The sequence below is a fragment of the Bos indicus x Bos taurus genome, chromosome 6 (assembly GCF_003369695.1).
Source record: "Bos indicus x Bos taurus breed Angus x Brahman F1 hybrid chromosome 6, Bos_hybrid_MaternalHap_v2.0, whole genome shotgun sequence".
NCBI classification, from domain to species: Eukaryota; Metazoa; Chordata; class Mammalia; order Artiodactyla; family Bovidae; genus Bos; species Bos indicus x Bos taurus.
In genome coordinates, this window is record NC_040081.1 from 63,413,234 (window position 1) to 63,557,412 (window position 144,179).

Consider the following 144,179-nt stretch of genomic DNA (forward strand, 5'->3'; position numbering starts at 1 on the left):
TTTGGCCACCTCACGCGAAGAGTTGACTCATTGGAAAAGACTCTGATGCTGGGAGGGATTGGGGCCAAGAGGAGAAGGGGACGACAGAGGATGACATGGCTGGATGGCATCACTGACTCAATGGACATGAGTTTGGGTAAACTCCAGGAGTTGGTGATGGACAGGGAGGCCTGGCATGCTGTGATTCATGGGGTCGCAAAGAGTCAGACATGACTGAGCAACTGAACTGAACTGAACTGAACTGAATGTTAAAATGCTCCATAATATCAATAACTTTTAAACAAAATTTACTGATGATAAAATTTTTTACATGTTATTTTTTATTATTTCTTTTCTTATGGGCTGAAGTGAGTGTTAAGGTCCATATGTTGAAGTCTAACCCTTAGTACACCTAAGAATTTGACCACATTTAAAGACAAATTCTTGGGGCTTCCAGTTTACAGTGGTGGGGTAGAAGGACATGAGCTCATCTCCTCCTGCCAAAGCACCAAAATCGCAACTAGCTGTTGAACAACCATCTGCAGGAGGATGCTGGAACCCAGCAGAAAAAGATACCCCACATCCGAAAACAAAGAAAAGCCACAAAGAGATGGTAGGAGGGGCACAAGGATGATAAAATCAAATCTCATACCTGCCACATGGGCAACTTACAAACTGGAAAACAGTAAGACCATAGAAGTTCTCCCACTGTTGTGTAGGTTCTAGCCCCCATGTCAGGCTTCCCAGCATGGGGATCTGGCAAAGGGACTGGAAATCCTCAGGGAATATGATCTTGAAGGCCAGTGGGATTTCATTATAGGACTTTCACAAGCCTGGGGGAATCAGAGCACCCACTCTTAGAGGGCATAAACAAAATCTAGTGTGTACCAAGACCCAGGGGAAAGGAGCAGTGACCCCATAGGAAACTGAACCAGACCTACCTGCTAGTGTTAGAGGGTCTCCTGCGGAGGTGTGGGTCAGCAGGGGCTCACCACAGGGATGGGGGCACTGGCAGCAGCCCCTGGAAGATACACCTTGGTATAAGTCCTCTAGCTTCTTGGATGTCACCATTAACTCTACCATAGAGCCTGTAGACCCTAGGGCTTTATTGCCTCAGGCCAAACAACTAAAAACGAGGGAGCACCCACACATCAGCAGATAACTGGATTAAAGTTTTACCGAGCAAGGCCCTGTCCACCAGAACAAGACCTAGTTTTTCCTACCAGCAGTACTTCCCATCATGAAGCTTATACCACCCTCTTAACTTTATCTACCAGAGGGCAGACAGAAGAAGCAAGAAGAACCACAATCCCACAGTGGCTAGAACAAAAAACACATTATAGAGAGTTAATCAGGATGACAAATGAGAGATAAATCTTAGATGAAGGGACATAAAATTTCAGAAAGATAAAATCTCAGAAATACAACTAAATGAAGTGGAGCTAGGCAACCTTCCAGAAAAAAAATTCAGAGCAATGATAGTGAAGATGATCTAAGATCTTGGAGACAGAATGGAGAAGATGTAAAAAATGTTTAACGAAGACCTAGAAGAAGTAAAGAATAGACAGAGATGAACAATACACTAGAAGGAATCAATAGCAGAATAACTGAGGCAGAAGGGTGGATAAGTGACCTGGAGGACAGAATGTTGGAAATCACTGCCTGCCACAGAACAGAATATAGAAAAAAAAAAAAGCAGGGAAGTGGGGGGGGGAATGAAGACAGTCTAAAAGACCTCTGGGACAATATTAAATGCATTAACATTTGCATTATAGGGGGTCCCAGAAAGAGAAGAGATAAAGGATCTGAGAAAATATTTGAAGAGATAATAGCTGAAAACTTCCCTAATATGGAGAAGGAAATAGTCAATCTAATCCAGGAAGCACAGTGAGTCCCAGGCAGGATAAACACAAGGAGGAATACACCAAAACAGATAGTAATCAAACTGACAAAAGTTAAAGACAAAGATAAAACATTAAAAGCAACAAGGGAAAAATGCCAACATACAAGGGAACTCCCATTAGGTTATCAGCTGATTTGTGAACAGAAACAGTACAAGCCAGAATGGAATGGCATGAGATATTTAAAGTGATCAAAGACAAGAACCTACAACCTATCTAGGAAGAATACTCTGTCTAGGAAGACTCTTATTCAGATTTGATGGAGAAATTAAAAGCTTTCCAGACAAGCAAAAGTTAAGAGAATTCAGCACCAGCAGCAAACCAGCTTTACCACAAATGCTAAAGGGTTTTTATTCAGGCAGGAAACACAAGAGAAGGAAAAGACCTAAACAAAATGAACCAAAAACAATTAAGAAAATGGTAATAGGATCATATATATCAATAATTACCTTAAATGTAAATGGATTAAATGCACCAATCAAAAGACATAGACTGGTTGGGCAGATAAAAACACGTGCATGTGTGCACTTCCACTTACCACATCATCCTACTTACTATCCCAAATTGTATGTAATTATTTTATATTGTTAGTTTAGGCATGTTTACATTATGGCTTGCAATTATAATTATCTTTTACATTTTGTCTATTAATTATGAAAACTAATAAACATCTTTTACTATTGTGATTATTTAACTATTATTCACTTAATACCATTGTGTCATGGTTGGTTGACAGAAAATAATAGAATTCTATTTCACCAAAACTACCATTTAGTGGAAAAATCTGTCTTTACATTTTAAAATTCAGAGGAATATCAGCATTATCTTGGAATTTTCTGAAGAATACAAATGCCCAGGTATTGCTTTTTTTCCTCCAAAGCTCCACGTTTCTTTTTTTAAATTATTTATTTTTTGGTTGAAGGGTAATTGTTTTACAGAATTTTGTTATTTTCTGTCAAACATCAACATGTATCAGCCATAGGTATACATATGTCCCCTCCCTCTTGAACCTCCCTCCCATCTCCCTCCCTGTCCCACCCCTCTAGGTTGATACAGAGACTGTGTTTGAGTTCCCTGAGACATACAGCAAATTCCCATTGGCTATCTCTTTTACATATAATGTAAATTTCCATGTTACTCTCTCCATACATCTCACGCTCTCCTCCCCTCTCCCCATGTCCATAAGTCAGTTCTCTATCCACATGTTTCTAATGAGCAGACATGTTTAAAAACAACTAGACTATATGATGATCTTTTACTTTTACTTATTTTGATTTTTTCTATTTCATATTCAGTGCTTCTATTACATTTAGTTTGTGTTTTCCATCTCTCTTTTTTATGTTTCTCAAGTCTTTATCAAGTGTAGTAGAAAAGCTTTTGTATACATACACATGTATATAAATAGTATGTATAATATATATATTTTAGAAAACTTATGAATTTTTGCCTAGCTAAAACACTTATGACATTTTGATTCTACTTGTTTGATTTAGTTTGGATAGAATGCTAGATATCTAATTTACATTCACTCAAAACTTTGTTATAGTTCCGTGTATTTTGGCATCTAGTATTACCGCTAGACGTCTAGAAAGTTTATCTTAAGTGATTTTTAAAAATTTTTGAATAAGGCTTAAAATTTCCAATTCAATTCTGAGAATATAAAGAAATACCATGTTGCAAAAAAAAAAAAAAAGCTAAAAATTAATGTGATAGAGTATTATTAACTAAAGTACAAATTTTGTTCAAATTTCAAAAAATTTTATGCTAGTGTCCATTATTTGTTTTCATACCTTATTCAAGACTCCACAATGCATTTGATTGCTTTGAGCAGCTTCAGCTGTATGCAACAAATTTTGGTAAACTCTCTACATTTTCATTCTATTACAAATATTTTCTATTTCCTTGTGGCATCTTAGACACAGCTATCATTTAAAAGTGGACATAATTTCCAAATACATGGGATTTTTAAAGTATTTTTGATAGTAATTTCTCATTTTGATATTAATTTCTCATTTAAATGGTTTCTTCTCTGCAAGTACACTCTATTTTTTCAGTCTTCTAACTTTATTGAGATTTCAATGGCTTAAAGATTTCTCTTGGTAAAAGTCATACTGCACTTGAAAATATGTGGGTTATTTTAAAATGTCTTTTGATATTGAGCTGTAAAATAATTCCAAGTGATATGAGAACAGATTTTGTATGATTTCAATAACTTTGCTGCTGCTGCTGCTGCTGCTGCTAAGTCGCTTCAGTCGTGTCTGACTCTGTGCAACCCCACAGACTGCAGCCCACCAGGCTTCCCTGTCCCTGGGATTCTCCAGGCAAGAACACTGGAGTGGGTTGCCATTTCCTTCTCCAATACATGAAAGTGAAAAGTGAAAGTGAAGCCGCTCAGTCAGACTCTAGCGACCCCATGGACTGCAGCCTACCAGGCTCCTCCGTCCATGGGATTTTCTAGGCAAAAGTACTGGAGTGGGGTGCCATTGCCTTCTCCGAAAGTGGGCCCAAATCTAGTACAACTGATATCCCTATCAGAAGAGATAAAGAATGGACAGGTATTGAGAAAAGACCACGTGAAGACACAGGGAGAGGATGGTCATTCATAAGCAAAAGAGGGAGGCCTCAGAAGAAACTAACACTGCTGACATGTTGATCTTGAACTTGTAGCCTCCAGAATTGTAAGGAAATAAATTTCTTTGTTTATGCCACCCGGTCTACAGTGCTTTGTTATTACAGCCTTAGCAAACAAATAGACCCTTTAAATGCCTTTAAAAGCATAAGCAAAACAGCTTTGGTTTAGTGTACTATGCAAGACTGTAGCTTCTCCATTAAAGATTCGTTCTATGGGGAAATAAGCCTTGGCTTATGTGAGTTTTTAATTATGTGTGCTCTTCAGAAATCCTTGCCTCAAATAAAATGCCACTGTTCCAAATTCTGGCCGTGTTTCTTTTCTCAGTATTAACTCAATATGTCATACCTTTTTACTCATTTATCCTCACTCAGCAGAGCTTTTTTGGCATGGTTAAGGGTGTAGATGCTAAAGCCAGTAATTAAATGTATGATTTAGGCAGTTACTTAAAAAGCTAGCGCCATATTTTTTTCTCAGATATGTGCACTACAGAAAGAATTATAAGAGTACCTGCATTAGCGTTCTCTGTAAGGATTAAATGAGTTGATATATACAAAGTATATATTTAGTATGTGCAATTATGCTGGAAATGATCACTCTGCTTGATTAGGCTCCAGTTATCTCTTTCAGAAAAACTTTATAACCTTCAAGGCCCAGGGAAAAAAAAAAAAAAGAAACCTCAACTCTGAAACTTCAGTGATTCCACTTCCTCTTTATCCCCAGGTTGAATGCTAAATCATCTTGTGTTATCAAAGGTATTATAGAGATTTGAGCTTTGGTTTTTAATAATCTGGATTCAAACATAAATTTTTTTCCATTTACCTATTATACAATTTCAGACAATTTGTCTAATTTGTCTGAGTTTCCACATCCAGCACATTACATGACACAGTGATGTTCAGTATTTTTCTAGTAAATATGTATTTCATCTGTGGATCTAAGAGTATAATGTCAACTACCTAACATACTGCAGTATTCCCAAAATGTGGGACTAGTGAAGGTACCAAGATAATTTTAGGTGAGACACAGACATGACAGTAAGGACACTGAACCATACAGAGAAAATTTTCTCCTCTCAATTTTATTTCAATACTTCTGATTATGTCAAGAATTAAACTCTCACTTTAGTGCTGTCTTAAAATTCCTTAATGTTTGTTAATTTCCAGTTTTAATCAAGAAAGATTCTGAGCCTTTGTCAGGTAACATCTATTGAAACTGAATCACATTTTTAATTAATTATACTTATTTTTACTTTTAAATTTGTGACAGGTAACAGCTCTTTTTCCACTTACAGAAAATAATACATTTTTTTTCTTCTTTTAAAAGAAACCCATTCAAGTGTAAGAGGTAAATTGATTTAAAGAAAAATGTTATGGAGGTAATAGAGGTGTGAGGACATGGTGAAAATCACTAAGGAGAATAAGCAACTTATTGAAGTTTCGGGCAACCAACTTACACGAACTATATTAGGAATGATTGTGCTTAATACATTTCCAGGTGGTTCTTAAGTTCACTAACAAAGAAGAGAGTAGCAAATTGTGATGTACAGTTACTGTTTTAATATACAGTAGTCCCCTAAATGAACTAGAAACAATACAATGGTGAACTCAACAGTTGCCGCTTTTTCTCCTGAATATTGCAAAAAAGAACATGGGATGGGGGTGGGGGGCAACACTAGATATTGTCTTATTTCTTATCTTTATCCTTAGCCAGAACTCTCTCCCCTGCAAGGTAAACATTGTTTAATTGGTAACCCAAAGATGACGAAAACTCCAGGACTTTCAGGATGCAACTTTTTCCCACTTTCACTTCCGGCCCAAATTTTCCTAGGATAGTTGCTAAGTCATGTCTGACTCTTTTGTGAACCCATGGACTGTAGCCCACCAGGCTCCTCTGTCCCAACGGATTTCCCAGGCAAGAATAATGGAGTGGGTTACCATTTCCTTCTCTGGGGAAGCTTCCCAACACAGCGATGGAACACGCCTCCCATGCATTAGCAGGCAGATTCTTCTCCAATGAGCCACCAGGGAAGCCCTAGGATATTTATTCTTATTGCTATCAATTTTACTGCCCGTTTCCATTCAGATGAACTTCAATATTAGCGATGTTGCAGGCAACATGGAGAACACAGCAGTAATTTAAAAAATTACTCTAGTATTTTGCCATCTGGCAGTTGGTTAAAAAGCAACCTTCTGGTAACAGAACAACTAGCACTGCGCTAAACCTTCGCTCACGCGACTTCCTTTCAGCTTCGCGCTGACGTATGCAGACGTCACGACGTAATGCGTCGTGCAAACGTCGGCGAGCGGCGCTGTTCTCGGTTGTCTGGTCCCAGCAGCTAGATGTGGAGTGTTGCCTCCTCACGTGTTTTCCGCGGGTGGCCGAAGTGTGTTTGAATCTTGTCCGCCAGCTCTTAGCGAGGGGCAGTTTTGAAGAAAACGGAGCCTGGGGTGATGGCGCCATTGCGTCCCGGGACCTTCTCCTGACGCCTCGGTTGCGCAGGGGAATGTGGACGCTTGCAGGTCAGGGTTGGTGGCGCGGACGCGCGCTCGCGGCCTGGGTCACCGAGGCGGCGCGTAAGGGGCTACTCTGGCCTCACCTCGCGCCGGCCCGGGGGACTGCAGCCGAGTCCAGGGCTCCGGACCGGTGCTACAGCTCTGCAGACCGCAAGGTGACCGCCTTGAGTCTCTTGTCATTCACGTTTTAAGCCTAGGGAGGGTGTTCCTGGTGAATTTGTGAGGGCTTCTTAGTACTGACTAGTGAATGCAGGTTGCACTGTTGTGAGGGAGACAGGGCTCGGAGCGCGGGGGTGCGCTTCGCTTTCGGACTCCAGTGCTCAGCAGTGTGACCTTGGACAAGTCGTGTCCTCCCTTTCCTCATTGGTAATATCAGGATCTTTGTTTATGCGAGGGATTGTTCTCTGTATTTAGTTTTAAAAGCGTATCGAGGAAGCTACTAGTTCCATTTTCTTGCGACTTTTTAGCCACGTGACCTAGGCAAGTTACCTGACCTTTCTTTCTTCATTTGTTGAATGAGATGCTTATAAAAAAAAAAAACGTTGAGTGGCTGTCAGACTTGCGCGAAGTGAGGCATAGAACTTTTAGTTCAATACCGAGAATCTAAGAAGTGCTGGGTATGCCTTAACTTCTCTTTATTATTTCGTCTTAACTCAGCTAGAGCAGACGCGTGCTCATTCTGTCCCTGTGGTTGGAGGAGGTGGGGCTTTTTGCTCCTCAGTCACGACGGACTCTGCGGTCCCACGGACTGTAGCCCGCCAGCTTTTCTGTCCACGGAATTTTCCTGGCAAGAATCCTGGAGTAGGTTGCCATTTCCTACTCCACGGGATCTTGCTGAACAAGGCATGGAAACCGCGTTTCTTGTGTCTCTTACACTGGCAGGATTCTTTACCACTGGCGCCACCTGGGAAGCTTCAGCGACCCTAAAACTATACTTCGTTGTAACTGTGAAGAGAAACAGTTTAGGCAGTAAAATAAAGTACTTGAATGAAAGTTATGAGTAACTGGAGAAAGAAAAAGACTGTAATTATTCAGTTTTACTCTTTTCTAAAATGCCTGTAGAATGGATTTATGTTGCAATTGTAAGACTAAAAACGGTGCAGTGGATGGAAAAATCACAGGGCAGACAATTCAGGTTTAGATTTTTGCAGAATATCTTTCAGGTATAGTTGCACTTGTATTGAAGCGCTTACTGGGAAAAAAAAAAAGGAAACAACTTCATGAAAATTTTGTATTTCGTAGTTTCACTTTTTTTTTTTTTTTTTTTGCTCATTATGAGATATAAATTTGATTGGAAAAATGAAACGTTCTGGGTCCAAAAAAATGACATATTCTATGTGCAACTGAAAATCACAAATTAAAATTTTAAAGTATTTTAAAGATTTAAGTGAAAAGTGAGCCTTTTTTTCCTGATAATATAATTTTTTCCCCTTCTCTCTCCAGAGAAGTTGTTGTTAAGTAATAAAGTCATCTAAATTAAACTTTTGAAGGCTCTATTAGCACAAATTTTTAAGTAGACCTGACTCTGTTGATTAAATATGTGATGGGGGCAAAAAAAAAGATTTTTTTTTCTTTCAGCTTCTCTGTAGCTTTGTTTATTTCAAGAAATTTTGTTAGACCAGGTGCTCTAAGGCTGTAGAGGAGTTCTAGGTATCTTGTGTTCTCCATTTGTGAAAATACATTCAGCTCCTCATCGGCCTTTGAAATGGTGAAAATATTATAAGGGACTTTTATTTAGCCATATGGTCTGTATATGGTCATATAGCCTTTGTCAGTGAAACTAATGTATTTGATGGGCCCTGTTGTTATCCATGGAGAAGGCGATGGCACCCCACTCCAGTACTCTTGCCTGGAAAATCCCATGGATGGAGGAGCCTGGTAGGCTGCAGTCCATGGGGCCGAGAAAGTCAGACAGGACTGAGCGACTTCACTTTCACTTTTCACTTTCATGCATTGGAGAAGGAAATGGCAACCCACTCCAGTGTTCTTGCCTGGAGAATCCCAGGGACGGGGGAGCCTGGTGAGCTGCCGTCTGTGGGGTCTCACAGAGTTGGACACGACTGAAGCGACTTAGCAGCAGCAGCAGCAGTTGTTATCCATTGCTTGTAATATGACTTTAACCATACATCTCTTTACTGTCAGAGAAATAATACAAACAGTATGAATGCTTTAAATAAAGTTGTTTTAGGAAGACTAAAAGTATTATTTAGTGTACTTGTTTTATATTGTAGACAATTTATACTCATAAATGTAATATTTTCCTCCCCTTTTCTAGGAAAAAATTGATATGTCTTGTTTTCCTGTTGAAAACACTAGAAATTTCAGTATCATTGCACATGTGGATCATGGCAAAAGTACTTTAGCAGACAGGCTCCTGGAACTAACAGGTATTTTCATTTTATAGTCTGCACCTAATTAATGGCAATGAGTGGTTGATAGTTACTTTTACTAGCATACTTTGACTATGTTTTTTTTTTTAAATTTTGGTTTTAAGTTTATATGCAGTATTGTCTGTTTTTAAAAGCTTATAGAAATATCAATACACATTTCTATTTTTAGGGGCAATTGATAAAACAAAAAATAATAAACAAGTTCTTGATAAATTGCAAGTGGAACGAGAAAGAGGAATCACTGTTAAAGCACAGACAGCATCTCTCTTCTATAACTATGAAGGAAAGCAGTACCTTTTAAATCTTATCGATACACCGGTAAGTTTTAATATCAATTTTGTCTCTGTTGTTAAAGTCAGCTTTGTATTAATAGTGCAAACAAATCCTTTTTTTCAGTTTTTAAATTGAACATTAAACACTTCACTTTGGTTTTTTTTCCCCCTCTGTGTTCTTAGATTAGTGAAATTATTTCACAAAAACAGGCTAAAAAGAAGCTTAATTACTTTTTATTCAGTGGAGTCAGTAGATTTGCCAAAATGCCTCTCTGTAAGAAACATTTAAACTCTTAACATTTAGAGGTTTTAATATTTTTTGTTTCTCAGGGTCATGTTGATTTTAGTTATGAAGTATCCAGGTCACTCTCTGCTTGCCAAGGTGTTTTACTTGTGGTTGATGCAAATGAGGTAGGTACATTTAATTTTATATGATGTGATATGCTATTTCGTTGTTCCAAGATTTTTCTTAAGATGTTTGGAAATAGAATTTTTGTGTTTGAAGAAAGTAAGAATTATTTTATTATTTAACCAAAATTATGTTTTGGTCCTGTTAATTTTAAGTTTTACTACACTAAAATGGCCTGTGAAATTGACTAATTCATCCTTTAAAATTTTTAAGCTGATCAGAGGAATCGTTCAAAAGTTTTAAGCACTTCTTAATCTGTGATGTCAGTTTTTAGCAGAACTAGAAAGTCTATCTTTGATGTCATTTTGGGTGTTTTTAAGGTAATAATTTGAGAAGTGCTACATTTAAAGAAACATGTCAATAATATTACCAAGTTCTCTGTTGTGAACATAATCATGAAAACATACTGAGATGAAAGTATAAGAGCCATGATATACTATTTATAGTAAGCTTTTGACATACTTCAATTTTCATGGACTTTTCATTCAAAACCCAAAGATTTTTTTGTTGTGTTAAATCCTCCCTAATCCTGTCAAGGACAGTCAATCTCTACCTTAACATCCATATACTTGGCTTTATAAAATATGTCTCATAGTTCTTTAGGAGGCTTCAAGGTCCTTAAGGATCCATGTATTACTGCTTTGTTCCCAAAGCTTAACACAGTACCCTCTAAAAAATGTTTCTAGAACTGAAAGGAATTTTCACAGGGAATGATCCAGATGCATGGAAGTATAGATACCATAGTTTGCCTTGTACCTTTGCTTTTGATGAAGATGTGTGGAATGGTCTTGAATTTCAGCTTTTGTGATGGATAATAGAATGATTATCTTAGTGTCTTGTGTCTTCTTCTTGTCTGCTTTTCTTTATAGGGTATTCAAGCCCAAACGGTAGCGAACTTCTTTCTTGCCTTTGAAGCACAGCTATCAATAATTCCAGTTATAAACAAGGTAATTTGTTAGCGCAACAGTGCTATTATTTTACTTTCTAAGGGTAAATTTACTGTATGAGTATCACTTGTACTACTTTTTATATGAGAATCTTCAGGTATTTATTAAATGGAATTGACTATTGAACATCATGGAGGTTAAGGATGCAAAACCCCTGTGCAGTCAAAAATCTGCATGTAACTTTTGATTTCACACAGTTAACTACTAATATCCTCTTATTGACTACAATCTTACCAATAACTTAAACAGTCTGTTAACACATACTTTGTATATTATATGTATTGTATATAGTGTTCTTACAATAAGAGAAAATGCTAATCAAATCATAAAGAGGAGAAAATACATTTACAGTACTCTGTTTATCAATACCCTGAGTTTACATCATCTTTTATAAGGTGAATCATCTCTCGGTACTTACATCAGTATTGTCTTATGTGATGACAAAACACCATAGATGTTATATGTATTACTGACACTAAACGTCAACAATTAAAAGATAACGTGAAAAGGAACTTCATATTTATTTACAGGTAAATGATTGATGCATTGATAACAATGAAGCAGAAATATTGCTTTATGCTATGACATTATGTGATTGCTTCATGGTAACCTAGTGTATACACTAAGGAAAGATTCATTAAAGTTTTTATAGCGTACAATATTATAGTCATATTCATAACAGTATTGGAAACATTGTTACAGTAAAAAATGTTTATTTGTAATTATAGGCTGATATGCAGTTTCTCTAATTATGAGAGTCATACTGTACGGTAATGTAATTCTTTGAAAGCAAAGTTATAAAACAGAAAGCCAATACATTATTAATTTTATGTTAAATATCACTTATGCCTTTGTTAGGGATAAGCTATCCACCTCAATACAAGTCTTGCACCTGGTATTCTACAAGTGTAGTTTTACATATTTATTGAAAAAAATCTGCATGTAAGTGGACCCATGCAGTTGAAACTCCTTGTTATTCCAGGTCAGTTGTATACTGGGATTTCTTTGAATTGCATACGATAAAAGTTCAACTCAAACTCCTCTACCCTGGCATGTAATTGAGAAGATAGTCTCCCTGAATTACATGGAGCGATGGGGGGCTGTTTCTGTAGGGAAGGGCAGGACAGGCCAAATAGTCTGTTAAACTAAACTGTAGAGGAAAAGAAAAGGACATTATGAAGTAGGATGAAACAGTGTAACACAGGACGCTTAACAGTTAAGTGCTAAACTGAGAACAGTGTTGATAAAGCTTAACTTTTATATTTTAAAATTAATAAATCAAGAATCTTAATTAAAAATTTGCATTGCATTCAGTTTTATTTTTTGATATTGAAGATAGGTTTAAAGGAAGCAAAGAAAGACAGTTTGTTGTTATAAGTTATATATAACACATAAAATCAGTGTACATGATGTTGTTATTGATCTCTTTGACTCTGAGTAGCTAATGACCTCAATTTCTTACTTGCTTTGCTGTCTGCCTTCTAATTTCAGTGGTCATGAGCATTAAAATTTTATTACTTTTTTGTCATTATTTTTCTCTTAATACTTTTGAAAATAAAATTGTTAAGGGGTCAGTTAGTTCAAAAGCAAGTATGCATCTATCTCCAAATATTAATATGTAATACATTTTAATTTCATTATATTAAGACATGGTGATTTTTTTCTTTTAAGATAGATCTGAAGAATGCTGATCCTGAAAGGGTTGAAAAACAAATTGAAAAGGTGTTTGATATTCCAGGTGACGAATGTATTAAGGTAAATTTTTTTTTTAGAAGACTTGATTTTACTTTCCAAAATCTCAGGTAATTGGCTTAAGTAAAATTTCATAGTATTTGATAGCACATCATTATTATATTGTGTAATTATAATATTACAGTTTTACAAAGTTCTTTTTACTGATATTTCATTTGATCTTTACCAAAAATCCTTACCACATGGTTAGGACAGATAGAAATTTCTCATGATACAGTTGAAAGGACGAAAACTGAAAGATTTTATCACTTTACGATTATAAATCTAGTTAGCTAATGTGCCAGGACTAAAATGTAGGTCTTTTGTAACTCTTTGTTATATTATTTCTTATATGCCATTTTGCCTCTATGTAAATGTTCTCCTTGAAGAGTAGGGTCAGACTAATTTCAAGGCATTGTAGATATCATTCTTAGAACTATATTTAATGTAAATCAAAGTTGATAATATTTTAAATTAAGATTTTTAAATTTACCTTTTAAATGATAGTTGAGTGTTAAATCAGTTCAGCTCAGACACTCAGTCGTGTCCAACTCTGCAACCCCACGGACTGCAGCACACCAGCCTTCCCTGTCCATCACCAACTCCCAGAGCTTGCTCCAGCTCACATCCATTGAGTCAGTGATGCCATCCGGCCATCTTATCCTCTCTCGTCCCCTTGTCCTCCTGCCTTCAATCTTTCCCAGCATAAGGGTCTTTTCCAATGAGTCAGTTCTTCGTATCATGTGGCCAAAGTATTGGAGTTTCAGCTTCAGCATCAGTCCTTCCAGTGAATATTCAGTACTGCTTTCCTTTAAGATTGACTGGTATGATTTCCTTGCAGTTCAAGGGACTCCCAAGAGTCTTCTCTAACACTACAGTTCAAAATATCAATTCTTTGGCGCTCAGCTTTCTTTATAGTTCAACTCTCACATACATACTTGACTACTGGAAAAGCCATAGCTTTGACTAGACGGACCTTTGTTGGCAAAGTAACGTCTCTGCTTTTTAATATGCTGTCTAGGTTGGTCATAGCTTTTCTTCCAAGGAGCAAGCATCTTTTAATTTCATGGCTGCAGTCACCATCTGCAGTGATTGTTAAATAGCCCTAGCTAAACTGTGCTATTCTACATGCTTGTGTAGTAAGTATATCAGAGTAATAATGTTTAGCTTTTATTTTCAAACTTGTTTAATTTTTAAAAAAGCAAGTATCAGCTGATGAAGTGGATTTTTTGCTTATTTTTTAAACTTTAACACATTGGTTGATTATATACAACTTGGAAAAAGCAATAGTTATTTTTCCTTGGATACATACATAGAATTTAATGTTTTTTATTATGAAGAGGGACCTCATTGTAAGGCAGTCCTGAAATTATGGTATCATGACTGGAATTATGTTAAAGTATATTTAGCTGAAAATTCATTCATACACTTAATTTGGTGTGCCAGCTAGGGATGCAGCAGTGAACAGTACAGGCAAGACATCTGTCTCGTTGTTTTTATATTCTACTTGGGGAGGCACTCATTAAATAAAAAAAGAAGGAAGTATAGTAATTAGTGAGTGAGACCAATGTTTTCAAGGAACATTCAACAGAGTGTATTGTTCCAGGTAGAATTACCATACCTAACAATGAAAAAAAGTCTTTTTCTTAGAGAAGAGCTATGATGCAGAGTAACTTAGGGAATTTTTCTCTGATGAACTGAGACTTGAAGAAAAAAAGAATGGGGAGAAATAATTTCCGAAAGAGCAAAGAGCAAGTGTAAAGGCTTGGAATGTTTGGGAAGGTTTGACATGTTTAAGGAACAGAAAGAAGGCAAGTTAGATGAGATGGCTTTGTAGGGAAAGGCAGGGGTCAAGTTATTCTGGGATTCTTGCTGTGCTAAAGAGTTTGAAAACTTTAAGATAATGAAAGGATTATAAAGCAAGAGAGGAAAACTGATCATTCAGAGAATGGATTAGAAAAGGGTAAGAAAAGATACACGGAAACCAGTTTGCAGTAGTAGTCCAGGGGCAAAATGGTGGTTGCTAAGTATGTGATGCAGATATTTTAATAAGTGGCCAAATTTGATGTGTGTTTTGTGGACATGGTAGATTTTGCTGGTGTGTTATGTGTTCATGTCAGTCGTTCACTTCTGTCTGACTCTATGGGACCCCATGGACTGCAGCACACCAGGCCTCCACGTTCTTCACCAACTCCCAGAGTTTACCCAAACTCATGTTCATTGAGTTGGTGACGCCATCCAACCATCTCATCGTCTGTCGTCCCCTTCTCCTCCTGCCTTCAATCCTTCCCAGCATCAGGGTCTTTTCCCAGTGAGTCAATTCTTTGCATCAGGAGGCCACAGTATTAGAGTTTCAGCTTCAACATCAGTCCTTCCAATGAACAGTCAGGACTGATCTGTTTTAGGATGGACTGGTTGGATCTCCTTGCAGTCCAAGGGACTCTCAAGAGTTTTCTCCAACACCACAGTTCAAAAGCATCGATTCTTTGGGGCTCAGCTTTCTTTATATTTCAACTCTCACACCCATACATGACCACTGGAAAAACCATAGCCTTGACTAGACAGACCTTTGTTGGCAAAGTAATTAATGTCTGCTTTTTAATATGCTGTCTAGGTTGGTCATAACTTTCCTTCCAAGGAGCATGTGTCTTTTAATTTCATGGCTGCAGTCACCATCTGCAGTGATTTTGGAGCCCCAAAAATAAAGTCTGCCACTGTTTCCAGTGTTTCCCCATCTATTTACCATTAAGTGATGGGACCATATACCATAATCTTAGTTTTCTGAATGTTGAGCTTTAAGCCAACTTTTTCACTCTCCTCTCTCACTTTCATCAAGAGGCTCTTTAGTTCTTCTTCACTTTCTGCCATAAGGGTGGTGTCATTTGCATAACTGAGGTTATTGATACTTCTCCTGGCAATCTTGATTCCAGCTTGTGCTTCCTCCAGCCCAGCGTTTCTCATGATGTACTCTGCATATAAGTTAAGTAAGCAGGATGACAATATATAGCCTTGACATACTCCTTTTCCTATTTAGAACCAGTCTGTTGTTCCATGTCCAGTTCTAACTATTGCTTCCTGACCTGCATACAGACTTCTCAAGAGGCAGGCCAGGTGGTCTGGTATTCCCATCTATTTCAGAATTTCCCACTTTTTATTGCGATCCACACAGTCAAAGGCTTTGGCATAGTCAATAAAGCAAAAGCAGATATTTTTCTGGAACTCTCTTGCTTTTTTGATGATCCAGCGGATGTTGACAGTTTGATTTCTGGTTCCTCTACCTTTTCTAAATCTAGCTTCATGATTCACGTACTGTTGAAGCCTGGCTTGGAAAATTTTGAGCGTTACTTTATTAGCGTGTGAGATGAGTGCAATTGTGTGGTAGTATGAACATTCTTTGGCATTGCCTTTCTTTGGGATTGGAATGAAAACTGACCTTTTCCAGTCCTGTGGCCACTGCTGAGTTTTCCAAATTTGCTGGCATATTGAGTGCAGCACTTTCAAGCATCATCTTTCAGGATTTGAAATGGCTCAACTGGAATTCCATCACCTCCACTAGCTTTGTTTGTAGTGATGCTTCCTCAGGCCCACTTGACTTCACATTCCAGGATGTCTGGCTCTAGGTGAGTGATTGCACCATCATGATTATCTGGGTCGTGAAGATCTTTTTTGTACAATTCTGTGTGTTCTTGCCACCTCTTTTTAATCTTCTGCTTCTGTTAGATCCATACCATTCTGTCCTTTATTGAGCCCATCTTTGTATGAAACGTTCCCTTGATATCTCTTGTTTTCTTAAAGACATCTCCAGTCTTTCCCATTCTATTGTTTTCCTCTATTTTCTTGCACTGATCATTGAGGAAGGCATTCTTATATGTGTAAGGATGTGAAATAAAGAATCATGATGAGTTTGGGTTTGAGCAACTGGTTGAATACTGGTAATCTGTTAATGCAGAGAGGACTTGGGGAGGAACAGATAGTGGGAAAATTAAAAGCTCTGTTTTGCACATAGTGTGTTTGAAATGTCTAATAGACATCCAAGTACACATAGTGTGTTTGAAATGTCTAATAGACATCCAAGTAGGATATTACATAAATCTACACAATTCTGGCATTTGTGGAGAGGGCTGAGTCAGAGATGTTTAAGTCATAGCGTGTATGTGGCATTGATGCCATGGGAATGGATGCCATTTCCTAGGGAGAAAATGTAAGTAGAAAAGAGATCCTAGAAACCATTCTACATTATTCTCAATTTGTAGAGTGTTATGAATAAGAATTTGAGAAGGATTAGAGAGGATTCAGAAGATGAGGGTGTGAGGATTGAGTTTTCAGAGAGGTGGGAAAACAAATTGTAGCAGGAGAGAAGGCAAAGAGGTTGTGGATATAGTGCAGATGGATTTGTATATTTGAATAAAGGAGTTTTTGATGTCTTCTATTTCCTTGAATGAAGTAAGAGGCAACGTTATCAAATGAGAGTGAATTGGCCACAGGGAAAGTGTGTAGATTGAAAAGGAAGGTGGTGTGAATTATCTTAGTTAGTGTTAATGTGAATTTAGTAAAGGATGTGTCCTTGGACAGCCAGCAAGTCTTAACTGCATATTGAGATCGGTGTCATGAACTTACAGAAACCAACCAAACCAGTTACTTGACTGTTCTCTAGTAATGTTGAGCTGCTCTGATTATAAGCATAGAAAAGGCAAATAGTCGGATGTAGTTGCAGTTAAGGTTTTATTAATACCAAGGGCTTATGATAGAGAATAGAAAGTAGTTGAATGGAATGAGTACAAATAGTGGGCTCTTGGGGTCTCAGCTGGGAAAAGAGGCAGGGGGCTAAATAGATAATGAAAAAAAAGTCCATTCAATAAATTAGAAAATGTGATCTTAAAGGATTGTTGTACCACTCCAGTACTCTTGCCTGGAAAATCCCATGGACGGAGGAGCCTGGTAGACTGCAGTCCATGGGGTTGCTAAGAGTCGGACATGACTGAGCGACTTCACTTTCACTTTTCACTTTCATACACTGGAGAAGGAAATGGCAACCCACTCCAGTGTTCTTGCCTGGAAAATCCCAGGGATGGGGGAGCCTAGTGGGCTGCCATCTGTGGGGTCACACAGAGTGGGACACGACTGAAGTGACTTAGCAGTAGCAGCAGAGTCTAAAGCATCATTCTTATTAGGAAGTAGTTTTTTGCCTCTCAGGAAACATTTGGCAATGTCTGAAGACCTTTTTTGTTGTCACACTGGGGAATAGGTGCTACTGGCATCTTGTGAGCGGATGAGAATCCATGGATACTGTTATGCATCTTGCAGTGAGCACATAGAACAGCCCCTCCAAACAGAGTTATCCAGGTCAGAGTATCCTTAGTGCTGTGTTGAGAAACTCTGATCTAGAGGGACTTTGAAGGGCAAGAGGAAGAATTCAGGGAACTGAGTTTGAATAAAGATTTCAAAGATAGTTCAATTATTGGTAATGGCAAAGGTGAGTCAGATGAGCATGTTTTGAGTGTTTTGGCTGCCTTTTCAGTGTAAGAACAGTAGTGGTACTATACCTTACAGTTAGCCTTAGCTGTATGCCATCCACATATATTGTTTATTCACACAGCAGCCTTGAGGTTTATGTAAAATATGAATAATCACTTTATTTGTCGATGAAGAACTTGAAGCTTGAAGAAAACATGTATTGGCTAAAGTCATGTATTACTCGTAGAGTCATAATTATAACCCAGATATTTTGAACTCTTAGTCCAGTGCTCTTTCAGTACCACAATCAGAATGCTTTTGTAGAGAAATCAGAGAATCATCTAACCATAATCTAGAGAATCACCTAACTGTAATGGAAGGGCAGTTGTCAATAGATAATATGGTGTGTGCTTCCTTTTACCAAGCTTTTCAAGCAAATTGATGACTTTTCGAGTTGTTTCTTTTTTCTAATCATATGCTCAGTCACAGGATAGAAAAGTAAAGTCCTAAGTGTTTGTTTCATATACGTATTTTCAGATTTCTGCTAAACTTGGAACGAATGTGGAAAGTGTTCTTGATGCAGTCATCAAAAGGATACCCTTGTAAGTATTCTGCTGCTCTTTGTATACTATTTGTTTATCTTTAATAGTAAAAGTCCATCAGTTTGATCTGTTATTTTAATTTACTTGTTATGACAAATATACTCTTCGTGGTCAGTGAGAATACATTTTTAATTTATATCTAGTAACACATAGAAGGCAAATACAGATAGAAAAAAAAAGATAATAAGGATCTCTTAATTATTGTAACAGACTTGAATACATTGGTAATTATTGTTTTTGTTTTAATCCTGAACAAATATATTTCATCCATTTCATAAATAGTTTAAAAATGGTTACTTAAAATGTATTTAGGGTTTTCCTGGTGGCTCAGATGGTAAAGAATCTGCTGCAGTGCAGGAGACCTAGCTTCCATCCCTGGGTCAGGAAGATCCCCAGGAGAAGGAAATGGCTACCCACTCCAGCATTCTTGCCTGGAGAATTCAATGGACAGAGGAGCCTGATGAGCTATAGTCCATGGGGTTGCAGAGTTGGACATAAATGAGCAACTAACACTAACAAAATGTATTTAAAACTCAAGGGTGAATTAAAATGAATATAAATATAGGCATTATACCTTACAGAAAGGTCCTTTTATTTGTGCTGTCAGTTAATCTTTCTCAAGTATTAGAGTAAATTAAGCGTAATATTTGAATTAGGCATTTTGTTAAGATTTTATTATTTAATTTTAAATTATTAGTATTTGTTCTTTACTTATTTTTAATAGTCCTAAAGCCCATTGCAGAAATCCCCTGAGAGCTTTGGTATTTGACTCCACCTTTGACCAGTATAGGGGTGTGATTGCCAATGTAGCATTATTTGATGGAGTGGTTTCGAAAGGAGATAAAATTGTATCTGCACACACTCAAAAGACATATGAAGTTAATGAAGTAGGAGTTCTGAATCCTAATGAGCAGCCAACTCATAAACTGTAAGTAATCTGCATTAGTAATTAAAAGACACTTGGTATGTGTTTCTGTTGCTGATTTTCTTAATTTGGTGTGCTCAGGATGTTCCTAATTTGGTAACTTAGGAAAAAAACAAAAAACAAAACTTGATTGTTTAATGCAGCTATGTAGTGAATGCTCTTTCAGAATCTCATGGGTGAGGGACAGTAGGAATTTGATGTGTTTTTAATTCTTTTTGGCCATAACTGATTTTATTTTCTAGTTGCGACTGGGTCCAACATTGATGTATTTGATTTGACAGTGAAAGAGAGAGTTCTCTCATACATATTCATACTTGGTATCAATCTTTGATATTTAAATTTTTTGTAGTTAGATTTTCAGCATAGAATAGTGAAGAAAATTCGGTAATTATTTTGTTTAGTGCGGAATTCATGGTAAAACTTTGATTAGAATTATGACATGAGATTAGCATAGTAGTGTACATTATTATAAAACTGAGTTCTGAGTTCACTTATAAAATATTTATTGAGTGCCTATTCCATCAGTACTCTAGATACTAATAACATTGATTACCTTGGGCACATAGTTTTCTAAGGTCTTTATTTCCTCATTTGTCAAATTTAAGATTGAAGCAGGTCTCACTTTATAGCTTAATGCTGTATGTCTAAAACTACCACTATTTTGTCATTTTTTATGTAATTGAAAGTCATAAGGTTTATTGTAATTTTACTCAACTATTTCTAAAGTTTGTATTCTTATTTACTTAAGTATAGTCAATCATTACAGTATCACATTAATTCAGGTATACAGCATTGTGATTCAGTATTTTTATAGATAATACATCATAAAAAGTTATTACAGATAATAGCTATAATTCCCTGTGCTATACAAAGTCTGTCTATATTCTGTCATATATATTCATCATTATTGCATCTTCAGTACGATTTTTGTATTTCATCCTAAATGGAAATTATCATATAGGAAATTTGCTTTAAAAAAAAAATAAAGCTAAAACTCTGAAATCTTTGGATTTGCTGTTTTCCTGCAAGAGGCACATCAAATAGGTATCAGATTTGTAGAGAGTTCACATTTTTATTTGCTAGGTTAAAAACATTGTTTTTGCTTTTTCTTCCTTTTTTAAAGGACATTTGTAATATAATTCACTACTAAATATCACAAGGAGTGTTTTATGTTTCTGTGTCTATCAGTTTCACTATTGTTTTATATGCAGAGATGGGCAGTCATGAAGAAGGTCCCTAGGCTTGTGTTGCAGAGGTCCTCGGTCATGGATTGTAAGACTTGGAATGTTCTTTTGCTGACAGTTCTTAGAGCTGAGAATTAGAGAATTAACTAGAATGCAGCATCTAGTTTCAGCCTGGTGAGGTTTTGTTTGGAAAGTACAATCATTTCTTGGAGAAGTAGAGCTAATTGTGAGTATGCACATGAAACATTAAAATAGTAAATATTTCCATGTAATAATTTTATTTAGATATGCAGGACAGGTGGGCTATCTGATTGCTGGGATGAAAGATGTCACTGAAGCACAAATAGGAGATACATTATATTTACATAAACAGCCAGTGGAACCCTTGCCTGGGTTTAAATCAGCGAAGCCAATGGTATTTGCAGGTGAGGAGCTCACATATTCAAAGGATAAGGGCCAATTTATTCTAAGCTGAAATAATAATTATTAGGAATACTCACTTTAAATAATCAATTCCTGTTTAAATAACAGCTACTGTTTAAAAAAAATTTTTGTATGATATTTATATACCAGTTAATTATATATGGATGATACAACTTTATATGGGAGATCATTTCCTCCTAAATTTAAGGACTTCTTAAAAAAATAGCCTCTTGAAACAAGCCCTCTGATAAATTAGAGGAGCACAGTAATATGCATTTCCTTCTTGTTTCACTAGGGAGTAGGTCATTATATTTGAAATACTCTTTCTACATAGGGTGTTTTCATTACTAATTATCAGTGGACATTTACTGAATGCCTTCCCTTTAGCTGGCCTTTCTTTAATACTGTACTATTGTACTAGTGTCGACATAGCAGAGAAGAGTGTCACCTCATGTATATATAACTCCAGAACCTGTTACTTCTGTGTGATATTACAGACATTTGAAAAAGGAAGACCTGATTGAAGGTTATCAGATTACTCTGTGCTGGGTATCCAGTCATTGTTTTCTCCCTTTTGTATCTCATTGGGAATTACAAATATTAATTTGTAATTAATATTAATGCCCCTATTAAGACAAAGTCAGTCAGTCATTTAGAGTTTGAAGGACTTAAGTGGTGAGGACTTGGGTTTGATGTGAAAGAGAAACGGATGAATCAGTTTTTGTTTTTATTTCTTCCTGTTATTTATCTGCTAATGGGATTTTTCTTTGTGGTTGTGGGATATCTTGCACTTTTGTTTCTTAAAATAAAGATGATGTATTTTCTTGATAGGTGTAATTCCCATTGTTCTTTTTTGTTTTCCCTATACTATTTGCAAATGCAAAAACATCACTTTGAATATGAATCTAGTGGTAAATTCAAAGTTTATGAAACTTGCAAAATACTTTGAAGCCAATTTAATTTAATGGTCATAGTTTTCTTAGCAAACCAATATTTTGGTCAGTCAAATACAGAAAGTAATTTAAAAGCTAACTGATTAATTTTGAACTTTGCAGCAATGCATATTAGGTTTTCTGGGCAGAGTGTCACATGTAATAATTAGAAATCATTGTGTCCCCAGGAATGTACCCTGTAGACCAATCTGAATATAATAACCTGAAGAGTGCTATAGAAAAACTGACACTAAATGATTCCAGTGTGGTGGTTCATCGGGATAGTAGCCTTGCTCTAGGTGCTGGCTGGAGGTGAGATTCAATTATGTTGTAGGATTCCATTTTTATTGAAAAATAAAGTTTAAATGGCTTACTGGTCTTGACCATTTCTGAAGATCAGTTCATATTAGTGTAAAATGAACTAAAACATGTCTGTTTCTCACTGTGGATGCTTATTGTATGGATCAGTTTTATAGCTACTTTAAATAGAATCCCAATGGAAGATTTTATTTTATTTAATGAATTTATGCTAGGTTTTAATTATGTGAATTGATTGAATGACTTTTGATTCCACCCCTCCCCCACAAAATAGTAATATCAAATCAAAGAAAATAGAGCCCATGGGACATAAACATTTTGGAGTCTGGCTTTTTCTCCCTCAGGTTAGGATTTCTTGGACTTTTGCACATGGAAGTTTTCAACCAGCGACTAGAACAAGAATATAATGCTTCTGTTATTTTGACAACCCCTACTGTTCCATATAAGGCTGTTCTTTCATCAGCAAAATTGATAAAGGTACTGTTGTGAGCTAGCATACATAAGAAAACTAAATAAATGTATGTGTGTGTATGTATATGTAGAATATGAGAAACATTTTAGTATACCAGTAGCTGACTAGCTATTAAAACTAAATATTTCTTGATTAGTAGTAATAAAAGTTGAATTATCTTATGATGGACAAGTTTCTTCAGAACTAATGATGCATATTTTTCTTAACCTGATGAAATCTCCACATTATCAATACTAGTCTGTTACTAAGAGTAAAAAGTAGAATTAGTTCTGAAAATACTGTTCTAAATTCAGCACAAAAAATAAGAGTGTGATTTTGGGCATAAGTAATTCATCTTATGATTAGTAAAGCATTCTTTCCTATATGGTTGCGGGAAATTTTAGATTTCAGGTTAACAGTAGAAACAATATTGTATTCAATCTAAGTTACAATATATTTGTTTTAAACAAATATTAACTTTGGCATCTGTAAATATTTTCCAACAAAATTAAGTTAGGAAACTAATTACAGTGACATACATGGGACAGATTGAAATGTATTCTTATATCATATTCTAAGTGGTGTATAAAATGATTTTAGTAAATATCAATAATCAGAATATATTAATAATTGTTATTAAATATTATTTTAGAGAGTTTTTCTCTTTTTAATCTAAAGTGTGTTAAAATAATATTCTAACCTTTAGGAATTCTTTTGTTTTTTATTAATTCCAACACATTCAATAACAAAAATTCTAACCTATGTTGGTAGAAAATTTAAAAACATGGTAACTACTAAGATTTCTTTTTAACTATTGATGACTTTTCTTATTTTTTAGGAATACAGAGAAAAGGAGATTACAATCATCAATCCTGCACAGTTCCCTGATAAGTCAAAAGTAACAGAATATTTGGAGCCAGTTGTTTTGGGCACCATTATCACACCAGATGAATATACTGGGAAAATAATGATGCTTTGCCAGGTATAAATGTAATACAGTTTGATATAAAAGTACATTTTAGTCCTCTCAAACAGTGGTACCCAGCTTAGGTTTTGAATGGTTTCTGTCTCTATGGAGCCTGTCGAACAAAAGAAATTTTCATAAAGATCTTTATATATTTATCTGTTTAGATATACATACATATAATTACTGTATTTTGACTTTTAAATAAGAAAACAGAGCCAGAATTTTTGATGATCTTGAATTTATATTTTAGCTTAAAGCAAAGAAATTTGATGCTTTTTTTCATCTTGAGTAGCTAAAAATATAGTTTCCTTTCACCTTTTTTGACTATTTGAAATTGGGTATTATTTGAAAGATAATTACAATACTTTAGAGACCTTTGATTGAAAGGTATTCCTCATTTTGCTTTAGTTCTTGACACATTGTAATAAACAATTTAATCCACAAATTTGATATAATCATAGTCATCAGAAAGTATATATTTAAAATATTCTGACACGTATTGGAAAGAACTCTCAAGTGATGACTAGTGAACTTGAATTTTTATTGTCTTGTACCAAAAAATATGTAACTTTAGTTGCTTAATTTCTCTGGATCTAAATTTCTTTTATTTGTAAAATAAGAAATCAGAACTTGACTCCACCTGTAGCTAATTTGATTTATTCTTAAGTGAAATATTGTATAATTAAAAAAGAGACTTATTTGATTAAAAACAAAAGATTAAAGTTTTGATAGGAAGTATATTATAATTGAAATACAAAATGATTCTCCCTGTATTATAAATATTTGTCAGCTGTTTTTACTGGACCATTAAAGATTCCTTCATTTTGCCCACTCTTAAAAGTTGATAATTGACATCTGTCTATATTTATTAAATAAATCATTATGTGAATTATTCAAGCCATTTTTTCCTTCCCTTTTCAGGCTCGAAGAGCAGTTCAGAAGAATATGATGTATATTGATCAAAATAGAGTAATGCTTAAATATCTCTTCCCTTTGAATGAAATTGTGGTGGATTTTTATGATTCTTTGAAATCTCTGTCTTCAGGATATGCTAGGTAAAAATTTAATGGGAAACTCAAATATCTGGACAGTTTTTTTTTTAAGTATTGACCAGCAGGTGTTTACTGATATTCCACTTACTTAATCTTGGTGATCTAGTGACAGAAATTTTAGTGCCCTCTTCATAAGAAGAGATGTACTCTCTTGTAAGTTGATTAAAAATTGCATGTTATTTGAAAAAGCTACTGTGACCTAAGTGGCACTTTTAAAATGTATTTGAATGTTAAGTAATCCTAGGAGTATCTGTGTACATTTGGAAAATAGAAGTACTTGTTTAGAGAAATGCTAGGTGTGTCCCTATATTTGTGAACACTTCAATAACTTGGTCTTCCTAGGACTAAGTAGTCTGCATCATGAAACCCATTATCTTATCCCATAAAAGTACATGGAGGCATAGCCTGTTAAAGGAAGAGTGTAGCATTGTGGGGGTGTTTTTTGTTAGGGCAAATAACTAGATGCCCTTACTGTCCTAAAATCTTACATTCAGTTCAGTTCAGTCACTCAGTCGTGTCCAACTCTTTGTGACCCCATGAATCACAGCACACCAGGCCTCCCTGTCCATCACCAACTCCCAGAGTTCACCCAGACTCACGTCCATCGAGTCAGTGATGCCATCCAGCCATCTCATCCTCTGTCGTCCCCTTCTCCTCCTGCCCCCAATCCCTCCCAGCATCAGAGTCTTTTCCAATGAGTCAACTCTTCGCATGAGATGGTCAAAGTACTGGAGTTTCAGCTTTAGCATCATTCCTTCCAAAGAAATCCCAGGGCTGATCTCCTTCAGAATGGACTGGCTGGATCTCCTTGCAGTCCAAGGGACTCTCAAGAGTCTTCTCTAACACCACAGTTCAAAAGCATCAATTCTTTGGCGCTCAGCTTTCTTCAGTCCAACTCTTTGGACTTTCTTCAGTCCAACTCTCACATCTATACATGACCACTGGAAAAACTGTAGCCCTGACTAGACGGACCTTTGTTGGCAAAGTAATGTCTCTGCTTTTCAATCTTACATTACTGGATAGCATATACTAGGATATAAAGGAAATATATAATGGGGAAGTTGACAGAAAAGTGAATGTTCACATCTGGTAAAACACATGCATACATGAATGTGCATGCATACTTAAAATTATAATTCAAAGAAAAATCCCAGCATTTTGAAGAATATGCTGCAGTGACCTGGACGTTTACTTTGTGAAATGAGCTTTTCAGTGAAGCGAGTCAGCATAACTCATGATACAAAGTTATTTTTTCTAATTGGTCACCCAATTTTTTTTTTATGTCTTCTTTCAGACAAGACCTTGAGTGAATAAGTAGCGATGTAATTTAAAATGAATCTAGGCAGCATATTGTTAAAGTTACTATAATTAAAAGGATAATTACTAAGTGTTTATAACAGTTAACAACAGTCTTTGAATTCTAGCTTGCATTTGGGTACCACTTTCTGAGTTAAGTGGTCTTAAAATCTTTTAGCTGGGAAACAACTTTCACATTGAGAGAACATGGCTTATTTTGAACTATTTAAAAATAATTCCAACTTCCAAAATTAAGTTGTCCTTATGTTCAGGAATACATGATATTTTTTCATATTCTAAAAAAATTGAAATTATAAAATTTGGGAGCACAGAAAATTTTAAAGCTGTAAACACAGTGGAAATCTCAGGATTAATTTTGCATAGTACTTAACATGGTACCTTTATGTAGTATATGATTAATGTTTATTGAAAAAAGAAAGGATCTGGGGAACACTTTAGGCAGTAGTCAGGTTTTAGAGACTATTAGTGTCACCTTGCGACCTTCCTGTTGAAAACCTTTCGAAGCTAAACATTTGCATTGTTTGTTTTAGAATTACGGCAGTAGGAATACACATCTTCTCATACATAACTGCAAAGACACGAGAGCATAATTGAAATTTTCTTTCTCATCAGACATTAGTTTTGTAAAACCTGTTTTGATTATTACTGTAAGCTTTGACCATATTGTTAGAAATAGTTGACACTTAATAAATGTTAATTGTGCTTAGGTAGGCTCTGTTCTTAACACTTTTTATGTTCTAGGTACATGTATTAACTCATCATCAAAAATGCTCTGTGAAGGTTTATACTAAAGAGCCATATATGAAATTCAGAAGTCTCATTTATTAATGGCTACTTAGCACTGCCCTAGCATTTATTTAACTTGTAATAGAAAACTTAACAGAAACCCAACTCATGAGTCTGAGACTGTATATACATTCACTAGTATATACATTGTCTACAGCCAGCCAGCTTCTAGGAAGGAACATTGGGAAGGTGACATTTCTTTCAATGATGTACTTTCCTAGCCTGGTTTAGCAGTTTTTTTTCCCCTTTCCTCAGTGGAGCATGTTGATTTTTGTACCTGATTTCATAAATGTAAAAAGATAAGGAAGTTTGTTCTTTACTGTGATCAGGTCGGCCCATTTATCTGAAATTTATATGTAATTTGTTTGAAAGTTAAATTTTTTGGGAGTGATACCAGAAGAGGTAGAAAAAACATATTTTGAAAAGAAAAAAAAATGTAATCTCTTGGGAAATATAGTGCTTATCTGTAACTTGGATATTTTTCTTTGTTAGTTTTGATTATGAAGATGCAGGCTACCAGACTGCAGAACTTGTAAAAATGGATATTCTACTGAATGGAAGTATTGTAGAAGAGCTAGTAACTGTTGTACACAAGTAAGTTGAATAGTAACTAATTACAGAATGTGAAAGTTGCTATTCTTTTTACTTTTTCATTTATTATTGCTCATTTTTATTTGACAGCTACATTTTGAAAATTAAAAGGTGTAATTAATTTCCATGTACTAGTTTTTCCTTCTTTTTCCATGCTTCTCTTACCAAACTGTTGACAAGAGAATAGAATTAAAATAGCCAAAAAGGATAGTGTTATGGAAGGAAATGTTTTCTTTACCATATAAAACAAAGTAAATGTTTTCTAAACTATGGTAGACTTAAATTGAGAAATAAAAGTTTTTTTTTTTAATTTCCATTTCAAGAAATAGTGGTTGGGTAAAATAAATTATGGAACACCCATATAATAACATTATTTTAAGCCATTAAAAGTATAATTGTAGAGCAGTATTTAGTGATGTAAAAATGTCTATTAAGTAAAAAGGTAGAATATATCACACTGTGATCCAAACTGTAAAAAACATAAATATGTATTCAGAAAAATAACTAAGTATGGATATATGTTTAAAAATATTCTAGAATGTTTAACAGTGGTATTCTGTGGGTGAGGGAAGGGCATTAAGAATGGTTTTTATTCTCTGTGTTTTTCTAGATTTTCTGTAAGAGATCATGTTATTTTTGCTGTCAGAGGTCACATATGATTCAGAGATTAAGTGGTGTTTATTAAAGAATCCACCTGCCAATGCAGGAGATGTAGGTTCAGTCCCTGGGTTGGGAAGATCCCCTGGAGAAGGAAATGGGAACCCACTCCAGTATTCTTGCCTGGGAAGTTCCATGGACAGAGGAGCCTGGTGGGCTACAGTTCATGGGATCGCAGAGTTGGACACAATTTAGCTATTAAAAAACAACAACATGATAAACAAGTTCTACTTGTACCTCCTTAGTAACCTTTACATTGATTATGCATATTAACTAGAAAACTACTTTTATTTAGGATATATGAATAGCTGCATTTTTTTCTGTCTCAGAGACAAAGCATACTCTGTTGGCAAAGCCATATGTGAACGTCTCAAGGATTCTCTTCCTAGGCAGCTGTTTGAGATAGCAATTCAAGCTGCCCTTGGAAGTAAAATCATTGCAAGAGAAACGTGAGTTGAAATTCATTTTTGTTCCTTGGTTGGTTTTAGCAATGATATACATAAAAAATGAAAGAATATTAAAAAATTTAACATTGCTCTAAACTTTATTCCTACTTATAGAAATGTTAATCTCTTAATTCCACTAATTTAAGTGATGACTGTTACTTTGAATTACTTATATGACACTTTTGGGTGATAATTATTTACAGTTATTACTCTAATGTATATGGTTTAAGGAATTTTATTTCCACTCATTCAGTGACCCCACTCAATTTTCAGGTGAAGGAATTTCTGTAAAGTTTTATGGTTTATCTCTTCAAGTAGATTATAAACCAGTAGGAACTGGAATTAAAAATTAGGTTTTAGAGATATTCTTCCAAAAGAGAAAACTGAATTGATTTTTACTTGAAGCATTTAATATCACTTCCTTAGAGCTAGTCAGTGCATAGAGGGAAGGGAGGAAAGCTGATACCATGTTAGGCTTCAGGGGTTTGCAGCAGTCTTTGGATGAGTTGTGTGCAGGTATTTGCAATGAATTTCATTTCCTAATACTATTTTGTGTTAGTTATTTTGTGTTTCCTAAGTACTCAGATTAGGCAGAGTGGAGTTTATAATCAGGGAACTTTCAGGAAAATGCCATTTAAAATAGCAAATAATCATTCAAACATACGTGTGCTGAGGTAGAAAAAACCTTAAAGAAAAAGACTTTTATATCTTCATTTGGAATACAAAAAAAGTGGAGTTATTTTCAAAGTTTTGATCCTCCATATTTCTCAGATACATACATTATGGACATAGATTAGTTTATAGCTGCTTGAATGGCTATATTAAAATTATTTCATTCCCCCTGAAATGGGTTTTATAAAATATATTGTTCTTCATATTCCTAGTCACTCTTGACGCACATTTGATAGTCAGTGGTGAGATAATTGAGAAGGCAATAGCACCCCACTCCAGTACTCTTGCCTGGAAAATCCCATGGATGGAGGAGCCTGGTAGGCTGCAGTCCATGGGGTCGCTAGGAGTCGGACATGACTGAGTGACTTCACTTTCACTTTCATGCATTGGAAAATGAAATGGCAACCCACTCCAGTGTTCTTGCCTGGAGAATCCCAAGGACTGGGGAGCCTGGTGGGCCGCCGTCTATGGGGTTGCACAGAGTCAGACAGGACTGAAGCGACTTTGCAGCAGCAGCAGCAGCAGTGAGATAATAACCATTTTAGTATTTTTGAAAGTAGTAGTATTTTTAAATTGAACTAGAAATGCCCTTATATAAATTTTCACCATCAAGGTCACACCAGTTTTTATTTTGGCCTCTTTGAGACTATCCACAAACCTTTTTTTAAATTCTTAGTAAAATCTGTGTTGATTTTCATTTTGAATTGTCTATTTTATTCCAAATACATGAAATACAAGAGCATGTAAGCTATCTAATGATTTGTCTTTTGTCAATTTTACGTAAGTATAACCTGATCTTACTATCTTTAGTAAAGGGGGGATTGTTTTTGAAAATAAGTACTTTTAAATAGTATAATTGTGTACTTAAGGAAAATTTTCTCTTTTACAGTGTGAAAGCCTATAGGAAAAATGTTTTGGCAAAATGTGTATGTATCTACGTGTGTTCTTTATCTATTTTGTAAGTTTAAAATCAGAGAGGGTATAAATACCTTGGGTTTCCACTGTTGGTTTTTATAGTACTTTGTATCCCATCTATGTTTTCTTTTTAAATAGGTAAATGTCAGCTTGACTTTAATGATTGCATATTCATTTTGCTCACATTTCTTAAGTATTTTCCTATCTTATTTTTTAAAATTTCCTTATGTGCAACTACCTAAGAATGTTTTCATAACAGTTATGATCAGGATGTTTTGATTTTTAAGGAAGAATCTGAAGACAATTACTGTCTTATAATGGGAGCTAAAATTGAAATCCACCTCTCCTACATTAATTTGCGAAGTTTGCTGTTTCTTCTGTTAAAAAAGATTCTTAACTCAGTTATAATGAGAATTAAATGATAAATGCTTTTTCTAAATCTTTAACATTGGACTGACACATTTAAGCCTATGCAAGTTTCTGTATTAGACTACAGCTATATAATCCAAAATTTCAAGGCCTTGAATCAGTAAGGAGATTGATAGCTTTTCTTGACTTGCATAATATAGTATTGGGGTTCCTTGAGAATCATCTCCTTCAAAAACAAATAAAGCACTTATCATTCTTTGAGAAGATACTAATAGTAAATTTAGGATCTGCTAGGAAGGGTCTTAGAGGTAACTTTCCAAGTGTCTACTTCATGGATAATAACTATAAAGTTGTAATTGTATTGATATCTCTAATTAATTATAGGATTATTTTTCTATGGAGTGATTTGGACTTCAGTTTCTTAAAATGTTTTTCAGTATGGTGGTGATATTACCCGAAAAATGAAGCTTTTGAAGAGACAAGCAGAAGGAAAGAAAAAACTCAGGAAAGTTGGCAATGTTGAAGTTCCAAAAGATGCTTTTATAAAAGTTCTGAAAACACAATCTGATAAATAATTGGTGGGAAAATATAAGGAATTTTCATAAATTAAAAATTGTGTATCTTTTAATTTTCCTTAGTAATTATAACATGTTGAACACAACAGAAGGAAAATTATAAAATTTGCTTGTTACCTTCAAGGTTTTCAATTTTAAATAACCTCTTGGCTTTTCTTTGAAAGACAGTAATGGGTAGATAAGAACTTAGATTCTGAAACCATATTGCATGGTTTCACATTTCTGTTCTACCACTCACTAGGCAAGGTGACCTTGACCAACTTACCCTTTCTTCATTTACTCTTTAGTAAAATCAGAATTATACTATTACTTCATAGGCTGTGAGTATTAAATAATATGTTTAAAATGTTCAGAAGACTACGTGACACATAGTCAATGTTAAGTGATTCTTACTAGTTTTCAAGCATATTCTTTACACTAAAAGGGCTCATATTTAAAGATTTGATCTCGTTCCAATCCCACAATAAGCTTGTTAGATGGATATATTTAGATGATATATATGAATCTGTTATTAAAGTCAAATAACATAGTATTTAGACCTGTGATCTAGTTTTTCATAAAATTTTTACAAATGTTATTTGGAAACCAGATAGTTTACATATATATAAAAATAAGGATATGAGCTGCCTTATTCTGACAATTAAAATGCATTTATGTAAAGGGATAGATGTTTGATATTAATAGCATATTAATAGCAACTGTCATTAATGACAGTCTAATAATTATTGTCTAGATTTCATAATTGAAACTAATTGAGACTGACTGAAGCTTTAAATAACTTAGTTAAGGTCACATAGTCAGTAAATGGCTGTCTTACTTCAAAGCATATCTTCTTAGTAAATAAACAAGAGGGCATGTTGTATTATAGTAAGATAATTTAGCCATTGATTTTTATCCTTTACTTTGAATGAATTGAATGAGGATAAGACTGTCAGTGATAAATTTTATACAAGGTTGTTATGAGATAATTATAAATTCAGATAGTGGCAACTTACTTAAAATTGTGAATAGAGGTTAAGTAACATGTGGCTTAGTCCTAGTTACATAGTCAACCATCTTCTTCTAGCTCTGGTAGATCAGATGGATTATGAGATCTCATGAGAGTATTATTTTAATATAATTTCTTAGATGTTCTGTCATACCATTATGGCCAGGGGAAAGTTAGAAGTTGGTACCTGGCACATAATATGTACTGTGTGTCTGCTATTTAACTTGTATGCTTACTGTAAAAGACCTTGATGCTGGGAAGGACAGGATGACATGGCTTCATGGCATCATCAACTCAATGGACATGAGTTTGAGCAAACTCTGGGAGATAATAAAGGACAGGGAAGCCTGGCATGCTGCAGTCCATTGTGTCGCAGAGTCGGACACAACTGAGCAACTGAACAACAAAAGTATTTGTACAGCTTGATACTTTTTCTTTTCCCTTTAACCTCTGACTTTTTAGGAAACAGTTTTAGTAGTAGTACAAAAAGTATTTTTCAGATTTTTTTTTAGCATACTCTTCTCTCCCCAGCCACTTTGATAAAACATGATTTAGAGTTGCGTATTCCCCCAGAGTAGCAGTCCCCAACCTTTTTGGCACCAGTGACAGGTTTCCTGGAAGATTTTTCCACTGCTGGGGGGTGACTTCTGGATGATTGAAGTGCATTACATTTTTAATAAAGTTTTATTTTTATTTATTATTTTTTTTTTGGCTGTGTTGGGTCTTTGTTGCTGCATGGGCTTTTCTCTAGTTGCAGTGTGCAGGCCTCTCATTTCAGTGGTTTCTCTTGTTCTAGCATGCAGGCTCCAGGGGTTCAGTAGTTGTAGCTCCTGGGCTCTAGATTGTAGGCTCAATAGTTGTGGCACCTGGGCTCTGCAGCATGTTGATCTTCCTAGATCAGGGACTGTATCTGTCTCTTTTGCACTGGCAGGCAGACTCTACCACTGAGCCACCAGGGAAGCCCTCATTTATTGTGCACTCTCTATTATTACATCAGCTCTACCTCAGATCATCAGGCATTAGATCTCAGAAGTTGGGGACACTGCCCCAGAAGACCTTAATTACTAAGATTTTTCTGTACATCAAAATATCATAAACCGTTAGTATTATAATAGACACCATTTATTGAGTTTAGTATGTTGACAGCCACTGTGCTGAGCTCTATAGACTTTCCCTCATTCAATCTACACAACAATGGAGGTACAGGCAATATTACCCTGTTTCATAGGGGAAGAAGCTCAGACTTACGTATTCCCCAACAACATCAAAACAGTGGTTTCTTTCTTCAGACCACAATGCTTAGCTACCATGCTTTATTGCCTCTTGTGGAAATATCTTCAGTAGACTTAATTACCAGGTATGGGACTGGGAGATACTACTGATTTCACCAATTATTCAAAACCATTTATAATACTCAAGTCTATTAAAACTTCATTATCTAGAATTAAAGCAGCATATTTTATCCTAACAGTCCTATTTTTTATTTTTTAATTTTCTATTTAAATATTTTTAAGACTATATTTCAATCACATAGGCGATTAAGCAGGTATATATAAGTGATGCTTCTACTAGGTGGGCTTATAAAAAGCAAAATATGAAGAGTGAAAAGGAAGTATTTTTTACTGTCTAAGAAGCAGAATTAAGAAGCTGTATAGGCAGAGGCATTGTCTCTTAAATCTAATTGAATTATGACAACAAATAAAAAGTATTAATAAATGCAATCTCACAGCTACTATTAATTGTTAGAATATTTCAGATGCATGTGTTCAATTTTACTTCTGGAAATAAAATTTAGATAACTTAATATTTGTTTATTACAAGCTTTATTTGAGTTATAGAAAACAATATACTTTTATTTGTAATTTAATGATGCAAATTGTTATGCAATCAAATAGTTTACAGTAATTCCTTTTATATTTCATCATATCCTTTTATACAGTATATATAGGTAAGGAATAAAGCTAATCGTTTAAGAGGTTTAATAATTTTTCTTAAAAAAAATTTCCTTCAGTGTGTTTCTAGGTATAAAGCTCATAATTGCCAAAATACGTATATTAAGTGCACGAACCCAAGTCATTAAATAAAACTAAGGTCACATTTATAAAAAGAGAAAAAAAAGTGCTAAAGAAGACGGTGCACAAAAAACATGCACTTAATACATACGTTCCAAAAGGACATAAACTGTAGTTTTAGGCACTGCCATCTCTTCAAATTTTCTGTACCAACAATATCTAACAGGACTTTTGATGTCCAGATGCTACTGTAGAAAGATGACCAAGGCAATCACGTGCAGAAAGCTTGTGTGTAATGCAGAGAAAATAAAGATAGCATTTGGAAGTAAAGGCTTGCAATGATAGTTGTATGATACCTGAAAGGCTTGGAGTGTCCTGTTATTAAAAAGTTAAAGTCTAATAATGCCACTGGAGTCATATGAATGATACTTGATGTACAGAAGTCACCTTTAAAATGATTTACAATTTGTAAATAGGCAGACATTTTTGTGGTGTTACACTGACAGTGTGGCTTCTGTAACAAGTAGCTGATTAACCGTGAGAGCCAATTATTTCTCCTAAACCCTAGTATAAAATGGACACATTGTAAATATGGAATGTTTAACATAGATATTAGACTTCAAAAATGACAATATTCAAAAATCCCCCAAGTTTTAATCATATTGCATAGCTGAAAATTCATATATGTATAAAAGTGTTCTGTTCATTCAAGCAGAATTTTGATCCAATCTCCTTCAATTTCCTTCTTTCATACTGTAGAGTGGATCCACAAGTTTATTGTGCACATGCATTAAACCTTAAAGAAAAAAAGCACATTTCTAGCTTTATTTCTAATTTGAACTGTATCTCATTTACTTTAGAAAAAGAAAGATTTAATAAAATACAATGTATATTAGCTACCACCTAATACAAAATAGTTGTATTGGAAATATGCAAACAAAAATGTTTCAGACTGTTTAGTTTTCCCTTCTCCAGAGGATCTTCTTGACCAGGCATCAAACCTGGGTCTCCCATATTGTAGGCAGATTCTTTACCGTCTGAGACATCAGGGAAGCCCCCAGTACAAAATGGTTGTATTTATTGGAAAGATGCAAATAGAAATGTTTTGGAATGTTTAAACTACCTAGCAAGTATCAATTTATGGTTATGAAGTCGTAGATCTAGAATGGGGTATAGGTTCTTTGTAAGTAACCAAAAGTAAGAGCAGTTTTGGCTTTAGAATTTCAGTACGACAAAATAAAAGATTTGAATACTAATTACATCTAAAGTCTATTGAGTTTGACTCTCTGAGAAGCTTAGAGTCAAACTCTAGTCACACTCTACTGAGGAGCTCAGAACTGTTGTTACTTTAGTTCTCCAATGTATTACCCTATTCACTCATCTGGCAAATTATTTTTCACTTTTTTACATGGGTGTTTACAATAGGGGTTGATGACAAGTCACTCAGACAAATTTACTAAAACAATAACCTACATTAAATATTAATTTCCAAGTAAATTTAAATTTCATCTTATAATTGGCATGCTTGTAAACTCTCCTTAATTATTAAAGCTTCTTGGGGAAATCTTCCAGTTACTCATGTCTTTGGGGAAATAAATGGTCCCAATTAATCAACTAAAGATTTTATTTGGAGGTCAGAGAAATCAGTTAAATTTACCACGCTGTTAAGAACACGGAGACTGGGAAAAGGGACTAATGTGGTTTTCTTAAGAAATGGAATTACTAGATTGAGGACACAGGGTACTTGCTAGTAAGGAAGTATTCATTATCAAAAGACTGCAGAATCACTCTAAAATTCAAACTGTGAAGACCCATTTTTAAGAGCTAAGTAAAGGGACATGTAAAGAACACTAAAGTCCTACTACATGTAGTAGGAGAAAAACCAGGAGTGGAACAGTCCTGAGAGAAATATTCACTAGTGCAGTTGAAAGAATGTTAATTACTCAACAGCTTACTTCAGTGTCTCATGAGCACCTCAAACTTGTTGACAAAGTCCAGATCCATTTTCCCCTTCTATACCATTTCTTTAAAAATATTAGTATATGGTATCATCTATCCTTTGCTGAGCTGCTAACACCAGACAACTGAAATTCACTGGTGATGTTTTTTCTTTTAAACTCAGGAGCAAGACTGGTTGACATTCCTTTCAAAATACATTGCAAAGTAGCTATATTTCTTCATCTCCATAGCTGGTTGAAGCCACTTTCCTCTCTAATCTTACTACCAGCTCAACACCTATTTGCATAATTTTCCCTTGTCTAATTAAAGGAAAAAAAAAAACTAGATTATACCATTCCCCTACTTAAAATTCTCTTATTGCTATGGTCACTTAGAAAATAATTTAGATTTTAATCTATTTGTTTATCCTTCTGATCTCATGTCCTTCCACTTTCCCCCTTTTATGTCACTCTCAACCCTGGCTTTGTTGCTATTACCTCAGAAAGGCTAAGCTTGGTCACAGTGCCTGGTCTTTATGTTTGCTGTCTCATTTAACTGGGAATGCTCTTCTCCCTGAGCAAAGCATGATTTTTCTCCTGTAGACTTACTGGGTTTCAGCCTAAATGTCACCTTATAATGAACTACTATTTCACTTTCTTTAGAACAATATGCACTCTCAGAAAATAAACAGGTTCAGGACCTTAAATTTACTACTCTAAATTCTGGGTCTATAAAGATCATGATACACAATGGAAGCTCAGTAAACATTTACTTTAAAAAATCTGTGAAGGTTCAGTGAGATGGCTTCTGGGAAGCTTTTTTTTTTATATAAACAAAATGAATTTAGAATATATATTGTTAAAAAGGAGAAAGGGAGAGAGTGGAGACCAAGATTCTATAACTCAAGGTCCTTAAGACTGAAAAGAATCAAGAGCAGTGGCAGAATGGCTAGACATTGAAGGATGCTTAATCATTAACGATAAATTTAGAATCTTGGAGGTGAGACTGGAGGGACTGAAGTTAAAGTGTTCCACGCAGCTGGAGAGAGAGAAGGGTCAGAAGGTTAAAGTGAGTAATGGGAACAGCTGGAAGACAGCAAAGCAAGGAGCACAATTAACCCAAGAAATGAAAGAATTATGTATAAAAAGAACTAAACTAAGCATAAAGGCACTTGATAGGTTCTGCCTCCACCTCAGGAATATGACAGCTATTTAGCTATCTGGCCTTATATATAAAATGAAGTAACCTCTGCTCAAAAGTTCAAAATAGAAAGCAAGGTACTTAGCATAGCGCATAAAAGGCTTATAATGATGTTTGGTTTCTATGTCTTAGATAATGTAATCTCTAAATACTTGAATATAGTTTCTATAGTGACAGTTCCATAAGTTATTTAGCCTTCCCTTCCACGCTTACCAGTGCTTTGAAGATAAAAAAGCCTATAACAAAATCCATGAGAATGTGGACAAACCAACAAATACTTCATTCATTCAACTGTTTCATGCAAACTATCTCTGAAGCTAGATTTTAAATTACTTATTTATTGGCATGTGTTATTTGCTCAAAAAATGTTAATACATAAGAATATTTTTCTCAGGGCTAGTAACTCCTCTCCTCCAATATTCTTTTAAAAGGCCACTGACATGTGAGCCCTCATTTGCCTTTTCACTAAATTTTTAAAGTTTAAGTGAGCCCCATTTTAGCTTGTACTTTCAAAACAATATACTTTGTTTTCTATTCTATTAAGAGGAACTTTCTCTGCTACTGTGTTAGTTCATCCTTGCACCTGTGCTGTTGATTATGCCATTTTCTTGAAAACTAAATGCTAGGCATCTTCAACAGCTCTCAGTCCCATCAGCTCAATTAAAGTTTTCTTCAAGTACTATATAAATATAAAAATCTCCTCCTTAATGTACCTTGGATTTCACAGTGATTTACATAATTTAGGTCTTAAACTCAAGTGGTATCAGTGTCACATGTTTATCCATCTACCTGCCCAACTTCCTAGAATTTACCAAGTGTCTCCAATGTACTAGGTATCCTTTGAGATGCTGAACTAATGCAGTGAACCAAAACTAAAGTCCCTACCTTTATGGAGCTACATTTTATAGATATTTTCTCAAATCACTTAATGAGCCAGTTTTTATGAAGAATGCCAACTACCTTCAGGCAGGGAAACTTATACTTCTTTTGAGTAATACCACAGGAGACAATATATTTGAAGGCACTGTAACTCATGTTTCCTGGCTGATGACATTAACTGGAAAATAAAATTTACATTTCCTAAAAATGAACATTAAAGGGTAATTTTTTATACTGCAAAAGTTATCTGCTCATGAAAAAAATTTACCAGATAATTATGACTAAATAGAACCAATCTTATTTAAAACAAGATTTAACTGAAAAGTTTACAAACAGTATGTAAAAAGCAGCAAAGTGGAGACTAGAGAGACCTGAGAGGAGACAACAGAGACAATGGTAATCTCAACCATGTAGTTTAGAAGATACATGTCTTCTAGAGTATCAGCTCTAAGAGGATCGTCCTACTTGATATAATTCACCTACCATCTGCTTAAAGCTTTGACCATGGTAAGAATACATCAGAGCTTAAAAACGCACAATTTAAAACATCAGGATAAACATTACAAAGCCAAGTCATTCATAGTTTTTTTTTTTTTTTAAACTAAACACTAAGATAAAGCAACTTGTACATAAGATGACTTGTACATTAGATAAAGCAACTTCCTATACAAGAATGTGATAAAAAATAATTGCCACTTAAATCATAAATAGAAATAAGTAAATTCTAATGAGAGAATGATGAAAATGTATAGACTTCTGACATGTTGCCTGAAGAAGAAAAGCTAAATATAGATTTTATGGTTTGGTTCAATCTGAACTCATTCAAGGTCTATCAAGCTATTGGAGTAGGGCTTAAAAAGGATAAAACAAAACAAAATGTTCACCATGATGATAGTGTCTTGAAAATATATTACTTCAAGGACATAACACATAGGTTTTATTAAAAAAAAAAAAACTGGAATAAAATTATTAAAATGCTTTCCTGTGATCTATTTATATCTTTCAAAAGATATACTGAAATAAACTTCCATTTGCTAATGAATTTTATTGTTTTAGATGTAGTTAAGATTTCTTTAGGAGCTAATAATTAGAACCCTTTAAGATTCCTATTGATACTTTTAAAGGGATGGTAGAAGAAAGAATAGTGGTATGAATGGTATTTGAAGAATTAAAGATAACTATGCGATTCATTTCCTCCAGTATATCTAGCAATAATCTAATAATGAGGACATGACAAATATATAAAATTACATTTATAACGTATAAATTTATGAAGTCAACCATTCTACCTTGTATCAAAATTCCTTACTGTAAAATGAGGTCTATATATAGCCCAGAACAAGATCTCAAATCTATTTTTCTCCATATTGAAGGAAGTATCCTGACAGAGGCTGATGTCCTGAATCTCTTCAGAAATATGTTCAGCTTCATAATTTGTAAGTGACTTAACATCCCTACTAAGCCTGTTAATTCACCTATAAGTGGGATTATAAGAGTAGCCATGTCATAGAATTTTGAGAATTAAGTAAATCAGTAAGTATATTATGTTTAAAATAGCACCTGGTAATATAAGTATTGGCTGTTGTTATTTTCTGATAAAAACCAGACCGATCAGACAAGGGGGGTTTATCTGGGAATTACTCGTGCTAGTAAATGGCAATGTTAAATGAATCTCCTCTAAACTGGCATTAAAGTAGGTGGATATTGAAGACTGCTTCTGTTAACTTTGTCAAGGAATCTAATAATTGTGATGAAACCTGGACTACATGGAAATACATGGGTAAAATGCCATCAAGAGCTCTATCTTATTCATAACCCATAACTGAGCTATTCTCTGTTTTTATCTGTCAAATTACTAATTACAATTTTCAGTTTAGTTTGGTATATTTGTGACTTGGTAAAAAGCTGGTAATTTAACTGATAAAAATATAAATGACTAAAAGTAATCTAAGGTTTAACAGTAAAGGAAACATTTAAGTAAACTACTATATAGCCATTAAAAATACTTCTGAAGAACATTTAGTAAAACAAGAAAATTCTCACAACAGGTTAAGTGCAAATACAAAGCTCTATATCTATGATCAAAATTTCATGTTAGAAATGAGACTATTTTCCCTGTTTGCCAAACTTCATTTGTATTACAGTCAAGATTTTTTGACATTCACACACTCGCATGAACCATGAGTTACTGATTTCCTTTAAATTGAATTTTCAAGTTATTACTATATTTCATGAATATGAGATGCTGAAAAAGTATAAGACATGCTATTATTTTATGTACAACTAAGGAAAACTTGCTCCCAGATAAACTATATGAAGTCAACTTTAAACATCCCAATTTCAAATTAGATAAATGTGAAAAAAGCAGTATCTTAAAGCTAATAAAATACAGTAACCTCTTTAACCTTGTCAAAGCAATGATATCCATGAAATACAAGTTTGGTTGGTTCAGTATATATTTTTTCTAATATATATTAAACACCTAGTTATTAGAGTAAAAAGATTAAAAATATATTTTCATTCATATAATATCACCAGTATACTTACTACATACTTTGTGAATTATTGACCTATATATATGACTAATTACATCATATTCAGTCACATTAAGTTTTAATTGTTATCTACAGTGGAACATTCGCCCAATCTACTTTTGAAACTTCAATGCTCACCTTTAAAGTATTTCACAGTTTTAACTCTTAATTCTAAAGTAGCATCTTCATCACATACAAAAATAGTTCGGGGATGCTGCTGGAAAGCTGAAACAGTCCACATGTGATTGACTCCTTCTTCTATTGCTTTGTAGAGAGCAAATGCCTTGTGTGCGCCTGTAATGAGGATCATTACCTGAAAAACCATGAACAATTCTTAAAACACGTTCAAATGACTAAGAAGCTCTATTTTTTAAAACAGAGAATTTAGCACCAATATTTTTCTGAGGATTGAAATAAAAATAAATAGCTCCATATTTCTTCATAGTCCAAGATTATTTCTACTCTTTAAGGTAATAGGCAAGCACAAAGTAAACAAAGTAAAATGGTATCTTGTAATGGAGTATTACTAAATATACCATAATGCCTATGATATTTAACACATATAATAATGATGTGCAGAAGAAACCTGGGAGAATAAAGAAAAAGAAACAGGCTGTTTTGTAAAAGCAGAGTTACATAAATTACATAACCAGGAACGATTTACCAAATTGCTCTAGTCCAGATAAGTAATAGATATTACTTTGGAAAAGCAAAGGACTCTAAAACAATAGATATTTTAAAAGTAATCTAGAGTCTGAAGACTGTTCACTGAATAGGTTCTATATAAAGCTATTTTGGAACAAAACTAGATTTAAAGAAGGATTCAGAATCTACTTAAATATAGGAACTATCCTTTTTTTCTCTTAAGACTCATATGTGTTACATAATTGAGACCCATCCTTAGGTACAGAAAACCCAAGCTCTTGGTCCCAAATCCCTAATAGCCTATGAGATAGTTCAAAGAACATGTGCAAAAGTGATTAAGTGTACAGATGTCTGAAAGAATCATTTAACATTTTTAGCAGTAACTCAATCCTATTTTACAAGTTAAAAGTTTATGAAATAAACCTTTAAACATTTTTTCTCTTTACAATTGTTAACTAAAAAATGAATGTTAAGGTGGTTATAATTCTAAAATATCTATAACAACGTAAAAATTCTATATTTCATATTTTATTGCCAGAACTTCTAAAACATGGAGGAAATTAAAGATTAATAAACCAGATATTATTGTATTTCTTTTATCAAGATTCACTACTTTTCATTTTGGAGCTATATCTTGAAAAATATCAAAGCCCAAAAATGCATTTAAAATGCATATGAATTTCTACTGTTTTTTTTTTTTTTTCAGTAATTCAATAATTTATTCCTCTAAAAAAGTGTGTAAAAGTATATAGCTCTCATTCACAAGGTATATATGAATGACATTTAAAATGGAGGCTTTTTAGTATTGTTTCTTTTATCAAAGTCTTTTAGTGTACTGTACCAGCGCTATACTGTAGTTTTTTTAAATGAACTTCACATATTTTTGTATTCTTTCAAATTGTTTGCTATATATAAAAGAAGCTCACTGCAAAATGCTTGAAGGAAAAAGGAAACAAAAGAAATTCAGAACTTCCCAGAAATGTACAGCCTTTACATTTAAAAAAGGTTCTGAAATATACATACAAGCATGCTGGACAAACCCACCCCTCTCCCCTCCCCATGTCCCCTCTTTAGTTCAAACCAAGGTAAGAGTTCTGATTTCTGCAGAATTTCCAAAATTAAAAATAAAAAAAATAAAGTAAGTTCTCACTCTGTAGCAAATCCAGGGCTTGTACATTTCAGATTAATTCAGTAAAAAACTCACAAGTAAAATAATGCATATTTAAGGGGAATATTATACAGACTTTTTCACACAGAAGTACATAATAAGATTTTTTAAAAATCTATTGCCATTCATTTATTTTTGCACAAAAACGTATAAATATGTCACCAGCTTTTTCTTAACTTAAAAAACTTAAATAAAAGACACCAGATGAAAACTACCCTTTGCTGCCTTTTTTTTTTTTTAAGTTTTTGTAGGGGTTTTTTACTTTTTTGTGTTTTTTTCTTTTTTTGCTGAGAATTGGGTTTCTAGGGAAGAAAAGCCCCTGCATTAAAAACAGCCCATTAAAAAAAAAAAAAAATTCAAAGTTCTGATGAATTCTGGGAAAAAAAGCAACCCCAAAGTGGTAAAAGATTACAAATATCTACTTTATTGATACTTCTTAAGTATAGAAATCTCAGTTCAGTGAAGAATTAGTATGCCTATAATTAAAGGCATTTTTAAATTAAAACCACCTATAATTAAAAGCACCTATGATTAAAAGCATTCTTTTAAACATTAAAAATGCTTGATATAATGTAAGCACAACACTGATTAGTGGCTTTATTAATTAGTTTTCCTTATTGGAAATTAAAGACACAGGAGTTAAAACAACAACAACAAAATATTCAAGTTCTTTGCCCTGTCTTCTATTCAGAATCTTTGGAATTAGAACCCAAGAATCAGGGTCCCTTAAGTGATTATTATGCAATCTGGCATAAATCCTTATACTAGCATTTGAAAAGTCTGTTTAAAGCAACTTTAACACCATTAAATGGGAATATGTAGTGATAATTGCATGATAGATATTTATTGAAATGGACATTATTTCATTTCAGGAGTTTTAAGACGATTTGGTGGTTTTAAAGTTAAACACTGAACATAGCACTTTCTATGAATCATCTAACTCCTCAAAACAGCAGCATAAGAATAAATACTATTCTTATTTTCCTATTTTATAGATAAACTGAGGCACAGATATTCAGTACCTTGCTGAAGGTCTTGGTAAGGCTACTATATAAACAAGAGGTCTGATTCCAGCAACCACATCCTTAACAACTACAATAAGACATATATAACCTTTAATTGAGAATTATGAAGACATATCTGGAGAATCAGGAATTGAAAAACATTGTTCTCATAATGTGATCTGATGTTACTAATGTGATCATTTCTACTCTATCTGTTCCACTATTTTCAAGGAATAAGAGAACAAGATTTAAGGAATAAATGTGAACAAGATTTAAGAGTAGCTCCTGTCTGAAACCAAGCCTTTAAGGATAAGCAGAAAAGGGGGCATTTCAGACAATTATGGGTGGTCAATAAAAAGCTAGAAATTTGGTAAGGCTGAACCATAGGGTAATGAATGGAAGTGGCTAAAAACTGACTGAAATTTGAATATGAGTCTTTTCATGCCCAACAAAGGGGCTGGATATCATCTTGTGATGAAGCAGCAGGGAATCAGAGACTCATTACATATACAAGTAATAACTAAATTATGTTTGTTTTTTTTTAAAAAATTGGGCTGTAATATAGAGAATGGGATAGGTAAAGGAGATAGGCATGAAGTTTAGAATGGGTTTGCAATAATCCTCAAAAATAAAAACTGATATAGACCAGAAATAAGGCAGTTCTGATGAGAGCTGGTCCCTTAATTTATCTCTAAGTTAAATGGTGGAATGTAGTGACTGATAAGATGTGAAGAAGCCTAAATGACAAAAGTTTCAAGCTCAGATAATTTTCATGGAGAGTGTTTCTATTCACCAAGGGAGGCAAAGACAATTTTGGTAGAAAGATGAATTTTGAACAATTAAAGGAGTCACTTGAAAATATGAATTCTGCAGCTTCAGAAAAAGAACTGGCTAAAGATTGGTAGTTATCACTGTATTGAGCACAGTTGATCTTTCTGGAATAGTACTAAACCTTCTGAGAAGAGTATTACAAAGTGAGACTGCTACTGATGTGTTAATTAAACAAACAAACAAAAACATGCACACAAAGAGGTCACTGAGAAGACTGCCCCAAAGTATGCATAATGAACATACAGTGCTAGGATGAGAACCCAAGGCAGATGGAGGACTGACTGGGAAACAATGGGTCAGAAAGGAAGAAGAATAGTAGTTTTATGACAGAAGAAATAGGAATAGATGATGAAAAAGAGGCCCAGTAGGATAAGACTTGTAAAAGGATGATGGTTTTAACAGTTAAGAAATCATTGGTGATGTCTCATATTCAGTAATCAACAAAATCAAAAGTGGATTTTTAAGTTTTAATGGTCATCACAAAAATAAATATTCAAATTATTATATATAACAATTTTAAAGATGCTACAACAGTTAAAAACAATTTTGTGCCTTTTCTTTTTGAAACATCAAGGCTGTATATTGTCACCCTGCTTATTTAACTTATATGCAGAGTACATCATGAGAAACGCTGGGCTGGAAGAAGCAAAAGCTGGAATCAAGATTGCCGGGAGAAGTATCAATAACCTCAGATATGCAGATGACACCACCTTTATGGCAGAAAGTGAAGAGGAACTCAAAAGCCTCTTGATGAAAGTGAAAGTGGAGAGTGATAAAGTTGGCTTAAAGCTCAACATTCAGAAAATGAAGATCATGGCATTTGGCCCCATCACTTCATGGGAAATAGACAGGGAAACAGTGTCAGACTTTATTTTTTGGGGCTCCAAAATCACTGCAGATGGTGATTACAGCCATGAAATTAAAAGACGCTTACTCCTTGGAAGGAACGTTATGACCAACCTAGATAGCATATTAAAAAGCAGAGACATTACTTTGCCAACAAAGGTCCGTCTAGTCAAGGCTATGGTTTTTCCAGTGGTCATGTATGGATGTGAGAGGTGGACTGTGAAGAAGGCTGAGTGCCGAAGAATTGATGCTTTTGAACTGTGGTGTTGGAGAAGACTCTTGAGAATCCCTTGGACTGCAAGGAGATCCAACCAGTCTATTCTGAAGGAGATCAGCCCTGGGATTTCTTTGGAAGGAATGATGCTAAAGCTGAAACTCCAGTATGTTGGGCACCTCATGCGAAGAGTTGACTCATTGGAAAAGACTCTGATGCTGGGAGGGATTGGGGCAGGAGGAGAAGGGGATGACAGAGGATGAGATGGCTGGATGGCATCACTGACTCGATGGACGTGAGTCTGGGTGAACTCCGGGAGTTGGTGATGGACAGGGAGGCCTGGCATGCTGTGATTCATGGGGTCACAAAGAGTCGGACACGACTGAGCAACTGAACTGAACTTTTTGAAATTACCTTAAAAATATAAGCATTATCTTAAATCTCAGTAAAAATCAATTTTAATACTTTGAGGGTAAATTTGGCTTTCGTCAAACAGCCAAAAGTTAGTAAAAATCAGATCTGATAGGGAGATAGCCAAGCTGTGGATAGAACCAACCTGTCTAAAATGAATTATGGGCAAAAATAACTCATTTAAACTGTTTCTAACAGTAACTGAATAATATATGTGACAGGCAATGTACTATGTTAGACATACATAACCCAATAACGCTTGGAGATTATAAATTAGTGAGGAAAAGATATTCAACAACTAAACACAAAAAACAATTATAAACTGCAAAAAGTGTTATAAAGAGAACAGTACAGTAAAACAGAGTAAAAGTAATTTTGATTATGAGGATTATGGTCAGAAGAGGGAGCTCTGAAAGCTGAAAAGTGGTGCTATTTTAGCTAAGCAAGGACTAGATAAAGTATAACATTTCACAATTAACATCAGTGTAAGGCCTCAAGGCAAGAAAGGAGTGAAAACTGAGGGCAGTGACCTCTGTGGTTCACGATCTAGTAGATAATTCCTAAGTCTTAAGAAATCTGTAATAACTTACAGGTGTCACTTCCAACATGTGCATGGAAGGTCCTCATTATCTGAGCTGCCCAAATGTGAAGATACTCATTGATGCACTGAAGACTTAATCTCCCAGTCAAACCTACTTTCCACTCAACAGAGGCATGCCCCACACATGGATCCAAATTTTACACGTACTTGCAGTTATTGGAAACATCATTGAAGAATAATTGACATCAGAGTTAAAACTACAAGCAGATGAAAATCTATACACATTAAGCCCATTAAAATTGAAGATAAGCAAATCATTAAGTATAATCGTGTGATACTTCTTTCAAAAGAATGTTATGAAAAATCCAGCGGCATTATTTACAATAGCCAAGACAACAAGAACAACCCAAGTGTGCATCAGCAGAGGGTCGGTGTAAGAAGATGTGGCTTGAGTGTATACACACACACACACAAATATTACTCAGCTATAAAAAAAAAATGAAATGGTGCCATTTGCAGTAACATGGATGAACCTAGAGAATATCGTACTAAGTGAAGTAAGTCATACAGAGAAAGACAAATACAGCACTCATATGTGGCACCTAAAAAATAATACAAGTGAATCTATATAAAACAGAAACAGATTCACAGACACAGAAAACAAATTTATGGCTACCAAAGGGAAAGGGGGATAAATTAGAAATATGAAATTAAAAGACACAAACTATGTAACAAGGACTTACTCTATGTAGAAATGATCTGAAAAAATATATATATATCCGAACTGAATCACTTTGCTATACACTGGAAACTAGTACAATATTGTAGGTCAACTATACTTCAATTAAAAAAAAAAGAATGATATAGGATAAAGCATTAAAGCCCTTAGGAAAATGATGAAGCCCTAGTTTTGTCAAAATTTTCTCTATAATCATGCTGGGAATAAATACTATGAAGTGAATGGCATCATGTAATTTTGTTGGAAAACCTGAACAAAAGAAAAAATCAAATGTCTGAAATAACTCTCTCTTCTAAGAATTAGTGTAAGAATTGCATTATAACTTAAATCTTGCTAAATGTAAGAATCTTTTCCTGTAACTTTGAGTTTTATATTTTAGAACTAAGATTGCTCTGAATTATTTTCAATTTATTTACTAGGAAAAAGGTCTTTTTCATAAACCAATTATTATTTTCACATGAAAAACTCCTACATTCTGAATGACAGTTCTGTTTACGTATTCAAGCCTAGATATATTTATATCAAGATCAGTTACTTATTCACCATACGTTGTCTATACTCTTTCCCTTGAACCTATCCAATCCTGCTGCCAGAAAGGGATGGAGTTTCGGGGTTTCCATATAATTTAACTACTTATAATCATGAGCTGACTATAATTTGGTCTGTTATTCTCAGGGCAGGAAATAAAAGATTAAAAACTAAAAAATATAAGAGTCTACTGTTCAGAACTCTTACCTTCTTAAACATACCAAATTTAGAACAGATCACGTCTTAGAGGGGTTCTTTATCCACTGGAAACCAACTAAGCTATGCTTCTACAGTCAAGAAGCACATGACACTAAATTACTTTCAGGCTCCAAAAGCAGTTTAATGTTAATTAGAACTGCATCTTTCCTGTAACAAGTCCTTTTATATAAAGTGTGATGTTAGGACATCAAATTGTGAAACAGGAAGAGGCAAGTGAAGCAGTACCTCAAAAGAGGTAGTGCCTAATTTTTAATTTCCAGCTCCAAAGACTTAATTTACTTGAATTCTAAATATGGCAATGAGCCTGACAGCAATTACTGAAAGCTAAACAACAATTTATATTGCAAATATGATTAAATCAAAACATCACTTATTTGACAACATAATTTCTCCAAAATCTACAAACATCAAAGGAAAAATATCAAAGAACATTTAATTCTTACTTCTCTAGCATCCATCACTGTCCCCACACCAACTGTTAGAGCCATAGTTGGCACTTTTGATAAATCTCCGTCAAAATATTTAGCATTTGCCAAAATGGTGTCCATTGCTAGAGTCTTTAATCTTGTCCTTGATACTAAACTGGATCCTGGCTCATTGAAAGCAATATGACCATCTGGACCAATTCCTTTCAAAAGAAATACATACATACACACATATACACATAAGTAAATAAGGTTTCTCACATAAATAAGTTTTCTCAAAGTTAAACGTGATTTTAAGACCAAAGAAATAGTCATAAACACACTTACCTTGTTTTATCTGACAGCTGAATTTCTAATGCTGCAGTAAGATATTTGTTCCTATATTTGATTCAACAAGTATTTCAATGTTTTCCATATGCTTAGCATTGAGCTAGCATGATTCTAATAGCAAAATTAAGTATCACTTTATATTAGAATAATACTTTATAGTGTGTAAAGCATTTTCACATGCATCATCTCAACATCAGACATATTTAACAATCTTGTAATACAGTCAGATTAGGCATATCTATTTACCTCATCTCCCCCACCTATTTTTTAAACTCAAAGGAAACTCTGATGCTCAAGGATAATATATGACTTGTTCAAGGTAATAATTTAGTAAATAACTAAGACTAAACTCAGTCTAAATCTTCTGATTCCTAACCTAGTAGTCTTTATAGTCACACTTTAACTTGCTTGCTTTTTAGTCTAGATAGGGCAATTAACTACAGGACCTCTCTATAGTACAGTTTATAAAATGTCTACATTGGACAAGTTATTATCTAAGGCAATAGTTTTCTTCAAACTTTTTTTGACTGTAACCTATAGCAAGAAATACATTTGACATTGCAATCTAGTACACATATAAATACAATTAAAATAAGAACTGCATGAAATAATACTTACTCTTACTAGGAGTCATTCAAGCTACTTTTGAATCCATTCCATTTACAAAAGGGAAATGCTGAATGTGACTGACCATACTGATTTCATAAGCTAATAATCTGTGACAACCACAATTTGAAAACACTACTTTGAGGAGATCTACTACCAGCTCTAATACTCAAGACTGTCTCTAAAATATAGGTAAGAATATGACATTTCTTATTTGAAGGAAATTGGAGGTAAATCTTTTTATAAAATTAAGAATCTTTCTGTGTAGTTATTACTAAATCAAGTTTTACATACATGGACCCCACTTGCTAGTCAGATTTCTGGCAACTTCAATCAAAAAATAAACCCACAAGTTCTCTGGGTCAAAATATCTGTCATATTTATATTCTGCATATTTAATGACACACAACCCACTCCAGTGTTCTTGCCTGGAGAATCCCAAGGACAGCAGAGCCTGGTGAGCTGCTGTCTATGGGGTCGCAGAGTCGGACACGACTGAAGTGACTTAGCAGCAGCAGCAGCAGGTATATCTTATTGATTCTTAACACATAATTCTAAAAACTTTTCCCCAGGCTACAACAAGGTAAAATATGACAAAGAGTAACCTGGTTTTGAAGGAAGAAAGAAATGAAAACCTTAGGAAGCAGGTATCAACTTATTTAGTCGCTAAGTCATGTCCAACTCTTTGCAACCCCATGGACTGCAACAAGCCAGGATCTTCTCTCTGTGGGATTTCCCAGGCAAGAATATTGGAGATGGTTGCCAATTCCTTCCCCAGGGGATCTTCCCAATCCAGGGATGGAACCCACATCTCCTGCATTGGAAGGCAGGTTTTTTACTACTGAACTACCAGGGAAGCCCAAGATACAAACTACCAAAGCACAATGCATACTAAGTTGCTTCAGTCGTATCCGACTGTTTGCAAACCCACAGACTATAGCCTGCCAGGCTTCTCTGTCCATGGGATTCTCCAGGCAAGAATACTGGAGTGGTTTGCCATTTCCTCCTGCAGGGGATCTTTCCGACCCAGGGATCAAACCTGGGCCTCTTATGTCTCCTGCATTGGCAGGAAGGTGCTTTACCACTAGCACCAGCTGTGAAGCCGTTAATCTAGGGAAATCTTTAGTAATACAGGATTAACTTTTAATCTAGTACATAAAGCCCAGGCCTATATGTGGTTAATATGCATGCTTTGTTTCCACTATTAAGTATGTATGTGCTTGGGAATTTTAAACCATAGATATCTCTCTCTCTAGATTTGTAAAACTGTTCTGCCTTTCCTCTTCAGTATAAATCTGCCCAGATACTTTTATTTATTTTTTTCTATAGAGGAAAGGATAGAAATAGGAAAACAAAGAGTTCCAGAAAAAAAAGGAAGTCCTCCAAGATCAATTCTAGTGGTCTCACTGGTGATTTGAGTCCTACAGAAGTGTACAGCAAAGCTGAAGTTAACCACAAAGGCTCATGATGGAGAGGAGTCAATACAGCCCCTTAATGACCATGAGTAATTACCAGAAATTGAACTTCTGGATATAAAACTGTATTTTTTAAATGTTCAGAATTTTTTATAAAGCTTTATCAAATTTTCTTTAAAATAATCATCAACTCTAAAAACCATGCTTAATTCTTATTCAGTCTTTGAGTCTATACTAAGGTATCAACACCCTTATGAAACATCCCTAAAACCTCTGAGTCCGAGTTGTGTGTCTTCCTTGTGTCTATAGTTCTGTGGGCTAGAAGGTAAACTTCATGAAAGTAAAGACTTTTTTTTCCACTACTATATCCTGATATTTAGAACACATGACGCATAGAAGGCCCTCCATAAGTAACAGATGAATAAATGAAAGGAGGCTGGTATTCTTTGGTATGTTCAGTATAGTTTTTTCCTCCTCCTTCCCTTCTCTGATCCCCTTACAACAGGGCCTAGATCAATTATAACACCCTATATCTCATCTCTTTTAGGCAGAACTGTAGTGGTCTAGAGATAAGTACTTGTGCTAAGCTGAAACAATCAGAATTTCTCTCTAGAAATCTGAAATTTGACCAAGGGATGCAAAAAGAAAGAAGTCATCTAGAGCTGAGGCATCAAAATTTGATGATAGCACTGCAGGAGAGGCTCAGGTGAGTCCCTGCTTCAGTGATCTGAGGCTTATGGTTCTTGTTCTTCTAAAGACGTATTTTTTCAACTCTAGTATCAATTCTGTGAATTACTCCAGAATCATCCCAATAAACTCACTTTTGGTCCCATTAGCAGATTATAGTTACTTGCAAATCAAAGAATCTAATCATGTAACCAAAGTAGAGGGTTAAAATCTTCCCATCATCTTTTAATTTTACCTTTTAAGCACAAATTATCTTAAGATCATTTTAAAGTTAATAATGCATTTAGAATCTATTTATAGATTTCCATGTTTGTGTATTTTATTGTTGGATCAGAAATTGCACGATACACCTTATTCTTTCTCCCAACACTCTCTCATCAGAGGAATTTCTGGGAGTGTATTTCCTCCTTTCTCCTATCTGTAGAGGGACAGGAACTCTTGCTCCATTTCCTAGGAGTGAGCTATGGTGGTTACTCTGCAGCTCTTCTCTGGTCTTATTATTTCCAATTCAGAGGGGAGAAGTAGGCAACCCCATTCTAGCCTCAAGCCCAACCTGCCATCTCTAATTCAACTTTACCTTCAATAAGGCTGATATTTTGATCCCATTTGGCTCAGTTCTTAGTGTTTTTATTAACCAAACCCTGGAACAAAAGAAGGGTAAGTGGTAAGACCCAGATACCAAGCCTCATCTTGAAAATCCAATGATAACAACCTAGATCAACAAAGGCAAAGAATCAAATGAGATTCTTTCATGAGACACATCCAGTAATGGGGTATTCCAAACAGGGAAAAGTCCAAAGAACATGTAATAAGCCAACCCTTCATTCTCTACATACTATTATATGTCCCTTGGATGATAAACACAAACTGTCAGACCCTGGATTGGCCCATGACTACAGTGAAGGTGTTAATGGAAGAGGAAAGGAAATCTTAGATTTGGTTTTGTTTTTTTTGCAAGGGGAGAACTAGAGGAAGTTTAAGACAAAAATTGGTTAAAAAACAATATTAAGTCATTTTTAGTAATAAGAGTCATTAATAAACAATTATGATTATGTGCTATTAGTTTCAAAGGGAGAACTAAGGTGGGTTATTTGAGGAAATGCACCAAAAAATTTAGCTAAAAAGAAACAAGAAGTGACTTAAAGCTATGAGGAAAAAAGAAAGTTCTACTAGAAGTATCTGAAAAGCAAAACTAAACATTAAACATTACATTAAGCTAAAATATTTTCTGGAAAGTAGGCAAAGGGAAAAAATGGACTTAAAGAGTTCTTATCAAGTTTTTTCCCCCCAGTAAATTCTATTTCCTGGCATTAAGATGCCAAAGGATTTGTCACAAGAAGCCTTTTGTAAGATCAATGAATTAACAGGAAAAAATAAGCCCTCCATTAAAGTAAAAAAAATACTATTTATGTTATCCATGTAGTCATTTTTTAATACTGAAGTTTTAATAACTGCTGTATCATTTTGTATAATGGTATGAGTGAAAAGTCACTCAGTCATGTCTGACTCTTTGTGACCCCATGGACTATACAGTCCATGGAATTCTCCAGGCCAGAATACTGGCTGCTGCTAAGTCACTTCAGTCGTGTCCGACTCTGTGTGACCACATAGACGGCAGCCCACCAGGCTCCCCTGTCCCTGGGATTCTCCAGGCAAGAGCACTGGAGTGGGTTGCCATTTCCATCTCCAATGCATGAAAGTGAAAAGTGAAAGTGAAGTCGATCAGTCCTGTCGGACTCTTAGTGATCCCATAGACTGCAGCCTACCAGGCTCCTCCGTCCATGGGATTTTCCAGGCAACAGTACTGGAGTGGGGTGCCATTGCCTTTTCCAAGAATACTGGCGTGAGTAGCTGTTCTCTTCTCGTATAATGGTAAATGAGTGAAAATGCTTCTTAACATAACTAAGATGAACAAGTTAGGTATATTATTTTACCTTATTTTGGTATAGAGTTTATAAAATCTAAAGAATACATCAGTAGTGCACACAAACATTTCAAATGTACTGCCTTGCCTTGGTATTGGTAGGTTCAAATGATAATTATCCCAGAATTGAGCCATATGGACAAAACTAGAATGCAAATATTTTCCAGGAATACTGAAGTAATATTAGTAAGTTTTATTTAAAACATAGATATTTTCTACTTTGAAAAGCAAGAGTCTAACTTGAATTCTTGCTCAAATAAAAACCATCCCCTATATTTAAGGCAGTAATTGATATTAGTTCTGCTTGGTAGATAACAATTTCCTCAATGAGAAAAACTTCATTCTTGCCAGATATCCTTAGAGGTAAATCAGTAAAACAGCAGGACATTCAATATGTTAAGAAAAAATTACTTTACAAACTATACCTCAGAGACAAAGAGTAGAGTAACACTTAATGGAATGCCAACTATATACCAAGCACTTCACTAGGCATTTTACACAGTATAAGATGGTTAATTCTTATCAATTTTGAAATGGTTAATATTAATCCTATTTTACAAAGGATGAATTATACTTAATTAGTATACTGAACTAATTTACTGAAGTCAATAAATTTCCCAAGATCTTACAGATAAGTAGGTGGCCAAAACTGGATGCTAGTTTTTGTCTAACTATAAAATCCAATTTTCCTCAAAGGCAACCAAACACCCCAAAAATACTTGACCACCTACCTCAACCATAAGTTAACCAGGTCTAATTCATAAAATTTTGAGCATCTTCTAATAAATCATAAGACATATCTAGATCTAACAGATATGTCTACCTCTAGATATCCAGTGTTAATTTAGAGCTTTTAGTATGTCTAGGTGAATACTAAAGAATCTGGCAAAAAAAATTTTTGGTTTGTTTACATGATGTACTATTCAGATGCTGCACTGTGATGACAGAAAATCATACTGTCATTACAAAGGTACAGACTCTTTCACCTCTCTTCAATGGTAGATCAGGAAGACACAATACACACACACATATGTATACGTGGGTGTGTGCGCACACGTGTACATAGACATTTTAAGTGGAACTTTAATTATACATTTATTTAGATCTTATTAAGACAATTATAAAGCTCAATTCATACTAGCTAAAGGCTGATGATAAACAAAATCTGACATTCTTGACACGATTCTTGGTGAAATGAAGCCATTTAATGGTCAGTAGAAAAATGTTAAAATCCACCTGTACCATATGCAAACTTTTAGAGATTTAATGCTGTAATTTGATAAGAAACCTGGGTTGTAATTTTAAAGAAACAGTAAAAGAATAAGAGTATCATTTAGGAAAAGAAACACATCATTCCTTTTCTAAGATGTGGTAAAGTGTCAGTTCTAAAGAGGTAATTATAAGACTTCAACAGGGATTAGGAGCTATTTCTCAAGCCACAATTTAAACAATTCCCCCTGCAACATTAAAATTATTTTTTGATGAATATAAAGTAAAACGGAAATCAATAGCTAAATAAATGGGTATTACGGGCAGTCACAGATGTTCTTCACATTACACAAAGGTAAGTTTTTTTTTAAATTCAAAGCACCTAATCCAAGTTCCAACAAATGACTAATGACAAAATGTTTTACATACCTCCAACAAAAAGATCAATTCCTCCAGCTTCTTTTATTTTCTTTTCAAATGCATCACATTCTGCTTGCAAATCTGTAGCATTCCCATCAAGGATATGAGCATTATTAGGATCTATATCAATATGCTTAAAAAAGTTATTCCACATATAAGAATGGTAGCTTTCAGGATGATTTCTGGGAAGTCCTAAACACAAAGTTAATGAATAAAAATATAACTATTTTCAGAAATAAATCTAAAGTTGACTCTTCTGATTAAGCCACAAATGCTATTTATATAATCTTTCTATGCCATATTCAATTTAAAAGCATTTTTATATGGAATAAATGCTTATTATGTCAGACATTATTTTAACCACGGTAAATGTATGTATTAACTCAATGTGTACAACATCTGTAGAAATACTAGTATGAATCTCACTTTATAGATGAACAGAAACACTGAAAAGCTAAGTCACTTTCCTAGGGTCAGGAAGCTCATGGAGGTGCTGGAACATAGAAATCTAATTCATGTGCATTTAATCACTATATTCCACTTCTCAAATATAAAATTTAACCAGTAAGATTGATTTATGTCTTAAATTCAATATAAATTAAGTGGCTGCTGCTGCTAAGTCGCTGCAGTCATGTCCGACTCTGTGTGATCCCATAGACAGCAGCCCAGCAGGCTCCTCCGTCCCTGGATTCTCCAGGCAAGAATGCTGGAGTGGGTTGCCATTTCCTTCTCCAATGCATACATGCATGCTAAGCCACTTCAGTCGTGTCCGACTCTATGTGACACTATGGACAGCAGCCCACCAGGCTCCTCTGTCCACAGGAGTCTCCAGGCAAGATACTGGAGTGACTTGCCATTTCCTTCTCCAAATTAAGTGGCTACACAACCGAAATCTTTGTCCATTTTCCTCTTCTGTTATTTCTATTTGCATGCAAGGTATACTTAACTACGACGGTTCTTTGGCAGTCGTGCTACCATTAAAAATATACACAAATAAAATGTAAATGTTAACACAGAGTTCATATGTTTCCAGTTCAGCAAGTTGTGCTTAGTTGCTCAGTCGTGTCCGACTTTTTGTGACCCCAGGAACTATAGCCTGCCAGCTCCTTCTCTATGGGATTCTTCAGCCAAGAATACTAGAGTGGGTTGCTATTTCCTTCTCTAGGGGATCTTCCCAACCCAGGGATCGAACCAACGTCTCCTGCACTGTAGGTAGATTCTTTACCGGCCGAGCCATCAAGGAAGCACAAGCAAGTTAACAATGAATAAATTATAAAAGCTTCAAGGCTACAAATATAAATAGCCTTATATTTGAAAAAATTTTACTAATTACTTTACATACATATTAATTACTTTATCCCCACACTGGTTTTAACTTTGTTTTGAGGAAAAAAGAAAAAAAAAGAATGAGAAACGTCAATGAATTGGCTCAAAGTTGATGGAGCCAGGACTGGTAAGTAGCACAGCTGAAGATTAGTGCAGATCTTCTAATTTCCAGTCCCATGGTCCTTCCACTGTGTCATGCTGTCATTACATAAATATAGACATTTTTACATAACCTTCCAACCCCACTACAAGGTGGTACGTTATACTCTAGAAATATAGTCATTCAAAACAAATTTAAATAATGTTAATATTCTCAAAACATACTCAATTTAAAATATAACATGTCCAAATAATATATTCAAACAATATAGCTTACCTACATATTCATCCATGTTAAAGGTCTTCACATATTTAAAAGAAAGGTCTCCATTCTTGTGATATTCTATAAGTTTTTTATAACATCCTAAAGGTGTACTCCCTAAAACAGATAAAGATTCCATTTTCTAACAGTCTAATTTTTAAAAGAGTGTATATTAACTTTATTCTCATCTTACTTAATGGTATTTTATACATATTAGGCAAATGATTATTAATTTAAATACATATTCAATTAATGAATATATGTTGAACTAGTCTCTTTATAAGATACCCTAAAATTTTAGGAAATCAGAATTTGCTGAATAAAGCTGAGAATCTGTCAGCTTAAATTACAGCTTGGAAAATTCTTATATTGTTGGATATCTGGAATTAATGGTGTATATTCCAAGACTAGAAACTTCTAGAGAGCACACATTTGAATTAAAAGAAAAATAAACATCCCACTGATAGAGAAAAAATCTTTATCTAGGGAGGGATTTGTAGCACAAACGATATGTAAATAGGTCCATTTACATAAATATGTAAATAGTGTTGACCATTTAATGAAATCAAAGGGGAAACCAGAGCTGAGTTTAAATATTGCCTCTACTTTCAAAATAGAAAGTGGCAAGGACTGAGTGAGGAACCTTATCCTTTTTTAACTGGAATTCCTGCTTCTCATTTTGTGTTACTGTCAACATATATCAGCTAAAATGTATAAAGTAAAATGGTTTCTAGGAAATGGGATCTTGGCTTTGGATACTTCATCTGAGCTCTTAATATTATTGTTTTATAAATGTGATTCTTTCATATGTTTTATAAAATTAAGATCTGATTGACAAGAGCTCCATGAAATGACACAATAAAGATAAGTGAATTCAGCACCTTGCAGATGTTTTCAAAATTGCTTCATTTTTTTAAACTACAAATTCAAAGACTAAACTGACTGCATTCTTATAACAAACAACCTGGCCCACACAATCCTGGTCACAGTATTGGATTTTTAACCCACCTACCATCACAAAGCAAAATAAAAAACAGACACATTAAAGTTTCTATTCAAGAAGCAGGGAGAAGTATGGCAGAACTGAACAGCATCTGGCAAAACAAAACAAACAACCAAAAACAACAACAACATCAAATACAGAAGAAATCTGGAGTAGTAAAAAAAAACTGCCTCTCATTTAAGATGATAGGATAATAGAAGTAGCTAAATATCACGCAGACAGGTTCAGAGAACAGAAGATTAATAGGTTTTCTTAAAGTTAAAAGCACAAATTGTTGTAAATTGTCATAAATAATTTAAAATTTATGTTGTCAAACTTTCTAATTCCTTATCAAAGAACTACAGCCCACTAACATGAGACCAGGATAAAAGATGGACAAGTACACTTTTCTTTATTCCTTTCTAGGAACATAACAAATTTTCTATGTCTATCTTTTGATGTCAAGAGAAGAGTTACAGGATTCCCTCCATAATTTAAGAGCATATGAAGAAAAATTTAAAAAGTTTTTACAATAGTGATGACAAAAATACATTCATTTTCTACGTTTTAATCAAAATGGCTGAATAGAAAAAAAAAAACAATAGAAAAAAAAAGAAAGATATGATACAGGGTGAACTGGTAAAAGAAACTTCATTTTAATATATTTGCTTTGCAATACTCATTTGCGATTCATGGGGTTGCAAAGAGTCAGACACGACTGAGCGACTGAACTGAACTGAACTGAACATAATTAATTCAGTAAGTGTTTACTATGTTTCAGATCAAACAAAGATTAGGACTCTTTCTACCATGGAAGAACTCACAAGATATGGATAGACAAGTACTAAATAACCATAACGCAAGGAAAAATATTATAAAATAAACTATGAGAGATCTGGAGAAGCATAATGAATCAAAGGAAAGACTACAGTCTTGGTTGTTGAAAGGAGGATCAAAAATAGCATTTCAATGGAGTCTTTGAAGAAGAGGTGAAATTCCCACAATCAAAGAATGGGGTAAGTCTTGACTGAAAATAGAAAAAAGATGGGGGAGGTTCAGAGATGACATTTGTATGCCTACCATGTGCTAGATGCTACACTGGTGTTTCATCTGTTAGCTAATGTAAGTCTCACAAGTCTGGGAAACCGGCATCATGTTTCCCATTTTGAAGGTGAAAAAAACTGGGTCAAAAAAATTAAGGAATGTGTGAAATATCACACACATGGCAGTGAAGTCAGAGATTTAAGAGATTCTGCCTGGTTCTGGAGCTCACAAAGTTTTTATTATACAGCACATTAGCAACACTAGTGAAAGGAAAGCCAGCAAGTTCAGGCCTGTTCTTTCAACTACAAGCAGTCTAACTTGCCTACCATGATTCAGTGTAGGGGAATGGTGGGAGTTAAATCTGGGAGGCAGCTCAGGCCCACAGCATGCAGGCCCTTAAATGTCATGCTTGTCAACATCACTTCAATAAATACATACTGAAGAGATATTCCCCAGAACTGTGCTTGACTGTACTTGTATGGGTGTGCATGCACAGTTGTGTCCGACTCTGTGACCCCATGGGTTGTAGCCTGCCAGGCTGCTCTGTCCATGGCCTTTTCCAGACAAGAATACTGGAGTGGGCTGCCATTTCCTACTCCAGGGGATCTTCTCCACCAAGGAATCAAATCCGAATCTTCTGTGTCTCCTGCATTGGCAGACAGAGATTCTTTACCACTGTGCCACCTGGGAAGCCCCAGAATTGTGCTTGGTGCAGCATAATTATAATACAGCATGTTATTTACAATTACAGAAATGTATGTTCACATTTCAAAAGCACAGGGGTGAGGATGGGGCATGATTAACACCGTCACTGGTCAATGAAGGAGAAAAGAGATAAATGTCAATAGAAGTTTTTCAGAGATCAACCTTTGGCAGGTGTATTACTAAGTAGTTATACTATCCAAAATAATGCAAAAGGGTTGTATATTTAAATACACACAAAAAATGTTTACCATTGCTGGTGTTTATGACTCTGAAGTGTTTCTGTCCCCACACTCAAATTACTGTTTATTGCTTCACAATTAACACAGAGTGTTAATTAAGGCTGCTAGTCTGAGCATGGCCTAGGTTCATACAAGGCAAACGGATACAGAGGTCTTATTCAAACACTGCAGCTCACATATCAAAACTGTGGGTGCCAAAGGGCCCACTTCCAGTGTACACAATTAAAAAAAAAATTGCTCTTTGCCATTCTCACCAAGAACTACTGTCATGGACCAAAAAACAAAACAACAAACAAAAATAACAACTTGGTGAGTCAGAGTACCCTTCATGGAAATTATGCAAGTGAAAAAAATTATGATTGTAGCTTTTATGAGTTGACATGTATCGGGGAAGGCAAAAAAGGAGAAAATGCTGTTTAAATAAAACACATTTATGAGCATCTTAAAGTTATATAGTGTTTACAATATATAAAGGACTTTCTCTTATTTGAGCTGCAAAACAACACTGTTAGCTATTAATTTCCTTACTTTCATTAGGTAAGGAAAACAAAAATTAGGGTGTATAATAAATGCCCTGCAGTCATCAAAACAATAACAGCTCTCATCCCAGAACCAATACTCTTTTCTGTGGAAGTCAAAACATCAAATAAAAGTGCCATGGTATCAATGACACTACTTGGTTATTTTTAAAGAAAAAAGCTTAACAGAGAACTAAATCCAGCAAAATATATAATTAATGCTTATGTTCCTTCTGTCATGAAGACAGACACATCAGTCTTCAATTTTTCAGTTATATTTCTAAAATAGAAAGAAAATAATCACAGAAATAGCAAAGAGCTAATAAGACGATATGGAGAAGGAAATGGCAACCCACTCCAGTACTCCTGCCTGGAAAATTCCATGGATGGGGGAGCCTGGTAGGCTACAGTCCATGGGGTCGAAAAGAGTCGGACACAACTGAGGGACTTCACTTTCTTTCTTCTATAGTTCCCTTTTGGAGAAGGAAATGGCAACCCACTCCAGTGTCCCTGCCTGGAGAATCCCATGAAGAGAGGCCTGGTGGGCTACAGTCTATGGGGTTGCAACAGACATGACTAAGCAACTAACACACACACACACACACACACACACACACACAAAATAAGATGACATGAGGTAAAATTAAGAGGCAACAGTACATACTTTAGGTACCTCTTAATAATCAATGAGAAAGCTAATCTCCTAAGATATTTCTTGAATAGTGAAAGCAACACCTCTAAATACAAACAAAAAACTACTAGGAAAAAGGGACAAAAAAATATCATGACCCTTACTTGAGCTATATTTCTGTATTTCCTTTTGCATTCTGGAGTGGTAGGTGAGACAGAATTTTAACAAAGAAAATAGTAATGGAATTTAGATACTAGATATGGAGAATTTATATCTATATATTTGACTTTATATGCTAATATATTAAATCAGTGATATGACAAGAAATAAAAAGGAAACATTCTATCAAGGAAAATCCTTCAATCTCAGAACCTTGAGTACCTAACATGGAAAAAAATGGTATATTACCTGTTGGCAAACCCAGTGTAAAATATCTGTCTTGTCCAGGTCTGAATTGAATGATGCGATTACAGATGTATTTGGCTGCCCATTCACTAGCCAAGTCATAGTTATCAAGAATTACAAGCCTCATTATGGTGACGCACAGCTTCCAGGACAAGTTCAAACCTGAGAAAATTTCATTGTATGAGTACTTTAAGTAACTAGCAGATAGTCAAACAGAAGCATAATACAGTGATGGCTTTAAAAAGGATATTACTTAAGAAAGACATGCATGTATACAAATACAATGTGTACTTTTAAAACAGCAGTAATAGCTGCTCTCTACTGAACAGACTTCAGGTGCTGGGCAGTGGGCTAGGTCAATTAAGTACAAATATGAATCCTTACGACAAGCTTCTAAGGTAAACACAATGTCCAGTTTCAGAACACAATTTGAGTTCACATAGTTGTTAAGTGACAAAGTCAAAATTTTTATCAAGGCAAATTTACTATAAAGACATCACACTGCATTGTCTCCACAGGGATACTATATAAAGCAACATAAAACAAATCTAAAGGCAAACAAAGCAGCACTCATTTATTGATTGCAAGTTAATGACAGTAGTTATTACTCAGCACTTTATGGGTTACTTACTAAAATCCAGAACTCTCCCTACGAATGATGTAATAACCAAACCTCTCTTCTGGTAAATAATGTTTTTATAAAAGTAACACCTGCACTTTAAAAAATTTCAATCAATACAGAAAGGTACAAAGAATTAAAAAAAAAAAAAAAAAAAGACCCAAATCCTGCCACCTCGAAATAAAGTTCATTACTATTAGGTATACATCATTCCATACATCTATATAATGCACATATACAAATGGGATGTATATAAATAATTTCTAACCATGGTATCATATAGACATTCTATTTTTAACAAAAAACACTTAATTTTTCTGCCTTCAACAGAAGCAAAAGAAAATAAAGTGAACTAAAAAAACTGCAGATCTCTAGGCAAAATAATTCTTCACAAAAAGCAATTTCAGTTCCTAAAAGAATATTATAAAGTTAAGAAAAAATATTATACAAATATTAAGAGAGAGGAGTCACTTTAAAACTGTATGATTCCATTTTGGACAACATGGCTTGACCTGCTACCATGAAATACGTGAAAATTGCTTTCTTCTACTTCCGCCCACCCTCTGATTTCTGTAAGATGTGTTATTTTTATATTGTCTAGATTTATAACATTTACACTGTGCTTTACAACCATAATTTCCAGATTTTAATTCTTAGTTTTGTATTTAAATGGATGTTACACCAATTCTTTCACAAACGGCTTCAGCAGTCCTGAATTCTGAATTCAAACTTACGTAAATACAATAGTAAATCAAATTCTTTACATTGGTGGGAATAGGAGGTCTTATAATAATGAATACACTGAATCTAAATATGTCCTTAGGAACGTATGATTTAGAAGTCTGGCATAACAAAAACTTACAATCACCATGATCTAGAATTCTGACACAGTAACAAGAGATAAACAACATTTACAAACAATAGTTCACACAGTCACACAGTAAGTCCAACAAATGGACTTAATTAATTTAGTCCAGGAAATGGACTTGGCCTCTATTAAAACTCATTAATAATCTAGTGTTAGAAACTACTTCAAAGTTACATCAAGGGATCAGAAACATTTCCAAGCTGTTTTCACCATCAAGAAACATAATTATTTCTAATAAAAATATTCAGCAAAATGACTACTGATAATAAGAGGAAAAAAAAAACCTGTGAGGAGGAGGAAATGTCATGAGAGTTTTGGGGGCATGCTATTTCTTTTCTCAGTTCTTTCTCCCTTGTGAGGGAGGGCCTATTAAATACTAAGCACTAAGCTCTGTAGACACATAAATGACTAAGATAAAGATCCTACTATCAAAGGGCTTAGACTCACTTAATAGTCTCTGGTGTATTAAAAGAACTTATCATCTTCATTCTTCAGATATAGAAAACTGCAACTCAGAAGTTTATTACTGAAGTTATAAAGCTATTAAGTGGTGGAGGGTCTATCTGACTGAAAAACACATGCTCTGCAAAAGTGTCTTATAAGGAAGAATCACTTAGGATCCCTGTTAGAAAGATTCCCAGGACCTTTCCCTGGACATAATGTTGCAAAAGATCTGGAACGGGATCCAGGGAATCTGCACTTACACAAACATCACAGGTGATTCTCACAATCAGGATAAATTTGGAAAAGGACATCATACACAATGACTTCATTGTACAGAGGTTCAAGTAAGCCCTTCAGACTAAGCACATTGTTTTCTTAAACTCTTGCGTGTGCCCAGAGTTCATTTCCAAAATTTCCAAATGATTCACCTGAGAAAAGTTGAATGTTTTTGCCACATGTGTTCAGATTTTTAAATGTGTCATTTCCCAGTTTTCGCCAATCCTCAGAGATCCAAACGGATGCGGTCCTCGACCATTCTCTAGCATCTTGACTCTACAGCACTCAAAAAATGACACAGCACCACCTCTGTCTCATCTTTCTCAGGTGCTGATTCACTTTGGGTGTGCATCCCCTCGACAAAGAGCTGACAAACACAAACCTCAGAACTTTAATGCTGGGTGGGAACTCCTGGACAACTTGGGTTACACAGCTGTTTTATTAGAATCTATACTAGAATCTAGAATCTAAGCTTTCAGAAACCCTGCTATGCGTTTTTCCCCTACAACACACTATACCTGACTTCAAAGAACATCTGAAGCCCGGCCTGGAAGGAGGCCCTCTGGGAAGTGGGGGGGTTTGGTCCCGAAGAGGGGCAAGAAAAAGCAGCTAAGGCTGTGGTCCCCGCCCCGGAAGGCGAAGGCTGCAAACTCAACCTCACCTGCCTGGCTGCTGGGCCCATCCCTCCGCAAACCATAATGAATGCAAATGAGGATGACTATCGCGCAATTCTAACAAGTGTCTGAAGGCCCCCAGGGAGGCACCCTCCCGGAGGCTCAGTTCCGAAGAGGAAAACCTGATAAGTTAGAGGGGGAAAAGGCTTGGGAACTCTACGGCCCTGGCCTCGAGGCTCCTGGGAACCCCATCCGCCCGGCGTCCTAGTCTCCGCATACAGCCCACCGATGGAGGCAACGACCAGGCAGGTCCCCGCCCGACTCCCCTTCATGGTCCTTCCCCGTGGCTCACCTGTTGACCCACTGGCTCTTCCGACGCTGGAACAGCTAAAACAACCAACACCCAGCAACCCGGAGCGACCCCAGCCAGCGCGTGTAGCGCGGAGCCTCAGGACCCGGATGTAAACCCCTGCGCACAAGAGACCGCGGCGCGTCCAGCGAATCCTGCGCATGCGCGCGCCTCAGGCTTGCTAGGGATGAGCCGAACAGAGGTCCTTGTGAGTTGTGCCAAACAGGAAGCCTTAGCTTACGTGAGTCTCGAGTTCCTGCGGCATCGCTTAGACGGTGCTCATTTTTTTTCATCTCTCAAGGGTTGAATGGCAGTAGGTTTTTTGGGTTTATGAGATTTAGCACATAGGACTGCAGTGCTCATGCATAAGCATTTATAATAAATAGCAGTATGAATTCATGTCTCTCTTACCCCAGGCTATTGAGTGTGTACTTTGCAAGCACAGTGACATCTAACCGCTTCTTATCAATAAGCTCATCAAAGTTAAATTGGGTATGCTGCAGGAAGGCAAGCCTTGGAGCGGCTCAGTATGCCTAAACTTCAAAAGGAGACTGATGAAGTACAAACTTGTGCTAAGTTTCTAGTAAAGGGGTAGAGGAAGCAGAATCTGATTTGAGCTCAGTATCATAGATCTTTGTTCATGAGGGGAATGGAAGGAAGCGGGGCTGGGGAAGTTATTGTTAAGAAAGCAATCAACACTCGAAAGAAAGGTCTTGTGACTTCACTAGGACCCATTAGAAACAGTGCTTAGAGTTATGTTAGGAACTAAAATCTGATTACCATTATCAGCATGGGATGATAGGCAGACTCAAGTCTCCTTGGACGCTGCAAAGTTAAGACAAATGTTCTCAGATTCCTTATCTGAACTTCTGCACCTGAGCTGTGAATCCAGCCTGCACCTCTGGGTCAAATGAATCCCCCTGGCTCACATTTTTAAGGCAAGAGTGGTGGTGGTGGTTTAGTGTCTAAGTCCTGTTCAGCTCTCTGTGATTCCATGGACTGTTGCCTGCCAGGCTCCTCTGTCCAAGGAATTTTTCCAGCCAAGAATGCTGGAGTGGGTTGCCATTTTCTGCTTCAGGGGATCTTCTCTCAGGGATTGAACCTGGGTCTCCTCCATTGCAGGTGGATTCTTTCCCTACTGAGCCACCAGGGCAAAGAGTAGATTGTTCTGTTCTCAGAGATAAGTTCAAATAGCAAAGTTCCTCACAAACATATACTAAGGGACAAGGATTTATAGCACTATAGTCTTGAGTTAGCTTACAAAAGCTGTTGTTAACCCCTCCTCAGTATTATAATTTATCATCTAACAAAAATCAATTTTGTATCCACTGTAGTAAAAAAAAAAAATCTGCAAATAATAAAAAGAGCCTTGCAGAAAATATTATTGGCGCATAAACGGGTAATTGTGAAGTGTATTCTTTCTCAGTGGTTTTACTTCTTCATGCTTTTCTAACACTAGAAAAAAGTTCTGTCTCTGCTGTTAGTGTTTGGCAATGGTTACTTCTGCTTTGATTGCACAATATCATGTCTTATCTTCCTTTTCAAGTAGGTGTTTCTCACCTCTTGCAAGGCATATGCCATTTCATTGTATAAGATTAAAACAATGTTACTGCCATTAAAAGCAAAATATGTAAAACTAAACAGAGAAATTGTTTTTTACAAAGACAGGAACATTTTTCCATTCAATAAATATTTACTGATTATGTGGTTTTGTGCCAGACATTAGCATGAGAAGGACAGACATACAGTCCTTGCTTTTTGTGAACTAAGAGCCTTGTGGGGATACAGCAAATCCTAATAAGGGAAAGTAGTCTGAGAGTACTGAGTAGCCATGGGACTTTAATGGAGACGTTCCTTTGTGTTGGGGATGACTTGGTCGTAGAAAGGACCTGTGTCTTGTCCTCGAAATAAAGCCCCAAACAATGACAAGATTAATAGAAAGGTACCCTGAACCAAGGTTTCAGATGAAAAGTTTGGTAGGAAAGTTCTCACAGGTTGTCACCCAGCAAAAGTGACAGACTTAACAGTGGCATGGGGGCAGACTATAAAGGTGACTATGTGGGTGACAGGAAAGATGCCTGATGACAGCCCTGGTCTACTCCGGGTTACAGAAGGAAGCATCAGACAGCAGTCACCTCGTGATTGGGAGTAGCTGACACGGACCTGGAATAGGGTTTCCACATGTACCAATGGAGGGCAATGGACAAAAGCTGTTTTGGCAGACACCAATTGGGATATATACTTTAGACAAAAACACACAGGAAGAGGTGTCTATCCATGCGGTTGGTGTCAGAGAAGAGAAAATAGCCCCAGAACAGATGCCTCTATGGACGTAGACACCAGGAGTCTCCCCACCTTAGATGTCATCCTGAGTCAAAGGTGGGGAAGATGGATGTTCCAAAGTGACAGAATTTACACTTAAAATGACTAAACAAGGAAACACTAAAACAGTTAAATGGACCTGAAAATAACTTTTAAGTTGCCTGGTCTCATGAGAATGGGACTAAGGGAAAGTTTTAAGTAAAAGTTATTTAGTACATTGAAACTGTATATTATATAGATATATCACAGAAAAATAAGAAATGGCACATTGGAATTTATGGCCTATGAAATTTTTTGTTTTCAATTTTTTGTGTTCAATAACAGATTGAAGTTGGGTCAGAAATAGATCAGGGAAATCTGGATTTTTCCAGGAAGCATACAGAAAAGGACCCTATAATGTCAGAAAATAATTTGTATGCCCAGCAGGTCAGGGCCGTGCCCAGAGGAGGCTTCGTTGGCTGGTGGCTCTTAGTCTCTGTAAGGGTTGCCTCGGTGCTTGTTTTGCCTATGAGATACGATATGATATAAAAAAGTGTGTATAATTTCTGTCACTTTAAAGAGTGATAGTAAAATTAATAACCACGAAAAAAAAAAATTTGTATGAAGGTCTGCAGGCAGGAAAGTAAAAGGCATGCTGCATATGGAATTCCGAATAACTTCCGTGTAGCTGAGAGTAGGATGTATTTCAAACATGAGAGAAAAATGAATCTGGAAAGAGAGATGGAGGACAAATGAAGTACCTTGTAGGCTATGCATGAAAATTGGACTTCATATTGTAAGAGTGGAGAACAACTTAAGCTTTATGAAATGTAACAGGAAACTAGAATATTGTGTGTTAGGAAGAAGGAAGTAGAATGGGTGGGGATTCTATTTTAGTCATAAGAATCCAGACACAAAAAAGTCTCTAGGCTCATTTTGTATTTTCTTTGCCCCAGCACTGGTACTAGGCATTTCACTAATGACTGATAATTTTTAGTTTTAGTTTGTTTTGCTATTTTATCAAGAATATAATACTTGCCAAACACTACCTGAATCTGTTAAAATGACAGGTTGGTTTACTATTTTACTCTGTAAGTGAATTATGGTGATTGATTTTTTAATGTTAAATATACCATGCATTGCTGAGATAAACTTGACCAGGCTGAGATAAACTTGAGAAAAACTTGATGGTTTTTCTTGGTCATGGTCATGGAAGCAACTAAATTTTTACCTGTACAGATTGTTTTAACAAATGCCTCTTTCCCTACGAAAGGTCAGTTGCTCAGTCGTGTCAGACTCTTTGAGACCCCATAGACTACAGCATACCAGGCCTCATCAACTCCCAGGGTTTACTCAAACTCATGTCCATTGAGTCAGTGATACCATCCAACCATCTCATCCTCTGTCATCCCCTTCTCCTCCTGCCTTCAATTTTTCTCAGCATCAGGGTCTTTTCCAATGAATCAGTTCTTCCTATCAGGTGGCCAAAGTATTGGAGTTTCAGCTTCAGCATCAGTCTTTACAATGAATATTCAGGGCTGATTTCCTTTAGGATGGACTAGTTGGAACTCCTTGCAGTCCAAGGGACTCTCAAGAGTCTTCTCCAACGCCACAGTTCAAAAGCATCAATTCTTCGGAGCTCAGCTTTCTTTATAGTCCAACTCTCATATCCATACATGACTACTGGAAAAACCATAGCTTTGACTAGACGGACCTTTGTTGGCAAAGTAATGTCTCTGCTTTTGAATATGCTGTTTAGGTTGGTCATAACTTTTCTTCCAAGGAGCAAGCATCTTTTAATTTCATGGCTGCAGTCTCATCTGCCGTGATTTTGGAGCCCAGAAAAATAAAGTCTCTCACTGTTTCCATTGTTCCCCCATCTATTTGCCATGAAGTGATGGGCCCAGATACCACGATCTTAGTTTTCTGAACGTTGAGTTTTAAGCCAACTTTTCCAATTTCTTCTTTCACTTTCATCAAGAGGCTCTTTAGTTCTTCTTCTCTTTCTGCGATAAGGGTGGTATCATCTGCATATCTGAGGTTATTGATATTTCTCCCGGCAGTCTTGATTTCAGCTTGTGCTTCATCCAGCCTGGCATTTTGCATGATGTACTCTGCATATAAGTTAAAGAAGCAGGATGACAATATGCAGCCTTGACATACTCCTTTCCTGATTTGGAACCAGTCTGTTTTTCCATGTCCAGTTCTAACTGTTGCTTCTTGACCTGCATACAGATTTCTCAAGAGGCAGGTCAGGTAGTCTAGTATTCCCATCTCTTTAAGAGTTCTCCACAGTTTGTTGTGATCCACGCAGTCAAAGGCTTTGGCATAGTCAATAAAGATGAAGTAGATGTTTCTGTGAAACTCTCTTGCTTTTTCAATGGTCCAGTGATGTCAACAATTTGATCTCTGCTTCCTCTGCCTTTTCTAAATTCAGCTTGAACATCTGCAAGTTCATGGTTCACGTTCTGTTGAAGCCCGGCTTGGAGACTTTTGAGCATTACTATGCTAGCGTGTGAGATGAATGCAGTTATGCAGTAGTTTGAGCATTCTTTGGTCTTTCTTTGGGATTGGAATGAAAACTGACCTTTTCCAGTCCTGTGGCCACTGCTGAGTTTTCCAGATTTGCTGGCATATTGAGTGCAGCACTTTCACAGCATCATCTTTTAGGATTTAAAATAGCTCAACTGGAATTCCATCACCTCCACTAGTTTTGTTTGTAGTGATGCTTCCTAAGGCACACTTGAGTTTGCATTCCAGGATGTCTTGCTGTAGGTGAGTGATCACACCATTGTGATTATCTGGGTCATGAAGATCTTTTTTGTATAGTTCTTCTGTGTATTCTTGCCACCTCTTCTTAATATCTTCTGCTTCTGTTAGGTCCATACCATTTCTGTCCTTTATAGAACCCATCTTTGCATGAAATGTTCCCTTGATATCTCAATTTTCTTGAAGAGATCGCCAGTCTTTCCCATTCTATTGTTTTCCTCTATTTCTTTGCATTGATCACTGAGGAAGGCTTTCTTATCTCTCCTTGCTATTCTTTGGAACTCTGCATTCAAATGGGTATATCTTTCCTGTTCTCCTTTGCCTTTTGCTTCTCTTCTTTTCACAGCTATTTGTAAGGCCTCCTAAGATAATAATATTGCCTTTTTGCCTTTGTTTTTCAGGGGGATGGTCTTGATCCCTGCCTCCTGTACAATGTCAGGAACCTCCATCCATAGTTCTTTAGGCACTCTATCAGATCTAATCCCTTGAAACTATTTGTCACTTCCACTGTATAATTGTAAGGGATTTGATTTAGATCATACCTGAATGTCTTAGAAGTTTTTTCCCTACTTTCTTCAATTTAAGTCTGAATTTGGCAATAAGGATTTTATGATCTGAGCCACAGTCAGCTCCCGGTCTTATTTTTGCTGACTGTTTAGAGCTTCTCCATCTTTGGCTACAAAAAATATAGTCAATCTGATTTTGGTATTGACCATCTGGCGATGTTCATGTGTAGAGTCTTCTCTTGTGTTGTTGGAAGAGGGTGTTTGCTATGATCAGTGCGTTCTCTTAACAAAACTCTATTAGCCTTTGCCCTGCTTCATTCTGTACTCCAAGGCCAAATTTGCCTGTTACTCCAGGTTGCCTTCCAGTCCTGTGTAATGAAAAGGATATCTTTTTTGGGTGTTAGTTCTAGGAGTCTTGTAGGTCTTCATCGAATTGTTCAATTTCAGCTTCTTCAGCGTTACTGGTTGGGGCATAGACTTGGATTACTGTGATACTGAATGGTTTGCCTTCAACGAACAGAGATCATTCCGTCGTTTTTGAGATTGCATCCAAGTACTGCATTTCAGACTCTTTTGTTGACTGTGATGGCTACATTGTGTTGACTCCATTTCTTCTAAGGGATTACTGCCCACAGTAGTAGATATAATGGTCATGTGAGTTAAATTCACCCATTCTAGTCCATTTTAGTTCTAAAATGTCAGTGTTCACTTCTCCCATCTCCTGTTTGACCACTTCCAATTTGCCTTGATTCATGGACCTGACATTCCAGGTTCCTATGCAATATTGCTCTTTATAGCATTGGACTTTACTTCCATCACCAGTCACATCTACAGCTGGGTGTTGTTGCTTTGACTCCATCTCTTCATTCTTTCTGGAGTTATTTCTCCACTGATCTCCAGTAGCATATTGGGCACCTACCGACCTGGGGAGTTCATCTTTCAGTGTCCTATCTTTTTGCCTTTTCATACTGTTCATGGGATTCTCAAGGCAAAAATACTGAAGTGGTCTGCCATTCCCTTCTCCAGTGGACCACATTTTGTCCGAACTCTCCACCATGACCTGTGGTGGCTTTAGCACTAGGTAAAAACTCTGAGTTGGACAAAATGAAAGAAGCCTTTTAGAGGCTTCTTCCAAGGTTCGTGTACCTTAAACAAAAAGTGAAAGCATTTGTTGCTCAGTCATGTGCAACTCTTTGGGATCCCATGGACTGTAGCCCTCCAGTCTGCTCTTTCCATGGAATTCTCCAGGCAAGAATACTGGAATGGGTTGCCATGACCGTCTCCAGGGGGTCTTCTTTTTTCAGGGATCAAACTCAGGTCTTCTGCATTGCAGGCAGATTCTTTACCTTCTGAGCCACCAGGGAAGTCCTTCCTTAAATAGATTAATAATGGCTGTTTCTTGGGAATGAGATATAAAAGTGGTTCAGTCCAGTTTTAGCTCCATATAGTACTGGGAATGTAGGATTTTGTTTTTGTTTTTCCAAAGGCTGTCACTGATCTGAGAGCAGGGAATAGGATGAGGGTAAATTAAAACATACAAAACTGACTGTTCTCCCTGATGGTCAGCTACCTTTCATAAAAAAAGCCCTCCCTATGTTGCTGAAAGTCTGTCACTGTTTCCAAATTCTCAGAAAGTTGGTTTTGATGGTTTGTCAGTTTTCTTTTTGCTTATATGGAGGGGCAAAGTTTTCACTATATTTATCCTGCTATTTTTGCTGATATCCTCAGTTGATTACTTTTTGAGTGAGCACTGTTAGTTTCTCTTACAAGGAATTTTAAATTTTATGTTGCCAAAATTATTGGCATAGCATTGGTTGTAATATTACCTTGTTACCTCTGCATTCCATAGTGATTTCAACTCCCTCATATCTGATACGGTAAATTATACCTTCATTTTTTTTTCCTTTCTAATCACTGTGGTTAGATGTTTATTAGTTTAATCAATCTTTTCAAAGAACCAAATTTTGGGTTAATTGGGTTTTGCATTGCCTTCTTGTTTCTATATCACTGATTTCTATTCTAATCTTTATTATTTCCATCTAATCTCTATTATTTCTCAAGGTCTACTCATTCAGGATTGAATCTGCTCCCCCCCACCCCCGGCTTTTTGCCCCTAGTTTCTTTAAGTGGAAGCTGAGATCACTGTTTTGCAACCTTTGTTACTTTCTTATATAAACTTGTAGTTCTATGTATTTCCTTTCTTCAAACTGCTTTAATGTCATCCCACAATTTTTTATATCTTTTTTTTTCATTTTAATTCAGCAGAAAATTCTTTCTAATTTTTTTTGGTTTCTTTTTGGCCTATAGGTTATTTATAAGTATATTCTTATTTGCATATTTTCCAGAAGCTTTCTGTTTTTTATTTCCATTTTGCTTCCTTTTTGATCAAAGAACATCCCTTGTATGACTTGATTCTTTTTAAATATGTTAAGACTTGTTTGTGGCCCAAAATATGGTATGTATTTATGTGCACTTGAAAAAATATTTTGGCCTAGATTATCTATTAGATAAAGTTAGTTGATGGTATTCAAGTCTCATGTCTTTACTGATTTTATGTTAATTATTTTATAAATTAATGAGATAGTAGTGTTGAAATTAGACAATTATTGTGGTTTTGTGTATTTTTGTTGCCATTTTATCAATATTTGGTTGATGTCTTCTGGTGCTCTCTTATTAGATACATAAACATTTAGGTTTGTTTCCTACTCATGATGAATTAATTATTTTATCATTATGAAAGGATCTTCTTTATCCTTAGTAATATTCTTTGTTCTGCAGTCTTCTTTGATATTGATATCACCATTAGAACATTTTTTATTTGCATTTAAATGGAATAATTTTCTATTACTTTCCTCTTAGTTTATTCATGTTTTTTATGCTTAAAGTTTTTTTTTTTTGAAAGCAGATTTATTGAGGTATGATTGATATACAAAAATTGCATATATTTAATGTTGTATAAGTTGATGAATTAGGGCATATGCATACACCTATGAAACCATCATCACAATCCCAGAAATAAACATACCTATCACCTCCAAAAGTTTCCATATGTTCCCCATCCCTGCCTTTAGTTAACATGAGATCGATCCTCTTAACAAAAACTTTGAGTGCACAGTACAGTATTGTTAATGTAATAGGCACCATGTTACATAGAAAATCTCTGGAACTTAACTTCATATACATTGATAGCAAATCCCCATTTTTCCCTGCCTCTTGCCTCTGGCAACCAGCAGTCTATTATCTGCTTCTATGAGTTTGACTATTTTAGATATGTTGGGCTTCCGTGGTGGCTCAGGGGAATCTGCCTGCCAGTGCAGGAGATGTGGGTTCAATCCCTGGGTTGGGAAGATCTCCTGGAGAAGAAATGGCAACCCACTCCAGCATTCTTGCCTGGGAAATCTCATGGACAGAGGAGCCTGGTGGGCTACAGCCTCGGGGGTCACAAAGAGTTGGACAAAACTTAGCGACTAAGCAGCAATTTTAGATGCCTCGTATATGTAGAATCATGCATTATTTGTCCTTCTATGACTGACTTAATCCAAGTTAGCATAATGTGCTCCTGGTTCATCCATGTTGTTTCATATGGCAGCATTTCCTTTATTTTAAGGTTCAGTGATATTTTGCTGTATGTGTATAGCACGCTTTTTTAATCCATTCATCTGTTGATAAACATTTGGATTGTTTCCATATGTTGGATATTGTGAATAGTGGTTCAATGAACATGGGAGTGCAGGTTTCTCTTGGAGATCTCCTTTCAGTTCTTTTGGATATATACCCAGATGAGAGATTCCTGGATCATATAGTAGTTATATTTTAATTTTTTGAGGACTTTTGATACTGTTTTACATAGTGGTTACACCATTTTATATTCATACCAGCAATGTCCGAGGTTTCCAGTTTCTCCACATTCTTACCAATATTTGTTCTCTTTTTTGGGGAATTGAAGGGGATAATAGCCATCCTAACTGGTGCAACCAAATATCCATTGTGGTTTTGTATGCATTTCCCTTTTGATTAGTGGAGAAGGAAATGGCAACCAACTCCAGTATTCTTGCCTGGAGAATTCCATGGACAGAGGAGCCTGGTGGGCTAGTTAGAGTCGATGGAGTCACAAAGAGTCTGACACAATTGAGCAACTGAGCATGCACGCTTGATTAGTGATGATGAGCACCTTTTCATTTTGGTCATATTTATTTCTTCTTTGGATAAATATCTATTCAAGTCCTTTACCAGTTATTTAATTACATTATTTGTTACTTTGCTATTGAGTTGTAGGTATTCTTAATATATTTTGGATATCAGTCCCTTAACAGGTATATGGTCTGCAGATATTTTCCCCCATTCTGTAGCTTGCTTTTAATGTCAAATTGCTTATTTTTATTTTTGTTGTTATTGTTGTTTTGCCTTTGCCTGTGCTTGCCTTTGGTGTTACCTTCAAGAAATCATGGCTAAAGCAATGTCAAGAATCTTCTCCTATATGTTTCTTCTAGTAGTTTTGCAGTTTCAGGTCCTTTGTTCAAGTCTTCCATCTATTTTGAATTGATTTTTGGGTCAAATTTAATCATTTTACATGTGGAAATTGGCTTTCTTAGCAACATTTGTTCAAAAGACAGTTCTTTCTCCATTGTGTACTCTTGACTCCCTTGTCAAAGATCAGTTGACTACTTGTGCTTGGGTTTATTTCTGGGCTGTCTATTCTGTTCCATTGGCCTGTATGTCTATGCCAGTTCCATACTGTTTTAATTATTATGTTATCACAGTATATTTTGAAATTGAGAAGTATGATGCCTCAAGCTTTGTTGTTTTTCCTCCAGATTGCTTTTGCTATTTGGGGTCTTTCTGGCTTAATATGAACTTTAGGATTGTTTTTTCTATATATTATTACAAATACCATTGAGATTTTGATGGGGATAGCATTAAATCTGTAGATTGTTTTGGGCAGTATAGATGTTTTAACAGGTTTTCAATCCATTAACATGGGGTGTCTTTCCATTTATTTGTGTGTTCTTTAATTTCTTTCATCTGTGTTTGTAGTTTTCAATGTTTATATCTTTCATCTGCTTGGTTAAGTTTATTCTTCAGTATTTTATTCTTTTTTGTACTTTTGTGAATGGGATTGTTTTCTTAATTTCCCTATAAGGATAGGTCTTTGTTAGTGTAGTGAAATGCAACTGATTTTTGTATGTTGATTTTATATCTTGCAACTGCAATTAATTCATTTATTAGTTCTAACAGTTTGTGGAGTCTTTAGACTGCATATAGGATTATCATCAGCAAATAGCGATAATTTACTTTTTGTTGATATTCTCAGTGCATCTTTATTTCTTTTTCTTACCTAATTACTCTCACTGGAACTTCTAATATTATGTTTAGAAGTGGCGAGAGTAGACATCCTTGCTTTGTTTATGATTTTAGAAAAGAAGCTGTCAGTTTTTCACCATTTAATATGATATTAGCTTTGGGTTTTGTTATATATGGTCTTTATTATATTGAGGTAGATTATTTCTGGCTTTCTTGATGACTCAGCAGGTAAATTCTTTCTATACCTTTTTCATTCAGAATTTTTTATCATGAAAAGGTGTTGAATTTTGTTAAATGTATTTTCTATATCTGTGATGATAATCATATGATTATTGTCCTTTATTCTGTTACTGTAGTGTATTATGCTAATTAATTGGTATATGCTGCACCATCCTTGAATCTCAAGGATAAATCCACTTGGTCATGACATGCTTTTTAATATGCTGTTGAATTCAGTTTACTAGTATTTTGTTGAGGTTTTTCTTGTATGTAGTTCATCAGGAATATTGACCTGGACTTTTTTGTTTTCTCTTATGTTTATTTGCTCTCTAATATTTATTATTTCTTTCTTCTGCTGACTTTGGGCTTGGTTTATTCTTCTTTGTCTAGTTCTTTGAGATGTAAAGTTAGGTTGTTTATTTGAGCTCTTTTCTTTTTATGAGAGCATTTATCATTATAAACTTCCTTCTTAAAACTGATTTTTTTTAACCTTTAAATTTTGTTATGTTGTATTTTCATTCATATTTGCTTCAATATATTTCATAATTTCCCTTTTTATTTCTTGTTTGACCTGATTTTGATCTAGGAGTGTTGTTTAATTTTTACGTATTTGTGAATTTCCTTCTGCTATAACTTCTAGTTTCATTCCATGCAGTCAGAAATGATATTTGATATGATTTTAGTGTTCTTAAATTTGTTAAAATATATTTTGTGACCTAATAAAAATACAGGATATATTCCATCTCAAACACTATAGTTTTCGCCTCCAAAAATTTGATTGGAGTTTTTTGGTTCTATGTTTTTACTTAACACCTTCATTCTTTCCTTTAACATCTTGAACATATAGAATACAGATAACTTTTTAATGTTCTTGTCCACTAAGTCTCTTATTTGTGTTATTTCTGGTTCTCTTTCAATTGATTGATTTTTCTCCTTATTATGGTTCATGTTTTTCTGCTCATTTGCATTTCTGATAATTTTTAATTTATTTTCACATCATGTATTTTACCTTTTCATGTGCTGGATATTATTATTTTCTAAAAATATTTGGGTTTTGTTCTGAGACATGGCTAAGCTACTGAGAGACAGTATGCCCTCTTGGGTCTTGCTTTTAATAAACTTTTTAAAATATTTTTTATTGGAGTAGATTTACAATTTTGTGTTGTTTTTAGGTATATAGCAAAGTGAATCTGTTACACATATACATATATCCACCCTTTTTTAGATTTTTTCCCCATATAGGTCATTACAGATTACTGAGTAGAGTTCCTGTGCTATACAATAGGTTCTTGTTTTTCAGTCATGATATTTAGACAAAATCATGTCCAACTCTTTGTGACCCCATAGATTGCAGTATGCCAGGCTTCCCTGTCCTTCACTGTCTCCTGGAGTTCGCTAAAACTCAGGTCCATTGAGTCAGTGATGCCATCCAGCCATCTCATCCTCTGTTGTCTGCTTCTCCTCCTGCCCTCAAAGGTTTAGTAGTTATCTACTTTATATATAGTATTGTGTATATGTCAGTCTCAGTCTCCCAATTTGTCCCACCCCACCCCAGCCCCTGGTGACCATACATTTGTTTTCTGCATCTGAGACTTTACTGCTGGTTTTTAAAATATTCTTTCCCCATGTGGGCCATTATAGTGCATATAGTAGAGTTCCCTGAGGTTTATGGCAGGTTATTGTTAATTGTCTATTTTATGGATAGTAGTGTGTGTATGTCAGTCCCAGCCTCACAGTTATCCCTCCCTCACCGATCCCCTAGATAACCTAAGTTTGTTTTCTGCATCTGTGACTTTATTTCTGTTTTGTAAATAAGTTGATTTTGTACCATTTTTTAGATTCTAGATATGTGATATCATATGATATTTGCCTTTCTTTCTCTGACTTACTTTAATCAATAAGACAATCTCTAGATCCATCCATGTTGCTGCAAATAGCATTATCTCAGTCTATTTATGGCTAAGTAATATTCCACCATGTTTGTGTATATATGTATGCATGTGTATATATATACACACACACATATACCACATTTTTTTATCTACTTCTCTGTTCCTGTTGATGGACATTTAGGTTTCTTCTATGTCTTGTCTATTGTAAATAGTGCTGCAGTGAACAAAGAAGTGCATGTATTTTTTTGAAATAGGATTTTCTTCAAATACATGCCCAGGAGTGGGATTGCTGGATCATACAGTAGTTCTATATTTAGTTTTTTTTAAGGTACCTCCATACTGTTCTCCATAATGATTGCACCACTTCACCTTCCCACCAATAGTGTAGGAGAATTTCCTTTTCTCCATACCCTCTCCAGCATTGTTTGTAGATTTTTTAATGATGGAAATTCTGATGCATGTGAGGTGATACCTCACTGTGGTTTTAATTTACATTTCTCTTATAATTAGTGATGTTGAATATCTTTTCATGTGTTTTTTGGCTATCTGTATTCTTCTTTGGAGAAATATCTATTTAGATCTTCTGCACATGTTTTTATTTTTTTTTATTTTTTATATTGAGTTGCATTCAGTTCAGTACAGTCACTCAGTCATGTCCAACTCTTTGTGACCCCATGGACTGCAGCACACCAGGCTTCCCTGTCCAACACCAACTCCTGGATCTTACTCAAACTCATGTCCATAGAATCAGTGATGCCATCCAACCATCTCATCCTCTGTCATCCGCTTCTCCTCTTGCCTTCAATCTTTCCCAGCATCAGGGTCTTTTCCAATGAGTCTGTTTTTCGCATCAGGTGGCCAAAGTATTGGAGTTTCAGTTTCAGCATCAGTCCTTCCAATGAATATTCAGGACTGATTTCCTTTAGGATGGACTGGTTGGATCTCCTTGCAGTCCAAGGGACTCTCAAGAGTCTTCTACAACACCACAGTTCAAAAGCATCAATTCTTCAGCACTCAGCTTTCTTTATAGTCCAACTCTCATATCCATACATGACTACTGGAAAAACCATAGCTTTGACTAGAAGGACATTTATTGACAAGGTAATGTCTCTGCTTTTTAATATACTATCTAGATTGGTCATAGCTTTTCTTCCAAGGAACAAGTGTCTTTTAATTTCATGGCTGCAGTCACCATCTGCAGTGATTTTGGAGCTCAAACAAAGTCTCTTACTGTTTCCATTGTTTTCCCATCTGTTTGCCATAAAGTGATGGGACCAGATGCCATGATCTCAGTTTTCTGAATGTTGAGCTTTAAGCCAACTTTTTCACTCTCCTCTTTTACTTTCATCAAGAGGCTCTTTAGTTCTTCTTCACTTTCTGCCATAAGGGTGGCATCATCTGCATATCTGAAGTTACTGATATTTCTCCCTGTAATCTTAATTCCAGCTTGTGCTTCATTCTGACATTTTACATGATGCACCCTACATATAAGTTAAAGAAGCAGGGTGACAATATGCAGCCTTGACATACTCCTTTCCTGATTTGGAACCAGTCTGTTGTTCCATGTCAAGTTCTAACTGTTGCTTCCTGACCTTCATACAGATTTCTCAGGAGGCAAGTCAGGTGGTCTGGTATTCCCAACTCTTTAAGAATTTTCCACAGTTTGTTGTGATCCACAAAGTCAAAGGCTTTGGCGTAGTCAATAAAGCAGAAGTAGATATTTTTCCAGAACTCTCTTGCTTTTCGATGATCCATCGGATGTTGGCAATTTGATCTCTGGTTCCTCTGCCTTTTCTAAGTCCAGCTTAAACATCTGAAAGTTCATGGTTCGCATACTGTTGAAGCCTTGCTTAGAGAATTTTGAGCATTACTTTGCTAGCGTGTGAGTGAGTGCAACTGTACAGTAGTTTGAGCATTCTTTGCATTGCCTTTCTTCGGGATTGGAATGAAAACTGACCTTTTCCAGTCCTGTGGCTACTGCTGAGGTTTCTAAGTTTGCTGGCATATTGAGTGCAGCACTTTCACAGCATCATCTTTTAGGATTTGAAATAGCTCAACTGGAATTCCATCACCTCTACTAGCTTTGCATTAGCCGTTTATATATTTTGGAGATCAATCCCTTGTTGGTTGCTTCATTTGCAAATATTTTCTCAAATTCTGTGGGTTGGGCATGGGTCTTTTCATTTTATTTATGGTGTCCTTTGGTGTGCAAAAGTTTTTAAGTTTAGCTAGGTCCCATTTGCTTATTTTTGTTTTTATCCTCATTACACTAAGAGGTGGATCAAAAAAGATCTTGCTGTGATTTATGTCAGAGTGTTCTGCTTTATGTTTTCCTCTATGAGTTTTATGCTCTTTGGCCTTATGTTTAGGTGTTTAATCCATTTTTATTTTTTATAATGTTAGGGAGAATTCTAATTTCATTTTTTTACATAGTCTGAGAAGATAATTGGGGGGTTTAACTTTTTAATTTAGGTGAGGTTTTCAGTCAGTCATTTGGCTATAAAGAAAGACTAGGAAACTTGAAGGTACCTTTGCATAGCAGGCTCTTTGTTTTAAATCAAATTTTAGGTTTATTTATGATTGCTTGGAATTTGATATACTTGGAGGAGGGGTTAAAGTCACCATGCATAAGACTAACTTTAATTGGAGGTTCCCAACTGCCAAACACTGAGCAAGAATAAGAGAATACTCTAAGAATAAAAATTAAAGGGGTTGGGCAATTGGTTGAATGAGAAATGCACAATGGTAATCACACTTAAACAGCCTCCTGATAGAGAGATATGGTGATTTAATGGTTAAGGGTGAAACAGTGGTCTCTGTGTAAAAGATTAAAATGCTAGTATGGGTGATCATTGATTTAAATGTTTCATTGAAATCAAATTCTCCAACATCTGCCTACTATGGTTTATATAGTATCTTATTTACTTTTATTATAGAAGGTTTCATTCTGCGCCATAAGATTTATCATCTGTCTGCAGCAATCACAGTCAAGTTGCTGTTTCTTGAAATTAAAACAACTTTTGTTTTGAAAACCACAAAAACTAAGCTGTATGATTTGAGAAACTTATGTAAGTTCTGAGATTTTCAGATTTCTTTAGATAAGAATCATAAAATTGCAGATGTAAGAATATATAATAAGATTTAGGGAATTTCAATTTTATAACATAGACTAAAGCACTCTTGTCTATAATTTAATAGGGAAAATTGTCCTGGGATCATGAACTATGAAATTATAGCTTCAGAGGCTTCTCAATGACAACTAATACCAAGATTAAATAAGAGCTTTAGAATTAAACATCACAGTGTCATTGTATTGAAGGTTATATCTTTGTAAATAATAGCTATATAACTAAATCAGTGTATTATGAATTTTACCACTAGAAGTTAAGGATAAAAATTTAGGTGTAAGATGAATCAGTGATTTAAGATTGTAGACTAAAGAAATTGGTGGCAATATATTTTTTTTAAGCTGATAAAACTATGTACTATGTAATGAAATGCTTAATCTTCATACAGATTTTCAAATGGAATGTAAAATTTTATCATAATTAAAGTTCTAAATAATCTTCGTGAGGATAGGGACCTTATAAGTCTTGTCCACACGTGAACTCAGGACCCAGCCTGGCACCTGGCACATAGCAAGTGTATAGAGTTCCTTTTATTTCGATTTTAAAGTTGGAGCTGCTATTCCTCGCTTAGACACAAGAGGGCATGATTGAACCTGATATAGGAGAGGATGTGCTGATACTCTCGAGAATTGGTTTTGTTTTTTTCCAATTGTTCTTCATGGCATAGCAGGTCACTCTGGTTTTCATGGTGGCTCAGATGGTAAAGAATCTGCCTACAATACAGGAAACCTGGGTTCAATCCCTGGGTCAAGAAGATACTCTCGAGAAGGGATTGGCAACCCACTCCAGTATTCTTACCTGAGAATTTCGTGGAGAGAGGAGCCAGGTGGGGCTACAATCCATGGGGTCACAAAGAATCAGAAATGACTGAGTGACTAACGCACACACACACACACACACACGCACACACTGGCTGATCTTCTATAGCATAGCAAGCTTTCATGATCGCTCAGCAGGTAATAATCCACCTGCAATGCAGGAGACACAGAAGACGTGGGTTCAATCCCTGGGATACCCAGGAGGAGGAAATGACAACTGGATCCAAAATTCTTGACTGAAAAATCCCATGGACAGAGAAGCCCGGCAGGCTGCAGTCCGTGGAGTTGCAAAGAGTCCAACACAACTGAGTGACTAAGTATGAGCATGAGCGACATAGAGAAAGGACTATTAAAAAGCTGAACTTCACTGAAATTTAAATTTACTACAATATAAAGCTTAATAGCCACTTTCATTCATGATGTTTGAGATATACCGGAGAACTGAAAAAGCAAAAAGCAAAATAGAATGATGTAAAATTTTAGGAATTTTAAAATACAGCAACATTTCCTCACAAACTTGGCCTATGTCTCAGATCACTGCCATAGAAATCAGGCTTTTATTTGGATAGCATATTCCTTACATTTCATTTTTGCACACTTTTGGAAGTAGTGAACAGAAGCAGATTAGTGTAAGAAAATTAACCTTGATAAAGAAAATGTATTCTTTAGCCATATAAAGTTATTGCAAAATTCAGACTTAAATTGAAGAAAGTATGGAAAACCATTAGAAAATTCAGGTATGACCTAAATCAAATCCCTTATGATTATACAGTGGAAGTGAAAAATAGATTCAAGGGATTAGATCTGATAGAGTGCCTGAAGAACTATGGACAGAGGTTCTTGACATTGTACAGGAGGCAAGGATCAAGACTATCCCCAAGAAAGAAATGCAAAAAGGCAAAATGGCTGTCTGGGGAGGCCTTACAAATAGCTGAGAAAACAAGAGAAGCAAAAGGCAAAGGAGAAAAGGAAAGATATACCTATTTGAATACAGAGTTCCAAAGAATGACAAGGAGAGATAAGAAAGCCTTTCTCAGTGATCAGTGCAAAGAAATAGAGGAAAACAATAGAATTGGAAAGACTAGAGATCTCTTTAACAAAATTAGATATACAAAAGGGAAAGTTTCATGAAAAATGGGCACAATAAAGGGCATAAATGGTATGGACATAACAGAAGCAGAAGATATTAAGAAGAGGTGAAAAGAATACACAGAAGAACTATACAAAAAAGATCTTATGACCCAGATAATCATGATGGTGTGATCACTCACCTAGAGCCAGACATCCTGTAATGAGAAGTCAAGTGGGCCTTAGGAAGCATCACTACGAACAAAGCTAGTGGAACTGATGGAATTCCAGTTGAGCTATTTCAAATCCTAAAAGATGATGCTGTGAAAGTGCTGCACTCAATATGCCAGCAAATCTGGAAAACTCAGCAGTGGCCACAGGACTGGAAAGGGTCAGTTTTCATTCCAGTCCCAAAGAAAGGCAATGCAAAGAATGCTCAAACTACCACACAGTTGCACTCCTCTCACACGCTAGCAAAGTAATGCTCAAAATTCTCCAAGCCAGTCTTCAGCAATACATGAACCATGAACTTCCAGATGTTCAAGATGGATTTAGAAAAGGCAGAGGAACCAGAGATCAAATTGCCAACATCCATTGGATCATCAAAAAGCAAGAGAGTTCCAGAAAAACATCTATTTCTGCTTTATTGATTACGCTAAAGCCTTTGATTGTGTGGATCACAACAAACTGTGGAAAATTCTTAAAGAGTTGGGAATACCAGACCACCTGACCTGCCTCCTGAGAAATCTGTATGCAGGTCAAGAAGCACCAGTTAGAACTGGACATGGAACAACAAACTGGTTCCAAATCAGGAAAGGAGTACGTCAAGGCTGCATATTGTCACTCTGCTTCTTTAACTTATATGCAGGGTGCATCATGCAAAATGCCAGAATGAAGCACAAGCTGGAATCAAGATCGCAGGGAAAAATATCAATAACTTCAGATATGCAGATGACACCAGCCTTATGGCAGAAAGCAAACAAGAACTAAAGAGCCTCTTGAAGAAAGTGAAAGAGGAGAGTGAAAAAGTTGGCTTAAAGCTCAACATTCAGAAAACAGATCATGGCATCCGATCCCATCACTTCATGGCAAACAGATGGGAAAACAATAGAAACAGTAAGAGACTTTGTTTGAGCTCCAAAATCACGGCAGATGGTGACTGCAGCCATGAAATTAAAAGATGCTTGTTCCTTGAAAGAAAAGCAATGACCAATCTAGATAGTATATTAAAAAGCAGAGACATTACCTTGCCAACAAATTGTCCTTCTAGTCAAAGCTATGGTGTTTCCAGTAGTCATGTATGGATGTGAGAGTTGGGACTATAAAGAAAGCTGAGCTCTGAAGAATTGATACTTTTGAACTGTGGTGTTGGAGAAGACTCTTGAGAGTCCCTTAGACTGCAAGGAGATCCAACCAGTCCATCCTAAAGGATATCAGTCCTGAATATTCATTGGAAGGACTGATGTTCAAGCTGAAACTCCAATACTTTGGCCACCTGATGGGAAGGACTGACTCATTGGAAAAGACCCTGTTGCTGGGAAAGATTGAAGGTGGGATGAGAAGGGGCTGACAGAGGATGAGATGGTTGGATGGCATCACTGACTTGACGTACATGAGTTTGAGTAAGATCCAGGAGTTGGTGTTGGACAGGGAAGCCTGGTGTGCTGCAGTCCATGGGGTTGCAAAGAGTTGGACATGAGTGAGCAACTGAACTGAACTGAATGACAAATAAGGTGTGGAATTTGAATAATAGTCCCCAATATTTTATATGTTGGAAAGATGGAGGGTGTTTTATTGACCAGCCTAGACTTAATAGGTGACTTTGCTGGTTCTATGAAGATCAAGGCATAGATACTTCTTGAAAGTTGTATATTTTAATTGTGTAGCCATTATCTATAATATGGGCTTCCCTTGTGGCTCAGATGGTAAAGTGTCTGCCTACAATGCAGGAGACCTGGGTTCGATCCCTGGGTCGGGAAGTTCCCCTGGAGAAGGAAATGGCAACCCACTCCAGTATTCTTGCCTGGAAAATCCCATGGATGGAGGAGTCTGGTAGGCTACAGTCCACGAGGTTGCAAAGAGTCGGACACGACTGAGCGACTTCACTTTATCAATAATAATTCATCCGTCTTACAGAGGAGGGCTTGCATGCCCTAATTAAAAAATAAAGAGTCTAACAGATAACTTAATGACCCAGAATCACTTGTCTATAACTAATTCCCTATATATTTATCTTCCTTGGCAGAGGTCACTGTTCCACATTTGTGGCTGAAATTGATAGACATTCCTCAGCTTCTTATTTGATCTCCGGGAAGCATTTAGTGGCATTTGCTTCTCTTCTGTCTTAAAATATTACTGTCTCCTGTTTTCTTGATTACTTTCATGAACTTTCCTTTTCAGCCTGTCAAATGGGCTTCTCTTTCAGAGCTTCCCTTTTTGGCCCTCTTCTCTAATCTCACTCTATCTAGACACTTTTGCTCTATGACTTCGGTTATACTGTCCCAAAAGTATATAATTCTAGCTTAGCTCTCAAACTTGAGTTCTGGGCTTTCCAATGAGAAATTCAAATGTGTTCAAAGAGATCTAATCATTCCCTACCCTGAATCTGTTCTTCTTTCACTGCTTTGTCCATGAATGACAATACCATCTGTGCCGTGATCCAAGCCAGGTGTCTAAGCAGTCATTTTGTGTTCTTCCTTTCTGCTTCCATATCTAATCAGACACTCTGAGAGATACTATTGGTTGTCTGTCCAGCAGCCAATTCTAACCCTCTCTTCACTATCATTATAACCGACCTCCCACTATAGAGGCTGAAAGGGCCAGATTTTCTTCTCTCAGCTTTCCTTGCACTCAAGTCATGGGCATTTTTCCCTATATGATTAATGGGATTATTTGTTAAAAAGCAAAGACATCAGTTTGCCGACAAAGGTCTGTATAGTCAAGGCTATAGTCTTCCCAGTAGTCACGTATGATTGTGAGAGCTGGACTATAAAGAAGGCAGAGTGCTGAAGAATTGATGCTTTTGAACTCTGGTGCTGGAGAAGACTCTTGAGAGTCCCTCGGATTGCAAGGAGATCAAACCAGTCAATCTTAAAGGAACTCAAGCCTGAAAACTCATTGGAAGGACTGATGCTGAAGATGAAGCTCTAATACTTTGGCCACCTATTGTGAAGAGCTGACTCATTGGAAAGTCCCTGATGCTGGGATAGATTGAAGGCAGAAGGAGAAAAGGGTGACAGAGAATGAGATGGTTGGATGGTATCACTGATGCAATGGACCAAACTTGGGCAAACTCCAGAAGATGATTAGAGGCAGGGAAGCCTGGCGTACTGCTGTCTATGGGATCATGAAGAGTCCGACGTGACTTGGTGGGTGACTGAACAACAACAACAAAGGAAAGATCTTCCTCTCTTATTAAAAAGCAAAGAAATGCCTGTACAATGGATTTCTCCCTTTCTTTCCTGTTATGGGCATTGCTGTTTGAGAATCTGATGCACAAGTCTGCAGCTTGAGGCCATGAAAAATAGAAATACTACATGGAGAAGTCAACACAGAGTTCTGACAGGCATGTGGCAACTGTGCCTAACTTTGTTCCTCTTATATAAGAAAGTGACCCCCAATTACTCTCCTACTTACAGTTGAAATTTTCTGACTTAATGTTATAAAGATCTACCTTAAAGGCCAATTGATTTTAACTCCTAAACATCTTTTAAATCTTCCTCCATCTTTCAGTCCCCTTGTTTAACACCTCTGTTGGGTCTTTTCATTTCTTGCATGAATTGCTGCCACAGCAGCCTGGCTGGTTTCTCTTCTTCTATTCTTTGTTTTTCTCCAGTTTAGCTTTCCCTCAAATATCAGAAGGATTTTAATTTCAAACTTGAGATCATATCACACCTCTTCCCTTGTTACAAAATGTCCAGTGGTTCCTCTTAACTACTAGTTCAGGGGTCAGTTTCTAAGCATCAGCTACTATTTCAGCTGCTAGATCAGTTTGTCACATTTCCATAAATGTGGTTGGTAAAGACATCATGAGTTTGAATGGATCTAGACAATTTACTACTCATGGGACATCAGGTAGCATGAGCTTCCCCTTGCTCTCCCCTCTGCTCAAGGGGGTGATATGAAGTGGATCCTGGTGGACGTTGCACACATAATGGGTTTAGGTCACAGCTGAGCTTAGGAAACTGCTTTTATTAGAGAATTGCAAACTGCAAGCCAATCTGACTATTGTTTACTACCAAGGGAGACATTGCCTTAAGTATCTTGATCAGGAAACAAATCTATCCTTCAACCTAGAGAGAGACACTCTCTCTAGCCTCCAGGGATGTTTGTTGTATAAACATACTTGAAAAGATAACCTGAAACAAGGTAGAAATGCAGTGGAGAATTGCTCCGGACAAATAGGAACTAGGTTTGAGAATTAAACAGATCTGGAATTAAATTTATATGTAAATTTATATTAAATTAAATGGTTTCCAGATTTATTTCTCTAGTCCCAGAGTCTTCCCAAAACTCTAGTCTGATAAATTCAACTTCCTACTTAATAATTTCTAATTGACTCTAATGTCTGATAAGAATATCAAATATATGATATCCAAGTCTAAGCTCCTGGTGAAATGAAGTGAAGTCGCTCAGTCGTGTCCGACTCTTTGCGACCCCGTGGACTGTAGCCCACCAGGCTCCTCCATCTGTGGGATTCACTGCTTCCTCCCAAAGATTAATGGCAATTTGTCTTTCTGGTTGCTCCAGCCTCAAATCTTTCTCTCATTTTTGACTCCTCTCTTTGTCTTACACCCTGTTCAATCTATCTGCAATCCTGATGACTTTGCTTTCAAACATGTTGAGAATCTGACAACTTACCACTTTTATACTGTTATCACACTCATATGAAGATATGTTCTAACCAGTCTCCCTGCTTCCTTTTCTCAGATTGTTCTCAGTATAGTAGCCGAAGGAATCCTGTTAAAAACATGTCCTTCTAGGATCAAAATTCTTATCTGGAGCAAATGCCGAAGGCCTGACTGTGAACTACAAAGTCCTGTATTATCTGCCCCCTCTAACAGTGTATCCAGATCTCATCTTCTGTCGCTCTTCCCTTTTCCACTCAACTTCAGGCACATCAGCTCCCATCTCAGGACCTTTATACTTGCCATTGATTCTCCTTTAAGTGCCTTCCCCTTAGATATCTGCTTGTCCAACTCCCTCACTGCTGCTGCTGCTGCTAAGTCGCTTCAGTCATGTCCGACTCTGTGCAACCCCATAGACGGCAGCCCACCAGGCTCCCCCATCCCTGGGATTCTCCAGGCAAGAATACTGGAGTGGGTTGCCATTTCCTCCTCCAATGCATGAAAGTGAAAAGTGAAAGTGAAGTCGCTCAGTCATGTCCGACTCTTAGCGACCCCATGGACTGCAGCCTACCAGGCTCCTCCGTCCATGGGATTTTCCAGGCAAGAGTACTGGAGTGGGGTGCCATTGCCTTCTCTAAGCAATGACTCAAACGTTGCCTTCTCTCATATATTCTCTGCCTACTTGACAAATACACTTGGATGGCTAACAAGCATGTCAAATGTACTACATTGAACATGAGGGCCTCCTTGAACATCTTACTTCAGTCTTCACTCCTATTTCACTTATACGTTTCATTTATCACTACCTACCAAACTGTGTGTATGTGTATATGTAAAATACATTTAATTTTTATTTTGTATATTTTCTGTTGCTCTCTCTAGAATTTTATTTTTTTGAAGGTAGATATTTTTATCTCTTATCTTCATTACTGTAGTCTCAGTATCTGAAACATGCCTCACACACAGTAGGTTCTCAAATAATTGTTTGTTCAGTGAATGAGCTTTGGCTTTATCCCTTATTTTCCTCAGGCTTTGGAAAAGGTAATCTAAGCTTTATCTTTCTTATCAGTAAAAAGGGAAAAACAATAGCACTCCCTTGTGGAATTATTGTGAAGGTTATATAAAACACTTAGCATGCATAGTGCCTGGCACCCAGTCAGTCAGTTCAGTTCAGTTCAGTCACTCAGTCCTGTCTGACTCTTTGCAACCCCATGAATCACAGAACGCCAGGCCTCCCCGTCCATCACCAACTCCCAGAGTTCACTCAGACTCACATCCATCGAGTCAGTGATGCCATCCAGCCTTTTCATCCTCTGTCGTCTGCTTCTCCTGCTGCCCCCAATCCCTCCCAGCATCAGAGTCTTGTCCAATGAGTCAACTCTTTGCATGAGGTGGCCAAAGTACTGGAGTTTCAGCTTTAGCATCATTCCTTCCAAAGAAATCCCAGGGCTGATATCCTTCAGAATGGACTGGTTGGATCTCCTTACAGTCCAAGGGACTCTCAAGACTCTTCTCCAACACCACAGTTCAAAAGCATCAATTCTTCGGCACTCAGCCTTCTTCACAGTCCAACTCTCACATCCATACATGACCACAGGAAAAACCATAGCCTTGACTAGCCGGACCTTTGTTGGCAAAGTAATGTCTTTGCTTTTCAATATGCTATCTAGGTTGGTCATAACTTTCCTTCCAAGGAATGTCTTTTAATTTCATGGCTACAGTCACCATCTGCAGTGATTTTGGAGCCACAAAAAATAAAGTCTGACACTGTTTCCACTGTTCCCCCATCTATTTCCCATGAAGGGATGGGACCAGATGCCATGATCTTCGTTTTCTGAATGTTGAGCTCTAAGCCAACTTTTTCACTCTCCACTTTCACTTTCATCAAGAGGCTTTTGAGTTCCTCTTCACTTTCTGCCAGAAGGGTGGTGTCATCTGCATATCTGAGGTTATTGATATTTCTCCCGGAAATCTTGATTCCAGCTTGTGCTTCTTCCAGTCCAGTGTTTCTCATGATGTACTCTACATAGAAGTTAAATAAGCAGGGTGACAATATACAGCCTTGACGTACTCCTTTTCCTAATTGGAACTAGTCTGTTGTTCCATGTCCAGTTCTAACTGTTGCTTCTGACCAGCATACAGATTTCTCAAAGGCAGGTCTGGTGCTCTGGTATTCCCATCTCTTTCAGAATTTTCCACAGTTTATTGTGATCCACACAGTCAAAGGCTTTGGCATAGTCAATAAAGCAGAAATAGATGTTTTTCTGGAACTCTCTTGCTTTTTCGATGATCCAGCAGATGTTGGCAATTTGATCTCTGGTTCCTCTGACTTTTCTAAAACCAGCTTGAACATCTGGAAGTTCACAGTTCACGTATTGATGAAGCCTGGCTTGGAGAATTTTGAGCATTACTTTACTAGCGTGTGAGATGAGTGCAATTGTGTGGTAGTTTGAGCATTCTTTGGCATTGCCTTTCTTTGGGATTGGAATGAAAACTGACCTTTTCCAGTCCTGTGGCCACTGCTGAGGTTTCCAAATTTGCTGGCATATTGAGTGCAGCACTTTCGCAGCATCATCTTTCAGGATTTTAAATAGCTCAACTGGAATTCCATCACCTCCGCTAGCTTTGTTCGTAGTGATGCTTTCTAAGGCCCACTTGACTTCACACTCCAGGATGTCTGGCTCTAGGTCAGTGATCACACCATCATGATTATCTGGGTTGTGAAGATCTTTTTTGTACAGTTCTTCTGTGTATTCTTGTCACCTCTTCTTAATATCTTCTGCTTCTGTTAGGTCCATACCATTTCTGTCCTTTATCGAGCCCATCTTTGCATGAAATGTTCCCTTGGTATCTCTAATTTTCTTGAAGAGATCTCTTGTCTTTCCCATCCTGTTGTTTTCCTCTATTTCTTTGCATTGATCACTGAGTAACGCTTTCTTATCTCTTCTTGCTATTCTTTGGAACTCTGCATTCAGATGCTTATATCTTTCCTTTTCTCCTTTGCTTTTCGCTTCTCTTCTTTTCACAGCTATTTGTAAGGCCTCCCCAGACAACCATTTTGCTTTTTTGCATTTCTTTTCCATGGGGATGGTCTTGATCCCTGTCTCCTGTACAATGTCACGAACCTCATTCCATAGTTCATCAGGCACTCTATGTATCAGATCTAGGCCCTTAAATCTATTTCTCACTTCCACTGTATAATCATAAGGGATTTGATTTAGGTCATACCTGAATGGTCTAGTGGTTTTCACCCAGTAGGCATTCTGATTCCCTAGGGATGGAGGTACTGTGCCATCCTCATTCCAGTTTGTATTAGCCATGAAACTTCTTAGCATTCTGTCTTACATTCTACATTAATTGTTGAAGTTATTGTCTAATTCTTGTTTCTCTGCCTACCTTGGCATTTGACTTATAGGAGGAACTAAGGGAATAAAGGGTTTCCCAGGTGGTACAATGGTAAAGAATCTACCTGCTAATGCAGGAGACATAGGTTCAATCCCTGGGTTGGGAATATCCCTGGGAGTAGGAAATGACACCTCACTGCAGTATTCTTGCCTGGAGAAAGTTCCATAGACAGAGGAGCCTGGTGGGCTGCAGAACCTGTGTCTCCTGCGTCTCTTACATTCCATTCTCAAAGAATAGGACACTACTGAGCACATTCCATGCACACGTAGGTGAAAAAAGTAATTTGGTAGGTTACAGTTTGCTGAACCTCAGAACTAACATAGAGTGCTGAGGAGGCTGGTAAAATCATAAAGAAAAAACTGAGGTTTAGTGGGATTCACGGCATTGCTAGATCTTAGCTGCTAATGATTTTTTTGTTGTTTAGATAAAAATGAGTCTCACATTTTCTAAATGATACTGAAATGAAAGTGTTTTGAAACAGAAGAAATCCATGTACACACGAACAATATGTGAGTTCTTCAATTCCAATTGTTGTGGACCTTGGCAAGCATTTAAACACATTTTTACCATTTTGATGAAATTGTGCTAGAAGTGTGATATCACCTTTACTCTTCTCATTCTCTTGTGCTTCATGTATATACATAGTATTGGTAGATCAAGCAAACAATGCCTAGTTTTGTTAAGCTGTTTGTTTTTAAAGAAGAGATCAATTCACAATACAATATTTGTCTTCTCAAAAATAAAATAGGTCATTATTATGTGCTATTTGAGGATTTAAAAAATACATTTTGCCTCTAAATTAGTGTCTGAATGACATTAATTAAAATAGCTGTAGAGTCATGGTTTAATATTCAGTAAGTCTTTGGTAATGTCTTACTTAGTAATTATTTTGACAAAGCAATTTATAGAAAGCATCACTATCTCATCAATTTAAAATTATCATCTTACAAATCAAAATAGTTTGGGAGTACTGATAGGTGATTGAAATAAGAAAGATATTTGACAAAGAGAGCAGTTTCTGGGCATCTGGGGAAAGTTGGAACAATTTTTGTTGGTGTATTTATTTTCTATTGCTGTAAATGTTACTACAAATGATAGATTAAAGGAGCACAAATTTATTATCTTACAGTTGTGGGAGTCAGAAGTCTGACACATTAAAATTAATGTGTCAGCAGAGCTGCCTTCATTCCTGGAGGAAGGAGAGTTCGTTTTCTTGCCTTTCCAACTTGTAGAGGTTTCCTGGATTCCTTGGCTCACAGCCCCTTTAATCTGCAAAGCCAGCAAGGCCTTTCTCCATATGCCATCTCTCTTGTTCTGATGGTTCTGCTTCCCTCTCCCACATTTAAGGAGCCATAAGGATTAATTGAGCCCAGCTGGATAATCCAGGATAATTTCCTTACTCTAACATCAGCTGATTAGCAACCTTAATTCCATCTGTAACTGTAACTCCCTCATGCCGCGTAATGTAAGATATTTACAGGTCCTGGGGATCAGGATATGGACATCTGTGAAAGTAAAAGTTGCTCAGTCATGTCTGACTCTTTGCAACCCCATGGAATGTAGTCCACCAGGCTCCTCTGTCCATGGAGTGGATTAATTGGAGAAAATTGTATAAGATAGTACCATAGTTATGGTTGTTTCTTTAGATAAAGAGTTAAGGAGTGAATGCACACTACATATTTTATATGTGCTCACATCTCAGTTTGCCTTTTAAGAAGTTTTGATCATTTTAGAAAGTTCTGATCATGCTTTGTTCCAGATTGAACCCATCACTGGAAATTACCTTCTCTAACAGTACTTATTTTCCTGCTGATTTGCCACTTTTATTTTCTAGTGAATGATTTTGCACTTTTCAATAATATATGCCAATTGATTGGATATGAACTTTCTAGTACTCAATATCTCTTTATTGTTATCTTCTGGCAGGCAGAGAATGATTTTTTTTACTCATTATACTAAGTTTAGTTTGCACAGATTTCTACCCACCACCGGGGGAAAGGGGTTGCATTTGAAACAGCAAGAGATGCAAAAATGAGCAAACAGTAGTTTTCACACATTTAAAACATTTACAGAACTTTATCTTCAAATAACATATCTTCAGATAACAAATCTGTAGACCATTATTTGAAGCAGATGAAAACTGTTTTGTTGGCAGAGAGAGAGCTCTAACCTCACTCCTCACTTGCTACTCTTAGCAAATCCATCTTTAAAAAGAGTAAATTCATGTGTCTTCAGGGAAGGTACCAGGAAGTTGAGGATGAAACAAATAAAAACTTTTATTTTGTATTTATTTTTTATTAAAAATGTTTTTCCCAGCTTTATTGAGATATAGTTAACATATAACATTTATAAGTTTAAGGCGTACAGTATAATGATTAGCTACATGTATATATTGCAAAATGATGCCACAACAAGGTTAGTTAACACATCTATCACCACACATAGTTAAAATTTGTGTGTGTGGTGAGAACTTTTAAAACCTACTGTCAGTAATTTTCAAATACACAGTACAGTATTGTTAACTATAGTCCCCATGCTGTACATTACAGGATTTATTCAACTGGAATTTTATACCCTTTGACCACTTTTCACATTTCCCCCCACCCCTCACCCCTGTCCTTGGCAACAAACAAAAATTTTAGTAGAAGACAGAGTGTCCAGGGTAGACAAAGAATGAGGTACAATGTGGAATGGAAGTTCTGGAAATAGAAAAGTCATAATAAGCTGCTGGAATCTGTGGTGCTGGGGTCATGACTTAAAGTTCAAGTAAGGTTTTGGAAGAGCCAAGATAATAAGAACGCTTGTTCCTTGGGAGAAAAACTATGACAAACTTAGCTTATGAAAAAACAAATACATCACTTTACCAACAAAGGTCCATATAGTCAAAGCTATGATTTTTCCAGTAGTCATGTATGGATGTGAGAATTGGACCATGAAGAAGGCTGAGTGCCCAAGAGTTGATGCCTTCAAACTTTTTTGCTGGAGAAGACTCTTGAGAGTCCCTTGGACAGCAAGGAGATCAATCCAGTCAATCCTAAAGGAATATTCACTGGAAGGACTGATGCTGAAGCTGATGTTCCAAGCCTGATGCAAAGAAAAAGACTCTGATGCTGGGAAAGATTGAGGGCAGGAGGACAAGGGGGTGACAGTGGATGAGATGATTGGATGGCATCACTAACTCAATGGACATTAATTTGAGCAAACTCAAGGAAGCCTGGTGTGCTACAGTCCATGAGGTCACAAAAAGACATGACTGAGTCACTGAGCAGCAATAACAAAAATAATAAAGAAGCAGCACAGGCAGAATACAGAGCTGAGTGAGGGCAAAGAAACCAAGGAAGACAGGGTATGATTGTAGATAGCACATTCACCAAGAGAATAGCACTGGCTGAATTTATGAGAAATTGAGAAATTTGAGTCAAGACATGAAATGAGGAAGGCTGGAGGAAAGCCTTAAATAGCAGAGTGAAGAAATTGAGTTTATTTTACTTGTTCATGGGAAACTTGCACTAAACATTGTAGTCAGGAATTAGCAGCAGGTTGGGTTACAAAAGTGAGCCTCATTTATGAAACCTGTTGATAGTTTCCTTTGAGTTAAGCAAAGAATGCACATTGGTGAGACGTGACGACTACTTTGACTTTCTGTTGAGCAGTACAATGTGTCCTAGCTTGTGACAAAGAAAGCTCTCAGTCATAGCCACTGACTCCAGAGACTTTCTTTCTTGCAACCCACTCTGTTCTTTTCTGTAACAGCACACATGAACTTTTCCTATTCCTAGAAGGGCCTTTAACTTGGTTTAAACACAGAGCTCAAGTGACTATACAACTTACTTATGTTACATCCTTGACAGTGGTTTCATTGTGGTGAATTCCCACAATACGACTGATTTGGCAGGTGTGAGTGGGACTTTGCATGTCTTTAGACCTCAAAGGAAATCGTGGCTTATTTTTCACATGTTCTGTCAGTGTTTGTTATAAATAAGTTCAGTCGATTCCACTGTCATATCATAGAATGTATAGTTTTTGGTAACAACTTTTTATTTTCATTGAGTCTTAAGCTGAGTATTCTGTCACATTCTTTCTGTTGTTATTACTGTGTTATTTGTGTAGATTTCTGGTTCACACCACTGAAAAAAACACTCATGGCAACTTTTATTCACTTTCTGTGGAACACCACTGAAGGGCCCTGTTGGCCCCGTTTCTGTATATGGCACCATCATTCCTTCTGTTTCTTAGGCAGCAAAGCAGGGAGTCATCACTGATGTTTTCTTTTCCTCTCTCCAATTCATTCAATTTTTAAAAATACGACAATTATCCACACTGTCTGTCTGAACACCATTTACAGTGTGACTGTAAATGGGAGGGATCTACTTCTCTTCTCCTTGAGTCTGAGCAGGCCTTGTAAAATCTTTGGAGAAATGCCTTGTTACCTACTTTGATTCATAGATGATGTGCTATTTCCAAGCCTAGGCATCAAGCAGCCCAGCAAACTTCTGTTGCCCTCACATATCCTCCTTGTACCTCTGTTCTGCCGCCAGGAGAACAGACCTGGGCTAGCCTGCTGCATGACAGAAGACCTTGCACCAGGAATCAGTGGATTCATCCTGACTGAGGCCCCAGACATGTGGGAGAATCCAGCCAATGTTAGTAGAGCTATCTTACAACTCATTCACCAGTTGGCTGAGGCACATGAGCAAGGTCCTTCCAAGCCTTCCTGGTCCTCACTAATCCATCAACCTACTCTTGAAATAAAGTCTTGTTATTTGAAGCCACTAAATTTTGGGTGGTTAGTTATGCAGCAAAAGCTAACTGATTCAGGCTCCTGCACTTAACTGTTCTCTGAGTATTATAGTTTCTACCTCCTTAATATAATTCCTTTGAATGTTGGAGTTCCCTGGAGGTCCAGCGGTTCAGACTTGGTGCTTTCACTACCAAGGGCACAGGTTCCATCCCTGATCAGAGTGCCGAGATCCTAGAAGCCATGCTGCTGCTGCTAAGTCACTTCAGTCGTGTCCGACTCTGTGCGACCCCAGAGATGGCAGCCCACCAGGCTCCCTCGTCCCTGGGATTCTCCACTGGAGTGGGTTGCCATTTCCTTCTCCAATGCATGAAAGTGAAAAGTGAAAGTGAAGTCGCTCAGTCGTGTCCGACTCTTAGCGACCCCATGGACTGCAGCCAACCAGGCTCCTCTGTCCATGGGATTTTCCAGGCAAGAGTGCTGGAGTGGATTGCCATTGCCTTCTCCGAGAAGCCATGCAGTGCAGCCAAAAGAAAAAAAGAAATCTTCCTGATTTCTTTGCATTTCATTTTTGCCTTCTTTGTTGCCTTCTATCTAAGTTTTAATCCTGCCTCATTTCTACTACCAGAATACTCATTTTATTCTTCTACTTAAAACTCTTTAATGGCCCATCAAAAGTAATAAGGTGCACACTGCTGAAAGCAGTCACCCTGATAGCTAAGAGCCCAATTTATTGTCTCAGACACCCTGGTGGTGGTGGTGGTTTAGTTGCTAAGTCGTGTCCAACTCTTGCGACGTCAGGGTCTGTAGCCCACCAGTCTCCTCTGTCCATGGGATTTCCCAGGCAAGAATACTGGAGTGTATTGCCACTTCCTTCTCCAGGGGATCTTCCCGACCCAGGGATCAAACCTACGTCTCCTGTATTGCAAACAGTCTCTGGCATTGCAGGTGGATTATTTACTGCTGAGCCACCAGGGAAGTCTCAAACTCCCTGGCTCCTTTACTTTATTGCTGTGTGACCTGGGGCAAGTTACCAAACCATTCTGTGTTTCAGTTTCCTCATGCTTAAAATGGAATAAAAATGAGACTTTTAAAGTAGAGTCTAGAATAGAACCTGTCACATCATAATTGCACAAATTATATGCACTATGATTTTTACTCTTTAATATGAAAGTGAAAGTCACTCAGTCTTGTCTGACTCTTTGTGACCCCCATGGACTATACAGCCCATGGAATTCTCCAGGCCAGAATACTGGAGTGGATAGCCTTTCCCTTCTTCAGGGGATCTTCCCAATCCAGAGATTGAACCCAGGTCTCCCAAATTGCAGACAGATTCTTTACCAGCTAAGCCACAAGGGAAGCCCATGAAATAAGACCATTCATGAACTGGCTGTTTTATTCTCCCTCTAAAGTCATGTGTCATTCATTATGACTTCTTCAGAACTCAGTCAAAACCCTTGGTTCTTCCAATATGTACCATGTTGTTTAAAGCCTCCATGTTTTTATTCATGTTGCTTCAATGTTTCCAATACCTGGTCCCTGCCTCTCTTTTCTCTGGCCTCTAGTCCCCCTCTCTGACTATATCAACTTCTCTTTCTATGCTTACCTCAAGCAGTGCCCTCATATTGAAGTCTTTTCTAGACTCTGCTGCTGTAATCAATTAGTCATGCCTTGATTCACACTCCATAGTATCCTGCGCATTCACCTTGCATGGTATGTCTCGGCTTATTTACTTCATACTGTTGGTTCCTTTAAACAGTGCCCTATTTGTGCTTGTTTCTCCATCACCTAGAACAATGCTTGACACATGGTATGAACTTCATAAATGATGATTATACATTTAGGACATTATAAAGTCACAGAGGAAGTAATTGAGAAGAAATGAATCAAGCTCTAATTTTCTGTTTCCAAAATGCTAAAGCCACTGGTGCTCTTGGAGTAACTGCAGATTACTGTAGCCAAGGAGGCTATTGGGGAGGGGTTGAATGTAGGCAAGAGAGTTGCAGTAGGGCACCGGTGGGTTATGCTTGTGGATCTTAAAAAACTTGGAAGGTGGTACTATAACTAGAACCCTGAGAAAAAGTTGAAATCTGGGAATGTGGCATTACTAATAGAGGCATGTGGACATTGCCTACTTTGGTCAGAACAGAAGGATTCCTACCACTTTAGTCTCTATGGAATACAGTTTAAAAATTGGGATCCTTGACAGTAAGGTAATCTTCAAGTTACATATGCTATGTGCTGACTTCATGTTTCTTATATATTTTTTGTTAGTATTTTCTCTTCTTGTAATCTTAATGTTCTTAATGCTAGAAGGAAGGATGGAAAGCTTCTGATCATATATGCTATAGGATATACTGTCAGGAATGTTGGGATGGGATATATTTCATGAAGTTGATGTTTCATGAATTTAGTGACCCAAGTTTATTTCCAGTGATTAAAAAAGCACTCCAGTAGAGTCTGTTTGTAAACCAAACATCATGTAACACAGTGGAGAAAGTTGGAACTGCGTATTACACAGTAACTGCCCACAGCTCTCCCCCCAACAAAGGGAAACCATCATTCTATTTTCCATCTCTGGGTTTCCCAGGTGGCTCTAGTGGTAAATAATCCACTTGCCAGTGCAGGAGATGTAAGAGATGTAGGTTCAATCCCTGGGTGGGGAAGATCTCTTAGAGAAGGTGATGGCAACCCACTCCAGTAGTCTTGCCGGGAGAATGCCATGGACAGAGGAGGCCGGCAGGCTATAGTCCATGGGGTGCAAAGACAGACATCACTGAAGTGACTTTGCACACACACACACATGCACACTTTGCATCTCTACTGTAAGAACTTCTTGTCAGTGGAATCATATGGTATTTGTGATGCGCTTATTTGGCTTGGCTTAATGTCCTCAGGGTTCATCCATGTTATAGCATAATTACCTTCCTTTTTAAGGCTGAATCATAAATCAGCCTTAAATACATACATGTAAATGTATATAACATGTTCTGCTTCTCCAGTCATCCATCAACAGATGCTTGGGTTGCTTCTAAAATTCAGCTATTGTGAATAATGTTGCTATGAATGTTGGTTCGTAGTCATCTCTTTGAAACTGTGCTTTCAATTCTTGTGGCTAGATACCTGGAAGTGGAATTGCTGGATCATATGGTAATTCTTCTAAAATTTTGGGAAACTGCTGTACTGTTTTATACAGCTGCTGCTGCTGCTGCTAAGTCACTTCAGTTGTGTCCAACTCTGTGTGACCTCATAGACAGCAGCCCACCAGGCTGCCCTGTCCCTGGGATTCTCCAGGCAAGAACACTGGAGTGGGTTGACATTTCCTTCTCCAATGCATGAAAATGAAAAGTGAAAGGGAAGTCGCTCAGTCGTGTCCGACTCTTCAGTGACCCCATGGGCTGCAGCCTACCAGGCTCCTCCATCCATGGGATTTTCCAGGTGAGAGTACTGGAGTGGGGTGCCATCGCCTTCTCTGGTTTTATACAGCAGCTGCAGCTGTACCATTTTACATTTCCCTCAACAGCACAAAATGATTCTCTATATCGTCATGAACACTGTTGAATTTATGTAGTAGTCATCTTAATGGGTATGAAGTGATGTCTCATTGTGATATGTATGGGGTGAAATTTCATTGTAATTTTGATTTGTATTTACCTAATGTTTAGTGCGGTAGTTTGAGCATTCTTTGGCATTGCCTTTCTTTGGGATTGGAATGAAAACTGACCTTTTCCAGTCCTGTGGCCACTGCTGAGTTTTCCAAATTTGCTGGCATATTGAGTGCAGCACTTTCACAGCATCATCTTTCAGGATTTTAAATAGCTCAACTGGAATTCCATCACCTCCACTAGCTTTGTTCGTAGTGAGGTTTTCTAGGGCCCACTTGAGTTCACATTCCAGGATGTCTGGCTCTAGGTCAGTGATCACACCATCATGATTATCTGGGTCATGAAGATCTTTTTTGTACAGTTCTTAGAATGCTCAAACTACTGCACAACTGCACTCATCTCACACGCTAGTAAAGTAATGCTCAAAATTCTCCAAGCCAGGCTTCAGTAATATGTGAACCATGAACTTCCTGATGTTCAAGCTGGTTTTAGAAAAGGCAGAGGAACCAGAGATCAAATTGCCAACATCTGCTGGATCATCGAAAAAGCAAGAGAGTTCCAGAAAAACATCTATTTCTGCTTTATTGACTATGCTAAAGCCTTTGACTGTGTGGATCACAATAAACTGTGGAAAATTCTGAAAGAGATGGAAATACCAGACCACCTGATCTGCCTTTTGAGAAATCTGTATGCTGATCAGGAAGCAACAGTTAGAACTGGACATGGAACAACAGACTAGTTCCAATTAGGAAAAGGAGTACGTCAAGGCTGTATATTGTCACCCTGCTTATTTAACTTCTATGCAGAGTACATCATGAGAAACACTGGACTGGAAGAAGCACAAGCTGGAATCAAGATTTCCGGGAGAAATATCAATAACCTCAGATATGCAGATGACACCACCCTTCTGGCAGAAAGTGAAGAGGAACTCAAAAGCCTCTTGATGAAAGTGAAAGTGGAGAGTGAAAAAGTTGGCTTAAAGCTCAACATTCAGAAAACAAAGATCATAGCATCCGGTCCCATCACTTCATGGGAAAAAGATGGGGAAACAGTGGAAACAGTGTCAGACTTTATTTTTTGTGGCTCCAAAATCACTGCAGATGGTGACTGCAGCCATGATATTAAAAGATGCTTACTCCTTGAAAGGAAAACTATGACCAACCTAGGTAGCATATTCAAAAGCAGAGACATTACTTTGCCAACAAAGGTCCGTCTAGTCAAGGCTATGGTTTTTCTTGCGGTCATGTATGGATGTGAGAGTTGGACGGTGAAGAAAGCTGAGCGCCAAAGAATTGATGCTTTTGAACTGTGGTGTTGGAGAAGACTCTTGAGAATCCCTTGGACTGCAAGGAGATCCAACCAGTCCATTCTGAAGGAGATCAGCCCTGGGATTTCTTTGGAAGGAATGATGCTAAAGCTGAAACTCCAGTACTTTGGCCACCTGATGTGAAGAGTTGACACAATGCAAAAGACTCTGATGCTGGGAGGGATTGGGGGCAGGAGGAGAAGGGGACGACAGAGGATGAGATGGCTGGATGGCATCACTGACTCAATCAATCTGAGTGTGAGTGAACACTGGGAGTTGGTGATGGACAGGGAGGCCTGGCGTGCTGTAATTCATGGGGTCGCAAAGAGTCGGACACGACTGAGTGACTGAACTTAACTCTACTGAATGGTTAGTGAAGCTGAACATATTTTCATGTGCTTATTAGTCATATATGTATCTTTGGAGAAATATCTACTGGAGTTCTTTGCTTATTTTTGAATCGGGTTGTTTGTTTTTTATTGTGGAGTTTAGGAGTTCTCTGTTTATCCTGGATTTGACCTTTATCAGATATATGATGTAAAAATATCTTCTCTGATTTTCTGAGCTGCCTCTTTACTTTGTTGATGATGTGTTGTGATACACACAGTTAAAAAATTTTCATCGAGTTCAGTTTGTCTCTTTTTTTCTTTGTTTGCCTGTGCCTTTGGTGTCATATCCAGGAAAGTGAAAGTGAAAGTGAAGTCTCTCAGTCATGTCTGACTCTTTGCAACCCCGAGGGCTGTAGGCCACCAGGCTCCTCCATCGATGGGATTTCCCAGGCAAGAATACTGGAGTGGGTTTCCGTTTCCTTCTCCAGGGGATCTTCCATGGGATCACCCAGGCAAGAATACTGGAGTGGGTTTCCATTAACGTCTTCAGGGGATCTTCCTGACCCAGGGATCGAACCTGGATCTCCCACATTGCAGGCAGATGCTTTAACCTCTGAGCCACCGGGGAAGCCCACCAAATCCAGGAAATCACTGCCAAATCCAATGCTATGAATTTTTTGCCCTGGATTTACTTCTAAGAATTCTGTAGTTTGAAGTCTTATGTTTAAGTAAGTATTCTGAGTTTTGTTTTGATTTGTGGTTTTAGGTGAAGGTTTTACTTCATTCTCTTGCTTGTGAATATCTAGTTCCTCTTCTACTTGTTGAAGAAATCTACTGTCTTTTTCCCCTTGAATAGTCTTGGCTACTCTGGTTGAAAATCATTTGACTGTAGAGGCAAGGGTTTATTTCTGGGATTTCTGTTTTTCACTGGTCTATGCATCTGTCTTTATGCCAGTACCATACTCTTTTGATTATGATAGACTTTTCATAAGTTCTGAAATCAGGAAATGTGAATCCTCCAGCTTTATGTGTCTTACACATTTTTGTGACACCCTTTCCCATGGAAGCACTTAATAGATACTTCAAACACGTGTACATTTAATGATGGAACTGCGACTATTATGTAATGTGGGACATGCTGAGAGACTTGCTCTCACCTTGCAAACCTAGAATACTTTTCACAGAACTATTTTCAACAGGAAGATATCAAACATATTTTTCATAATATAAAATTGCCAAATACTGCTTACTGGAAGCTACTATTCTGGTGAAGAATAAATTGATTTATTCTCACAATGTTTTGCCCTCTTTTATATTCATTAAAATTCAGGTGATTGTTATTACAGAAAGAAAATCTTTTTCAGTTTAGTCATGGATTCTGAGCATAAAGTTTTTCCAGTGCTGAAAAATTGATCTGACACAATTTTTTATCCATAGCAAAATAGCATGATCTCTTATTACAGTTTTGACCCAACATTATGGTATGGATTAAAAGTCTAAGGAAGTATTATAGAGGATGTTAACATTGTATTTGGCAATGCCATGATATAAAGATATGAAGACAAAATGATTAGAATCCAGGGAAGTAAATATCATAAGTGATTGTACATTATAAATCATCTTAGTAAAAGAAGTCTAGGCATTGTAGTTTTATTAAACAAAAAATTATGTTTGTTTTAAAATTTATGAGCATATCATTCATCATCTTTTCAATTTTTCTTAAAGTAAGAGTTTCAAAATTTAAGGCATCTGAAAATTCATTGTGTTAGTTAAGGTAAGGCTTATGTGCTGTTATTAATAGAACTAACAAAATAATTCAGTGGCTTAGAAAACAAGTTGCCTTTTTTCTTTGTACTATATAGTCTGTGGTGAGCATTCTAGGTTAGCCTATAGCTATGCTCTGGGCAATCTTTCAGAGTACCAGCTTCCTTCTCTTTTGTTTTTGATGATTCCCTGAGGTATTGTCTTCTCCAGCTTGAGTGAAGCTGGTTTCAGGCACTTCCTTATTCTAGTTTGTGAGAAGAGAACCGGAACACAGGAGCTTAGTGCCAGGTTTTATAGGTCAGGCTGGGAAGGGGTAAGTGTCATTTCTGCTGGTGTTCCTTCGGTGACAGCTCAGTCACTAATTTACATGTAGCTACAAGTTGTTGTTGTTCAGTCACTCAGTTGTTTTCAGTTCTTTGCAACCCCATGGACTGCGGCACTCCAGGCCTCCCTGTCCTTCACCATCTCCCAGAGGTTGCTCGAACTCATGTCCACTGACTTGGTGATACTATCCAACCATCTCATCCTATTATCCCCTTCTCCTCCTTCCTTCAATCTTTCCCATTGGAAATGGTCATTTCCAGTGAGTCGGCTCTTTGCATCAGGAGCCAAAGTATTGGACCTGTAGGACCTTCAGCTCAGTCCTTCCAATGAATATTTAGGGTTGATTTACTTTAAGATAGACTGGTTTGATCTTCTTGCTGTCCAAGGGACTCTGAAGAGATTTTTTCAGCACCACAGTTCAAAGGCATCAATTCTTCGGCACTCAGACTTTTTTTTTCTTGTCCAGCTCTCACATATGTATATGACTAATGGAAAAACCATAGCTTTGACTAGACGGACTTTTGTTGGCAAAGTAATGTCTCTGGTTTTTAATACAGTATCGTGGTTTGTCATTGGTTTCTTCCAAGGAGCAAGCATCTTTTAATTTCATGGCTACAGTTACAATCTGCAGTGATTTTGGAGCCCCCCAAAATAAAGTCTGTCACTGTTTCCACTGTTTCCCCATCTATTTGCCATGAAGTGATGGGACCAGATGCTATGATCTTCATTTTTGAATGTTGAGTTTTAAGCCAGTTTGTTCACTCTCCTCTATCATCTTCATCAAGGGACTCTTTAATTCCTCTTCATTTTCTGCCATACGGGTGGTGTCATCTGCAGATCCAAGATTTTTGATATTTCTCCCCACAATCTTGATTCCAGCTAATACTTCATCCAGTCTGGCATTTCTTATGATGTACTCTGCATATAAGTTAAATAAGTGGGTGAAAATATACATCCTTGACATACTCCTTTCCTAATTTTGAACCAGTCCATTGTTCCATGTCTGGTTCTAACTGTTGCTTCATGACCTGCATACAGGTTTCTCAGGAGGCAGATAAGGTGGTCTAGTATTCCCATCTCTTTAAGAATTTTCCACAGTTTATTGTGATCTACATAGTCAAAGGCTTTAGCATAGTCTTTGAAGCAGAAGTAGATGTTTTTCTGGAATTCTCTAGCTTTTTCTATGATCCAACAGATGTCGGCAATTTCATTTCTGGTTCTTCTGCCTTTTCTAAATCCAGCTTACACATCTGGAAGTTCTTGGTTTACGTACTGTTGAAATCTAGCTTGAAATATTTTAAGCATTACTTTGCTAGCATGTGAAATGAGTGCAATTGTGTGGTAGTTGGATATATTCAGATGGATATATCTTTCCTTTTCTCCTTTGTCTTTTGCTTCTCTTCTTTTCTCAGCTATTTGTAAGGCTTCCTCAAATAGCTGGGAACTGGGAAATAAGGTCCTAGGTAGGCAGTCATGTCAGCTCTAGCTCTCTTACTATGTACAAAAGGGAAAATCAACTTTGGATAACAGGCAGTGTCCTCCTCAGTCACTGAGACCAAAGCTTTCAGTTTCCTAATGGGAGAAGGGAGACTGGAAAGCCATTGTCACTTACCGCCTATGTGATCTTGGCCTTAAAGCCTTTACCACTCATTTGACCTTGAATACTTCACCTTTACCACTTACCATTATGCGAACTTGAGCACATAATTTCTGCTACTCATCACCCAACTGACCTTTAACAATTAAGCTCTGTCATTTATGTCCTATGGACTTTGGACACATAGTCTCTACCACTTACCATTTATGTGACTTGGACTCGTGACCTCTATGATCTAACACCTTTGTGACCATCTTCTTGTAATTTCTACCACTTTAGCACCTATGTGACCATGGCCTATAACCTTGATAAGCATCTTTTTCTCATCTTTACTTCATAGGATTGTGTTAGACAAGGTAATTAATATAAAGACATTAGAAAAATGATGAACACGTAGTGTTCGATAAATATATGCTACTGTTTGCTGCCATTACCACCACTGCTAACTCGTTACTACTATTTTGTATTATCTAGTTAACAGAAAGCTAATAAACATGATAATTCATTTTATACTGATCACATGGAAGAATGCTTTGGGACCTCTAGGTTATTAATGTGGATTTTGGTTATTGCGAAGCATAGAAATGCTTCTGAGTTAAAACGTTATAGTCAGTATAATGATACCTTTACAAGCATTTAATGTATACTCTTATGGTATATAGTATAGTCTCAGATGAAATGGGAGAGTAACACATTTGCATATTATGGCTTTATTTGGTAGTCATAAGATCCAGTGACTCATTTATTGGATATGGGCCTTGTAGGGGAAATTAAAACATCAAAAGTGGGATAATTTATTCAAATATAATAGAGTTAAATCAACTGTCAGTGTATTTTATTCATCCTTTCATTATGCTAACCTCCCAGGGAAACTAAGTGATCCTGATGATTATTAGCTCAAGGCATAAACCATTTAGTTGGAAACAGAAGTCCAAGAACTAAAAACTCAAATAGCAGTTTACCAGATTTTCCAAAATGAAATTCAGTTAATTTGTAAATAGGTCCTTAAATGCAAATGATTTATCCCTTTCCAAATGGAGTCAAATAACTTGGACAGTTGAAAAGTCCTTATGAACTAAAGAGAGAAAACAAATTAATGTCAAAGTCACAGTGCATTTTCCTGTATTTTACAGACGTCACAGAAAAAATGTCAAACATTCAGCTTCAAATGACACCATAGCTTTCTTTGTCCTTTCTTTATATTACCTATAGTTTCCTTAGAGAGTGTGCTGATACCTCAGTTACCCATACTTGTTGGTTGCATGTACGATGTGATTTTCAGAGAGACTGCTTGTAAATGTGCAAGTTTTGATGTATATTTTAAATCCGAGCAATAATTCAAAGAAATTATCATAGAATGCAGAAGATTTTTGATATTTGTAAATTATGCACACACACACAAATTTAATGAATTTATACTCTGTTGAAAATGGACCTGAGAACAAATGAAGTGTTATTGCTGGGGATGGAAATAATCAGAAAACACAAGGTGACTTCTTAGAAAATAGGAGCTTGGACTATATTAAGACTAAGCAGCCAGATCAATGGTGGCTTGGCAGATGTCAAGAACAAACCCACCACATGTTTTATATAGAAATGTGAAAATAAGAATGCTGAAGTCATTTCAGTAAGTACTCCTGGAAGATTTAAGCTTTATAGCTTTATTAGTGGAGACATTTAGAGCTGTTTTGCAAAATCAATAGAGGTGTGAAAAGAGACTGAATTTTTACATTTAGTTATGATATATTATGAAGTAAATTAAGTAATATGAAGTAATATTAAGCATTATAATATTTAAGAATTTGAGGAATCTTCATGGCCTCAGCTTATGTTCTCTGAGATGGCAATATTTATTTTGTCAAATAATAATTATTTCACTCACAACTGACCTCTTATTCACTAAACACATACTATCAATCTGTAAGCCTAGACATTGGATTCTGTTCTATCTGGATTTTGCTGAAGTAGTACTAGCATGAAAATGTAGTTTAAGGTCAGTTATTTTAAAAAAAATTCTACCTTATGTTTATGTTTATGGCTTTAAATCAGTTTTCAAGTTAATTTTCAGAGTATAGTGAAAGTGAAAAAAGTCATTATAATTGAATTGAACAACAGTATTTAATAGTCCGCAGTAACTTTCCACTTTTCATGAGGGATAGTTCGTGGAAATGCAGGAGAGAATCATGCAGTTTCTTTAATTTTATTTTAGTAAAGGTATGTTTCCTTGACACTAATATTGTACTGTTAGTCAAAACGTTGTCCTGAGCAGCATCTTATTTTATTTCTTCAGTTTGCAGATAATAAAAAGTTTTGCCACTGGGGGGCACTATTTATCAATATTTTGAAAAACCAATTTCCTTGATGATAAAGTGATGTCACTGGATAACTAGTGTGCAGCTTACAGTTTAAAGAAACATTGCTGCAGGAAAAGTCTAAATTTAGATGGAGTTTCCTAGGGACTAAAATAGCATCTTTCATAAATTAAGTGATTCCACAGAGCCAATGATTTCTCTAGAGATTTTATTCAGAGATAACTAAATAGTAATTACGTTCAAAATAGCTATGTATGTATTTTAGGAGACTTAAAAATGCTTTATCAATTTGAGGCAGTTATGGGCTGGATGCTTTCACAGTCCCCAGGGAATGATAGAGGAAACACAGAGCAGGGAAATGGATGGAGTGTGCCCAAGGAATCAGGCAGGAGAGCTAGGTTCTTCTCTGGCTCCATTATTGTCTGGCCAAGGCCCTCATTCAGACTTTATGCCCAGCCTTTTCCCCCTTTGTAAAATGAAGATGGAAGGTGCTCCGTGATTTCAATACTCTCTCCTAGTCCTGTCTTTCTAAGAGTCCTTGTCAATATCTGTCAGGTTTTAAAGTTTTCAGATAAAAAGGAATGAACCTATTTTTACTCTTTCATCTCCATGGTAGAGAAATATCAAGACAACAAAACAAAAGTGCTATTTTTTCGTATATTGTGACAGCAGAATGAAGTGACTATCACTAGAAGATTTCCTTTTTCAGTGATATAAAGGGGAAACTGACACCCTGGAAAGTCTATAACATTTTAGCTCAGGTTGATGTGCTTTTCATCAGTTTTGCTTAAAGAATTATTATTTTTATCAATGCCTTTTTTTTCCAATTATTTATTTGCTGCTGACTGATCCAAAAGAGTAAAGATTCCTGTCCCAAGAGTGGCGGAATTCTTTTTCTTTCCCAACTTGCAGCCGAGAAAGCTGTACTCTCACTGAACGCTGTACCCTCCATTTTTAGGCTTGCAGCTGTTTCAATCTCCAGGACTAGCTCAGTGTCAGATGTCCCCTGATCCTGTGCCTCTCATCTATCAATGATAAAAAGTAACTAGTCTTACAGCACATTCTTAAAAAGAATTCTACACATTAAATTTTCTTTATTATAACAATCCTGCAAAATAAAGAAAGTTCTGTTACCTACCCCATTTTGGATTTCTGGAAATTAAGATCCAGAAGGAGTAAGTGATTTATCCAAGTGATTTGTACAGTTGAATCCAGATTTTCAGTCTCCAAATGTTTTCTTTCTGAAGACCCGGGTTCTCTTTTATACTGAGGTCAGTTCACAGAATTCTGCTCTGGCATATTTTCCTGTGTTTGAAGCTCTGGACTAGTAGATTGTCTTACTATGCCATCTACTGTGGACTGAATTGTGCCTCCACAAAATTCTTACGTTGAAATGTTACCCCCCAGTAACTCATAATGAAACTGTATTTAGACAGGGGCTTTAATGAGATGGGCTTCCTGGGTGGCGCTAGTGGTAAAGAACGCACCAGCCAATGCAGGAGACATAAGCAATGTGGGTTCATTCCCTGGGTCAGAAAAATCCCCTGGAGAAGTAAATGGCAGACTTCTCCAGTATTCCAGCCTGGAAAATCCCATGGACAGAGGAACCTAGTGGGTTACAGTCCATGGGGTCCAAAAGAGACAGTCATGACTGAAGTGGCTTAGCACACATGCACTCCTCTCCTTTAAAGGGATGATTAAGTTAAATGAGGCCATTAGTTGGAACTCTAACCCAATTTGACTGGTGTGTTTATAGGACGAGAAATTTGGACACATGTAGAGATACCAGGGAAGTTCGTGCACGGAGGAAATACTGTGTTAAGACAAAGCAAAGAAGTTGACCATTTACAAACCAAGAAGAGAGGCCTAGGAAGAAAACAAACCTACTGACACCTTGATCTTTGACTTCCAGCCTCCATAACCATAAGAAGGTTAAGTTCTGTTGTTAAAGGTACCCAGTCTTCTGTGCTGTTATGTTTTTGGAGCCTTATCTGAATAAGACACTGTCCATTCATTCACTCATCCTTTTGAATATTATGACCTAGTAGCTTACATGCCAAGCACTGTGTTGCTCTCTGGGATACAGAGATAAAAGATATAGTCCATGTCTTCAAAGCCCTCATAATCTAGTGTAATGTGTACTTATAGGAGTGATCTGGAAGGAGGCGGAAGCAAACAGTTAATACTATAAAGTATTGCTGACAGAGACATCAAAGAGAATCATGGAAATTCAGAGGATACTTTGTCTCAGCCTGAGTTAAAGTGGGATAGACACAGAAGCAGGGAGCCCAGAGAAGGTATCTTGAAGAACAGTGAAAGTTAAATATCCCTTCCCCCTACAAGCCATTTCATAGGATCTAGTCATGGTCCTGAACTCCACGGGGCTGAGGGCCAGTTATCTGCTAAGATATTCTTGATTTCAAATATATGCATAGGTTTTCAGGATTGTTTGGCTCTGGATTTTCTTTTCTGCTACTCTGTCAACAAACCCAGTATAGGTTGGATACCTACCATTTGCTTGAAGTACCTACACCTTCCTTTCTGTCAAAATCTCTTTGGAAGCCATGTCTCAGCACATGTAACTGGTTCTTACCGTATCTTGTGAAAACTTGTAGTTCTGTGTTCTAGATATGTGACAGTTTCTCCTGTCCAGCAGAAGTTAACCAGGTCATTGTAGACTTTGTTCTAAGATCTAACAGTATCTGTATAGAATAATGCAGAAATTTTATATGTATATACATGCATTGTGGTTGAAGCCAGACCGTAGGCTTCCTACCAAATAGCTATTTATGGAGTCATCATCTTTCTGTCTTTATAAAATTAGAGATAAATGTGACATCATTAGTGTGACTACCACTGGTGAATAATGAGAAAATATTGTCTATTGTGATATAAGTTTACAGTGTTTATAGTAATGTAAGGCTTGAGAGAGGATTTTATCATGGAACTTGTGGCTATTCATATGGAAAAAATTTTGATATTCATATGGAAAAAATTGAATATAACCCCTTCTTTACACCATATGCAAAATTAATTCTAGGTATCTTTTAGATTTAAGTTTGCATGGTAAAATAACAAAACTTTTAGCTCACTTGGAAGAATTCTGAGCATCTTTGAGACTAGACTTCACAATGTTATCCTATTTGTCTGCTTTCGTGACCATGCATTGAGTAATGGTGACAAGGTGTCCTGCAGAGATGCCTGAACACGTTAAGAGGAACGGAGGTTCTTTTCAGAAAGAGAAGAAAAGAGCTAGAGTTTCAGACTTCATCACAAGCTTCTGCTTAGTTACATCCACTGAATTTATTGACATGGCTGCCAAGTTCCAACAAAAGGCTAGTGACAGTATCTTAGGCATAGCTAGTATGACTATGGGCATTGAGAGTGATGGCATTTCTCTGGTCAGGTAGGAGGCCGAGGAAATGAGCCATATCACCACACATGATGCCCACCAGCAACACCTGCTTCGTGCTCAGGGAGTTCAGGGGAGTCACTTCCTTACAGACTTGGGTATTTTATCCTGCAGGGAGGTTGGCTCAATGAGGGCCTGGGAATCTATAGAGGAGGGACAGCAAACTCTTAGGGAGGTAGGAAGGAGACAGGCCATCCACACCGTCTTTGAAGGCCCTGATTGGAGCACATTCACTGTAGTCCTCCACAGCACCTGGTATGGGACCTGATAGCCATGCTGGCCAAGATATGGGACAAGACATTTATGATGTTGGACAGTCCATTGTTGATCTGGGGGAACAAATAAATCCTAGAAACAAGAATATACCCTGGGAAAGACTGAAGACAGGGAGCTTGAGAAAGCAAAAGCCTATCTCAGCTGGCTGAAAAGTGTCTGGTAAAGGTAACTGGAAGGAAATGTGGTTTGACCTCATTGCTGCAGGACCCCCGCCTGAAAAGACAGACCAGCAACACAATGCTGTGTTGTTGGCCTGTTGAATGCCTTAAAATGTGAACAGTAGTTCAGATCTGCCCCATTTACCCCTACTTCTCCACATGCTCCTTCAGAGGTGTCAGGGCATTGTTTTATTTGGGATGAATGACTGCCATGTACTGGTTATAGGATGCAGGCTGTAATTGCCTCCAGTGAGAGCTATTAGGAATGACTGGTCCCCATGTTGAGCTCACTCTTCAGTGTCCCCCAGAAACAAACAAAAGGCTCTAGTTGATAATGGAGCCAAATGTACTCTAATCCATATAATCCTCGGAACTTTCCAGGCCCGCCTCAGTGGTTCAGTTCAGTTCAGTTCAGCCTGTCAGTCGTGTCTGACTCTTTGTGACCCCATGGACTGCAGCACGCCAGGCCTCCTTGTCCATCATCAATTCTCGGAGTTTACTCAAACTCGTGTCCATTGAGTTGGTGATGCCATCCAACCATCTCATCCTCTGTCATCCCCATCTCATTCCCTGCCTTCAATCTTTCCCAGCATCAGGGTCTTCTCAAATGAGTCAGCTCTTCGCATCAAGTGGCCAAAGATTTGGGAGTTTCAGCTTCAACGTCAATCCTTCCAATGAACACTCAGGACTGCTTTCTGTTAGGATGGACTGGTTGGATCTTGCAGTCCAGGGGACTCTCAAGAGTCTTCTCCATCACCACAGTTCAAAAGCATCAATTCTTTGGTGCTCAGCTTTCTTTATAGTCCAACTTTCACCTCCATACATAACTACTGGAAAAACCATAGCCTTGACTAGATGGACCTTTGTTGGCAAAGTAGTATCTCTGCTTTTTAATATGCTGTCTAGATTGGTCATAACTTTCCTGCCAAGGAGTAGGCATCTTTTAAGTTCATAGCAGCAGTCACCACCTGCAGTGATTTTGGAGCCCCCCACCCCCACCCCAAATAAAGTCTGCCACTGTTTTGACTGTTCCTCCATCTATTTGCCATGAAGTGATGGAACCAGATGCAATGATCCTATTTTTTTGAATGTTGAGCTTTAAGCCAACTTTTTCACTCTCCTCTTTCACTTTCATCAAGAGGTTCTTTACTTCTTCCTCACTTTTTGCCATAAGGGTGGTATCACCTGCATATCTGAGGTTATTGATATTTCTCCCGGGCAATCTTGATTCCAGTTGTGCTCCTTCCAGCCCAGCGTTTCTCATGATGTACTCTGCATATAAGTTAAATAAGCAGGGTGACAATATACAGCCTTGACGTACTCCTTTTCATATTTGGAAATAGTCTGTTGTTCCATGTCCAGTTCTAACTGTTGCTTCCTGACCTGAATACAGATTTCTCAAGAGGCAGCTCAGGTGGTCTGGTATTCCCATCTCTTTCAGAATTTTCCACAGTTTATTTTGATCCACACAGTCAAAGACTTTGGCATAGTCAATAAAACATAAATAGATGTTTTTTTGGAACCCTTGCTTTTTCAATGATCCAGAGGATGTTGGCAATTTGATCTCTGGTTCCTCTGCCTTTTCTAAAATCAGCTTGAACATCTGGAGGTTCATGGTTCACATACTGTTGAAGCCTGGTTTGGAGAATTTTGAGCATTACTTTGCTAGCATGTGAGATGAGTGCAATTGTGTGGTAGTCTGAGCATTCTTTGGCATTGCCTTTCTCAGGGATTGGAATGAAAACTGACCTTTTCCAGTCCAGTGGCCACTGCTGAGTTTTCCAGATTTTTGGCATATTGAGCACAGCACTTTCACAATATCATCTTTCAGAATTTGAAATAGCTCAACTGGAATTCCATCACCTCCACTAGCTTTGTTCATAGTGATGCTTTCTAAGGCCTACTTGACTTCACATTCCAGGATGTCTGGCTCTAGGTGAGTGATCACACCATCGTGATTATCTGGGTCATGAAGATCTTTTTTGTACAGTTCTTCTGTGTATTCTTGCCACCTCTTCTTAATATCTTCTGCTTCTGTTACTTCCATACCATTTCTGTCCTTTATTGTGCCTATCTTTGCATGACGTATTCCCTTGGTATCTCTAATTTTCTTGAAGAGATCTCTAGTCTTTTCCATTCTATTGTTTTCCTCTATTTCTTTGCATTGATCACTGAGGAACGCTTTCTTATCTCTCCTTGCTAGTCTTTGGAACTCTTCATTCAAATGGGTAGATCTTCGTTTTCTCCTTTGCTTTTCACCGCTATTTGTAAGGCCTCCTCAGACAGCCATTTTGCTTTTTTGTATTTCTTTTTCTTGGGGATGGTCTAGATCCCTGTCTCCTGTACTATGTCACGAACCTCATTCCATAGTTCATCAGGCACTCTATCAGATCTAGTCTCTTAAATCTATTTCGCACTTCCACTGTATAATCATAATGATTTGATTTAGGTCATACCTGAATGGTCTAGTGGTTTTCCCTACTTCAATTTAAGTCTGAATTTGGCAATAAGACGTTTATGATCTGAGCCACGGTCATTTCCCAGCTATTTAGATAGATAGATAGATAGTGAAGTCGCACAGTCATGTCTGACTCTTTTCAACCCCAAGGACTGTAGCCCAGCAGGCTCCTCTGTCCATGGGATTCTCCAGGCAAGAATACCCTTGGGTTGCCATTTCCTTCTCCAGGAGATCTTCCTGACCCAGGGTTTGAACCCGGGTCTCCGGCATTGTAGGCAGACGCTTTACCGTCTGAGCCACTAGGGAAGTCCCTGCTATTTACCTGGGGCCAAAGTATGGTGGAGGTAATGAAGATAACAGTGACCTCCCTCAAAAGATCCCATGCATGTACTACTATAGTCCATGCCCCCAACCCTGCACCAGGCCGCTACTGACCCACACCTACACTGGAGACTCCCAGACACCCACAGGCAAGTCTCTTGTGGGGTCACTGTTCCTTTCTCCTTGGTCGTAGTGCAGAAGGTGCTGTTGTGCCCTCTGAGAGTCTATTTCCCAGTCCTTTGTAAGTTCTGGCAGATCTATAGTGAGGTTAATGGTGACCTTCTCCAGGAGGACTTATGCCATACCGACACCCAGAGCCCCTGTCCCTGCAGCAGACCACTGCCAACACGTACCTCCACAGGAGGTGCTCAAACACAGTTCTGTCTCAGTTTCTGTGGGGCCCTAGGTTCTGGTGCGTACAAGGTTTATTTGAGCCATATGAGCATCTCTTTGGGAATGGGGTTTGATTCTAAACATGAATTCGCCCCTTCTACCATCTGCTGGTGCTTCTCCTTTGCCCTTGGGTATGGGATATCTCCTCACAGCTGCTCCAGTTCCTACTGTGTTACTGGGGTATCTCCTCATGGCCTCAGCTCCTGACCTTGGACATGGGGTATAGAAGACAAATGGTTAGGGTCAGTAAGGTCTCTTTGATATTGCAAGCTGGGTGTTTCCCCCCATGAGAATATAAGGTTTTTATCACTCCAGTATCAGGTAACATAGTAGGCACTGACATTCCTCAATGTCAAACTCTGCCAACCTCTATTGGTAAATTCTACCTCTGGATTAAAGTAATCAAACCAGTGCTGAGGGAAACACCAACTGGGAACCAGTAGGTCTACCACACCAAGGAAGAGTGTTAACTGTCAAACAATATAAATTTCCTGGAGGGGATAAGGTAATAGAAGATATCCTGTAACTGCACTGAACAGGTATTGTACACCCTGACCATATGTATGATGAACAATTTTAAAGACAACAGCAAAAAGATGAATGTGTTTGTGTGTGAAAGTCAGTCATGTCCGACTCTTTGCAACCTCATGGACTGTAGCCTGCCAGGCTCCTCTGTCCATGAAATATTCTAGGCTAGAGTACTGGAGTGGGTAGCCATTCCCTTCTCCAGGGGATCTTCCCAACCAAGGGATCAAACACAGGTCTCCCACATTGCAGGTGGATTCTTTACCATCTGAGCCACCAGGGAAGCCCATAAAGATGAATAGGGAAAGGGAAAGACAGAGTGACTGGTGGAGATGATGGGTTAGGTGGTGTTGTTTTGTTGATGGTTGTCAAAAAGTTGATATTTGATCAATATCTGAAGGTAACTAAGGAATGAGCCATGTAGATACCAGGAAAAAGAGTATTCTAAGCAGAATGTAGCAAGTGCAAGTGGCCTGAGATGGAATTTACTTGGTGTGTTAAAGCAACAGAGTCCAGTAAACCTGGAGGAGAGTGAGAACCAATAGTGGTGGCCATAAGGCCCATGAGTTGTCATGGATTATAGGTAAGAGAGTTGGAATTTACTCTAAACTTTGAAGTCAAAGGAAGATTTTATTATATGCAGAAAAATATTTAAGATAGATTTTTGCTAAACTATCTGAAATTCCTAAAATTGATTAACGGTTTGAGTTCTAATTCTGCTGGGCTTTATAGTCAAAAGTGGAGAGAATTAAACTTTTATGTAGGAAACAAATATAGATAAACAATATTCTGGGGAGAAATGTGTTTCCCAGAAGTCAATGATAATAGCATTCTAAATTGATGAATAATAATAATATAACTCTATTCCAGTTGTTCTCAACTGTGTGTGGAAGCATTTGAGCACTTTTAATTACTTCAAGGAGTTAGGGTAAACTTGAAAATTATTTCTTAATATTGCTTCTTATAATAAGCATTGTATATTTAAGCACTACTAAACATGGTCAAAATAAATGTATTTTCCATTCTGAACTTATACGACCAGGCTTAGTTTGAATCTTTGCTCTTTCACATACTTACTCTTTCACCTTGAGCAAATGCCCATAGCATCTTTGAGTCTCTGTTTTTTTATTCCAAAAATGGGCATCAGTCAGTTCAGTTCAGTCGCTCAGTCATGTCCGACTCTTTTCGACCCCATGAATCGCAGCACTCCAGGCCTCCCTGTCCATCACCAACTCCTGGAGTTCACTCAAACCCACATCCATAGAGTCAGTGATGCCATCCAGCCATCTCATCCTCTGTCGTCCCCTTCTCTTCCTGCCCCCAATCCCTCCCAGCATCAGAATCTTGTCCAATGAGTCAGCTCTTCACATGAGGTGGCCAAAGTACTGGAGTTTCAGCTTTAGCATCATTCCTTCCAAAGAAATTTCAGGGATGATCTACTTCAGAATGGACTGGTTGGATCTACTTGCAGTCCAAGGGACTCTCAAGAGTCTTCAGCACCACAGTTCAAAAGCATCAATTCTTCGGTGCTCAGCTTTCTTCACAGTCCAAATCTCACATCCATACATGACCACTGGAAAAATCATAGCCTTGACTAGACTGACCTTTGTTGGCAAAGTAATGTCTCTGCTTTTGAATATGCTATCTAGGTTGGTCTTACTTTTCCTTCCAAGGAGTAAGCATCTTTTAATTTCATGGCTGCAGTCACCATCTGCAGCGATTTTGGAGCCCCAAAAATGGGCATAATAGTCTCTAATTCGTAGTTGATTTCTGATAAGCAATTACCCCAGTTTTTATCATATAGTAAGCATTTAAATGGTGACCGCAGCCATGAAATCAAAAGACGCCTACTCCTTGGAAGGAAAGTTATGACCAACCTCGATAGCATATTCAAAAGCAGAGACATTACTTTGCCAACAAAGGTCTGTCTAGTCAAGGCTATGGTTTTTCCTGTGGTCATGTATGGATGTGAGAGTTGGACTGTGAAGAAGGCTGAGCGCCGAAGAATTGATGCTTTTGAACTGTGGTGTTGGAGAAGACTCTTGAGAATCCTTTGGACTGCAAGAAGATCCAACCAGTCCATTCTGAAGGATATCAGCCCTGGGATTTCTTTGGAAGGAATGATGCTAAAGCTGAAACTCCAGTACTTTGGCCACCTCATGCGAAGAGTTGACTCATTGGACAAGACTCTGATGCTGGGAGGGATTGGGGGCAGGAGGAGAGGGGGACGACAGAGGATGAGATGGCTGGATGGCATCACTGACTCGATGGACGTGAGTCTGAGTGAACTCTGGGAGTTGGTGATGGACAGCGAGGCCTGGCATGCTGCGATTCATGGGGTCATGAAGAGTCGGACACGACTGAGCAACTGAACTGAACTGAGCATTTAAAAATAGTTGTAGTTATAATAACTATATTGGTTTTGTCTCTCCTAGTTTTGTTACATATTATAACTAAATAGGTTACAATATTTGTATTATGTTCACTAAAGCATACTTATTAATGTTTATTGATACTCTTCAATTTTAATAAATCATGAAGATCTGAAAATAATATGTACAAGAAAAAAACAAAGAAATCCTATAAATGCAAATAATTTATAAAAGAATATTCTTTTATACAAATCAATTAACATGAAATTTTAATTTCAGAATAACCAGCCTTTGCTTAGTATTATGAGGACGTTTTGTTTTTGTTCAAAGAATGTTTGACAGTGCCTATTTTTTCTTGACTCACCTGGCATTTGTAAATAATGTATGTTCAGTGAATGCTTGACAAAGAGATTGCATGTGTGTGTGTGTGTGTGTGTGTGCATGTGCAAGAGAGAAAGAGATTTTTTTTAATGAAGTACCAGTGGACTGGTGTGCGTTGCAGATAGGGTGGTAAACCAGTGCAGCCACTATGGGAAACAAAATGGCTGTTCCTCAAAAGAACTGTTACATGATTCAGCGATTCCACTTCTATGTATATACCCCCAAAATTGAAAGCAGGAACCAAAACAGATATATTTAGAGCAATGTTCATAGCAAGCATTCACAATAGCCAAAAAGTGAAAACAACCCAGATATCCATCATCAAATGAATGGATAAAGCAAATGTTGTATATATATACAATACAATATGATTTGGCCTAAAAAGAAATGGAATTCTGATACATGCTACAACATGGACAAACCTGGGAAACACTATGCAATTTGAAATTAGCCAGATTTTTAAAACCATTGTATTATTCTACTTATATAAAGTGCATAGCATAGGCAAATTCAGAGCAGAAAGTCTAACAAGGCTACCAGAGGCTGGGGGAAGGTGAAAATGGGAAGTCTCTGTTTCATGGGTACAAAACAAAGTTACGAAAATGGATAGTGGTGATGGTTGTAAAACATTGTGAATATACTGAATCCCAGGGAATTGTATGCTTGAAATACTTAAAATGGTAAATTTTTTGTTTATATATTTTACCTCAGTTAAAAAGAAAAAAATAGTTTAGAATTTTAAAGCATAAAGTATCTTCAAAAGTAAATTGACTTTTAAATGCCCAGGTAAACACAGTTATTGATTTTAGTAATTCATGTTGGATTATGCATTCAATTATTGAAAATTTATGACATGTTAGGGTTGTTTTCCCAGCTTGTTTCCTAGAACGTTATGTACCAGCCATGCAGTTAGGGGAGAGGGGTACCAGGTGTTCATATTTTTACACTCTCCAGAGTTGTTTTACCTTATTATGGTAATATGGTTCTTCTAGTCACAGGCATTGCTTCAGAGATGGGTAGTTGCCCAGGCATCAGTTCAGTTCAGTCGCTCAGTCGTGTCCAACTCTTTGCGACCCCATGAATTGCAGCACGCCAGGCCTCCCTGTCCATCACCAACTCCCAGAGTTCACTTAAACCCACGTCCATAGAGTGAGTGATGCCATCCAGCCATCTCATCCTCCGTCGTCCCCTTCTCCTCCTGCCCCCAATCCCTCCCAGCATCAGAGTCTTTTCCAATGAGTCAACTCTTTGCATGAGGTGGCCATAGTACTGGAGTTTCAGCTTTAGCATCATTCCTTCCAAAGAAATCTCAGGGCTGATCTCCTTCAGAATGGACTGGTTGGATCTCCTTGCAGTCCAAGGGACTCTCAAGAGTCTTCTCCAATACCACAGATCAAAAGCATCAATTCTTCAGCACTCAGCCTTCTTCACAGTCCAACTCTCACATCCATACATGACCACAGGAAAAACCATAGCCTTGACCAGACGGACCTTTGTTGGCAAAGTAATGTCTCTGCTTTTGAATATGCTATCGAGGTTGATTTTAACTTTCCTTCCAAGGAGTAAGCATCTTTTAATTTCATGGCATAATAAGAGTTACAGTATTAATATCTACAAAAGGAGCATATCTGTAAACTAACTACTACAACTACCAAAGACTTCCTTTCTCCAAGAAGTGGAGAGTTGACTGTGTCACGGACACTTTTTTACTTTTTAAAAAATTAAAGCATAATTGGCTTAAAATATTTTAGGTCTATAGCAAAATGATTCATTTATACATGTATACATAAACATATGTGTATATGTGTATTTTTCTGATTATTTTCCTTTATGGATTATTGTAAGATATCACCGGATACTGAATATAGTTCCCTGTGCTGTACAGTAAGTTCTTGTTTATTTTATTATCTATTTTATTTTAATTTTATAATCCCAAATTCCTAATTTATGCCTTGTCCCTCCCCATTTTGGTAACCATATGTTTGTTTTCTGTCTATGAGTCTATTTCTGTTTTGTAAATAAATTCACTTGTACTATTATTTTAGATTCCACATATAATGGTATTATATGATACTTGTCTTTCTCTGTTTGACGTTCTTCTCTCAGTATGATAATCTCTAGGTTCATCCATGTTGCTGCAAATAGCATTATTTCATTCTTTTATATGGCTGAATAATATTCTATTGTGTATATATGTGTGTGTATAATATTTTCTTAAAATATATCACAACTTTATAATAACTGCAGTTATATAATTTTCTCTGGCTATTAAATACTACTGTCTTAAAAATTCTTATTGGGGTGCTGTTTCAAGATGATTGTTACCCCATATTTTCCAGATATGAATAAACAATTTAACATAAAATCTGTCTAATTTTATTGGTGCACTTAATAAGTTGTTCAAGTTTGTCCAACAAAGATAAAGGTCTTTTTATTAATGATTCATAAAATTGTTTGAACTTTAAATTTTCTCTTTTAATAGATGGATGTGCACTCATCTGTTAGAATTTCAGTTTTTAAATTTTAGGTACTGTATTTATAATTACTTTTGTAGGTTATTTTGTGTGTGTGTGTTTGTTTTCTTACTGAAGTATAGTTGATTTATAATGTTGTATAAGTTTCAGGTATACAGAAAAATGATTTAAATATATACATTTTTTTTCAGGTTCTTTACCCTTATAGGTTAATTCAAAATACTTAGTATAGTTTCCTGTGCTACAGAGTAGTTGGTTCTTTTTTATTATCTATTTTATATATAGTAGTGTGTATATGTTAATCCCAAACTCCTAATTTATCCCTACCCTTCCTTTTCTATTTGGTAGCCATAAGTTTGTTTTCTATGTCTGTGAGTCTATTTCTGTTTTGTATATGAGTTCATTTGTGTCACTTTTTAAGATTCCACATCTGAGTGATATCATATATTTGTCTTTCTCTGGCTTCACTTAGTATAGTATACTTCACTTAGTATAGTATACTTCACTTAGTATAGTAATCTCTAGGTCCATCAGTGTTTCTGCAAATGGCATTATTTCATTCTTTTTTATGGGTGAGTAATATTCCACTGTGTGTGTGTATGTGTGTGCTTGTATGTATCTATATATATCTATATCTTATATATATATCCAAGTCATGGCTTTTGTAAATAATGCTGCTATGAATGTTGTGGTGCATGTATCTTTTTGATTATGGTTTTCTCTATATATATTCCCAGGAGTGGGATTGCTGGATTGTATGGTAGCTCTATATTTAATTTTTTTAAAAACCTCCTTATATTCTCTGAAATGGCTGTACCAATTTACATTCCCAATGGCGTCGGGTGGTTCCCTTTTCTCTATACCCTCTCCATCATTTATTATTGGTAGACTTTTTGATGATGGCTCTTCTGATCAATGTGAAGGTGATAACCTCACAGTAGTTTTAATTTGCATTTTTCTACCACATATTCTTTATTCATTCATTTGATAGGCATTTGGGTTGCTTCCCGTCATGGCAATTGTAAGTATTGCTGCTGTGAACATTGGGATGGATGCATCTTTTTAAATTAGTTTTTCCATAGATATTTTTATGACCTAGCATCACAGAACAGAACCAGCCATTACTAAACACTATGTTCCAAGTAAATTCACTGGCATGGTATGAAAAATTAGAGGCTCACCTATCTTCTCAAAAGGTGTCAGATACTTTAGTATTTTTTTTGGAGTATAAAAATAACTTGAGAGCTACTAGAAAAACCACTGGCGAACAGAAGGAGAAGCATGAGAAGCTATAAAACATTACCTGTGTTTTCATTTTCTTTGTTTAATATGCTAAATGCAAAATAGTGCTGGGTGTATACCTAGGTTCATTTAACCTAAACTCTGAATTTTGCCCAAGAACAATCAGAACAATGTCCACCTTCCCCCGCAGCACTCTTTACACACAGCAAGAGAATCTTCTAAAGCAAATGGAGACAAATTGTTCTCAGCCTGGAACTAAATCACCTTTGGTGGAGGTGGAAAAGGCCTCTGACTACAAAGAATACAATAGCTGAAGTTACTTTGGTTCTGTTTCTCTGCTCAGAAAGTGAAGGTTTGTATCCTTTCTCCTCCCTTCCTCTCTTTCCCCATTATCTTTCAAAAGAGGAACAGCAAATTCAAGATAAAGATAAAATAAAATAAAGATGATGGGGACAATTGAATCAGATATAAAGAGACAGTGTTTAAATTCTAGTTTTTATGTTTTAGTTTTCCAAGTTTATATAAAGTTCAGTTTAATTTAGCTTTTGTAAAGGTACAGTATAGGCTTTCATATACAAGGAGAGGTATTAAACTGGAGTTTAGGAGGTGAAATTACTTTCTATAAATACATAGAAAGGAGATTATATTGTAAGTGCAAGAATCTTAATATTCTGTATCTGAAGATTTCAATCACTTGACCACTATCAGTCTAAATGTCTAATTATGGGGAATAAATTGCCAAAATTGTTATGTATTTTTCTAAATAGTGCTTTGGTAAGTCAGGGAAGGCATTCAAGGGGACACAAATGGTTGGAGGTTTTAAACTAATAAACACATAGAAGTAACTGGAAGCAAAATCTAGCCAAAATGTTGAGCAGATGTGGAAACGACCATTTGATAAGGATTTTGTGCTTTTTGTTTTACATAATGTACATGACTTCAAATTTCCTGTAGACAAGGAAAATCCAGGATTCTATGTTTAGAAACTTAATGGCATGTCTAGAGGAATTATTTCTCTAGAATTAGAGAGAAAAGGGAGATGTGTGGGCAATGAGGAGAAAAGTTTCAGTTCCTTCAGAAAATGATCTAAATTTCTTAATGAAAAAACTCCTTGAAGCACTCCAGCAAAGGTGTGGGGTGTGTGTGGGAGGGGTCATGGTAGGAGACTTGAGGCTTCACTGAGGATCTTCCAGTCCAAGCGATCCGGGGTGACTAAAAGCTCTGTGTACAAGACTTAGTCTACTTTGCTTGTAACTCCTTTTCCACCATTTTTTTTTTTCATTTGACTGTATTTGTTATGTAAATAAAATGATAATAAGAGCAACAATTCTGAAAGAAATGTATTCACTCAAAAATCTATCTCTTAAATCATTTTTATTTGGCTTTTATTGTTTGTTTTTTCCTGTTCCTTCACAATATTTTTTGTTCATATGCACCTATGTCATTTAAAAGTAGTTGTAATCACTTCAAAGATACTGTTTTGAATTCAGCACAGCATTTCACCCTAGAATCTGTTTAAAAGAATTATTTCATCTTCTTGTTAGCTTTAAAATCATCTCATTAAAGGCCATGACTGCCTCGGTGTGCTAGTGCTAAGTTGCTTCAGTTGTGTCCAACTTTGTGCCAGGCTCATCTGTCCGGGGGATTCTCCAGGCAAAAATACTGGAGTGGGTTGCCATTTCCTCCTCCAGGGGATATCTGACAACTAAGTTTTATCAGTCTTTTGTAGCCACAAATAATATTAAGGACAAGTAATAAAAATCCATTTTTTAGAGAGTAAATGTTTTTGTAAAAATATATCAAAAGCCAGAGGTACAGGGTGGGACATTAGAGCTTCAGCTAACACTTCTGAGAAAGGGCAGAAGTATGTAAAAGAGACATAGAGGAGAAATTATTGAGGCTCCTTGTGAAACAATGGAAAATGAGTGTGCAAAGGAGCCAATAGTACTGATATGTTCAGCACATTTTAGCTTTTTTGCCCATTTATTATTTTCTTATTTTAAACTTTTTCTATTTTTTTCTTATTTTCTTATTATTTCATTTTTCTTATTTTTTCTTTATAAAGATTTAAAGGGGAAGCATATTCCTGATAATAATTGTTCTTGATAAATTGTGCCAAATTATTTCTCAAAGAGTTTCTCATTGATTTTGCCATTAACATAAGAGTAATCAATTCTTCCAAATGTTATTAGCAGCTTCCATATATTACACAGCATTTAAATGAACTCAACAGAGTTTTTCATGGTGAAAACAGAGTGAGAAAAAAGGATTGCCTGAATTGTTTTGGAGGTAAAGAGAGTGGATATATCTGAGTATAATTATGCTTGCTAGTTTTATTGTATCCTTCATTACCGAACTATTGTGTTATTGGTTAAAAAATCTCTTCTCTAGGAACCTCTTCCTGTCCATTCATGGTTGTAATGAAAGTTGCCATATTATTGCTACACAATTTTATTATTTTCCATTATCATCATTGGTTGGGCCAGAGATGAGACCGTGACCCATTTGGGCTATTGAGTCTTTCCTGGAGAATATAGGTGGACATTGGAATCAACTTATCCTTGGTTCAAAGACTGTAATATGGGAGGCCCATGGGCTGTTGGTTGTTTGTTTCATCATATGGATTGTGAAGGAGGAGAAGCTTGTGTAGGGGAATATCCTATAAGAGGAATATCTAGAGAAAGAAGCAGACACTGGTTGGAGAAATAAGCTGATGGCACTGGGTCTCATTCCAATTCTTTCATGCTGTTTAAATCTTGAATTCTGCTTTCTTATTTACTCTTTAGGCCTTCTGGATAGATACACAATACTCTTGTGCACTTTTCTACCTGTGGTGACCTGCTGTGGAATCTTACCTTAGAATTTCATGCTTCTCAGAGATGAACTTTGCTCTTGGTTAAGCCTCCATTAACTATCAGTTAATTCTATTATCCCTATATTTTTGAAAAAATAATTATCTTATAAACCAATAAGTTGCAAATATAGGTTAATAGTTTAATACATGTTCCCAAATCTGGTAAATCGGAACTTTCCAGAAAGATACTATATTTTTTTATTTCTTTGTTATGCCAGTTATTTCAGAGAACTTAGGGAGAATCACTCAGCAAAACTTGAGACACTGAAATAGTCTGATTGGCCTCTCTCTATTTTCTGACTTTCCTCTCTGCCTGCCTCTCTCTATCTCTGGACTGACTACTTCTCTTTTCTGTGCTGCATATTTCTGCTTTTCCTCAGCTGCTGTATGTGGTCCATTTCAGATGTGGGGAGAGGGGAATCTATACAAAAGCTGACAAGTGATTTCCATGTTTTGTCAGAACTAAACAATATAACTCCAGTTGGACTTCATGATCACTTGGTAAAAAGTGAAGTCCCATGACCTCTTGCTAACACCAGTCTTCACTCATCATCTACTTACAGCTTGCTACATCTGGACACAGTCATGTGATACGTTTATTTCACTTTTAGATCTACTGCTAACCAACAAAGTCTCTCAATATTCCCTGTTCCACTGGATGAGGGAAATGTTTCCCCCGACCCCTGGCCATGAGTCATGTACAAACAGACTGGCTAACATGGCATCAGGTGCTCACTCCTGATCCAGTTCCAATGACAGAAAGTGTGGATTTGCAAAGAGTGAGCTGTGGTCACATAGGCATAACAGAAATCCTCTTAGCAGAGGGACTGGGCAGACATGATATTAAATGATTTAGTTTCTTAAGTGAAATCTCAATTGATCTTTAAAAGAAAATTTTTTTTAATTTTTGTTTTTTAGCTTCACTGCACAGCTTGTGGGATTTTAGTTCCCAGATTAAGGATTGAATCTAGCCCCATGGCAATGAAGACTGAGTCCTAACCACTGGACTGCCAGGGAATTCTCTGAAATCTCAATTCTCAGTTGATCTTAACCACGGAATGAACTAAGAAGAGATAACTTTTTTTTTTTAATTTAAAAGATGACTTAATTCCTTTGTTCCTTCCTTCCTTGTTTTATAGAAATGTTCACACACACACACACACACATGCACGGACACACACATATGCACAATAGTTAGCTAATGATCCTAATTTTTCAAAATTGACCATGTAGTAACTCCAGTTGTGGTCTCTGGTGTTTACTCAGCTCTTTGGAGGCATTATTAGTCTTAATTTTCTTTCTTTTTTTTTTGTCTTCCTCTTCTCCATCAGGAAATAATACAGGATAGAAGAATAGAAAGAGCACTTAGAGATCAGCAACTTAGATTCCCTGACAATCAGCAACTAGATAAATGTCTTTGAGAACCCATCTAGGTTTATATAACTCCCTATCTCTCTCTCTCTATATATATGTGTGTGTGTGTGTGTATACATATATATATATATATACACACATATATACATATATATTTACAAATGTATATTTATAAATGCATTTTATGTATAAATATACATATATATTTATAAATACATAATAATATAGTAGTGTTTATAAATATATCTAACATATGCAAAAGGAAAATGACTCTACTCAACACATGTATTTATAAAATTGTCAATTTCCCAAATATAAATTACTATAGGTTCAAAGTTTTAAGTAGCAATACCAAAATGAATAAATTATCATCTATAAAATTTACAATGTCTAGAAATTTTGGAAGGATGTCTGGACCCAAAGGAGAATAACATTTCTTTTTACTGAGATGAAGAAGCTATTCCTTCCATGAGTCCTCATAGAGAGGGCACCATATAAAAGTAATCAACAATATTTTTAATTATCTCCTGAAAACAATTACAGGAGTTTCTGTCATGATTAAGAGAATGGTCTCTGAAAATTTGGCTCAAGTTTTCATATCACCATTTTCAAACTGAGTGACCTTGAGCAAATTACTCACTCTCTCTGTGGCTCTGCTTCCTCATTGTTAAAACAGGGAAAATAATTGTTAACTCAAATGTGTTGTGAGGATTAAATGAAATCTCATATGTGTGACTCTTAAAGTAGTGACTGACACATAGTCAACACTTATAATAAACTATCAGTATTTCTGAAATACAGTTCATTATATTTTTAAATCTCAAAATAGATAATAGTCTAACACCAAATTGCATTTCTGTCACAATAAGGTTTTGAACAAGCCAAAAGTTTCAGAGTTCTGTGACAATCAGACTCAATCCAGGAAGATGTTTTAAAGTAGACAAATAAATGGACCACCTGTTCTTCAGACAAGCATCTGTAAATAGTTTTGTTCAACTTAGTTTTTTTTTTTTTTTTAACTTAGTTTTTGATAGCTATTGATCAGCAGTGATTGTGTGATTATACTCTTTGACAGGTACGTGGAGTGCAGCTTGTTTGAGTTGTTCATTAAGTGCAAAACTCATGTTTTGAAAGGGCTACAAGATTTAAAGTTGAGAAGCTCGATAAAAGCATGTCTTAATAGAAACCCTCTATCTCTCCAGGGAGATGGGCAGAGGTTACCTGTGGAAAATAGCAACATTCTAGTTAAAATATAACTTGGGATTTGACCCAGCATCTAGATGGAGGTGTGATTGAGGCTCACACATTTTAATCAGAAAGCAGAGGTACAATGATTTCACCTGAAAATGTTTTGAAAGCAGATATAAATAAATGCTCACCTCAGCTGTAAATAAAAACTCAGTGACATCCTCATTTAATGTTTAGCCTTGAGCAATATCCCTTTCTTGTATGTGCACCAAATGTATGCCAAAGTAACTGAATGAATTTAACATACTGCATAAGTTTATTGATTAAGAGCCACTTAAGAGTTATAGGACATGAACTCAAAATAACCATTTTGTTTATAGAATGTTTCATGGTACAGTTTATATTTGAAATTGCTCTGGTGGCTAACTGTAGCCTCGGGTGTTGGAAGGCAGTTGTGAAATCAGGAAGGTGCATTAGGATACTAAAGCAGGAAAATAGGTGAGATGTTTATGGCTCATGATGAGTCAGTTCGGAGATATGTGAAAGCTCCTGCTAGGGAGCCCACGAGTTTCATCCCCAATCCTGATGTTCATATCCTCAGTTTCAGAAGACTCCTTCAAGGAATATGAGAAATAAAAGTTAAAATATCATAAAATGATCTTTTAAACATTTGAGGTGCTTTTTAAAGCAAGCCATACACAGCTTTGAATGGGGCAATGTACTTTTTAAAGCAAACCATACACAGCTTGCCAGGGATTTGAACTGGTATCAGAAATTAGAGTTTTCAGTAGTAGGAGTCAAGTGACAGTCCCTTTGCAGATGACATAGATAAGGATGACCAAAATACCCTTCTTTTTTTTTTTTTTTGCCACTTCTTTTCTCTGAATTCTGGAGACTTTAAAGTTCACAAAACTATCAAAGTGAACATATAGTTATATGGAACCTCCAAGTCTCTTACTGAAAAATGATATCAAAGAAAAATTCTATCAGGGTTCTTATTTTTGGCTGTTTAACTAGCCATGTTTCAGAAAACAAAATCATAACCTTTGAAGCCTACATTCCAGGGAATCTACACTAAGATTAGAAAACCTGTAAAGCAATATATTTATATTGCCCACCTGGCAATATTAAGAAGTATAACCAATATAGAGCACTTTTTAAAGGAAGATAAAGTCATATTGCCAAAATATTAATATTAAATTCAGGACTTTATTGAGAACTTGGAAGAATCTGAAACTTTATCCTGTTTGGAAGCTAACATATCAGCCTGCTACAGTTTTATGTATACTGGTTTGTTGTTCAGTCTCTAAGTCATGTCTGACTCTCTGCGACCCCATGGACCACAGCACGCAAAGCTTCCCTGTCATCCACTATCTCCAAGAGTTTGCTCAGGTTCATATCCATTGAGTCGGTGATGCTACCCAACCTCGTCCTCCGCCACCTTCTTCTCCTTCTGCCTTCAATCTTTCCCAGCATTAGGGTCTTTTCCAGTGAATCAGCTCTTTGGATCAGGTGGCCAAAGTATTTGAGCTTCAGCTTTAGCATCAGCCCTTCCTAGTTTTCAGGGTTGACCTCCCTTAGGATTGACTGGTTTGATCTCCTTGCAGTTCAAGGGACTCTTTAGTCTTCTCTAGCACCACAATATGAAAGCATAAATTCTTCAGCTCTCAGCCTTCTTTATGGTCCAACTCTCACATACTTACATGACTACTGAAAAACCCATAACTTTGACTATATGGACCTTTGTGGCAAAGTGATTTCCTTGCTTTTTAATACACTGTCTTGTCATAGCTTTTCTTCCAAGAAGCAAGTGTATTCTAATTTCATGATTGAACTCACCATCTAGTGATTTGGGAGCGCAAGAAAAGAATATCTGTTACTGCTTCCACATTTCCCCCTTCTATTTGCTAAGAAGTGATGGGACTGGATGTCATGATCTTAGTTTTTTGAATGTTGTGCTTAAGCCAGCTTTTTCACTCTCCTGTTTTACCCTCATCAAGAGGCTCTTTAGTTCCTTTTTGCTTTCTGTCATTAGGGTGGTATCATCTGCATATCTGAGGTTGTTGATATTTCCCCTGGCAAGCTTGATTCCAGCTTGTGAATCACCCAGCCTGGAATTTTGCATGATGTACTCTGCATGTAAGTTAAATGAACAGGGTGACAATATACAGCCTTGATGTACTCCTTTCCCAATTTTGAACCAGTTCATTGTTCCATGTAAGGTTCTAACTCTTCTTGACCCGCATATAGGCTTCTTAGGAAACAGGTAAGGTGATCTGGTATTCCCATCTCTTTAAGGATTTTCCATGCCATGTTGTGATTCTCATAGCCAATGAATTAGAAGTAGATGTATTTTTGGAATTTCCTTGCTTTCTCTATGAGTCAATGACTCTTGGCAATTTGATCTCTTGTTCCTCTGACTTTTCTAAATCCAGCTTGAACATCTGGAATTTCTTGGTACACATACTGCTGAAGCCTAGATTGAAGGATTTTAAGCATAATATTACTAGCATGGGAAATTTGTGCAGTTGTCTGACAGTTTGAACATTCTTTGGCATTGCCCTTCTTTGGGACTAGAATGAAAACTGACCTTTTCCAGTCCTGTGGCCACTGAGTTTTCCAAATTTGCTGATATATTGCATGCAGCACTTTAACAGCATCATCTTTTAGGATTTTGAATAGCTCAGCTGGAATTTCATCATCACCACTAGCTTTGTTTGCATAATGCTTCCTAAGGCCCACTTGACTTCATACATCAGGATGTCTGGCTCTAGGTGAGTGATCACACTATCATGGTTATCCCAGTCATTAAGACCTTTTTTTGTAGTTCCTCTGGGTAGTCTTGCCACATCTTCTTAATCTCTTCTGCTTCGTTAGGGCCATACCATTTCTGTCCTTTATCATGCCCATCTGGCATGAAATGTTCCCTTCATATCTCCAATTTTCTTGAGATTTCTAGTCTTTCTGTGTACTTTTTTCCTCTATATCTTTGCACTGTTCACTTAAGAAGGCCTTCTTCTCTTCTTGCTATTCTCTGGAACTCTGCATTCAGTTGGGTATATCTCACCCCTTTTCCCTTGCTTTTTGCTTCTTCTTTCCTCAGCTATTTGTAAAGCCTCCTGAGACAGCCACTTTGCCTTCTTGCATTTCTTTTCCTTTGGGATGGTTTTGGTAACTGCCTCCTGTACAATGTTATAAATCTCCATCCATATTTCTTCAGGCACTTTATCTACCAAACCTAATAGTTTGAATTTGTTTGTCATGTCCACTGTAGAGTCACAAGTGATTTGACTTAAGTCATGCCTGAATGGCCTAGTGGTTTTACCTACTTTCTTCAATTTAAGCCTGCATTTTGCAGTAAGGAGTTCATAATCTGAGTCACACTCAGCTCCAGTTCTTTCTTTCTTTTTTTTTCCCTGACTGTATATAGCTTTTCCATTTTCAACTACAAAGATTATAATCAATCTGATTTCAGTATTGACCATTTGATGATGTCCATGTGTAGAGTCATCTCCCATGTTATTGAAAAAGGGTATTTGCTAAGACCAGTGCATTGTCTTGGCAAAATTCTGTTAGCCTTTGCCCTGCTTCATTTTGTACTCCAATGCCAAAGTTGCCTGTTATTCCAGGTGTCTCTTGACTTCCTACTTTTACATTCCAATCTCCTATGATGAAAAGGCCATCTTTTTTTTTTTTTCAATGTTAGTTCTAGAAGGTCTTGTAAGTCTTTATAGATCCGTTCGACTTCAGCTTCTCTGACATTAGTTTTCTGGGCATAGACTTGAATTACTGTTATGTTGAATGATTTGCCCTGGAAACGAACTGAGATCATTCTGTAATTTTTGAGATTGCACCCAAGTATTGCATTTCAGACTCTTGTTGACTAGGAGGGCTACTCCATTCTTGCCCACAGTAGTAGATATAATGGTCATCTGAATTAAACTTACCCATTCCTATCCATTTTAGTTCACTGATTTCTAAGATGTTGATGTTCACTCTAGCCATCTCCTGCTTGACCATGTCCAATTTACCTTGATTTATGGGCCTAACATTACAGGTTCTTATGCAATATTGTTCTTAGCATCATCAGACTTTACTTTTACCACCAGACACATCCAGAACTGAGTGTCGTTTTCACTTTGGCCCAGCAGCTTCTTTCTGTCTGGAGCTATTAGTAATTGCCCTCCACTCTTCCCCAGTAGTATGTTAGATACCACCTGACTTGGGGAACTTATCTTTCAATTTCATATCTTTTGCCTTTTTGTACTGTTCCTGGGTTCTTATGGCAAGAATACTGGAGTGGTTTGCCATTCCCTTCCCCAGTGAACCACGTTTTGTTAGCTTGCTATCTGCCTGCTACATTTTCATGGATATTGGTAGGAGACATGAAAGTCTTGAGTCAGAGACAAAGGATTTTATTAACTGTAGGCAGGGCATACAGCATGAGTCTTAATTTGTAATGACCCCTTACCGCACCTTCCCCACCCCACCAAGTTCCACAGGAGCAATTTTGAAGTGAGCCCTGGTGGATGCTTTTCAGTTGGCACATTTGCACCACAGCTGAGGAACCTTGAGCTTAGTGAACCTCAATCTTTTGTAATATGGATTCAAGCAAACCTGCCCAATCCTTGCTCTAAAGGGAGATATTATCTTTATTATACTGGATATTTAATTCTGCCATCTGCTTCAGAGACCATATATCTATCTCCCATAGCTCTTTGCTATGCAAAACATACTTCAAAAGATAGCTCAGACAGTTTTTGTATGTCTGCTCATAAGACATACACAAAAATGACAGACAGATGGAAAATTTTGTCCCAAGAATGGTTATGAAAAAAGCCACAAATAAATATTAAAATGCAATTTTAAGTATAAATTTAGATGTATAGTTCATTTGCATGATGCATTGTATATGATACAAGATACATTTATCTTCATTGTAAAAAAAATTATAAAAAAATTATAGCTATGTCTGTCAGACTTTTATCTCATTTAAGCACCTAGTTTGAGAAGCTATTCTGTATATGATTCAGTTCAGTTCAGTCGCTCAGTTGTGTCTGACTCTTTGCAACCCCATGAATCGCAGCACGCCAGGCCTCCCTGTCCATCACCAACTCCCGGTGTTCACCCAGACTCACGTCCATCGAGTCAGTGATGCCATCCAGCCATCTCATCCTCTGTCGTCCCCTTTTCCTCCTGCCCCCAATCCCTCCCAGCATCAGGGTCTTTTCCAATGAATCAACTCTTCTCATGAGGTGGCCAAAGTACTGGAGTTTCAGCTTTAGCATCATTCCTTCCAAAGAAATCCCAGGGCTGATCTCCTTCAGAATGGACTGGTTGGATCTCCTTGCAGTCCAAGGGACTCTCAAGAGTCTTCTCCAACACCACAGTTCAAAAGCATCAATTCTTCAGTGTTCAGCCTTCTTCACAGTCCAACTCTCACATCCATACATGACCACAGGAAAAACCATAGCCTTGACTAGACGAACCTTTGTTGGCAACATAATGTCTCTGCTTTTGAATATGCTATCTAGGTTGGTCATAACTTTCCTTCCAAAGAGTAAGCTTCTTTTAATTTCATGGCTGCAGTCACCATCTGCAGTGATTTTGGAGCCCCCCAAAATAAAGTCTGACACTGTTTCCACTGTGTCCCCATCCATTTCCCATGAAGTGATGGGACCAGATGCCATGATCTTCATTTTCTGAATGTTGAGCTTTAAGCCAACTTTTTCACTGTCCACTTTCACTTTCATCAAGAGGCCTTTGAGTTCCTCTTCACTTTCTGCCATAATGGTGGTGTCATTTGCATATCTGAGGTTATTGATATTTCTCCTGGCAATCTTGATTCCAGCTTGTGCTTCTTCCAGTCCAGCGTTTCTCATGATGTACTCTGCATAGAAGTTAAATAAGCAGGGTGACAATATACAGCCTTGACGTACTCCTTTTCCTATTTGGAACTAGTCTGTTGTTCCATGTCCAGTTCTAACTGCTGCTTCCTGACCTGCATACAGATTTCTCAAGAGGCAGATCAGATGGTCTGGTATTCCCATCTCTTTCCGAATTTTCCACAGTTTATTGTGATCCACACTGTCAAAGGCTTTGGCATAGTCAATAAAGCAGAAATAGATGTTTTTCTGGAACTCTCTTGCTTTTTCGATGATCCAGCAGATGTTGGCAATTTGATCTCTGGTTCCTCTGCCTTTTCTAAAACCAGCTTGATTATCTGGAAGTTCACAGTTCATGTATTGATGAAGCCTGGCTTGGAGAATTTTGAGCATTACTTTACTAGCATGTGAGATGAGTGCAATTGTGCGGTAGTCTGAGCAGTCTTTGGCATTGCCTTTCTTTGGGATTGGAATGAAAACTGACCTTTTCCAGTCCTGTGGCCACTGCTGAGTTTTCCAGATTTGCTGGCATATTGAGTGCAACACTTTCACAGAATCATCTTTCAGGATTTGAAATAGCTCACCTGGAATCCATCACCTCCACTAGCTTTGTTTGCAATGATGCTTTCAAAGGCCCACTTGACTTCACATTCCAGGATGTCTGGCTCTAGGTCAGTGATCACACCATCATGATTATCTGGGTTGTGAAGATCTTTTTTGTACAGTTCTTCCGTGTATTCTTGCCATCTCTTCTTAATATCTTCTGCTTCTGTTAGGTCCATACCATTTCTGTCCTTTATCGAGCCCATCTTTGCATGAAATGTTCCCTTGGTATCTCTAATTTTCTTGAAGAGATCTCTAGTCTTTCCCATTCTGTTGTTTTCCTCTATTTCTTTGCATTGATCACTGAGGAAGGCTTTCTTATCTCTTCTTGCTATTCTTTGGAACTCTGCATTCAGATGCTTATATCTTTCCTTTTCTCCTTGCTTTTCGCTTCTCTTCTTTTCACAGCTATTTGTAAGGCCTCCCCAGACAGCCATTTTGCTTTTTTGCATTTCTTTTCCATGGGAATGGTCTTGATCCCTGTCTTCTGTACAATTCACGAACCTCATTCCATAGTTCATCAGGCACTCTGTCTATCAGATCTAGGCCCTTAAATCTATTTCTCACTTCCACTGTATAATCATAAGGGATTTGATTTAGGTCATACCTGAATGGTCTAGTGGTTTTCCCTACTTTCTTCAATTTAAGTCTGAATTTGACAATAAGGAGTTAATGATCTGAGCCACAGTCAGCTCCCGGTCTTGTTTTTGTTGACTGTATAGAGCTTCTCCATCTTTGGCTGCAAAGAATATAATCAATCTGATTTCGGTGTTGACCATCTGGTGATGTCCATGTGTAGAGTCTTCTCTTGTGTGATTGGAAGAGGGTGTTTGCTATGACCAGTGCATTTTCTTGGCAAAACCCTATTAGCCTTTGCCCTGCTTCATTCCGTATTCCAAGGCCAAATTTGCCTGTTACTCTAGGTGTTTCTTGACTTCCTACTTTTGCATTCCAGTCCCCTATAATGAAAAGGACATCTTTTTTGGCTGTTAGTTCCAAAAGGTCTCGTCAGTCTTCATAGACCCGTTCAACTTCAGCTTCTTCAGTTTAATTGGGCTCTTCCATTTTGATACCAAGAACAGATAAGTGTTCTTTTGGGGGCCTTCAAAGCAGTAGACAAAGTTCAACCAGACTTCTTTCTGACAGTTCTATTTTGTCCCCTCCACCTGCTTCTGTTCTCCTCTACTTGGCTTTTCATTACATGGTATACAGCTAGTTTAAAGGTCCTGTAGCCTGTAGGGAACAGAAAGGGGGTGTTTTGTTTTGTTTTGTTTTTGCCATGCTGTTCTATGAGGTCTTATTGCCACATGGGGGATCTTAGTTTCTTGGCCAGGAATCAAACCTGCATCCCCCTCCATTGGAAGTGTGGAGTCTTAACTACTAGACCACCAGAGAAGTCCTAGAACTTGGTGTTTTTTAAATTCCCTCTGCATATGATATTGAGAAAAATTATGACCATATTGGAAATTATATGCAGAACCCAAAACAGCATATTCTAAAAAGTAGCAATTTCCCTGAATTATATCCCTTATGTTGTCTTGCTGTTCTTTCTCCCAACTGTTTAACACTGTATTAAATGAATTGTAATTATACTTTCCTCTTATTTCATTTTCCTATCCATTGACCTGACCATTAAGCTCAAACCACACATTTTAGATTTTTTGGTATATAATAACTCACATTAAAATTAAATTTCTTTAAATAAATGGAACATAAATAAAATGTTAATTACTATATTTTTAAAAGCTAAAAATACATGTTACATGACAATGGAAATCATTAAAAAGAAACTGCTATCAAATTAGGGTTGGATGAGGCAAATGTAAATTTTTAGAAAACAAAGGGATGGGAAACACTTAAAAAGTTGTTGTATGTAATACAACTTACAACTGACTCTAAGTTGTCTTCTAGTTTTAAAGAAACCTGTAGCTGGAAACCATAGGGCTTTTATTTTTTATGTGGTTTATTCATAAAGAAGGCATCAAATTGCAATTTGCAGGCTTCTATATAAAGATGAGGTTTTGGTCATATATCGAAAGATTGGTGAAAGCTGTCTGTCAGTCTGTTCCTCTATCAGTCTCCTCTTCTGAATTCTCCATTTTAACCAGCATATTCAACTAAGTGACAAATCATGGTGATAGAAGTTATAGGGGTTCCTTCTCCCCTGATGGCTATGGTGGCATGGGCACACTTCTGCTCCTCCAGTGGCTTTTGCATTTGAATATTCTGATCCAGTTTGTGCCAATGTAAAACATAATCTTTTGAGGGCAATTTCTTTCTACCTGTATTACTCAGGAAAGAAAGAGACTTCTTACACGAAACTAGTCAAAACTATGTATGTAGCTTTGTGTTTTGTTTTGTTCTTTGCTTTTTTCACTTAAAATTGAACTATGAGCATTCACTCATATCAAAATGTGATTTTTGGATTGCATGGCATTGTGTCCAATACAGTGGATACTGTATATTTAAATTTACTTAACTATATTTAAATTTGCTTAAGTACTGAAATTTTGGCCATTTAGGTTGCTACAAATTTTAAATTTTAACAGTTTAAAACTGTCCGATATCTTCTGTGATTACTCTTGTGCTTATGGGCCAATTATTCCTTTGGATAAATTACAGAGTTTGAATTGCCCATCAAATGGTATGAAAAATTCAAAGGTTCTTGATAAATATAGCCAAAGTCCTCTAAAGAGCTTGTTCTAATTTAAATTTCTTCTAGGCAGCTTATTGCATCCTATTGAACAATAAATATTAACATTTTATAATCTTTGTCAAATTGTTAGGCCAAAATGGTGTTATTCTATTTTATGGTACATTTGGATATAAGAGGAACATTCCCCAACATGTTTATTGATCATTTGTCATTATTCTCCTGTGAATTGCATGAATTCTACATTTTTTAAGAATATATGATTGTAATTTATCATGTTTACTGCAAATATTTTCCATACTTTATGCTTTTTAATTTTATCATGTTTGAAAATGCACAACACTCTAACAAAGCTAGAAATATAGAAATTTCAATGTTACTATTTAAGCACCAGACTTTTTTAAAAAATCAGGAAAGATTTAAATTATTAAAGGGCTTGCTTGTAATTCAGCTCAGTTCAGTTCAGTTCAGTCGCGCAGTCATGTCCAACTCTTTGCTTGTTATTAAGTAAAAGTAAATCAAGCAATCCTTAAATTACTTGATTGAACTTTATGAGTTTTAAGGACCATCATAAAAAGTTGAAGAAAATGATGACTGATTATGACTTTGTTGTAGGAAGATACTACTTTTATAGTATGGAATATGATTACTCTCTTGAAAAAGAAAATCAGAGTAGTAAGTTTATTTTTCTTTGTCATTTAGCCATCCGAGCAGAGAAGGCAGTGGCACCCCACTCCAGTACTCTTGCCTGGAGAATCCCATGGATGGAGGAGCCTGGTGGGCTGCAGTCCATGGGGTCGCTAAGAGTCAAACACGACTGAGCGACTTCACTTTCACTTTTCCCTTTCATGCATTGGAGAAGGCAATGGCAACCCACTCCAGTGTTCTTGCCTGGAGAATCCCAGGGAAGGGGGAGCCTGTTGGGCTGCCGTCTATGGGGTTGCACAGAGTCGGACACGACTGAAGCGACTTAGCAGCAGCAGCAGCAGCCATCCAAGAAAACTTCAAACATCCACAGTGCAGTTATATTATTGACATTGGGTTGTTATGTTTTTTAGTTGTCTGTGTGATTTTATGAAAGATAAGGTCTCTTTAAGTCTGGGCATACTGCAGACAATTCTCCAAATAAAAGTAAAAGAAAGCAAACAAGCAAAAAAGGCCTGTTACATTTCATAAAAGAAGCATGATACATATTTTCCAACTAGATGTACACACTGCTGTATTTAAAATGGATAACCAGCAAGGACCTAAGGTATAGCACAAGGAACTCTGCTCAATATTATATAACAACCTAAATGGCAAACAAATTTGAAAAAAGGTTAAATACATGTATATGTATAACTAAATCGCTTTGCTGTACACCTGAAACTATCAAGCATTGTTAATCAGCCATATTCCAATATAAAATACAAAGTTTTAAAAAAAAGTAAATCTCAGCAGAAATGTAATCACTTTCATCACAAGAAAAAGAAGTGAGGCATAAATAGATATATGGCCTGTGTTGCACAGAGTAAATCATACATATTACATTATGCAATCAAGGTTTGGGATGTTTTGGAAGCACCAGCCATGCAAATTTACCTGGTTAAAAAAAAAAAAAAAAGAGGAATCTAGGAAAGGAACTTTGAAAAATCACTGTGAGTTACTGAAATTTTAATATAGTAGAAAGATTTTGGGGGAAGATTTTTTTTTTTTACTGACATGGAGGTACAGAAACTTTTCTAACAATCTGTGGAAGGTTTGCTTTGCTTCTTATGGGGTCTGGGCCCATCCTCTGCTGCCACACTGCCCTTGTGCATATGTTTTCTATGCAAATGTATGAGCTTTCACTTAAGGCAGGTTTACTGTCATCTCTTATCTCATGTCCTTGTGTCTTGCTCTGCCTTTACTCCTTTTCCTGTAGTTTGGAATGAAACAGCTGCCACAAACTTGTTTGAAACCTGCTTTAAGGTTTCAGAGCTTCTGAGGCCAGTACAGAACATACGAGTGAAAAAAGAGGGGCAGCTACTTGTTTCCAACGGAAGTTCACTCATTTGAATTTGAAATAGCAAAGTCAGATTCAGGCAAGGAGGAAAGAAAAAAGCTATCTGACAAGTAAAGAATTGGCATTCAGAACATCCATCATTGGGTGAACTGGATTTGTAACACTTTTAAAAAATTGAGGTAGAATTGACATAAGGTGAAATTCCCACATCTTAAATAGACAGATTGATAAGTTTTGATAAATATTAACACACAGCAGAATCCTTAACATAAAATTGGATAAAGAAGAATTTATGGATTTGAGTGGGGATGATGAGAACTTGCCATTAGCATTGTTCCTAGAAGTATAGAAAAAGTGGTGGTCTGTGCTTAATGAAGTTGAAATGCTGAAATTGCCATGCAAATGTGGAGAAAGAGACTAAAGGCTCAGAGGAGTAAGAATAGTGGAATGGATATACCATGTGTGGCCAAAAAACCTTCCAGATGATTATGTTCCATAGGCAAGCTCAGAAGACATGCCATTCCCTAAGGCCATGAGGAATGTCCTGGTGAGTGCATTAGCTTCCCTAAAAATGTTCACTGGTAACTCCCCTGTAGCCAGGACTTGGTGTAGGTTAAGACTTTAACAACTAAGCTCCCTCAGGACCGTGGTGAGAGGATTCTGAAACAATGAAAGGTAGATGGTGGTGCTTAACCATTAGAAGTTAGAGTATCAGTTATTGTAGTCACTACAGTGACAGCCTAGAGAGCTTGACACAAAGAATTGGGAAAAGGTTACTTGAATACAGCATCACAAAGGGAAAAACATGTGGGCATCCAGTAAGAGTACTGGTAAAACATATATAAAGAAAATGAGAATGGACAAGCAGGAGGCTGAGACAGTCACCTAACACAAATTCTCTATTTTCAGACCAGGAATCCACTGAAGAAGGCATCAAGCCTCTAGGGGGAAGTATGCTGAAACACAATTCAAATACTTACTATACTTACTCTTCTAGTCCTTCAATATTACCTATGGTCATCTACTCACACAGTGACACACAAGGTAAAGGCATACGCAGGCACTTGAGAACTCTCGGATATTATAGGGTCTCAGTTGACCTTGATACTCTGTCACCATGGCCCCCTGTTAGAGACATGTAAGACCAGGTGAAAAATGAAATGCTGACCAAGGTCCAGCTTATGATGGGACCAAACTCACCTCACGGTCACTCCCTGGATATATATTGGAATTGACATATGTGGCAGTTGACATCGTCATATACTGGGTCTATGGTATGTGAGTTAATAGCCAAATGAAATGCCCCCTCCCCAGCCACAATAGTAAATCAAAAACAATAGAATATCATAGGAGATGGAGTATGGATGGAGGAGGTTAGAAGTTCTATTTAGGACTAAAAAATGAAGGGGTGGCAATACTCCTGTTAATCAGTTTGTCTGCATGCTAAGTTGCTTCACTCATGTCTGACTCTTTTTGACGCTATGGACTGTAGCCCTCCAGGCTCCTCTGTCCAAACAATAATACTGCAGTAGGTTGCCATGCTCTACTCCAGGGGATCTTCCTGACCCAGGGATCGAACCCGTGTCTCTTATGTCTCCTGCATTGGCAGGTGAGTTTTAGCCACTGCAGAAACTAGATGAATACTGTGCATCACTAAAAGTTCAAGTAAATTGTGGTTTCCATATGTATGACACACTACTGCCCACTTAGTGCTGCAAAAAATTCATTCTGAATTTCTAGAAATGAGAAGTCTTATTTAATAAAAAAATTTACAAATAAAGGGATGGTCCTGATTGTGTTAATGACTTGTTTTGATGGTTGACAAATTCCTTTTGTATGCTCAGAAAGATGCCATTCACCTCGTTCCTACTTTCTAAAACACCTTACACTACTTTCTTGGCAGGTATTTAGAACACGTGCACATAAACCATATGTGAAAAATGGAATAGTGTGCTCTGTATTAATTTTCTAGGCAGCAATTAGTTGAGGTTGTATTTGTTCTCATAAAACTGTTGAACTACTGCTCAGGGTTGGCTCAGTTTGATGGAACTGATTGATTTCCTGGCAATATTTTCCGTTTTTCTACCCCATGGTGATAGCACCTGAGTCAGAAATATGCTCAGCCTTGCTTTCGTTCTTGACACTTAATAGTTGTGACCATGTTAATTACTATGCTGTCGAATTGCACAATGGGGACACTCTAGTACTGAGAGTGATTACAGCCTTGCCTTCTTCAGGAAGACTTTATTGGAAACTATGTGCAATTTGTAATTAAAGTTCTAGTCATCCTTGATAAATGTATCTTTTTCTAAGTATAAAAGTCTATTGCACTTTCATCTTGGTTAAATATTTTGCAAGTTGGGTGTATCTGGGGATAGGATCCTAAGAATCTCATGTTCTATGGTTTGTGACAGGAATTAAAAATAACAACATTGAAACTGTTCCTTATCCTTATAAAACCTTTAAATACATGAAATAAAGTGCATTCAATATAAAAATAATTTGTATCTTTGTATTTAAAATATATTTTGTTCAAGACTACACAAAACAAAGGGCTTCACCAGTGACTCGGATGGTAAAGAGTATGCCTGCAATACAGGAGACCCGGGTTCAATCCCTGGGTCAGGAAGATCCCTTGGAGAAGGAAATGGCAACCCACTCCAGTATTCTTGCCTGGAGAATTCCATGGATGGAGGAGCCTGGCGGGCTACAGTCCATGATGTCACAAAGAGTCTGACATGACAAAACAAAATTATACAGTTAAGTGGATTATTATAAAATGCAAAATGAACCACCAGAAAATCATGTCCATCATCAGTGACTAAACCCTGGATCACCATCACTGCCCCCAAAGTAAGGCCTCTTTGACTTTCATGACATAGACTTTCTCTTCTTTGTATTTTTTTTTTTTTCATTGAAGCACAAATCTGTAAACATTATATTATAGTTTTACCTGTTGTGGAACTTCATGTAAATCAAACCATACAATAAATCTTTAATTTTTTATGACTTTTCTTGCTCAGTGTTCTGTTTGTGAGACTCACCTCTGCTTGTTGATATATTTAGATTTAGCTAGTTCATTTTTATTGATGTACTCAATAGTACTCAAGTACTATTGCTTGAGTACTCCACAATTTGCTATCCACTCTATGTTGATAGATATTTGGGCTTTTCCCAGTGTGAGGTGTTTGTAAACAGTATGTATATTTGTTGATGTCTTTTGCTGCATATGTGCACACATTTTTTTAGTATATACTTTGCAGTGGAATTCTTATTATAGTGTGTACATGTATACAAGTTAGCACCTGACTCCAAACTGTTTTCAGAGTGGTTGTCCCATTTTATTGTCTCATCAGCAATGTATGGCAGTTCCCGTTGGTTTGCACTCTTGCTAACATGTGGCTGTAAACCTTAATTTTAGCCATTTGTGTGTTTTTAATATCTCTTTGTGATTTTAATTTTCATTTTCCTGATTTTTCTAAGAGAACATATTTTCATATATTTATTAGTGACTAATATGTCTGTGAGGCACCTTTTGCACTCTTATTTTCTCTTCGGATTAACTAGCTTTCCCTTTTTGATTTGTAAGAGTTCTTTGGTATTCAGATGTGTGTTTGTGTGTGTGTCACATCTTCTGTACATTGGTTCGCCTTTCAGTCTCTTGATGGTATCTTTTGAGGAATATGAGTTCTTAATTTTTATGTAGTTCAATTTTTAAATCTTTTTCTTTATGTTTACTACTTTTTGTGTTCTATTTAAAAAACTTTTTCTTACAGTAAGGTAAGGAAGATATTCTTTTATATTATTGGTATATTCTGAAAATTTATAATTCCTTTATGTTTGTATCTACATAGCCCTAAGTTTTCATATTTATATATGATGTGAGATAAAGGTATATTTTACTTTTTTTCTCAAATTGTATCCAGTTGTTTTAAGGTTGTTTATTGAAAAGTCTGCCTTTCCCACGTTGTTCTACTTTGCTATCATTATTTTGAATTAAATGTTCATATGTGTATGAATTCCTTACTGGGCTCTTTTAAAATCATTAAAGTTATCTGTTTGTATGTGTGTGTGTGAAAGTCACTCAGTCATGTCCGACTCTTTGCAACCCCATGGACTGTAGCCTGCCAGGATCCTCTGTCCATGGAATTCTTCAGGCCAGAATACTGGAGTCGGGAGCCTTTTCATTCTCCAGGGATTTTCCTGACCCAGGGATTCGAACCGGGTCTCCTGCATTGCAGGTGGATTCTTTACCAACTGAACTATGATATCCTGACATTAATATCACACTTTTAATTAAATGTTGTTTTAAAGTAAGTGTTCACATCATGTATTAAAGCAAATCTTTCCCCTTCTATTTTGAATAGTATCTTGACCTTTCTAAATTTATTGCAGCAAATTTAAATTTTAGAATAATTTATAAAGTTACACTCACAAATACCTACTCCATTGTAATTGTATTGATTCTGTGGAAGTTTGAGGAGAGTTGAAATTATCATAATATCAGGTCTTCCCATAAATAAGCATGCTAATCCCTACATTTATCTAGGTCTTCTTTAATTTTTCTCAATAATGTTTTATTGTTTTATATGTAGAGGTCTTACACACCTACCATTAGATTTGCTACATTTTATGATTTTGATGTTCTGTGTTGTGCTCATTAACATTTTTATTTTCTAATTAATTGTTGTAGGAATTTATGAAATTACAGTAGATCATTCCATGTTGAATTTATAATCATTAACTTTTCTAAAAATAAAAATGTTTATGTGTGGATTGTTTTATATTTTCTCTGTATACTGTCACATTATAGAATAGTATGGACTAATGGTTAAGGTGATAAATTCTAAAAGTTGACTGAGTTCCAATTCCAGCTCTGCCACTTAGTGGGCAGGTCTTTGGTAAGCTATTTAAACTTTTCCAGTTTTGTTATCTTATCTGTTAAAAATGTTATAATGATAGAATCTAGTTCATGAGGATTTTGTGAGGTTTATTTAGGGGCTGACCTGGGAGATCTTCCTGAGGAAGCTGCTGCTGCTGCTAAGTTGCATCAGTCATGTCCGACTCTGTGCGACCCCATAGACAGCAACCCATCAGGCTCCCCCATCCCTGGGATTCTCCAGGCAAGAACACTGGAGTGGGTTGCCATTTCCTTCTTCAATGCATGAAAGTGAAAAGTGAAAAGTGAAAGTGAGGTCGCTCAGTAGTGCCCGACTCTTAGCGACCCCATGGACTGTAGCCCACCAGGCTCCTCCATCCATGGGATTTTCCAGGCAAGAGTACTGGAGTGGGGTGCCATTGCCTTCTCCGCCTGAGGAAGCTAGTTAGTAATAATTAGGAGACTAGGAATGGAAACTAAGAATTTATCTGTAAATATTTAAATAAAAAAATTTAGAGTAGTTTTCAATTTATAAAAAAATTGCAGAAGTAATACATAAAGTTCCCATATACCACACATCTGGTTTTCTCTGTTACTTGTATCTTAATGTTAATATGTATTTCTGTGCCAGGATTCCATCTAAGATACACATAATATTTTGTTGTTATGTCTCTTTAGGCTTCACTAGACTGTGACAGCTTCTCAGATTCTTTTTGCTTTTGATGACCTTGACAGTTTTGAAGGTACTGGTCAGGTATTTTGTAGGATGTCCCTCGATTAGAGTTAGGCTGATCTTTTCCCCATGCTTAGACTAGAATTATGCATTTTGGGGAGGAAAACCACAGAGGTAAAATATCACTCTCATCATATCATATCTAGGGTGAAAATGTTGGTTGCTAAGTCATGCCTGACACTTTGCGACCCCATGGACTGTGGCCCGCCAGGCTCCTCTGTCCATGGAATTCTCCAGACAAGAATATTTGCTATAGTTAGTGTTAACTTTGTCTAGATACTGTTTGTCAGGTTTCTTCACTGCTAAGTTACTTTTCTTCCTCTTTTCATACTGTGTTTGTTGAAAGGAAGTCACAATTGCTGTCTATACTCCGGGAGTGGGGAGTTATACTCCACCCTCATGAAGACACAGGATCTACATAAATTATTTGAAATTCTTCCACATGGAAGATTTGTCTTTTCTTCCCCATTTATTTATTCAATCATTTATTTATATATATATATATATGAACTCAGAAGTATTTTATATTTTGGGCTATCAGATCAGATCAGATCAGTCGCTCAGTCCTGTCTGACTCCTTGCGACCCCATGAATAGCAGCACGCCAGGCCTCCCTGTCCATCACCAACTCCCAGAGTTCACTGAGACTCACGTCCATCGAGTCAGTGATGCCATCCAGCCATCTCATCCTCTGTCGTCCCCTTCTCCTCCTGCCCCCAATCCCTCCCAGCATCAGGGTCTTTTCCAATGAATCAACTCTTCGCATAACATGGCCAAAGTACTGGAGTTTCAGCTTTAGCATCATTCCTTCCAAAGAAATCCCAGGGCTGATCTCCTTCAGAACGGACTGGTTGGATCTCCTTGCAGTCCAAGGGACTCTCAAGAGTCTTCTCCAACACCACAGTTCAAAAACATCAATTATTTGGTGCTCAGCCTTCTTCACAGTCCAACTCTCACATCCATACATGACCACAGGAAAAACCATAGCCCTGACTAGATGAATCCAATACTATTTTATTTATTTTGTTCAAATTGTTCTAGCTTTGGCCATTGGGAGGTCCTTTAATCCAGTCTTGTGTCTCTTTGATTGATATACCATCAGTGAAGGTTTCCTTTTTCTTTTTGAAACTTTTAATGTGAAAATTTTAAAATGCCTCTAGTAGAGAATAAGAACAACAATAAAACAATAAGCCCTGAAGGAATTCTAAAGGGGTGAGGCTTTATTTTCTGCAGAAAGGTAAAGTGAAGGAACATTTAATTGCCTTATAATAGATGATGTACT

General features: G+C 36.9%; 2 protein-coding genes and 1 long non-coding RNA gene across 12 annotated transcripts; 2 read left to right on the forward strand and 1 right to left on the reverse strand.

The window, feature by feature from the left end:
• Positions 1–6,757: 6,757 nt before the first annotated feature.
• On the forward strand, positions 6,758–33,100 carry GUF1 (GUF1 homolog, GTPase). Of its 7 annotated transcripts, none has more exons than XM_027544400.1 (17): positions 6,758–7,180; positions 9,301–9,412; positions 9,585–9,733; positions 10,018–10,098; positions 10,966–11,043; positions 12,715–12,798; positions 18,766–18,830; positions 19,555–19,758; positions 21,225–21,364; positions 22,483–22,606; positions 22,957–23,089; positions 23,902–24,045; positions 24,952–25,085; positions 27,678–27,779; positions 28,763–28,882; positions 30,441–30,477; positions 31,273–33,100. In XM_027544400.1, exons 1-17 carry the CDS (start codon positions 6,773–6,775, stop codon positions 31,408–31,410), a joined length of 2,253 nt encoding a protein of 750 aa, XP_027400201.1. In that variant the 5' UTR covers positions 6,758–6,772; the 3' UTR covers positions 31,411–33,100. The 7 variants fall into 7 exon arrangements, with proteins under 7 accessions (XP_027400201.1, XP_027400202.1, XP_027400204.1 ...); XM_027544401.1 differs by having other exon boundaries at positions 30,441–30,509; positions 31,273–31,393; XM_027544403.1 differs by lacking the exon at positions 30,441–30,477 and having other exon boundaries at positions 31,273–31,393.
• Positions 33,101–33,502: 402 nt separating this feature from the next.
• On the reverse strand, positions 33,503–64,653 carry GNPDA2 (glucosamine-6-phosphate deaminase 2). Of its 3 annotated transcripts, none has more exons than XM_027544408.1 (7): positions 64,508–64,653; positions 61,338–61,496; positions 56,826–56,927; positions 55,133–55,315; positions 48,551–48,735; positions 41,100–41,274; positions 33,503–35,206 (listed from the first exon to the last, which is right to left on the reverse strand). In XM_027544408.1, the coding sequence occupies exons 2-7, from the start codon at positions 61,459–61,461 to the stop codon at positions 35,145–35,147; spliced, it is 831 nt and encodes a 276-aa protein (XP_027400209.1). In that variant the 5' UTR covers positions 61,462–61,496; positions 64,508–64,653; the 3' UTR covers positions 33,503–35,144. The 3 variants fall into 3 exon arrangements, with proteins under 3 accessions (XP_027400209.1, XP_027400210.1, XP_027400211.1); XM_027544409.1 differs by lacking the exon at positions 64,508–64,653 and adding an exon at positions 63,694–63,776; XM_027544410.1 differs by lacking the exon at positions 56,826–56,927 and having other exon boundaries at positions 64,508–64,611.
• On the forward strand, positions 51,186–66,145 carry LOC113894252. 2 transcript variants are annotated; one of them, XR_003511525.1, is made up of 3 exons: positions 51,186–51,589; positions 58,574–58,808; positions 63,869–66,145. It is a non-coding gene; the product is annotated as an uncharacterized LOC113894252 (long non-coding RNA). The 2 variants fall into 2 exon arrangements; XR_003511526.1 differs by lacking the exon at positions 63,869–66,145 and adding an exon at positions 63,317–63,826.
• The last annotated feature ends 78,034 nt before the right edge of the window (positions 66,146–144,179 follow it).

Coding starts and splice junctions, on each gene's coding strand:
- GNPDA2 (XM_027544408.1), bottom strand. CDS start 61,461: ATGAGGCTTGTAATTCTTGATAACTATGACTTGGCTAGTGAATGGGCA. Junction 56,928..61,337: donor TACACTGGGTTTGCCAACAG/GTAATATACCAT, acceptor TATCTGTTTTAG/GGAGTACACCTTTAGGATGT. Junction 35,207..41,099: donor AACTGTGAAATACTTTAAAG/GTGAGCATTGAA, acceptor TTTTTCTTTAAG/GTTTAATGCATGTGCACAAT.
- GUF1 (XM_027544400.1), top strand. CDS start 6,773: ATGCAGACGTCACGACGTAATGCGTCGTGCAAACGTCGGCGAGCGGCG. Junction 22,607..22,956: donor GCTCTAGGTGCTGGCTGGAG/GTGAGATTCAAT, acceptor TTTCTCCCTCAG/GTTAGGATTTCTTGGACTTT. Junction 23,090..23,901: donor CATCAGCAAAATTGATAAAG/GTACTGTTGTGA, acceptor CTTATTTTTTAG/GAATACAGAGAAAAGGAGAT.